We start from the raw sequence: 117,673 nt of genomic DNA, 5'->3' as shown, positions 1-117,673 counted from the left end.
TTCCTCTACAAAAGGAGACCAATCTCAGCGGCACAGCATCTAAAATAAAAAAACGAACGAAAGATTAGTGTAGACACCCCTGAAATCGCCGCGCCATCAGCGCCATCTCTGGGGTAAAGTCTCATAGTCCGGGAGCCGAGGAGGTTTTCCTTATATATCGTTTCTACTATTATTTAAGAATATATTACTAGGGGCCCTCACTCCGTTCAGGAAGTTCCCGATAGGGTACAGCCTGGATGCCAATTCGCCACACAGAAACCCGGAAACCACTAGGGGCCCTCACTCCGTTCAGGAAGTTCCCGATAGGGTCCGGCCTGGTCGCCAATTCGCCATGGAATCTCGGAAACCGTTTGTCCTTACGGCAAAACTGACAACGTATCCATGTAGGATGAAAACGAAGTGTGAAGTAATCATCCCCGCTTCACCCCGCCTTCCCACTTTTGTCAAAATCGGCCAAAAACGACATCTCTTGAAATTATCCAAAAATCACACGGTATAATTGAAATTAAACGCTGATTGCGATTTAGTGATTTGTTTTCTCGTTATACCAGCCGTTTCAAAAATTAACGAAAACAGTGCTGTTAGCGCAACAACTTAATTTAGGGTTTTTAAGGTTTAAATCAAAAACTATAAGACCAATAGAGAAAAATAAACCTGATTTTCGTGATTTTCATTCAATTTTGAATCGAATTCATGTATTTTAAGCAAAATTTGAAATTTGGCCAAAAATGAAAAAGTGGGAAGGGTATAGCCTTCCCACTTTTGTCAAAATCGACCAAAAACGACATCTCTTGAAATTCTCCAAAAATCACACGGAATAATCGAAATTAAACGCTGATTGTCGATTTAGTGATTGGTTTTCTCGTTAAACCAGCCGTTTCAAAAATTAACGAAAACAGTGCTGTTAGCACAACAACTTAATTTAGGGTTTTTAAGGTTTAAATCAAAAACTATAAGACCAATAGAAAAATAAACCTGATTTTCGTGATTTTCATTCAATTCTGATTCGAATTCCTGTATTTTAAGCAAAATTTGAAATTTGGCCAAAAATGAAAAATTGGGAAGGGTATAGCCTTCCCACTTTTATCAAAATCGACCAAAAACGACATCTCTTGAAATTCTCCAAAAATCACACGGAATAATCGAAATTAAACGCTGATTTCGATTTAGTGATTGGTTTTCTCGTTAAACCAGCCGTTTCAAAAATTAACGAAAACAGTGCTGTTAGCGCAACAACTTAATTTAGGGTTTTTAAGGTTTAAATCAAAAACTATAAGACCAATAGGAAAATAAACCTGATTTTCGTGATTTTCATTCAATTTCTGATTCGAATTCATGTATTTTAAGCAAAATTTGAAATTTGGCCAAAAATGAAAAAGTGGGAAGGGTATAGCCTTCCCACTTTTGTCAAAATCTACCAAAAACGACATCTCTTGAAATTCTCCAAAAATCACACGGAATAATCGAAATTGAACGCTGATTTCGATTTAGTTATTGGTTTTCTCGTTAAACCAGCCGTTTCAAAAATTAACGAAACAGTGCTGTTAGCGCAACAACTTAATTTAGGGTTTTTAAGGATTAAATCAAAAACTATAAGACCAATAGGAAAATAAACCTGATTTTCGTGATTTTCATTCAATATTTGATTCGAATTCATGTATTTTAAGCAAAATTTGAAATTTGGCCAAAAATGAAAAAGTGGGAAGGGTATAGCCTTCCCACTTTTGTCAAAATCTACCAAAAACGACATCTCTTGAAATTCTCCAAAAATCACACGGAATAATCGAAATTGAACGCTGATTTCGATTTAGTTATTGGTTTTCTCGTTAAACCAGCCGTTTCAAAAATTAACGAAACAGTGCTGTTAGCGCAACAACTTAATTTAGGGTTTTTAAGGGTTAAATCAAAAACTATAAGACCAATAGGAAAATAAGCCTGATTTTCGTGATTTTCATTCAATTTTGATTCGAATTCATGTATTTTAAGCAAAATTTGAAATTTGGCCAAAAATGAAAAAAGTGGGAAGGGTATAGCCTTCCCACTTTTGTCAAAATCTACCAAAAACGACATCTCTTGAAATTCTCCAAAAATCACACGGAATAATCGAAATTGAACGCTGATTTCGATTTAGTAATTGGTTTTCTCGTTAAACCAGCCGTTTCAAAAATTAACGAAACAGTGCTGTTAGCGCAACAACTTAATTTAGGGTTTTTAAGGATTAAATCAAAAACTATAAGACCAATAGGAAAATAAACCTGATTTTCGTGATTTTCATTCAATTTTGATTCGAATTCATGTATTTTAAGCAAAATTTGAAATTTGGCCAAAAATGAAAAAGTGGGAAGGGTATAGCCTTCCCACTTTTGTCAAAATCTACCAAAAACGACATCTCTTGAAATTCTCCAAAAATCACACGGAATAATCGAAATTGAACGCTGATTTCGATTTAGTTATTGGTTTTCTCGTTAAACCAGCCGTTTCAAAAATTAACGAAACAGTGCTGTTAGCGCAACAACTTAATTTAGGGTTTTTAAGGATTAAATCAAAAACTATAAGACCAATAGAAAAATAAACCTGATTTTCGTGATTTTCATTCAATTTTTATTCGAATTCCTGTATTTTAAGCAAAATTTGAAATTTGGCCAAAAATGAAAAAGTGGGAAGGGTATAGCCTTCCCACTTTTGTCAAAATCTACCAAAAACGACATCTCTTGAAATTCTCCAAAAATCACACGGAATAATCGAAATTGAACGCTGATTTCGATTTAGTTATTGGTTTTCTCGTTAAACCAGCCGTTTCAAAAATTAACGAAACAGTGCTGTTAGCGCAACAACTTAATTTAGGGTTTTTAAGGATTAAATCAAAAACTATAAGACCAATAGGAAAATAAACCTGATTTTCGTGATTTTCATTCAATTTTGATTCGAATTCATGTATTTTAAGCAAAATTTGAAATTTGGCCAAAAATGAAAAAGTGGGAAGGGTATAGCCTTCCCACTTTTGTCAAAATCTACCAAAAACGACATCTCTTGAAATTCTCCAAAAATCACACGGAATAATCGAAATTGAACGCTGATTTCGATTTAGTTATTAGTTTTCTCGTTAAACCAGCCGTTTCAAAAATTAACGAAACAGTGCTGTTAGCGCAACAACTTAATTTAGGGTTTTTAAGGATTAAATCAAAAACTATAAGACCAATAGGAAAATAAGCCTGATTTTCGTGATTTTCATTCAATTTTGATTCGAATTCATGTATTTTAAGCAAAATTTGAAATTTGGCCAAAAATGAAAAAGTGGGAAGGGTATAGCCTTCCCACTTTTGTCAAAATCTACCAAAAACGACATCTCTTGAAATTCTCCAAAAATCACACGGAATAATCGAAATTGAACGCTGATTTCGATTTAGTTATTTGTTTTTCTCGTTAAACCAGCCGTTTCAAAAATTAACGAAACAGTGCTGTTAGCGCAACAACTTAATTTAGGGTTTTTAAGGATTAAATCAAAAACTATAAGACCAATAGGAAAATAAGCCTGATTTTCGTGATTTTCATTCAATTTTGATTCGAATTCATGTATTTTAAGCAAAATTTGAAATTTGGCCAAAAATGAAAAAGTGGGAAGGGTATAGCCTTCCCACTTTTGTCAAAATCTACCAAAAACGACATCTCTTGAAATTCTCCAAAAATCACACGGAATAATCGAAATTGAACGCTGATTTCGATTTAGTAATTGGTTTTTCTCGTTAAACCAGCCGTTTCAAAAATTAACGAAACAGTGCTGTTAGCGCAACAACTTAATTTAGGGTTTTTAAGGATTAAATCAAAAACTATAAGACCAATAGGAAAATAAGCCTGATTTTCGTGATTTTCATTCAATTTTGATTCGAATTCATGTATTTTAAGCAAAATTTGAAATTTGGCCAAAAATGAAAAAGTGGGAAGGGTATAGCCTTCCCACTTTTGTCAAAATCTACCAAAAACGACATCTCTTGAAATTCTCCAAAAATCACACGGAATAATCGAAATTGAACGCTGATTTCGATTTAGTTATTGGTTTTCTCGTTAAACCAGCCGTTTCAAAAATTAACGAAACAGTGCTGTTAGCGCAACAACTTAATTTAGGGTTTTTAAGGATTAAATCAAAAACTATAAGACCAATAGGAAAAATAAACCTGATTTTCGTGATTTTCATTCAATTTTGATTCGAATTCATGTATTTTAAGCAAAATTTGAAATTTGGCCAAAAATGAAAAAGTGGAGAAGGGTATAGCCTTCCCACTTTTGTCAAAATCTACCAAAAACGACATCTCTTGAAATTCTCCAAAAATCACACGGAATAATCGAAATTGAACGCTGATTTCGATTTAGTTATTGGTTTTCTCGTTAAACCAGCCGTTTCAAAAATTAACGAAACAGTGCTGTTAGCGCAACAACTTAATTTAGGGTTTTTAAGGATTAAATCAAAAACTATAAGACCAATAGGAAAATAAACCTGATTTTCGTGATTTTCATTCAATTTTGATTCGAATTCATGTATTTTAAGCAAAATTTGAAATTTGGCCAAAAATGAAAAAGTGGGAAGGGTATAGCCTTCCCACTTTTGTCAAAATCTACCAAAAACGACATCTCTTGAAATTCTCCAAAAATCACACGGAATAATCGAAATTGAACGCTGATTTCGATTTAGTTATTGGTTTTCTCGTTAAACCAGCCGTTTCAAAAATTAACGAAACAGTGCTGTTAGCGCAACAACTTAATTTAGGGTTTTAAGGGATTAAATCAAAAACTATAAGACCAATAGGAAAATAAGCCTGATTTTCGTGATTTTCATTCAATTTTGATTCGAATTCATGTATTTTAAGCAAAATTTGAAATTTGGCCAAAAATGAAAAAGTGGGAAGGGTATAGCCTTCCCACTTTTGTCAAAATCTACCAAAAACGACATCTCTTGAAATTCTCCAAAAATCACACGGAATAATCGAAATTGAACGCTGATTTCGATTTAGTAATTGGTTTTTCTCGTTAAACCAGCCGTTTCAAAATTAATTAACGAAACAGTGCTGTTAGCGCAACAACTTAATTTAGGGTTTTTAAGGATTAAATCAAAAACTATAAGACCAATAGGAAAATAAACCTGATTTTCGTGATTTTCATTCAATTTTGATTCGAATTCATGTATTTTAAGCAAAATTTGAAATTTGGCCAAAAATGAAAAAGGGGGGGGGGGGTAGCCTTCCCCCTTTTATCAAAAATCTACCAAAAACGACATCTCTTGAAATTCTCCAAAAATCACACGGAATAATCGAAATTGAACGCTGATTTCGATTTAGTTATTGGTTTTCTCGTTAAACCAGCCGTTTCAAAAATTAACGAAACAGTGCTGTTAGCGCAACAACTTAATTTAGGGTTTTAAGGATTAAATCAAAAACTATAAGACCAATAGGAAAATAAACCTGATTTTCGTGATTTTCATTCAATTTTGATTCGAATTCATGTATTTTAAGCAAAATTTGAAATTTGGCCAAAAATGAAAAAGTGGGAAGGGTATAGCCTTCCCACTTTTAGTCAAAATCTACCAAAAACGACATCTCTTGAAATTCTCCAAAAATCACACGGAATAATCGAAATTGAACGCTGATTTCGATTTAGTTATTGGTTTTCTCGTTAAACCAGCCGTTTCAAAAATTAACGAAACAGTGCTGTTAGCGCAACAACTTAATTTAGGGTTTTTAAGGATTAAATCAAAAACTATAAGACCAATAGGAAAATAAACCTGATTTTCGTGATTTTCATTCAATTTTGATTCGAATTCATGTATTTTAAGCAAAATTTGAAATTTGGCCAAAAATGAAAAAGTGGGAAGGGTATTAGCCTTCCCACTTTTTGTCAAAATCTACCAAAAACGACATCTCTTGAAATTCTCCAAAAATCACACCGGAATAATCGAAATTGAACGCTGATTTCGATTTAGTAATTGGTTTTCTCGTTAAACCAGCCGTTTCAAAAATTAACGAAACAGTGCTGTTAGCGCAACAACATTTTTTATGGTTTTTAAGGATTAAATCAAAAACTATAAGACCAATAGGAAAATAAACCTGATTTTCGTGATTTTCATTCAATTTTGATTCGAATTCATGTATTTTAAGCAAAATTTGAAATTTGGCCAAAAATGAAAAAGTGGGAAGGGTATAGCCTTCCCACTTTTGGGAAGGGTATAAATTATATAAATTCATGTATTTTAAGCAAAATTTGAAATTTGGCCAAAAATGAAAAAGTGGGAAGGGTATAGCCTTCCCACTTTTGTCAAAATCTACCAAAAACGACATCTCTTGAAATTCTCCAAAAATCACACGGAATAATCGAAATTGAACGCTGATTTCGATTTAGTTATTGGTTTTCTCGTTAAACCAGCCGTTTCAAAAATTAACGAAACAGTGCTGTTAGCGCAACAACTTAATTTAGGGTTTTTAAGGATTAAATCAAAAACTATAAGACCAATAGGAAAATAAGCCTGATTTTCGTGATTTTCATTCAATTTTGATTTGAATTCATGTATTTTAAGCAAAATTTGAAATTTGGCCAAAAATGAAAAAGTTGGAAGGGTATTTAGCCTTCCCACTTTTGTCAAAATCTACCAAAAACGACATCTCTTGAAATTCTCCAAAAATCACACGGAATAATCGAAATTGAACGCTGATTTCGATTTAGTAATTGAGTTTTCTCGTTAAACCAGCCGTTTCAAAAATTAACGAAACAGTGCTGTTAGCGCAACAACTTAATTTAGGGTTTTTAAGGATTAAATCAAAAACTATAAGACCAATAGGAAAATAAACCTGATTTTCGTGATTTTCATTCAATTTTTAGATTCATATTTAAAATTTAAAATTTGGTAATTATAAAATTCATGTATTTTAAGCAAAATTTGAAATTTGGCCAAAAATGAAAAAGTGGGAAGGGTATAGCCTTCCCACTTTTGATCAAAATCTACCAAAAACGACATCTCTTGAAATTCTCCAAAAATCACACGGAATAATCGAAATTGAACGCTGATTTCGATTTAGTTATTGGTTTTCTCGTTAAACCAGCCGTTTCAAAAATTAACGAAACAGTGCTGTTAGCGCAACAACTTAATTTAGGGTTTTTAAGGATTAAATCAAAAACTATAAGACCAATAGGAAAATAAACCTGATTTTCGTGGTTTTCATTCAATTTTGATTCGAATTCATGTATTTTAAGCAAAATTTGAAATTTGGCCAAAAATGAAAAAGTGGGAAGGGTATAGCCTTCCCACTTTTTGTAAAAATCTCCCAAAAACGACATCTCTTGAAATTCTCCAAAAATCACACGGAATAATCGAAATTGAACGCTGATTTCGATTTAGTTATTGGTTTTTCTCGTTAAACCAGCCGTTTCAAAAATTAACGAAACAGTGCTGTTAGCGCAACAACTTAATTTAGGGTTTTAAGGGATTAAATCAAAAACTATAAGACCAATAGAAAAATAAACCTGATTTTCGTGATTTTCATTCAATTTTGATTCGAATTCATGTATTTTAAGCAAAATTTGAAATTTGGCCAAAAATGAAAAAGTTGGAAGGGTATTTAGCCTTCCCACTTTTGTCAAAATCTACCAAAAACGACATCTCTTGAAATTCTCCAAAAATCACACGGAATAATCGAAATTGAACGCTGATTTCGATTTAGTAATTGGTTTTCTCGTTAAACCAGCCGTTTCAAAAATTAACGAAACAGTGCTGTTAGCGCAACAACTTAATTTAGGGTTTTTAAGGATTAAATCAAAAACTATAAGACCAATAGGAAAATAAACCTGATTTTCGTGATTTTCATTCAATTTTGATTCGAATTCATGTATTTTAAGCAAAATTTGAAATTTGGCCAAAAATGAAAAAGTGGGAAGGGTATAGCCTTCCCACTTTTGGGAAGGGTATAAATTATATAAATTCATGTATTTTAAGCAAAATTTGAAATTTGGCCAAAAATGAAAAAGTGGAAGGTATAGCCTTCCCACTTTTATCAAAATCTACCAAAAACGACATCTCTTGAAATTCTCCAAAAATCACACGGAATAATCGAAATTGAACGCTGATTTCGATTTAGTTATTGGTTTTCTCGTTAAACCAGCCGTTTCAAAAATTAACGAAACAGTGCTGTTAGCGCAACAACTTAATTTAGGGTTTTTAAGGATTAAATCAAAAACTATAAGACCAATAGGAAAATAAACCTGATTTTCGTGATTTTCATTCAATTTTGATTCGAAATTCATGTATTTTAAGCAAAATTTGAAATTTGGCCAAAAATGAAAAAGTGGGAAGGGTATAGCCTTCCCACTTTTGTCAAAAATCTACCAAAAACGACATCTCTTGAAATTCTCCAAAAATCACACGGAATAATCGAAATTGAACGCTGATTTCGATTTAGTTATTGGTTTTCTCGTTAAACCAGCCGTTTCAAAAATTAACGAAACAGTGCTGTTAGCGCAACAACTTAATTTAGGGTTTTTAAGGATTAAATCAAAAACTATAAGACCAATAGGAAAATAAACCTGATTTTCGTGATTTTCATTCAATTTTGATTCGAATTCATGTATTTTAAGCAAAATTTGAAATTTGGCCAAAAATGAAAAAGTGGGAAGGGTATAGCCTTCCCACTTTTGTCAAAATCTACCAAAAACGACATCTCTTGAAATTCTCCAAAAATCACACGGATTAATCGAAATTGAACGCTGATTTCGATTTAGTTATTGGTTTTTCTCGTTAAACCAGCCGTTTCAAAAATTAACGAAACAGTGCTGTTAGCGCAACAACTTAATTTAGGGGTTTTAAGGATTAAATCAAAAACTATAAGACCAATAGGAAAATAAACCTGATTTTCGTGATTTTCATTCAATTTTGATTCGAATTCATGTATTTTAAGCAAAATTTGAAATTTGGCCAAAAAGGAAAAAGTGGGGGAAGGGTATAGCCTTCCCACTTTTGTCAAAATCTACCAAAAAACGACATCTCTTGAAATTCTCCAAAAATCACACGGAATAATCGAAATTGAACGCTGATTTCGATTTAGTTATTGGTTTTCTCGTTAAACCAGCCGTTTCAAAAATTAACGAAACAGTGCTGTTAGCGCAACAACTTAATTTAGGGTTTTTAAGGATTAAATCAAAAACTATAAGACCAATAGGAAAATAAACCTGATTTTCGTGATTTTCATTCAATTTTGATTCGAATTCATGTATTTTAAGCAAAATTTGAAATTTGGCCAAAAATGAAAAAGTGGGAAGGGTATAGCCTTCCCTTACTTTTTTTTGTCAAAATCTACCAAAAACGACATCTCTTGAAATTCTCCAAAAATCACACGGAATAATCGAAATTGAACGCTGATTTCGATTTAGTTATTTGTTTTTCTCGTTAAACCAGCCGTTTCAAAAATTAACGAAACAGTGCTGTTAGCGCAACAACTTAATTTAGGGTTTTTAAGGATTAAATCAAAAACTATAAGACCAATAGGAAAATAAACCTGATTTTCGTGATTTTCATTCAATTTTGATTCGAATTCATGTATTTTAAGCAAAATTTGAAATTTGGCCAAAAATGAAAAAGTGGGAAGGGTATAGCCTTCCCACTTTTTTTGTCAAAATCTACCAAAAACGACATCTCTTGAAATTCTCCAAAAATCACACGGAATAATCGAAATTGAACGCTGATTTCGATTTAGTTATTGGTTTTCTCGTTAAACCAGCCGTTTCAAAAATTAACGAAACAGTGCTGTTAGCGCAACAACTTAATTTAGGGTTTTTAAGGATTAAATCCAAAAACTATAAGACCAATAGGAAAATAAACCTGATTTTCGTGATTTTCATTCAATTTTGATTCGAATTCATGTATTTTAAGCAAAATTTGAAATTTGGCCAAAAATGAAAAAGTGGGAAGGGTATAGCCTTCCCCCTTTTGTCAAAATCTACCAAAAACGACATCTCTTGAAATTCTCCAAAAATCACACGGAATAATCGAAATTGAACGCTGATTTCGATTTAGTTAATTAGTTTTCTCGTTAAACCAGCCGTTTCAAAAATTAACGAAACAGTGCTGTTAGCGCAACAACTTAATTTAGGGTTTTTTAGGGATTAAATCAAAAACTATAAGACCAATAGGAAAATAAACCTGATTTTCGTGATTTTCATTCAATTTTGATTCGAATTCATGTATTTTAAGCAAAATTTGAAATTTGGCCAAAAATGAAAAAGTGGGAAGGGTATAGCCTTCCCACTTTTGTCAAAATCTACCAAAAACGACATCTCTTGAAATTCTCCAAAAATCACACGGAATAATCGAAATTGAACGCTGATTTCGATTTAGTTATTGGTTTTCTCGTTAAACCAGCCGTTTCAAAAATTAACGAAACAGTGCTGTTTGCGCAACAACTTAATTTAGGGGTTTTAAGGATTAAATCAAAAACTATAAGACCAATAGGAAAATAAACCTGATTTTCGTGATTTTCATTCAATTTTGATTCGAATTCATGTATTTTAAGCAAAATTTGAAATTTGGCCAAAAATGAAAAAGTGGGAAGGTATAAGCCTTCCCACTTTTATCAAAATCTACCAAAAACGACATCTCTTGAAATTCTCCAAAAATCACACGGAATAATCGAAATTGAACGCTGATTTCGATTTAGTGATTGGTTTTTCTCGTTAAACCAGCCGTTTCAAAAATTAACGAAACAGTGCTGTTAGCGCAACAACTTAATTTAGGGTTTTTAAGGATTAAATCAAAAACTATAAGACCAATAGGAAAATAAACCTGATTTTCGTGATTTTCATTCAATTTTGATTCGAATTCATGTATTTTAAGCAAAATTTGAAATTTGGCCAAAAATGAAAAAGTGGGAAGGGTATAGCCTTCCCACTTTTAGTCAAAATCTACCAAAAACGACATCTCTTGAAATTCTCCAAAAATCACACGGAATAATCGAAATTGAACGCTGATTTCGATTTAGTTATTGGTTTTCTCGTTAAACCAGCCGTTTCAAAAATTAACGAAACAGTGCTGTTAGCGCAACAACTTAATTTAGGGTTTTTAAAGGATTAAATCAAAAACTATAAGACCAATAGGAAAATAAAGCCTGATTTTCGTGATTTTCATTCAATTTTGATTCGAATTCATGTATTTTAAGCAAAATTTGAAATTTGGCCAAAAATGAAAAAGTGGGAAGGGTATAGCCTTCCCACTTTTATCAAAATCTACCAAAAACGACATCTCTTGAAATTCTCCAAAAATCACACGGAATAATCGAAATTGAACGCTGATTTCGATTTAGTTATTGGTTTTCTCGTTAAACCAGCCGTTTCAAAAATTAACGAAACAGTGCTGTTAGCGCAACAACTTAATTTAGGGTTTTAAAGGTTAAATCAAAAACTATAAGACCAATAGGAAAATAAACCTGATTTTCGTGATTTTCATTCAATTTTGATTCGAATTCATGTATTTTAAGCAAAATTTGAAATTTGGCCAAAAAATGAAAAAGTGGGAAGGGTATAGCCTTCCCACTTTTGTCAAATCCTACCAAAAACGACATCTCTTGAAATTCTCCAAAAATCACACGGAATAATCGAAATTGAACGCTGATTTCGATTTAGTTATTGTTTTTCTCGTTAAACCAGCCGTTTCAAAAATTAACGAAACAGTGCTGTTAGCGCAACAACTTAATTTAGGGTTTTTAAGGATTAAATCAAAAACTATAAGACCAATAGGAAAATAAACCTGATTTTCGTGATTTTCATTCAATTTTGATTCGAATTCATGTATTTTAAGCAAAATTTGAAATTTGGCCAAAAATGAAAAAGTGGAGGAAGGTGTATGCCTTCCCACTTTTTAGTCAAAATCTACCAAAAACGACATCTCTTGAAATTCTCCAAAAATCACACGGAATAATCGAAATTGAACGCTGATTTCGATTTAGTTATTGGTTTTCTCGTTAAACCAGCCGTTTCAAAAATTAACGAAACAGTGCTGTTAGCGCAACAACTTAATTTAGGGTTTTTAGGGTTAAAATCAAAAACTATAAGACCAATAGGAAAATAAACCTGATTTTCGTGATTTTCATTCAATTTTGATTCGAATTCATGTATTTTAAGCAAAATTTGAAATTTGGCCAAAAATGAAAAAAAGTGGGAAGGGTATAGCCTTCCCACTTTTGTCAAAATCTACCAAAAACGACATCTCTTGAAATTCTCCAAAAATCACACGGAATAATCGAAATTGAACGCTGATTTCGATTTAGTTATTTGGTTTTCTCGTTAAACCAGCCGTTTCAAAAATTAACGAAACAGTGCTGTTAGCGCAACAACTTAATTTAGGGTTTTTAAGGATTAAATCAAAAACTATAAGACCAATAGGAAAATAAACCTGATTTTCGTGATTTTCATTCAATTTTGATTCGAATTCATGTATTTTAAGCAAAATTTGAAATTTGGCCAAAAAATGAAAAAGTGGGAAGGGTATAGCCTTCCCACTTTTGTCAAAATCTACCAAAAACGACATCTCTTGAAATTCTCCAAAAATCACACGGAATAATCGAAATTGAACGCTGATTTCGATTTAGTTATTAGTTTTTCTCGTTAAACCAGCCGTTTCAAAAATTAACGAAACAGTGCTGTTAGCGCAACAACTTAATTTAGGGTTTTTTAAGGATTAAATCAAAAACTATAAGACCAATAGGAAAATAAACCTGATTTTCGTGATTTTCATTCAATTTTGATTCGAATTCATGTATTTTAAGCAAAATTTGAAATTTGGCCAAAAATGAAAAAGTGGGAAGGGTATAGCCTTCCCCCTTTTTGTCAAAATCTACCAAAAACGACATCTCTTGAAATTCTCCAAAAATCACACGGAATAATCGAAATTGAACGCTGATTTCGATTTAGTTATTGGTTTTCTCGTTAAACCAGCCGTTTCAAAAATTAACGAAACAGTGCTGTTAGCGCAACAACTTAATTTAGGGTTTTTAAGGATTAAATCAAAAACTATAAGACCAATAGGAAAATAAACCTGATTTTCGTGATTTTCATTCAATTTTGATTCGAATTCATGTATTTTAAGCAAAATTTGAAATTTGGCCAAAAATGAAAAAGTGGGAAGGGTATAGCCTTCCCACTTTTGTCAAAATCTACCAAAAACGACATCTCTTGAAATTCTCCAAAAATCACACGGAATAATCGAAATTGAACGCTGATTTCGATTTAGTTATTGGTTTTCTCGTTAAACCAGCCGTTTCAAAAATTAACGAAACAGTGCTGTTAGCGCAACAACTTAATTTAGGGTTTTTAAGGATTAAATCCAAAACTATAAGACCAATAGGAAAATAAACCTGATTTTCGTGATTTTCATTCAATTTTGATTCGAATTCATGTATTTTAAGCAAAATTTGAAATTTGGCCAAAAATGAAAAAGTGGGAAGGGTATAGCCTTCCCACTTTTGTCAAAATCTACCAAAAACGACATCTCTTGAAATTCTCCAAAAATCACACGGAATAATCGAAATTGAACGCTGATTTCGATTTAGTTATTGGTTTTCTCGTTAAACCAGCCGTTTCAAAAATTAACGAAACAGTGCTGTTAGCGCAACAACTTAATTTAGGGTTTTTAAGGATTAAATCAAAAACTATAAGACCAATAGGAAAATAAACCTGATTTTCGTGATTTTCATTCAATTTTGATTCGAATTCATGTATTTTAAGCAAAATTTGAAATTTGGCCAAAAATGAAAAAGTGGGAAGGGTATAGCCTTCCCACTTTTGTCAAAATCTACCAAAAACGACATCTCTTGAAATTCTCCAAAAATCACACGGAATAATCGAAATTGAACGCTGATTTCGATTTAGTTATTGGTTTTCTCGTTAAACCAGCCGTTTCAAAAATTAACGAAACAGTGCTGTTAGCGCAACAACTTAATTTAGGGGTTTTAAGGATTAAATCAAAAACTATAAGACCAATAGGAAAATAAACCTGATTTTCGTGATTTTCATTCAATTTTGATTCGAATTCATGTATTTTAAGCAAAATTTGAAATTTGGCCAAAAATGAAAAAGTGGGAAGGGTATAGCCTTCCCACTTTTGTCAAAATCTACCAAAAACGACATCTCTTGAAATTCTCCAAAAATCACACGGAATAATCGAAATTGAACGCTGATTTCGATTTAGTTATTGGTTTTCTCGTTAAACCAGCCGTTTCAAAAATTAACGAAACAGTGCTGTTAGCGCAACAACTTAATTTAGGGTTTTTAAGGATTAAATCAAAAACTATAAGACCAATAGGAAAATAAACCTGATTTTCGTGATTTTCATTCAATTTTGATTCGAATTCATGTATTTTAAGCAAAATTTGAAATTTGGCCAAAAATGAAAAAGTGGGAAGGGGTATAGCCTTCCCACTTTTGATCAAAATCTACCAAAAACGACATCTCTTGAAATTCTCCAAAAATCACACGGAATAATCGAAATTGAACGCTGATTTCGATTTGAGTTATTGGTTTTCTCGTTAAACCAGGCCGTTTCAAAAATTAACGAAACAGTGCTGTTAGCGCAACAACTTAATTTAGGGTTTTTAAAGGATTAAATCAAAAACTATAAGACCAATAGGAAAATAAACCTGATTTTCGTGATTTTCATTCAATTTTGATTCGAATTCATGTATTTTAAGCAAAATTTGAAATTTGGCCAAAAATGAAAAAGTGGGAAGGGTATAGCCTTCCCACTTTTATCAAAATCTACCAAAAAACGACATCTCTTGAAATTCTCCAAAAATCACACGGAATAATCGAAATTGAACGCTGATTTCGATTTAGTTATTGGTTTTCTCGTTAAACCAGCCGTTTCAAAAATTAACGAAACAGTGCTGTTAGCGCAACAACTTAATTTAGGGTTTTTAAGGATTAAATCAAAAACTATAAGACCAATAGGAAAATAAACCTGATTTTCGTGATTTTCATTCAATTTTGATTCGAATTCATGTATTTTAAGCAAAATTTGAAATTTGGCCAAAAATGAAAAAGTGGGAAGGGTATAGCCTTCCCACTTTTGTCAAAATCTACCAAAAACGACATCTCTTGAAATTCTCCAAAAATCACACGGAATAATCGAAATTGAACGCTGATTTCGATTTAGTTATTGGTTTTCTCGTTAAACCAGCCGTTTCAAAAATTAACGAAACAGTGCTGTTAGCGCAACAACTTAATTTAGGGTTTTTAAGGATTAAATCAAAAACTATAAGACCAATAGGAAAATAAACCTGATTTTCGTGATTTTCATTCAATTTTGATTCGAATTCATGTATTTTAAGCAAAATTTGAAATTTGGCCAAAAATGAAAAAGTGGGAAGGGTATAGCCTTCCCCACTTTTTTTCAAAATCTACCAAAAACGACATCTCTTGAAATTCTCCAAAAATCACACGGAATAATCGAAATTGAACGCTGATTTCGATTTAGTTATTGGTTTTCTCGTTAAACCAGCCGTTTCAAAAATTAACGAAACAGTGCTGTTAGCGCAACAACTTAATTTAGGGTTTTTAGAGGATTAAATCAAAAACTATAAGACCAATAGGAAAATAAACCTGATTTTCGTGATTTTCATTCAATTTTGATTCGAATTCATGTATTTTAAGCAAAATTTGAAATTTGGCCAAAAATGAAAAAGTGGGAAGGGTATAGCCTTCCCACTTTTAGTCAAAATCTACCAAAAACGACATCTCTTGAAATTCTCCAAAAATCACACGGAATAATCGAAATTGAACGCTGATTTCGATTTAGTTATTGGTTTTCTCGTTAAACCAGCCGTTTCAAAAATTAACGAAACAGTGCTGTTAGCGCAACAACTTAATTTAGGGTTTTTAAGGGATTAAATCAAAAACTATAAGACCAATAGGAAAATAAACCTGATTTTCGTGATTTTCATTCAATTTTGATTCGAATTCATGTATTTTAAGCAAAATTTGAAATTTGGCCAAAAATGAAAAAGTGGGAAGGGTATAGCCTTCCCACTTTTATCAAAATCTACCAAAAACGACATCTCTTGAAATTCTCCAAAAATCACACGGAATAATCGAAATTGAACGCTGATTTCGATTTAGTTATTGGTTTTCTCGTTAAACCAGCCGTTTCAAAAATTAACGAAACAGTGCTGTTAGCGCAACAACTTAATTTAGGGTTTTTAAGGATTAAATCAAAAACTATAAGACCAATAGGAAAATAAACCTGATTTTCGTGATTTTCATTCAATTTTGATTCGAATTCATGTATTTTAAGCAAAATTTGAAATTTGGCCAAAAATGAAAAAGTGGGAAGGGTATAGCCTTCCCACTTTTGTCAAAATCATAACTACCAAAAACGACATCTCTTGAAATTCTCCAAAAATCACACGGAATAATCGAAATTGAACGCTGATTTCGATTTAGTTATTGGTTTTCTCGTTAAACCAGCCGTTTCAAAAATTAACGAAACAGTGCTGTTAGCGCAACAACTTAATTTAGGGGTTTTAAGGATTAAATCAAAAACTATAAGACCAATAGGAAAATAAACCTGATTTTCGTGATTTTCATTCAATTTTGATTCAGAATTCATGTATTTTAAGCAAAATTTGAAATTTGGCCAAAAATGAAAAAGTGGGAAGGGTATAGCCTTCCCACTTTTGTCAAAATCTACCAAAAACGACATCTCTTGAAATTCTCCAAAAATCACACGGAATAATCGAAATTGAACGCTGATTTCGATTTAGTTATTGGTTTTCTCGTTAAACCAGCCGTTTCAAAAATTAACGAAACAGTGCTGTTAGCGCAACAACTTAATTTAGGGTTTTTAAGGATTAAATCAAAAACTATAAGACCAATAGGAAAATAAACCTGATTTTCGTGATTTTCATTCAATTTTGATTCGAATTCATGTATTTTAAGCAAAATTTGAAATTTGGCCAAAAATGAAAAAGGTGGGAAGGGTATAGCCTTCCCACTTTTTAGTCAAAATCTACCAAAAACGACATCTCTTGAAATTCTCCAAAAATCACACGGAATAATCGAAAGTGAACGCTGATTTCGATTTAGTTATTGGTTTTCTCGTTAAACCAGCCGTTTCAAAAATTAACGAAACAGTGCTGTTAGCGCAACAACTTAATTTAGGGTTTTTAAGGATTAAATCAAAAACTATAAGACCAATAGGAAAATAAACCTGATTTTCGTGATTTTCATTCAATTTTGATTCGAATTCATGTATTTTAAGCAAAATTTGAAATTTGGCCAAAAATGAAAAAGTGGGAAGGGTATAGCCTTCCCACTTTTGTCAAAATCTACCAAAAACGACATCTCTTGAAATTCTCCAAAAAATCACACGGAATAATCGAAATTGAACGCTGATTTCGATTTAGTTATTAGTTTTTCTCGTTAAACCAGCCGTTTCAAAAATTAACGAAACAGTGCTGTTAGCGCAACAACTTAATTTAGGGTTTTTAAGGATTAAATCAAAAACTATAAGACCAATAGGAAAATAAACCTGATTTTCGTGATTTTCATTCAATTTTGATTCGAATTCATGTATTTTAAGCAAAATTTGAAATTTGGCCAAAAATGAAAAAGTGGGAAGGGTATAGCCTTCCCACTTTTGTCAAAATCTACCAAAAACGACATCTCTTGAAATTCTCCAAAAATCACACGGAATAATCGAAATTGAACGCTGATTTCGATTTGAGTTATTGGTTTTCTCGTTAAACCAGCCGTTTCAAAAATTAACGAAACAGTGCTGTTAGCGCAACAACTTAATTTAGGGTTTTTAAGGATTAAATCAAAAACTATAAGACCAATAGGAAAATAAACCTGATTTTCGTGATTTTCATTCAATTTTGATTCGAATTCATGTATTTTAAGCAAAATTTGAAATTTGGCCAAAAATGAAAAAGTGGGAAGGGTATAGCCTTCCCACTTTTGATCAAAATCTACCAAAAACGACATCTCTTGAAATTCTCCAAAAATCACACGGAATAATCGAAATTGAACGCTGATTTCGATTTAGTTATTGGTTTTCTCGTTAAACCAGCCGTTTCAAAAATTAACGAAACAGTGCTGTTAGCGCAACAACTTAATTTGGGGTTTTAAGGATTAAATCAAAAACTATAAGACCAATAGGAAAATAAACCTGATTTTCGTGATTTTCATTCAATTTTGATTCGAATTCATGTATTTTAAGCAAAATTTGAAATTTGGCCAAAAATGAAAAAGTGGGAAGGGTATAGCCTTCCCACTTTTGTCAAAATCTACCAAAAACGACATCTCTTGAAATTCTCCAAAAATCACACGGAATAATCGAAATTGAACGCTGATTTCGATTTAGTTATTGGTTTTCTCGTTAAACCAGCCGTTTCAAAAATTAACGAAACAGTGCTGTTAGCGCAACAACTTAATTTAGGGTTTTTAAGGATTAAATCAAAAACTATAAGACCAATAGGAAAATAAACCTGATTTTCGTGATTTTCATTCAATTTTGATTCGAATTCATGTATTTTAAGCAAAATTTGAAATTTGGCCAAAAATGAAAAAGTGGGAAGGGTATAGCCTTCCCACTTTTGTCAAAATCTACCAAAAACGACATCTCTTGAAATTCTCCAAAAATCACACGGAATAATCGAAATTGAACGCTGATTTCGATTTAGTTATTGGTTTTCTCGTTAAACCAGCCGTTTCAAAAATTAACGAAACAGTGCTGTTAGCGCAACAACTTAATTTTAGGGTTTTAGAGGATTAAATCAAAAACTATAAGACCAATAGGAAAATAAACCTGATTTTCGTGATTTTCATTCAATTTTGATTCGAATTCATGTATTTTAAGCAAAATTTGAAATTTGGCCAAAAAAGGAAAAAGTGGGAAGGGTATAGCCTTCCCACTTTTGTCAAAATCTACCAAAAACGACATCTCTTGAAATTCTCCAAAAACACACGGAATAATCGAAATTGAACGCTGATTTCGATTTAGTTATTGGTTTTCTCGTTAAACCAGCCGTTTCAAAAATTAACGAAACAGTGCTGTTAGCGCAACAACTTAATTTAGGGTTTTTAAGGATTAAATCAAAAACTATAAGACCAATAGGAAAATAAACCTGATTTTCGTGATTTTCATTCAATTTTGATTCGAATTCATGTATTTTAAGCAAAATTTGAAATTTGGCCAAAAATGAAAAAGTGGGAAGGGATGTATAGCCTTCCCACTTTTGTCAAAATCTACCAAAAACGACATCTCTTGAAATTCTCCAAAAATCACACGGAATAATCGAAATTGAACGCTGATTTCGATTTAGTTATTGGTTTTCTCGTTAAACCAGCCGTTTCAAAAATTAACGAAACAGTGCTGTTAGCGCAACAACTTAATTTAGGGTTTTTAAGGATTAAATCAAAAACTATAAGACCAATAGGAAAATAAACCTGATTTTCGTGATTTTCATTCAATTTTGATTCGAATTCATGTATTTTAAGCAAAATTTGAAATTTGGCCAAAAAATGAAAAAGTGGGAAGGGTATAGCCTTCCCACTTTTAGAAAATATAAATTATATAAATTCATGTATTTTAAGCAAAATTGAAATTTGGCAAAAGAAAAAGGGGAAGGATAGCCTCCCACCTTTTATCAAAATCTACCAAAAACGACATCTCTTGAAATTCTCCAAAAATCACACGGAATAATCGAAATTGAACGCTGATTTCGATTTAGTTATTGGTTTTCTCGTTAAACCAGCCGTTTCAAAAATTAACGAAACAGTGCTGTTAGCGCAACAACTTAATTTAGGGTTTTTAAGGATTAAATCAAAAACTATAAGACCAATAGGAAAATAAACCTGATTTTCGTGATTTTCATTCAATTTTGATTCGAATTCATGTATTTTAAGCAAAATTTGAAATTTGGCCAAAAATGAAAAAGTGGGAAGGGTATAGCCCTTCCCACTTTTGTCAAAATCTACCAAAAACGACATCTCTTGAAATTCTCCAAAAATCACACGGAATAATCGAAATTGAACGCTGATTTCGATTTAGTTATTGGTTTTCTCGTTAAACCAGCCGTTTCAAAAATTAACGAAACAGTGCTGTTAGCGCAACAACTTAATTTAGGGTTTTTAAGGATTAAATCAAAAACTATAAGACCAATAGGAAAATAAACCTGATTTTCGTGATTTTCATTCAATTTTGATTCGAATTCATGTATTTTAAGCAAAATTTGAAATTTGGCCAAAAATGAAAAAGTGGGAAGGGTATAGCCTTCCCACTTTTGTATCAAAATCTACCAAAAACGACATCTCTTGAAATTCTCCAAAAATCACACGGAATAATCGAAATTGAACGCTGATTTCGATTTAGTTATTAGTTTTCTCGTTAAACCAGCCGTTTCAAAAATTAACGAAACAGTGCTGTTAGCGCAACAACTTAATTTAGGGTTTTTAAGGATTAAATCAAAAACTATAAGACCAATAGGAAAATAAACCTGATTTTCGTGATTTTCATTCAATTTTGATTCGAATTCATGTATTTTAAGCAAAATTTGAAATTTGGCCAAAAATGAAAAAGTGGGAAGGGTATAGCCTTCCCACTTTTGTCAAAATCTACCAAAAACGACATCTCTTGAAATTCTCCAAAAATCACACGGAATAATCGAAATTGAACGCTGATTTCGATTTAGTTATTGGTTTTCTCGTTAAACCAGCCGTTTCAAAAATTAACGAAACAGTGCTGTTAGCGCAACAACTTAATTTAGGGTTTTTAAAGGATTAAATCAAAAACTATAAGACCAATAGGAAAATAAACCTGATTTTCGTGATTTTCATTCAATTTTGATTCGAATTCATGTATTTTAAGCAAAATTTGAAATTTGGCCAAAAATGAAAAAGTGGGAAGGGTATAGCCTTCCCACTTTTGTCAAAATCTACCAAAAACGACATCTCTTGAAATTCTCCAAAAATCACACGGAATAATCGAAATTGAACGCTGATTTCGATTTAGGTATTATGGTTTTCTCGTTAAACCAGCCGTTTCAAAAATTAACGAAACAGTGCTGTTAGCGCAACAACTTAATTTAGGGTTTTTTAAGGATTAAATCAAAAACTATAAGACCAATAGGAAAATAAACCTGATTTTCGTGATTTTCATTCAATTTTGATTCGAATTCATGTATTTTAAGCAAAATTTGAAATTTGGCCAAAAATGAAAAAGTGGGAAGGTTTAGCCTTCCCACTTTTGTCAAAATCTACCAAAAACGACATCTCTTGAAATTCTCCAAAAATCACACGGAATAATCGAAATTGAACGCTGATTTCGATTTAGTTATTGGGTTTTTTCGTTTAAACCAGCCGTTTCAAAAATTAACGAAACAGTGCTGTTAGCGCAACAACTTAATTTAGGGTTTTTAAGGATTAAATCAAAAACTATAAGACCAATAGGAAAATAAACCTGATTTTCGTGATTTTCATTCAATTTTGATTCGAATTCATGTATTTTAAGCAAAATTTGAAATTTGGCCAAAAATGAAAAAGTGGGAAGGGTTATAGCCTTCCCACTTTTGTCAAAATCTACCAAAAACGACATCTCTTGAAATTCTCCAAAAATCACACGGAATAATCGAAATTGAACGCTGATTTCGATTTAGTTATTGGTTTTCTCGTTAAACCAGCCGTTTCAAAAATTAACGAAACAGTGCTGTTAGCGCAACAACTTAATTTAGGGTTTTTAAGGATTAAATCAAAAACTATAAGACCAATAGGAAAATAAACCTGATTTTCGTGATTTTCATTCAATTTTGATTCGAATTCATGTATTTTAAGCAAAATTTGAAATTTGGACCAAAAATGAAAAAGTGGGAAGGGTATAGCCTTCCCACTTTTGTCAAAATCTACCAAAAACGACATCTCTTGAAATTCTCCAAAAACACACACGGAATAATCGAAATTGAACGCTGATTTCGATTTAGTTATTGGTTTTTCTCGTTAAACCAGCCGTTTCAAAAATTAACGAAACAGTGCTGTTAGCGCAACAACTTAATTTAGGGTTTTTAAGGATTAAATCAAAAACTATAAGACCAATAGGAAAATAAACCTGATTTTCGTGATTTTCATTCAATTTTGATTCGAATTCATGTATTTTAAGCAAAATTTGAAATTTAGCCAAAAATGAAAAAGTGGGAAGGGTATAGCCTTCCCACTTTTGTCAAAATCTACCAAAAACGACATCTCTTGAAATTCTCCAAAAATCACACGGAATAATCGAAATTGAACGCTGATTTCGATTTAGTTATTGGTTTTCTCGTTAAACCAGCCGTTTCAAAAATTAACGAAACAGTGCTGTTAGCGCAACAACTTAATTTAGGGTTTTTAAGGATTAAATCAAAAACTATAAGACCAATAGGAAAATAAACCTGATTTTCGTGATTTTCATTCAATTTTGATTCGAATTCATGTATTTTAAGCAAAATTTGAAATTTGGCCAAAAATGAAAAAGTGGGAAGGGTATAGCCTTCCCACTTTTATCAAAATCTACCAAAAACGACATCTCTTGAAATTCTCCAAAAATCACACGGAATAATCGAAATTGAACGCTGATTTCGATTTAGTTATTGGTTTTCTCGTTAAACCAGCCGTTTCAAAAATTAACGAAACAGTGCTGTTAGCGCAACAACTTAATTTAGGGTTTTTAAGGATTAAATCAAAAACTATAAGACCAATAGGAAAATAAACCTGATTTTCGTGATTTTCATTCAATTTTGATTCGAATTCATGTATTTTAAGCAAAATTTGAAATTTGGCCAAAAAATGAAAAAGTGGGAAGGGTATAGCCTTCCCACTTTTATCAAAATCTACCAAAAACGACATCTCTTGAAATTCTCCAAAAATCACACGGAATAATCGAAATTGAACGCTGATTTCGATTTAGTTATTGGTTTTCTCGTTAAACCAGCCGTTTCAAAAATTAACGAAACAGTGCTGTTAGCGCAACAACTTAATTTAGGGTTTTAAAGGATTAAATCAAAAACTATAAGACCAATAGGAAAATAAACCTGATTTTCGTGATTTTCATTCAATTTTGATTCGAATTCATGTATTTTAAGCAAAATTTGAAATTTGGCCAAAAATGAAAAAGTGGGAAGGGTATAGCCTTCCCACTTTTGTCAAAATCTACCAAAAACGACATCTCTTGAAATTCTCCAAAAATCACACGGAATAATCGAAATTGAACGCTGATTTCGATTTAGTTATTGGTTTTCTCGTTAAACCAGCCGTTTCAAAAATTAACGAAACAGTGCTGTTAGCGCAACAACTTAATTTAGGGTTTTTAAGGATTAAATCAAAAACTATAAGACCAATAGGAAAATAAACCTGATTTTCGTGATTTTCATTCAATTTTGATTCGAATTCATGTATTTTAAGCAAAATTTGAAATTTTGGCCAAAAAATGAAAAAGTGGGAAGGGGTATAGCCTTCCCACTTTTGTCAAAATCTACCAAAAACGACATCTCTTGAAATTCTCCAAAAATCACACGGAATAATCGAAATTGAACGCTGATTTCGATTTAGTTATTGGTTTTCTCGTTAAACCAGCCGTTTCAAAAATTAACGAAACAGTGCTGTTAGGCGCAGCAACTTAATTTAGGGTTTTTAAGGATTAAATCAAAAACTATAAGACCAATAGGAAAATAAACCTGATTTTCGTGATTTTCATTCAATTTTGATTCGAATTCATGTATTTTAAGCAAAATTTGAAATTTGGCCAAAAATGAAAAAGTGGGAAGGGTATAGCCTTCCCACTTTTAGTCAAAATCTACCAAAAACGACATCTCTTGAAATTCTCCAAAAATCACACGGAATAATCGAAATTGAACGCTGATTTCGATTTAGTTATTGGTTTTCTCGTTAAACCAGCCGTTTCAAAAATTAACGAAACAGTGCTGTTAGCGCAACAACTTAATTTAGGGTTTTTAAGGATTAAATCAAAAACTATAAGACCAATAGGAAAATAAACCTGATTTTCGTGATTTTCATTCAATTTTGATTCGAATTCATGTATTTTAAGCAAAATTTGAAATTTGGCCAAAAATGAAAAAGTGGGAAGGGTATAGCCTTCCCACTTTTGTCAAAATCTACCAAAAACGACATCTCTTGAAATTCTCCAAAAATCACACGGAATAATCGAAATTGAACGCTGATTTCGATTTAGTTATTGGTTTTCTCGTTAAACCAGCCGTTTCAAAAATTAACGAAACAGTGCTGTTAGCGCAACAACTTAATTTAGGGTTTTTTAAGGATTAAATCAAAAACTATAAGACCAATAGGAAAATAAACCTGATTTTCGTGATTTTCATTCAATTTTGATTCGAATTCATGTATTTTAAGCAAAATTTGAAATTTGGCCAAAAATGAAAAAGTGGGAAGGGTATAGCCTTCCCACTTTTATCAAAATCTACCAAAAACGACATCTCTTGAAATTCTCCAAAAATCACACGGAATAATCGAAATTGAACGCTGATTTCGATTTAGTTATTGGTTTTCTCGTTAAACCAGCCGTTTCAAAAATTAACGAAACAGTGCTGTTAGCGCAACAACTTAAAAATAAATTTTTTTTTTTTTAAGTTTAAATCAAAAACTATAAGACCAATAGGAAAATAAACCTGATTTTCGTGATTTTCATTCAATTTTGATTCGAATTCATGTATTTTAAGCAAAATTTGAAATTTGGCCAAAAAGAAAAAGTGGGAAGGGTATAGCCTTCCCACTTTTGTCAAAATCTACCAAAAACGACATCTCTTGAAATTCTCCAAAAATCACACGGAATAATCGAAATTGAACGCTGATTTCGATTTAGTTATTGGTTTTCTCGTTAAACCAGCCGTTTCAAAAATTAACGAAACAGTGCTGTTAGCGCAACAACTTAATTTAGGGTTTTTAAAGGATTAAATCAAAAACTATAAGACCAATAGGAAAATAAACCTGATTTTCGTGATTTTCATTCAATTTTGATTCGAATTCATGTATTTTAAGCAAAATTTGAAATTTGGCCAAAAATGAAAAAGTGGGAAGGGTATAGCCTTCCCACTTTTGTCAAAATCTACCAAAAACGACATCTCTTGAAATTCTCCAAAAATCACACGGAATAATCGAAATTGAACGCTGATTTCGATTTAGTTATTGGTTTTCTCGTTAAACCAGCCGTTTCAAAAATTAACGAAACAGTGCTGTTAGCGCAACAACTTAATTTAGGGTTTTTAAAGGATTAAATCAAAAACTATAAGACCAATAGGAAAATAAACCTGATTTTCGTGATTTTCATTCAATTTTGATTCGAATTCATGTATTTTAAGCAAAATTTGAAATTTGGCCAAAAATGAAAAAGTGGGAAGGGTATAGCCTTCCCACTTTTGTCAAAATCTACCAAAAACGACATCTCTTGAAATTCTCCAAAAATCACACGGAATAATCGAAATTGAACGCTGATTTCGATTTAGTTATTGGTTTTCTCGTTAAACCAGCCGTTTCAAAAATTAACGAAACAGTGCTGTTAGCGCAACAACTTAATTTAGGGTTTTTAAGGATTAAATCAAAAACTATAAGACCAATAGGAAAATAAACCTGATTTTCGTGATTTTCATTCAATTTTGATTCGAATTCATGTATTTTAAGCAAAATTTGAAATTTGGCCAAAAATGAAAAAGTGGGAAGGGTATAGCCTTCCCACTTTTGTCAAAATCTACCAAAAACGACATCTCTTGAAATTCTCCAAAAATCACACGGAATAATCGAAATTGAACGCTGATTTCGATTTAGTTATTGGTTTTCTCGTTAAACCAGCCGTTTCAAAAATTAACGAAACAGTGCTGTTAGCGCAACAACTTAATTTAGGGTTTTTAAGGATTAAATCAAAAACTATAAGACCAATAGGAAAATAAACCTGATTTTCGTGATTTTCATTCAATTTTGATTCGAATTCATGTATTTTAAGCAAAATTTGAAATTTGGCCAAAAATGAAAAAGTGGGAAGGGTATTGCCTTCCCACTTTTGTCAAAATCTACCAAAAACGACATCTCTTGAAATTCTCCAAAAATCACACGGAATAATCGAAATTGAACGCTGATTTCGATTTAGTTATTGAGTTTTCTCGTTAAACCAGCCGTTTCAAAAATTAACGAAACAGTGCTGTTAGCGCAACAACTTAATTTAGGGTTTTTAAGGATTAAATCAAAAACTATAAGACCAATAGGAAAATAAACCTGATTTTCGTGATTTTCATTCAATTTTGATTCGAATTCATGTATTTTAAGCAAAATTTGAAATTTGGCCAAAAATGAAAAAGTGGGAAGGGTATAGCCTTCCCACTTTTGTCAAAATCTACCAAAAACGACATCTCTTGAAATTCTCCAAAAATCACACGGAATAATCGAAATTGAACGCTGATTTCGATTTAGTTATTGAGTTTTCTCGTTAAACCAGCCGTTTCAAAAATTAACGAAACAGTGCTGTTAGCGCAACAACTTAATTTAGGGTTTTTAAAGGATTAAATCAAAAACTATAAGACCAATAGGAAAATAAGCCTGATTTTCGTGATTTTCATTCAATTTTGATTCGAATTCATGTATTTTAAGCAAAATTTGAAATTTGGCCAAAAATGAAAAAGTGGGAAGGGTATAGCCTTCCCACTTTTGTCAAAATCTACCAAAAACGACATCTCTTGAAATTCTCCAAAAATCACACGGAATAATCGAAATTGAACGCTGATTTCGATTTAGTTATTGGTTTTCTCGTTAAACCAGCCGTTTCAAAAATTAACGAAACAGTGCTGTTAGCGCAACAACTTAATTTAGGGTTTTTAAGGATTAAATCAAAAACTATAAGACCAATAGGAAAATAAACCTGATTTTCGTGATTTTCATTCAATTTTGATTCGAATTCATGTATTTTAAGCAAAATTTGAAATTTGGCCAAAAATGAAAAAGTGGGAAGGGTATAGCCTTCCCACTTTTGTCAAAATCTACCAAAAACGACATCCCTTGAAATTCTCCAAAAATCACACGGAATAATCGAAATTGAACGCTGATTTCGATTTAGTTATTGGTTTTCTCGTTAAACCAGCCGTTTCAAAAATTAACGAAACAGTGCTGTTAGCGCAACAACTTAATTTAGGGTTTTTAGGAGGATTAAATCAAAAACTATAAGACCAATAGGAAAATAAACCTGATTTTCGTGATTTTCATTCAATTTTGATTCGAATTCATGTATTTTAAGCAAAATTTGAAATTTGGCCAAAAATGAAAAAGTGGGAAGGGTATTGCCTTCCCACTTTTGTCAAAATCTACCAAAAACGACATCCCTTGAAATTCTCCAAAAATCACACGGAATAATCGAAATTGAACGCTGATTTCGATTTAGTTATTGGTTTTCTCGTTAAACCAGCCGTTTCAAAAATTAACGAAACAGTGCTGTTAGCGCAACAACTTAATTAAGGGGTTTTAAGGATTAAATCAAAAACTATAAGACCAATAGGAAAATAAACCTGATTTTCGTGATTTTCATTCAATTTTGATTCGAATTCATGTATTTTAAGCAAAATTTGAAATTTGGCCAAAAATGAAAAAGTGGGAAGGGTATAGCCTTCCCACTTTTTGTTAAAATCTACCAAAAACGACATCTCTTGAAATTCTCCAAAAATCACACGGAATAATCGAAATTGAACGCTGATTTCGATTTAGTTATTGGTTTTCTCGTTAAACCAGCCGTTTCAAAAATTAACGAAACAGTGCTGTTAGCGCAACAACTTAATTTAGGGTTTTTAAGGAGTTAAATCAAAAACTATAAGACCAATAGGAAAATAAGCCTGATTTTCGTGATTTTCATTCAATTTTGATTCGAATTCATGTATTTTAAGCAAAATTTGAAATTTGGCCAAAAATGAAAAAGTGGGAAGGGTATACCTTCCCCCTTTTGTCAAAATCTACCAAAAACGACATCTCTTGAAATTCTCCAAAAATCACACGGAATAATCGAAATTGAACGCTGATTTCGATTTAGTTATTGGTTTTCTCGTTAAACCAGCCGTTTCAAAAATTAACGAAACAGTGCTGTTAGCGCAACAACTTAATTTAGGGTTTTTAAGGATTAAATCAAAAACTATAAGACCAATAGGAAAATAAACCTGATTTTCGTGATTTTCATTCAATTTTGATTCGAATTCATGTATTTTAAGCAAAATTTGAAATTTGGCCAAAAATGAAAAAGTGGGAAGGGTATAGCCTTCCCACTTTTGTCAAAATCGGCCAAAAACGACATCTCTTGAAATTCTCCAAAAATCACACGGTATAATCGAAATCGGCCTAACAATCGATCGATAAATTCAATATGTTGTAGACTTCTCCTCCCTTGAAGGCGTCGTCTATCGAAATCGCTACATGGCAGAACAAGTTTTTTATTTATTTGCTAAATAAACGGACAACTATCGAAAAAGAGTTGTCTATTAAAAAGTGGATCAAATGGCGTTCCGTAGTTGCCCCTTTTTATGTAGACGACCATGATCGAAACAATGGAGCTCACACGGCCTGTGAAAAAACCTGTCCGTTGCCGGGCGACGCACAAAGCCTCGCCTTGAAAAATAACTTCGCGGCCTGATTTTTCCCTATCTTCACTGACCGACGCGCCATCTCTCTGAAAAAAATCTCCAGAAATGTCGAGTCGCTCTTAGATTGCTCCGCATTCCTTTATTGTTGAGCCGATAATTGACAGGACCCCTTCGTTAATCTCCGCGTTATCTCCTCTACAACACGACGTCAAGTTTTGCGACGCAGCATCTGAAATAAGAAAACGTATAAAGGATACGTACGAGACCCTGAAATCGACTCGTGTTGGCTGACTAAACTGCTCTACACTCCTTCGTCGTTCAGCCGATAAAAACGGGGACTCGACCGGGAGCTGCTGCGTTATTTCCTCTACAAAAGGAGACCAATCTCAGCGGCACAGCATCTAAAATAAAAAAATGAACGAAAGATTAGTGGAGACACCCCTGAAATCGCCGCGCCATCAGCGCCATCTCTGGGGTAAAGTCTCAGAAAAAGTGTCGGTCGATCCACCGGTCGTTGTAGAAGGGTAGGGGTGCCTGTATCAGGGGGTTGGGAAATGCGAGTTTTGATAGAATCCCTATCGGGAAATTTGCACTTCCGGAAAAACTGACGACTGAGGCTGTGAGTAATCAAGTAGAGCAAGTTAGTTATATCGATGGGCAAACAGTTTGTTTAAGAAACGTTCAAACTGGACGAACTAGTGTCAAGTTAAACGTCATCTAGCGGTAGTAAATTACCTTTGGGAAACAAACAAATAAAAAAGAAAGAAGCTCCATTCGGAATTTTAACTAGGGGCCCTCACTCCGTTCAGGAAGTTCCCGATAGGGTCCGGCCTGGTCGCCAATTCGCCATAGAATCTCGGAAACCATTTGTCCTTACGGCAAAACTGACAACGTATCCATGTAGGATGAAGACGAAGTGTGAAGTAATCATCCCCGCTTCACCCCGCCTCCCCATTTTTGTCAAAATCGGCCAAAAACGACATCTCTTGAAATTCTCCTGAAATCAGACGGTATAATCGAAATTGAACGCTGATTTCGATTTAGTCATTGGTTTTCTCTTTAGACTAGCCGTTTAAAAAATTAACGAAACTGTTAGCGCACCAACTTCATTTATGGTTTTTAACATGTAAATGAAAAACTATAAGACCAATAGAAAAATAAACCTGATTTCCGTGATTTTCATTCAATTCTGAATCTAAATCATGTATTTTAAGCCAAATTTGAAATTTGGTCAAAAATGAAAAAGTGGGAAGGGTATAGCCTTTCCACTTTTGTCAAAATCGGCCAAAAACGACATCTCTTGAAATTCTCCTGAAATCAGACGGTATAATCGAAATTGAACGCTGATTTCGATTTAGTCATTGGTTTTCTCTTTAGACTAGCCGTTTAAAAAATTAACGAAACTGTTAGCGCACCAACTTCATTTATGGTTTTTAACATGTAAATGAAAAACTATAAGACCAATAAAAAAATAAACCTGATTTCCGTGATTTTCATTCAATTCTGAATCTAAATCATGTATTTTAAGCCAAATTTGAAATTTGGTCAAAAATGAAAAAGTGGGAAGGGTATAGCCTTTCCACTTTTGTCGAAATCGGCCAAAAATGACATCTCTTGAAACTCTCCAGAAATCAGACGGTATAATCGAAATTGAACGCTGATTTCGATTTAGTCATTGGTTTTCTCTTTAGACTAGCCGTTAAAAAATTTAACGAAACTGTTAGCGCACCAACTTCATTTATGGTTTTTAACATGTAAATGAAAAACTATAAGACCAAGAGAAAAATTAACCTGATTTCCGTGATTTTCATTCAATTCTGAATCTAAATTATGTATTTTAAGCCAAATTTGAAATTTGGTCAAAAATGAAAAAGTGGGAAGGGTATAGCCTTTCCACTTTTGTCAAAATCGGCCAAAAATGACATCTCTTAAAATTCTCCAGAAATCAGACGGTATAATCGAAATTGAACGCTGGTTTCGATTTAGTCATTGGTTTTCTCTTTAGACTAGCCGTTTAAAAAATTAACGAAACTGTTAGCGCACCAACTTCATTTATGGTTTTTAACATGTAAATGAAAAACTATAAGACCAATAGAAAAATAAACCTGATTTCCGTGATTTTCATTCAATTCTGAATCTAAATCATGTATTTTAAGCCAAATTTGAAATTTGGTCAAAAATGAAAAAGTGGGAAGGGTATAGCCTTTCCACTTTTGTCAAAATCGGCCAAAAATGACATCTCTTGAAATTCTCCAGAAATCAGATGGTATAATCGAAATTGAACGCTGATTTCGATTTAGTCATTGGTTTTCTCTTTAGACTAGCCGTTTAAAAAATTAACGAAAACAGTTCTGTTAGCGCACCAACTTCATTTATGGTTTTTAACATGTAAATGAAAAACTATAAGACCAAGAGAAAAATTAACCTGATTTCCGTGATTTTCATTCAATTCTGAATCTAAATCATGTATTTTAAGCCAAATTTGAAATTTGGTCAAAAATGAAAAAGTGGGAAGGGTATAGCCTTTCCACTTTTGTCAAAATCGGCCAAAAATGACATCTCTTGAAATTCTCCAGAAATCAGACGGTATAATCGAAATTGAACGCTTATTTCGATTTAGTCATTGGTTTTCTCTTTAGACTAGCTGTTAAAAAAATTAACGAAACTGTTAGCGCACCAACTTCATTTATGGTTTTTAACATGTAAATGAAAAACTATAAGACTAATAGAAAAATAAACCTGATTTCCGTGATTTTCATTCAATTCTGAATCTAAATCATGTATTTTAAGCCAAATTTGAAATTTGGTCAAAAATGAAAAAGTGGGAAGGGTATAGCCTTTCCACTTTTGTCAAAATCGGCCAAAAATGACATCTCTTGAAATTCTCCAGAAATCAGACGGTATAATCGAAATTGAACGCTGATTTCGGTTTAGTCATTGGTTTTCTCTTTAGACTAGCCGTTCAAAAAATTAACGAAACTGTTAGCGCACCAACTTCATTTATGGTTTTTAACATGTAAATGAAAAACTATAAGACCAATAGAAAAATAAACCTGATATCCGTGATTTTCATTCAATTCTGAATCTAAATCATGTATTTTAAGCCAAATTTGAAATTTGGTCAAAAATGAAAAAGTGGGAAGGGTATAGCCTTTCCACTTTTGTCAAAATCGGCCAAAAATGACATCTCTTGAAATTCTCCAGAAATCAGACGGTATAATCGAAATTGAACGCTGATTTCGGTTTAGTCATTGGTTTTCTCTTTAGACTAGCCGTTCAAAAAATTAACGAAACTGTTAGCGCACCAACTTCATTTATGGTTTTTAACATGTAAATGAAAAGCTATAAGACCAAGAGAAAAATTAACCTGATTTCCGTGATTTTCATTCAATTCTGAATCTAAATCATTTATTTTAAGCCAAATTTGAAATTTGGTCAAAAATGAAAAAGTGGGAAGGGTATAGCCTTTCCACTTTTGTCAAAATCGGCCAAAAATGACATCTCTTGAAATTCTCCAGAAATCAGACGGTATAATCGAAATTGAACGCTGATTTCGATTTAGTCATTGGTTTTCTCTTTAGACTAGCCGTTTAAAAAATTAACGAAACTGTTAGCGCACCAACTTCATTTATGGTTTTTAACATGTAAATGAAAAACTATAAGACTAATAGAAAAATAAACCTGATTTCCGTGATTTTCATTCAATTCTGAATCTAAATCATGTATTTTAAGCCAAATTTGAAATTTGGTCAAAAATGAAAAAGTGGGAAGGGTATAGCCTTTCCACTTTTGTCAAAATCGGCCAAAAATGACATCTCTTGAAATTCTCCAGAAATCAGACGGTATAATCGAAATTGAACGCTGATTTCGATTTAGTCATTGGTTTTCTCTTTAGACTAGCCGTTTAAAAAATTAACGAAACTGTTAGCGCACCAACTTCATTTATGGTTTTTAACATGTAAATGAAAAACTATAAGACCAATAGAAAAATAAACCTGATTTCCGTGATTTTCATTCAATTCTGAATCTAAATCATGTATTTTAAGCCAAATTTGAAATTTGGTCAAAAATGAAAAAGTGGGAAGGGTATAGCCTTTCCACTTTTGTCAAAATCGGCCAAAAAACGACATCTCTTGAAATTCTCCTGAAATCAGACGGTATAATCGAAATTGAACGCTGATTTCGATTTAGTCATTGGTTTTCTCTTTAGACTAGCCGTTTAAAAAATTAACGAAACTGTTAGCGCACCAACTTCATTTATGGTTTTTAACATGTAAATGAAAAACTATAAGACCAATAGAAAAATAAACCTGATTTCCGTGATTTTCATTCAATTCTGAATCTAAATCATGTATTTTAAGCCAAATTTGAAATTTGGTCAAAAATGAAAAAGTGGGAAGGGTATAGCCTTTCCACTTTTGTCAAAATCGGCCAAAAATGACATCTCTTGAAATTCTCCAGAAATCAGACGGTATAATCGAAATTGAACGCTGATTTCGATTTAGTCATTGGTTTTCTCTTTAGACTAGCCGTTTAAAAAATTAACGAAACTGTTAGCGCACCAACTGTATTTATGGTTTTTAACATGTAAATGAAAAACTATTAGACCAATAGAAAAATAAACCTGATTTCCGTGATTTTCATTCAATTTTGAATCTAAATCATGTATTTTAAGCCAAATTTGAAATTTGGTCAAAAATGAAAAAGTGGGAAGGGTATAGCCTTTCCACTTTTGTCAAAATCGGCCAAAAATGACATCTCTTGAAATTCTCCAGAAATCAGACGGTATAATCGAAATTGAACGCTGATTTCGATTTAGTCATTGGTTTTCTCTTTAGACTAGCCGTTTAAAAAATTAACGAAACTGTTAGCGCACCAACTGTATTTATGGTTTTTAACATGTAAATGAAAAACTATTAGACCAATAGAAAAATAAACCTGATTTCCGTGATTTTCATTCAATTTTGAATCTAAATCATGTATTTTAAGCCAAATTTGAAATTTGGTCAAAAATGAAAAAGTGGGAAGGGTATAGCCTTTCCACTTTTGTCAAAATCGGCCAAAAACGACATCTCTTGAAATTCTCCTGAAATCAGACGGTATAATCGAAATTGAACGCTGATTTCGATTTAGTCATTGGTTTTCTCTTTAGACTAGCCGTTTAAAAAATTAACGAAACTGTTAGCGCACCAACTTCATTTATGGTTTTTAACATGTAAATGAAAAACTATAAGACCAATAGAAAAATAAACCTGATTTCCGTGATTTTCATTCAATTCTGAATCTAAATCATGTATTTTAAGCCAAATTTGAAATTTGGTCAAAAATGAAAAAGTGGGAAGGGTATAGCCTTTCCACTTTTGTCAAAATCGGCCAAAAATGACATCTCTTGAAATTCTCCAGAAATCAGACGGTATAATCGAAATTGAACGCTGATTTCGATTTAGTCATTGGTTTTCTCTTTAGACTAGCCGTTTAAAAAATTAACGAAACTGTTAGCGCACCAACTGTATTTATGGTTTTTAACATGTAAATGAAAAACTATTAGACCAATAGAAAAATAAACCTGATTTCCGTGATTTTCATTCAATTTTGAATCTAAATCATGTATTTTAAGCCAAATTTGAAATTTGGTCAAAAATGAAAAAGTGGGAAGGGTATAGCCTTTCCACTTTTGTCAAAATCGGCCAAAAATGACATCTCTTGAAATTCTCCAGAAATCAGACGGTATAATCGAAATTGAACGCTGATTTCGATTTAGTCATTGGTTTTCTCTTTAGACTAGCCGTTTAAAAAATTAACGAAAACAGTTCTGTTAGCGCACCAACTTCATTTATGGTTTTAAACATGTAAATGAAAAACTATAAGACCAATATTTAGAAAATTTCAGGAAATATGGGCTGTATATAAAATCTAATAACTTTAAAACTAATTCCCCCTTCCAAAAATCTTTTACTGGGTTTGTAGAAGAGAATTAGCTCTTTAATATAAGACAAAAACGGAAGAGGAGGGGATTAAAGATAACTAACGGCAGTAATTTTCGCTAAAGCCGTTTCCCCGTAAGCTCTGTGTTAAACACGGAAGCGGTTTTTGGGTAGTAAAAGGGAGACGGAACTCATTTTTCGTGTGGTGTTTCATCATTTTACAAGTTAGGGAAATAAAATTTGGCATGCATGACTCCATTTCCATCCATTCAAAGTCGTGCCACGAGATCTCATGAGACTGTCGAAACAGAAAATCTGTTTTGTACCTGTCGCAGAAAAGGGTGAGAGAAAAAATGCTTGGAGTTCATCGGATGTGATAAAAAGGGTTACAACAAATGGTACCACAAAATGTGCGTTAATGATTGTCCTGTAAATGTGGCTGACGAATGGTTTTGCATGACCTGTAAAAAATAAAAAAATTTAATCCTAAATATTAAATATTAAAAGTAATATTTTTTTTAGTTGCCTAATGTTAATGTTAACGAAAAGAAAACATATTGCTCGTTCTAGAGCAATAAGGAAAGTCGCGACTCAAAGCAGACAGAAAAAATAGGGAAAAAAAATAATAAATCAAAAATTGATATAGTTTGGCAACGCTGTGTGAGGTGCAATAAGTGTGACCTTAATACATATGTAGTGAGACCATGTTGACAACCTCACACGGCCTGTGGAAAAACCAGTCCGTTGCCAGGCGACGCACAAAGCCCCGCCTTGAAAACAACTTCGCGGCCTGATTTTTCCCTATCTTCATGACCGACGCGCCATCTCTCTGAAAAAAAATCTCCCAAAACTTCGAGTCGCTCTTAGATTGCTCCGCGTTCCTTTATCGTTGAGCCGATAATTGACATGACCCCTTTGTTAATCTCCGCGTTATCTCCTCTACAACACGACGTCAAGTTTTGCGACACAGCATATAAAATAAGAAAACGTATAAAAGATAAGTACGAGACCCTGAAATCCACTCGAATGGGCCGACTAAACTGCTCCGCACTCCTTTTTCTATTCAGCCGATAAAAACGGGGACTCGACCGGGAGCTGCTGCGTTATTTCATCTACAAAAGGAGACCAATCTCAGCGGCACAGCATCTAAAATAAGAAAACGAACGAAAGATTAGTGTCAACACCCTGAAATCGCCGCGCCATCAGCGCCATCTCTAGGGTTAAGTCTCAGAAAAAGTGTCGGTCGATCCACCGGTCGTTGTAGAAGGGTAGGGGTGCCTGTATCAGGGGGTTGGGAAATGCGAGTTTTGATAGAATCCCTATCGGGAAATTATAATAAGTATCTTAATTGCTCGAAAGGTCAGCCTGTACTGATAATGACGGGGAAAAAAAAACGGAATAATAGCTCCATCATCTTAACGCATGCAAGAAAAAGTATTTGAAATTGTTAGAATAAAACAGCTCATTTTTTAGTTTTTGCAAATTGTCACGCAAATTTTCCGGAAGTAACCATTAGGGGCTTGTTTCTTATTGCAACCCGAGTCCCGCAATATTTTATTACCCAAATAAAATCCGCTTACCTCAAAGTCGCCAAAATATAACTCGTTAAGCAGGTATTAAGTGTCCGAGGTGTAGCCAGAATTCCTATCCCTACCCCTGTGAGAGCCAATAAGACGAAAAAGGGAGGCGAAGGCTTCGCCATCTGGCGTTCAGAATCGAACTCGTTGTAAAATAAATAATCAATATTGAGGCATGAAATGAAAAAATAAACAAAAAATTAAGGGAAATTAGTTATGAAACGGATATGTTTTTTTTTTTCGCATGCATAACAATCAAATAAATATCATTCGTTCTATTTTCGAACCTGTTAAATGTACAGAAATCTTGTCTTCTGTAAGGCTACAATCTAGGAGAGCGAACATTATTGAATTAACGCGGTGTTTCACGTTTACACGTGTTTCTATTGTCTACAGAATGGTCACAAAAAGTTGCGTAGTGCACAGGTGTGCAAATACCAGTTTTTAAAAAACGTGATTCTTTCCATGAGTTTCCATCGAATAACAGTTTGCGTGATGAATGCATAGGTGAAATTAGAAAGCACGAAGGATTTAAACAGGAAATGAATCCGATTTTTCAACATTTTCAACGCCAAATATCCCCATACGCTTGGGGATATTATGATGATTATACTGTTATGAAAATATTACTATATATTCAACTTTTTGTGCTGATTTTAAATATGAAGTCAAAAACAGACTATCTTTTATGCATATGCCTTGAATCGACGCCAAACCATTTTTCGCGCTCACGCGCACTACGACGTACGCGGTCTCACGCGTATTATACGACTACCGCCTATTTCGATGAAACAAATCACAAAGTGCTTTATGTATTAGGATTAATCAGTATATATTTATTCACTTTTATCATCCATGAGAATATTTTAAAGATTTTTACAAAGTAAATATAATTATATTAAGAAGCGAGCTTTAAAAAAAAAAGAAATGTTTCCTTGAGGAAGGAAATGAAACATGTAAGCCAAAAAATTTGCCTGTATGAAGAGCCGATCATTGTCAGGGGGTGACAGCATGTCTTCTTCGTGCGTGTCTTATTCGCCCCCCTTTCCCTCCCGTCTATAGAGAAACGAGAAAGTGGGACAAGTTCGTTAAATTATTTTCTTTTTTCATCGTCGCTTAGAAGTTGATGATTTGAGGGAAAGAACTGCCTCACAGCAACCCCGATCTACCAACTGCTGCTATTTTTGCCGCTGAATGCGCAAAGCAACAATCAAGCGATTCAAGCGACTGAGTAACAGTCCTTAAGTTGACAAGAAGGAGAAGAACATAAAGGGTCAATCACACGGTAACGCCTTTGGGCGCACGTGATGATCGATGACGAGTATGGCCAAATAATTAAAACAATGGGCAAGCAGAAGGAGAACGATGAATAACGAAAAGCAACTGAAAAAGAAGCCTGGGGTCGGGGGGAGGTTATTTTGCGCTCTGCTGTTACTTGTCTTTTTTTCCGTTCAACATTTCGATCACCCTGTTCCGTGCGATTCTCCAGCATGCGTGCTAATAATTACCCGTTCAGCAACCGGAAGTTATTTCATAGACCGTATAGCTGTACAATACACTGTATGATGCCATTTGTGATTTTCTACTAATCGAAAGAAAAAGTAATCCAAGAAGGGAAAAATTAGTTCGGTTGCGTGACTAACTATTAGCATGCAACACCGTCCTTCCGGACGACATGGAACCAACGAAACTTGTTTCGTAAACTTCCCAACATTGTGATTAGACGTAGCCCATTTCTCTTCTACTTGGTCGTCGACTAATTGTGCCTTGAATGTCTTCTACGTGGTGCGCAATAAAAACAACCAAACGATTGCCATTTCCCTTTCTTTCTGGTTGTACTGGTTGGTTTAAAATCTACCATGGCTTCGTCATCACCCCTTAAGACATGTTCATCATTAATCCCGTCACTGCCCGGCGAGTCCTTCGCAAAAGCAAGCGCCAGTGTACTGGATGTAAGTTCATTTTTTTATTAGATTTTTAAACTTTGACTGAAACAATACTACGTCTACCATTTTTTTCTTCTTGTCTGGGCTTAGTGTGTTATCTTTGTTTAATTTTCTTCCGATTTGTATGAACAGACAGCCGGTATCTTTACATAAAATCTTCTTGAATGCATTGTGGTCTTCTACCTTTTACTTCGCCGCTGGACGGACGACAGCGTAAACATAGGGCAAGAGAATGGTGACGTTAAAACTTGCTTAGTGTCTTGTTTACATTAAAACAAAGCTTTTTCTTTGCTCTGGCAGTTATAAAAAAGTACAGAAGTACAACATTCACATATAAACAGCTTCAGCTTGCAACTGTTGGGTTGGTTTGAAATCTTGATTGGTAAGAAAAAACTAAAATCATGTCACACCGTAAAAGAAATTCTTTGAACACTTTGGTGAGCAAACGGGTAAGTTACATGCTTTGCAGTAAAACCGTCTCTAAAACTTAGCCATGCGAGGCGCTTCCGGAAGTCCTATGGTTCGTGCTCACTGGGGTGGAAACGTTCCTCTTGTTATGAAGTAATACTGTAAGAATAAACTCAGTCAATCAAACAAACATAAAATGGCTTCTAACATCTGTAACTTACTTCTGGTGGGTTGGAATTAGGTTTCAGGGCCTGGTACGTCGACTGGTAGCAGTAGGCTACAATAAACATGTTTTTGCCTGCTGAGAGCTAGCATTATTTTCTGTACCTATACTACTAATACCACTTAACGGGTGCACAATTGGGCGCTCCGCAGAACTACCAAGGATTTTCGAGCCATTGCGTCCTTTTGCGCCAGTGACACCACGGCCACTTGGAGGGCATCTCCCAGGCTTGGCAGAAGCGGAAGGAATTTGGGTAGAATCAGACGAGGTCGATGATAAAGTAGGTATCAGCATTGGAGCGGGTTAATTTCGTGGAACATTGCCGCGAGCAGAAGCGTAACCATCGCTTCCTGAAGCATTTGAAACTGTGGTGGTAGTTGGTCCAACTAGCTCACCACTTGGCCTACTGAAATTCGGTCTCGATGAATCACACCCATAGATAGCTACACAAGTTGCCATCGGTCGCGTAGTAATATTTGAAACAGACTGCTCACTCCCTACAACGTAGAATTGATATATTATGTAAAGAACTTCCTCAAAACCTTAAATTTTTGCATGCCATGCCTAAATAAGGCCTACCTGAATCAAGAATATCAGTTCCAGCGGATTGAAAATTTTTAGGCCAAGTTTCTGGATGCGATCCATTTTCTGGCAAAAGCAAACTGAGATATACCGGGTTTATTTGAATAATAGTAACCAGTATACCTTCATGAACATCAGGCAATACTTGTTGATGACCAGGATCACGACTTTCTAGCAATACATCATGTTCGTTAGGAGAAGGGGTACTAAATCGGGCCACATCTCCATCTAAGTCTACAAAAAGAAATTATTCATTTGATGAAGCGTATCAATCATCGAACATGACCTTCAGAATTACCTCTGATCATTTCGAATCCATTATTTTGATGACTGGCAATTGCAGTTGCGGCCTCCGTCCGTATTGAAGTCGAACGACCTAAAGTTTTGCCATACATTGTTTCCACGCGTTTTTTTTGCGTTAGATCTCGCTTTCCTTGTGGTGGGCAATCCATTCTGGATCTTTCTCTCTCGCCACTATAGCATGAAAAAGAAGCAACTAATAATTAGTCATTTAACAGTTGTAGGTGGTTGTACCACTGAACATAAATGAGTTACATACATTGGTGTTTTCTTACGATGCTAGTCCATGTATCTACTGCAGCATGGCACTCTGGAGTTTGCATGAATTCATTGGCAAGGTTTCCATACCCACCAACATCAGTAGACCACTCCTTTGTGTTTTTGGACGCTGACAGTGTAAAATGATCCATGCCATCTTCTATAGCTATTTTTGTTTTCTACAACAATTATGAAGTATTAGGATAATATTAAAAAAATTAATGAATACATACTATATCATGTATAGAAGTACGCCTCGAGCTGCAGGTCCCTTTGCGCTTCTTGAAATCCAACCAAAGTGCTGGGCGGGTGGGATATCTTGGAACGCCTTGAACAAGGGTTGGATGTTGAGTTCTCCTTCAATTGTTGTTCTTTCTTCCTTGATATTTTTCCTGAAAGATAATAACAACAATGAGAAACAATGAAAATTAGTATCATTTATGAAAACATACCCTGATATCTTGAAAAAGGATACATCATATCCTTTTCCAAATTCAAATTGATTTGCTTGAGCAGCAGGAATATTTTCCAAGCAATACTGCCCATAATCCGAGCCAATTTTAGCATCTTCACTATTTCCACTTGCCATGGTAACTGACTTGAGTTCATATTCTCTTTGACACTGAGTTTTCTAATGAAAAAATCTAAAATCGACAGGTAGCTGCGTTTGTATTTTTGTAAACAAACACCACACACGCACACAAGCACACACTCAGCCCGTCAGTGGCACAAAATTCACGATTTCAAAATATCGCTCTCATGTCGTCGGGGCGAACCCTACCCAGAGTCATAGAAATAGAAGTATAGAACCCATATATATGTCATAAAATAAATAGGGTTCTATGACTCTGCCCTACCCCCTTTCTGTGTCGGCATGAAAGACGGTAGGGTTCGCCCCGACGACCGACATCAAGTTGAAAAAATAAGGGGGAAAAAAATAAATAAATAAAATAAATGGAAAATTGATATAGTTTGGCAACGCTGTTTGAGGTGCAATAGGTGTTACCTTAATACATATGTAGTGAGACCATGTTTACAGCCTCACACGGCCTGTGGAAAAACCAGTCCGTTGCCAGGCGACGCACAAAGCCCCGCCTTGAAAACAACTTCGCGGCCTGATTTTTCCCTATCTTCATGACCGACGCGCCATCTCTCTGGAAAAAAATCTCCCAAAAGTTCGAGTCGCTCTTAGATTGCTCCGTGTTCCTTTATCGTTGAGCCGATAATTGACACGACCCCTTCGTTAATCTCCGCGTTATCTCCTCTACAACATGACGTCAAGTTTTACGCCACAGCATCTAAAATAAGAAAACGTATAAAAGATATGTACGAGACCCTGAAATCGACTCGAATGGGCCGACTAAACTGCTCCGCACTCCTTTGCCATTCAGCCGATAAAAACGGGGACTCGACCGGGAGCTGCTGCGTTATTTCCTCTACAAAAGGAGACCAATCTCAGCGGCACAGCATCTAAAATAAAAAAACGAACGAAAGATTAGTGTCGACACCCCTGAAATCACCGCGCCATCAGCGCCATCTCTGGGGTAAAGTCTCAGAAAAAGTGTCGGTCGATCCACCGGTCGTTGTAGAAGGGTAGGGGTGCCTGTATCAGGGGGTTGGGAAATGCGAGTTTTGATAGAATCCCTATCGGGAAATTACTAAGTTCGATACGCTGAGTACGGAAAACCAAGTCTGGTCCGCCGCAAATGGTGCAATCATGCCGCCAGACGCTCCCGAAGTCGGCGTGAAATATCGTAAAACCCGAAATCGTTTCTACTGCCTAATTCTTTTTTGTATGTTTAGGGATTGATATGACAAGTAACAATATCAAAGACCAGACTATTTTTTTTGGTGCAAAATGCAAACCAGACCAGGGTGTGTAACAGCTTTTTTTACGTGAAATCCGATATCGTTTCTACTGAAAACCGATTTCACGATAAAATAGAGCAAGAAAAGCTCTATTTAACTGCAAATGACCAGACTAAATGAAATGGTGCAAAGTAGCAACCAGACTCAGGTGTGTAACAGAATTTTGACACCTAGTGGTAGTTTTTCGTAACTGGCAACGCTGTTTTACGGCCCGCTTTTTTCAAATTTCAATACAAGCATACATGAATATTTTTAGAAAATATTTGAAAAAAAATTTAAATACAGAATATAAATACTATACATTTCAATTATGTTCCTCGTCTTCAGCTGTATCTAATCACTTGGCAACGCAGTTATCGTCTGCAATTTTGTTTACACAAATTAGTTTCACAAAGTTGTTTTTAAATGTAAGAAACGATTTAAAATATGAGTTTGACCAGTGCTTCCGAGAAAGATCACCACATGGTGTGTGTTTTACACTTAGATGAAAAGGACTCGAAAGAAAAAATCTTTTTGTTTACGGAATCTACATTAGCTATGTGCCAAAATGCTGAGCTGGTTTATCGCTTTCGTAGTCAATCTAAATTTCGTAATATTCAAGTTCCAAGCTCTCCGAATGCTAGCAGTGGCTATCATGTGAAATGCTATAGAAAATTTACATCAGTTTCAAAAGAGGAAATTAAAGTTGCATCAGCAAAGTTGGACGAGCTACAATCAGCTACCACAATCACAAGTCCAATAATGGTCCAACAACATATGCAACCAACACCACTCGATTCAGGTAATGTACAATTAGAACAATTAATTGTATTTCTATCTTAAATTACAGGTTTTTGTGTTTAATATAGACAACATAAATGCTGACTTTCGTAATTTGCGTTCTGGACGTCCACCAACACCAAAGACTGTTTTTGATCAAAACTGTTTATTTTGTAATAAAACTAGAAAGTTAAACAAAGACAAAGTTAGGGAATCCATGGCCAAATGTCAAACGATCGAAATGAAAGGCAATATTGAAGCAAATGCCAAATTGCTGAATGATACAGTTTTTTTAGGAAAAATTTCTTCGATTGGAGACTTCATCGCAAAAGAAGTGAAGTACCACCGCTCCTGCCTAATTGCATATCGCGATAGAGCAAATGCAGAAAAACAAAAGAAAGTAGAGAAAGAGGCTTCCTCCTGGCAGAGAAAAAAAGATATATGCCAGAAAGATCTGGAATCTACAACTGCGTTCATGGAAACAAAACTATTCGTTTTCAGCAATGTTCTTCGCATGCAAGACATTTTTAACCACTACTTATTTACATTACAAGAATTTGGGCTAGATGAAAGTGATATAAAAAAAGAAAATGCCAAAAAAATCAGTATTGGAGAAAAAATTTTGCTTCCCTTTGGTGACCGAGTCACGAAGTTCATTCATCCGACTATTACTGTTGGAAAAATAGTGTTTAAAGCAACAATTTCCATGGATGAAGCATTAAGCACTAAATTTGGAACACACAGGAATAGTCCTACCAAGGTACGCAAGTCATAGCTTTATTAATGTAGATTTTATAAATTCCTTTTTGTTTCCTAGATCAGAGAAGCCGCCTTTGTACTACGGAACGCTATTTTCAAGCAGCCCAAAAAATATTTCCCTTCTAAAGTAACTGTAAAGGATTTTATTGAAGGTGAAATTCAAGTTCCGCCACTACTGAGCGAGTTCTTTGAATGCCTGGTTGCTGGCCACATCAATCCAACAAAAATTCGCGAAGGAAAACAAATCAGAATTAAGTCTCTTTGTGACGATTCTATTTTCGCAGCTACAAATGGAAGGTGTAAGCCTTCCAAGCATGTTTTGCTCTCCTTAGTAATGAAGTCGGTGACGGGAAGCCGAAAGGCTATTGAAGTACTAAACAAATTCGGCCATGGCATAAATTATCATGCTACTGAAGAACTGGAAACGGAGCTTACCTATTCTACAAGTGATGATTCAAGGCTTCTACCCTGGGGTTTAGAGCGACAAAATCAACTACATACCGGTAAATAGAAACGGAAAGAATAAAGCATGCAAAATTAATAAAATTAATACATTGCGTTAAATTTAACTCCAGGAGTCGCCTTTGACAATTATGATCGGTTTGTTGAAACTCTAACTGGAAAGGACACCCTGCACGATACCGTGGGAATCGTGTATCAAGATGTATTTGAGTGTTTTCAAGAAAATCCTGATGCTGATGAAGTAGTTGAAGGTGAAGAAGACAACCAGCTCTTACCACTGAATGAACGGCGGCAGTCATCTCGTCGTCGAAGGGCTTTTAATGAATCGACAGATGCTATCGAACCGTACTACAAAAAGCCAAGAATGACACGAGAATCAATGATTTCTTTAGAAGACCCTAGAAGAGAAGAACTTCCAGCCAGCTTTTATTCAGCACAATTATTGGATTTGGTGTGGATGGCTTCTGTGTTTTTTCAAATTGAAAACACGCCAATGTGGACGGGATGGAATTCCCAATTTGTTAGAGATCTGATGCCCATGCAACAGATTTGCTATCTTCCTCAACTAAACGTCTCCCCTACTTCTAACTCAGCAGTGGTCGAAACGCTGAAAATGAGTAAACGCATCGCCGAGGAATGTAATCAACAATATATGTCAGTTACATATGATCTTGCCATTTCAAAAATGGCTCTTGCAATACAAGCAGAGGAAAAGCCAGAATACGATCGTTTGTTCATTCAACTTGGTTCTTTCCACATAGAACTGTCTTTTTTTAAAGCAATTGGAAAGTTTATCGCTGACTCAGGTGGACCATACATCTTAACAGAAACTGGGGCGTTGGCAGAAGGTTCTTTAAATGCGTTTTTAACTGGAAAGCATTATAACCGGTGCAAAAGAATTCATCCCATTTTCGCAGTGGCTCTTCAATGCCTACATTTTGAAGAATTCCTAAAGAGCGCAGATTACACATTTATTGACGAAGAAATGCGGAACTTACTCAAGAACTTGAAACCAGAAGACTTGGCGAACGTAACGGCAGAAAATACTCCAATTGAAATACGTGATCTCGTTGAAAAGTATGAAGCCTTTCGTCACAAAACCATTCTTGGAGAGCTCGGGCCTACTGCTCAGTTCTGGATGAATTACATAAACCTTTTGGACCTTTACCATAAATTTTCAAGATCAATCAGAACTGGAGATTATAAGTTATACATATCCCTTCTGCCGGAGATCACCAATTATTTTTTTGTTTTCAACCATCAAAATTATGCGAGATGGCTCACAAGATATCACGATAATCTTATGAATATGGAAGATACTCATCCTGGTATAACGGAACTGTTTGAAAATGGAAGCATATCAATTCGTCGAACCAAAAAATCTTTTTCCCGTATTCCAATCGATTTAACCCTGGAGCAAACTATAAATAAAGATGCCGCTAGTTCTTCATCTGGTAAGCTAATCGATGCATGTTTAATGTTAAACTTTCCTTAAAAACTATATTGTAAAGTATTCGTTTGTTTCATTACAGGAGTAGCTGCAATAACTAATTCACCGTCCGCCAGAACCAAATGGAATAAGAGTCACCATATCCGCATGACAATTGTTTCTCATCTCTATAACTACCTTGGCCTTAACCGGAAACAGGATGCGTCTAGAGAGACTCACTCCCACAGGATTAAAAAGGACACTACGCTGTTGCACAAAATCATTGACTTTATCAAGTCCTGCAGGAACCCTTTTACTGGTAACGACCGTCAGTTAGTTAATATTAGTTCTGGAAAGGTTGCGTCGCATGCAACCCAACAGTTCCTGCTAACAACAAGGGAAAAGGGGGAATCCATGCGAAAAAAATTCATTCAACGGTGCATAAGCGATCCTTCTGCATTTCTGCAGCCTATACCCAGACAGAAATTAGTAACATTTTCATCTGAAGGGGTAAAAGTAAAAAAAAAGGGACCTGATAACAAAATTCTGCAAACACGGATGGAACGCGACTTGATGGGTAGACTATTGGCAATCGCCGTTGAAAAAAGAATTGATATGAATACCGTCCTTTCATACCCATTAACCCCAATCCCACTGTGTTTTAGCCATATAGATGGAACAATCAACGCTACACCTAAATCCACGTTGTTGAATAGTTTGGAAAAACGCAACATTTCAAGTGATCCCTCCAAAGTTGATGTTAAAATTATCGATGGTTTTTTTCTTTTGCATTTATTTGTTGACCTACCTACAACGTTTGGTAAAATTGCTAGATATATTCTTAACAAGCTCTGTGGGACGAATTGCAAAAGAGTTGACCTCGTCTTTGACCAAATCGTGACCCCGTCTATAAAAGACATCGAAAGAGACCGTCGGAGTGATGGGGATAGGGATGTACCATTCATAATTACAGGACCCAATCAGCTTCGCCCCAATGATTTTTTGAAAGCTCTAAGGAACGACAATTTCAAAATCGAGTTCATTAAGTTTTTGGTTGATTCATTTGATGATGACAGTTTGTGTAATATTATTGGCGACAAGACTGTGCGCGTTACTGAAGGGTCAAGTTGTTATGTTTTCACTGCTACCGATGGAAGGGTTCTTAAAGAAATTGATGAACGTCTTTGCAGTACGCACGAAGAAGCGGACAGTAAGATGATTGCCCATCTCACAAGCATTCCTAGTCCCGCAAACGTCGTTCTTAGGACGGCTGATACAGACGTATTTATCGTTGCGCTTGGGAATATTCATAAAATTAAGAGCGGTGTTAATGTTTTCATAGAACTTGGGTTGGCTAGCAAAAACACCATTCGGTTTGTTGATCTCACTTCTCTAAGTAAAAGGTTGGGGCCAAAATTGTGCAAGTCTCTGCCTGGATTTCACGCTTTAACTGGATGTGACTATACGCCTTCCTTTGCATATAAAGGGAAAATGCGGCCGCTTTCAATGCTCGAAAAAAATGGTGATGCGCAAACTGCTTTTGGGAAGTTGGGATCTATGGAAATGTTGTCTGAAGCAACAATAAAGTCCATAGAAAAATTTGTGTGCGAAATGTATGGAACAAAAGGAGCGGAATCTGTTAATGAAAGTCGGTTTGCTTTATTTATGAAAGTCTACAGTCCAAAAGGTAAACACCCCATGGCAAGTGTAAAAGGAATAGATGGGAGTCTTTTGCCACCATGTAGGAGTGTGCTCATTGAGCAAATTAAACGAGCGAATGCGATTTGTTCATTTTGGAACAGTGCAACTGTTTTAAAACCCACAGTGTTCCCTCCCGAAAAGAACGGATGGAAGCTTGACGATGAAAGGTATTCGATTAATTGGTTTGAAGGTGATGTTACTCCACCTACTCTTCATTCTATGGCTTCTGAAGCTGAAAAAGATACTCAAGATAGTGAAAATGAGGCTGACAGTGATCTTGAAAGCTATAGTGATGAGGATACCGATTCAGATGACAGCAGTTGTAATGAGAATTGAGGCTGTCTTAATCAGTTTCTATTATAGTCTTATCATTTTAAATTCTAGTTTTCATTTTTGCCAAAAATTTTTACTGCCCAATGCTTAATCAAACTAAGATGTTACTGTTAATTTTGTGTGCAATGATTTTCCAATATAACCAAGTTGAACTCTTCAAACAAATGTTATTACTTTCTTTATCATTAGAATCGGTATTGCTTGTATTGACATTTGAAAAAAGCGGGCCGTAAAACAGCGTTGCCAGTTACGAAAAACTACCACTAGGTGTCAAAATTCTGTTACACACCTGAGTCTGGTTGCTACTTTGCACCATTTCATTTAGTCTGGTCATTTGCAGTTAAATAGAGCTTTTCTTGCTCTATTTTATCGTGAAATCGGTTTTCAGTAGAAACGATATCGGATTTCACGTAAAAAAAGCTGTTACACACCCTGGTCTGGTTTGCATTTTGCACCAAAAAAAATAGTCTGGTCTTTGATATTGTTACTTGTCATATCAATCCCTAAACATACAAAAAAGAATTAGGCAGTAGAAACGATTTCGGGTTTTACGATATTTCACGCCGACTTCGGGAGCGTCTGGCGGCGTGATTGCACCATTTGCGGCGGACCAGACTTGGTTTTCCGTACTCAGCGTATCGAACTTAGTAATAATATATTCTTAAATAATAGTAGAAACGATATATAAGGAAAACCTCCTCGGCTCCCGGACTATCAGAAAAAGTGTCGGTCGATCCACCGGTCGTTGTAGAAGGGTAGGGGTGCCTGTATCAGGGGGTTGGGAAATGCGAGTTTTGATAGAATCCCTATCGGGAAACTTACGGAAGTTAACTGAAATATTTCCCCGAATACAAGCTGAACTTTCACAAACCACTTTTCAAAGGCTTTTAAATATATGTGGTAACCACAATGTGGTTTCCAATCTGTTACAGGTCAGACCCATTCTCTGCTTAGGGTACAGTCAAAACTGTTCTTTCCTAATAATAATATTTGTACTCACTCTTCTCAGCAATAAAACTTCACAATATAAGTTTACTTCATGTTTCATTACATTTTACAAATGGTGTTTTTGGTTAGCAAACCTAGGCACAAGCAAATACTAACTAGCCTGTGCTCCTCCAGTTTGAGAAAGATGTTTTATCACATCTACCCAATCAAAACCTCTGATTTTTTCTCCTTTTCCATCCATTCTATCCCACTGCCGCCTTTTTTGAGCTTTTGTAAGTCCTGAACGGCGATCTTTATTGTCTTTGGAAGTGGGCTCAACCTGTGAATAAAATTGTGGGTGTAATTTATGAAAAGCTCATACAGTACATCAATCTAATAGTTTACCTTATCATCAATCTCCAAGTTAGCAACATGGCTTGTACATGTATCCAAGTTTAATGGCTGATCAACTAATAATTCCTCCAAATTCTCCTTAACCCATTCAATGAGTGTGTAGGTCATAGCTGAACCAATATTACCATCTGCTTCTTTCAGTAGTTTCAATATGATATTTCCTTTGACATTGGGTTGCCTAATGTGTAGAAAATATACCATTGAGCTCTGCAGTTGCTCAATTATTTGACATATTGTAAATTTAAAAGTCTTACATATGTTTGTTGTAAAAAGCATCCAGGCTGATGACTGGTAAACTTTCTGGATAAGATTCAGGCCAGCTAATTTCTAACACAAAAGAATGAGGATCACCTTCAGTACCATACTGCAAAAAAAAACCGTAAAAAAAAAAAAAAAAAAAAAAACAGAAATCATTAATAACAATAACAATACTAAATTTGTATGTTTTCAGGTATGAAATGATGTTTTTCTATCGTGGTTATACACTAGTGTCTATGGCAGTATGTAGAGCAACATTATTTCGCATGTTTTCTTGTTTTTGCACCTGGCTACCTATATTCAAATTTTTCCACATGTTATAAGAAAATGTTACCTTATACTGGAAAGTTTTTATGTTCATTTCCTTAAAATTTGCATCCCCTTCATAAATTGACCGCAGAACTTCTAGTTCCTCTTCTTGGTTTTCAGAATTCATTGTCACAAAGTTAAAAAATCATCAACATCAACGTTTATTTATCTTGCGAAATACCACTAAGTAGTAGACGTACACTGAGTATTGGAAGTAATGTGGTAACGTAACCAACTGGAGAACGGACTAACATACCAAGAACTTTATTTTCCTTTCTCTTGTCTGTTTAAACTTGCAAGGCCTTTTGGCATTTTTGTTAAAACAAACTGGTAGTTAGTGCCATAAGCATATAACAGGTGGCGTCCATAGACAACTTTGAAAAAGAACGATGGAGGAAAAGGAAAAGGGATATGTTGGCCTGAAATTAAGAGCTGGCTGAATTGAAAGCCAAGAACTCGCGTGGATTGATCAGTTGATGACCGCCATCGAAAATCTTGCTTTATTAGTTCAAATAATCGCTAAAAGCTATTCTAAGTGGTTTACAACTATCACTGCTAGTGGTGAGTTTGTTTGTGCTTACCTTCCTTAAATTTACCATTATTGTGTTGTGCACACGCACTTATAGTGCAATTGAAATGTAATCGTTACGTCGGATTACCGAAATAACCGTTAGCCAATATAAAATTGTGTTATGTTCTTTTAATTGGTTTGATAAAAGGCATAAACTAATTTCCCCTGCCTGATGTAAGCTGTTTATTGCAACATAATATTCCAATGTTTGGTAACTTCCAGATAGAAATCAACAAAATGTACAATGGCATTGGTCTAACAACAGCTCGGGGTTCTGGAACAAATGGATATGTCAGTAGGAACCTGGCATTTGTGCATACAACAAAGGATAAAGTCAAGTATAAAACAGAAGAAGAGATTCAAAGGTTGGATTCCATCTCACACAAAAAACCAAATCTGGAGATTTTGGATCATGAGCGGAAACGGAAATTGGAGCTGAAGTGCCTTGAATTAAGAGAAGATTTAGAGGAACAAGGGTGAGTTATTTCATTTATTACCAAAGCTGTAGAAACTGCTATCATATGTAGCTCTAGTTCAAGTGAAATGGGTCTTTTACTTGGTAAATGTATGAAACTGATTGATCTTGTTATACTGCTATTGCACCCGATACTTAAACCAAGATGTGGGATTCCTAGAGGTAAGATATCAATTTTTTTAAAGGTTACGATATACAGTTTAGTCCCATTGAAACGGTATTTGGTTTAATTTGTCTACTTGTATTCTGTTAGAATAATATAATGTGAATGTCGATAACTTTATATTCAGGTAAAGGAAAATTGGGTCATTGTTGTATGGTTCTTATGGTTTGATGACTTATGGACTTTCACTGCATTTTATAATTATCTTTTTTCATAATTTCAGGATAGACGAGGATATCATTGAATCGAAATTAGCCGAGTTCCGCGCTTCACTGGTGCAGAAAGATGCAGAAAACGGCAAAGATACAACAACCTACGAAACAGATGAATATGGCCGGATAGTGTAAGTACTGTTTATTTTAACAAATTGATCTGTGCATATAAAGCGCATGCGCTTTGAGAAAAATCAATCGCGGTTTGATGGCATGCGCAATCGTTAGGGAGTAGAGGAGGGAGAGCAGTCAGTCTTGGCTTGGATGTACTATTAAACTAAGGATGTTTGCGATCTATCGGGACGCTTCGTATTTTCGTTTAGTGATAATGGTCTAACTTCATTTTAACTTTTTTGTGACTTACCAGTCTTCCAATCAAAGTGCTCCTTAGGCTCATTAATCTTAAATGTAAAGTCAAGGGAATAAGTCTTCCATTCTCGTTGCCTTTGGTGTAGAATTGTCTATCTTCATATCCAATCTTATAATGTCATATCCTTCCTCTGAGCTTTTCCATCGGGTTTGGCAAGAGGCAATGCGCGTTGTATTGCTCCAACACCAGGTGACTGATCATTTTCATGAATCGGTTATCCACCAACCGGGAATAACGAGCAAAGGATTGGTTAATAACATTAGTGGTCTAATAAAATGTCCTTGTCTCATGACACATGCACTTCTTTTTCCTGGCGGTTCCGTAAAAAAACGAAAACGAAAACGACGTAAAAAACGTAGACAGTTTAATTGTAACGACAAAGTCTCTATTATTCGTTCAGTTAGGTAATTATTTTCTACGTTAAACTAAATCCATTTGCACGATTTTTCTTATTCTTTCCTATTTAACTATGTATGTCAATCTCTACTTATGTGTTCCATTTTCCTTAAACCAGTGTCCGGGAAACTCATCAGATAGCTGCTGCACAAGAAGAAAAGAACCGTAGTCTTCGCCAAGCGTTTGGTATTAGCGAATACTTCATCGAAGGTAGTAGTTTGGATCCCAATCGCAAAATTCGCGAAACTGCTGCTAAACAAGCAGCTGAACAAAAAACCTATACGATCGTTCGAACGCCGAGTCCGGAGCCTCAGGAAGAATCCCAGGTTCCCGAAGTTGTTTCTGTTGCTCCACCTAAGTCCAAAAAGAGCAAGAAATCGAAGAGCAAAAAAAGTAAGAAGAATAAGAAGAAAGTGGATACAGAATCAGATGATGAAGAAGATCAAGAAGAACCTAAAGAGAAAACCAAATCGCGAAAATCTCTTGATTCTTCTGATACCAGAAAATCCGATTCCAAATACAACGATCGCCCTGTAAGTCGTACGGAATCTTCTAAGCCATCACGCCACCGTCATGATACTCCAAGTCCTCCTCGTCGGCGCGCAGGGGAAGAATCACAAAATCGCAAGCGTCGTGCAAGTTCAGAAAGAGAAGAAGAGAATCCTAGCCGAGGTAGACGGGATGAAGTTGAAAGAAAGAAAACAAGAGAAGATTCCCAGCTTAATGCCGACAAAAAAGATAGTTCCAATAATAGGAGGGAAAGTCGTTATGCCCGTTCTTCCTACAGATCTCCGGAAAGAAGCAACCGAAATGATTCACGAAGTGATCGAGACCGCCGCGATAATTACCATCACTCCACACGTCGCGAAGATAACAATCGACCCGATGTGTCTAAAAGCGGACACAGAGAAGTCGAAAGAAAACAAGACGAGAAAGAGAATCGTGAAGTTCAAGGACACACACAGTCTAAGCAATACGTTACAGAAGATCGCGGTCGTCGTGAATCTGAAAGGCCTTCCGACTTGGTAGCGAACAAGACAGTCGATGAGCCGGTGCAGTTGACTGAGAAAGTTTCAAATTCAAAAGCGGAATCAGAACCACCCATTGTGGAACAAAAAAAGAAAGAGATGACCACCAGTCAACAAACAGAAAAAATGAAAGCTGATTTAGCCAAACTAGGATCATTCATAGACCAAATTGGGCGATCGAAGAAGAAAAAGTCTCGACACGATTCAAGTCGATCTTCATCTTCTTCCAGTTCGTCGTCAAGCTCTGATTCGTCCGATTCGGATGATACTTCTTCTTCTGACTCGGATTCTTCTTCTTCGTCCTCGTCGTCATCATCATCCTCTTATTCGTCCTCATCGTCGTCAACACCGTCAAAAACTTCTGCTCCTCGTTCCAAAGATAAACGTTCACCATCTCCTCCTCGTCGATCAGGGTCGCCTAGCTGGAAGGACCGTAGGCGTATCACCAGGTACAAAGATTCTAAGCGATAAGCTTTTTACACTCCTTTCGTATTGATGGAGCCAAATTGGAATTTGAATAATTTTCAGTTTTTCTTGTGTCAATTGTTTCCTGCTTTAATCGATTGACGTAAATTCGTTGTATTGGATTTTTTTTTTTCAACCTCTTTTCAGCTTCATTCCCCCTTCAATCCATTTGTAGACGCATGATTTTCGTCTATTGATTTTGTTCGTATCAGTTGGTTCAGTCCATTTTTAATACAATTTTGTGTTTACCTCATGGTACATTTTCTTTTGTTTTCTTTTTTTCTTTTTCTTCTTAGTTTCTATGTATGTATTTTATAATTCTTCCTTTACGTTGGGATTGTGTTAAGAAGGGCCAAAGTAGCACTGCTTCCCGTTAAACAAAAACGAAGGTATACTCTTATCAATTTGCTTCCTCGATTTTCTTAGCGACTTTTAATGGGATGTGTCTCCTTAGAATGGCAAGGTAAGAAAAATGTTAAAGATAAAGACAAAAGATTCGCATTCGGTTTATGCTGAAATGTGAATATGAATGCTAGATTTAAGTACAACGACGACTGCAATCTTTTTTTTTCTTTTGTTTTTAATTGTTATTATTATTTTGCTATGGGCGTTAACCCTTATGGACATTCAATGAGGATGTTTATCAGTGAACGGTTGACACTACTTTCGTGTACAACGTCGTACAGAATTAACTGAAACGCTGAAGGTGTCCAGCTTTCACCAGCACATGTGTTGATAGATATTGAACACCTTGCGTCATGGCATATAATTTTCAATTAAATAATAAAAGCTCCAAGATCAAAAACGTTTTATCAATGTACAAACCAATGGAATGTGTTATACTAACGGCTCTAAATCTTTCAGTGCCAGGAAAAAACCAGTTCCATATCAAAGGGTAAACAACAAATGATACAAAAACTATTCAGACATGTATGTTTTAATGCATTTTTTGTTTGTTTTGTTATTGATGGTAGTGCGCACCTGCCTGGAGTACGTCTAGCTCAACAGAAAGCATAGACTCTTCCTGGAGAAGCAATTCTAGTTCATCCAGTGGGCGTTTCCGCCGCTCTTCAAGTCGTAGTCGTTCGTTCTCGCGTTCAATTAGCCGTTCTCGTTCACGCTCTAGCTCCGACTCACCGAGTCAAAGACAAGAGCATTATCGTTACAGATCTCGTTCTTACTCCTCTAGCGAGAGTTCTTCTTTGTTCAGTGTATCTTCTCGTTCGACCGTGTTCGACCGATCTCCCAGCGTCCTCAGCTGTTATTCTGTCAGCAGCACATCTAGTCATCATTCGAGTACAATCTACCGTCAGCGTTCAGTTCAAACATAGTCCACCATTCAAGTCATGTTTCTCTCAACGGAGTCTGAATCTCACACTGCTTACTTAATAGTGTTGCTTTCGGTGGTCAACCATGGAAACCAAAGTCTTTCCCACTTATGTCATGCAGACAGCTACCGGACTGTCTTGATATACCTTTTGTATTATTTCATTAAAACCAATGGATCTTCTTCACATAAATTTTTATAACGAAGTGTCGAGTTGTATTCCAGGGTTGCTTATAAAGCTTCCTGGATGTTCAACGATCACACTATTGGATAATATGTGTCTGTAGCGAGTTTACTCAGTCATTGCAAGTTTGAAAACACTAGTAACATATTGGTTGTATTGCAATGTTTGATGACTCTTTGCAAAAGTAAGTTTGTTGTTGCGTGCTGTATAGTATTTTTGTCTTCGTACATTTTTGTTTCAATGTAATCTGTCTGGTTATTGCGCTTCTGCATGAATCCTTTGATCTTATTGCAATTTTAGTCCCCACAACTGATGATCTCTGATTACTTTTCCAACTTTTACCAACATTCCTGATACTCTATGCTTAGGCTTATTCAATTATTTTGGAAAGCAATGAACATGCAATACTCTAATGATCTTACCACCATTTCTACACATAGGCTGTATTTCTAACTATCTTAACATTTAAAGTGAAAATATGCTAATTTGGTTATCGTTTGTGGCGTTCTGTTTGTGGCTTTATATGGTGTCATTGCATTTTATAGAAGGCGAATACATTAATTTAACAATTTACGTATCGGTACGTATAACAAAGTGATCATTTCAAGTTATTCCTTTATTATTTTAGGACTTAAAAGTGCTTCCTTTTCCTTGCTACTTTGCTAGCACTTCTTCCTCCTTTCTAGAGCTTACATACGTAAATCGCAAAATCCTTGCGTTTAAAGAGAGAAAAGCATGCTCAACATCCATAATGAAGGGAAGGCATGTCAGTTTTCGTAACAAGTTGAAAAGCTTCGGAAGGGACATGGGGAGTTACGTGACATTTAGGGACACAGAAATTATGATGTAACTTCCTCATGCTGAACTACATAGCTTTGATTTGTCTTCTATATAATAGTCTCCGTCACTTGAACAGTCAATTTATTAATGTTAGAGTTAACAAAGACGTATAACACGTCTCGTCCAAACGTCTGCATTTCATTGCAGAACCTTACGGTTGCAGTCGTCATCACGAAGATTAACTGTCTTTCATAGTGCCCAAATGGTCGGTAGAAATAAATGGTTATGACATGAATATTCGTTTTATTCCAAACACTTGTTGCAATTGTTATCGCGAAATGTGTGCCCAATCGGGGATCGGAGCTTAGAGACAAAAGGATGAAAACTTTATTGAGGGATTTTTCCCTAAACATAGCCAAATGCGACCAGTCAAAGCGTGATTGGTCCAAATTTTTCTACACACAACACTGACACGAGACCCCTAGTACAAGGTAGGGCGAGCAGATTTCACTGTTCCACAGCCATCTGAGGGAGTGTTATTTGTTTGTGGAATACCGCGTTAGGGTCTTACATAGTTAATTCTTTATTTTATAGCACAAATTTGTCAGTACAGGACGTATTTATTATCGTCATGTCGGACCCTGGTGGATTCGATCCTTGTGAATGCCTGTGGAATCACGAACTGGCGATGCAACGTTTGATTTCCTTGGTATCTCAATTTTTATAACTTCTTGTTTATTTACAATGGCATTTCTTATTGCGTGTCAGTCTCAGTAAATAAGACTAAGTTATAGCACCAGCATGTGAATGTAATGTGTTAAAATTAGATGTTGTTTTGTTAGCTCAGGTCATCACAGTCATACTGCACAGATAATGAATGTAATTCTGATCTGCCTGGACTACAAGGACAGGCACAGAATGAAACGATGCCCTTTTTGTGTTTTGTTGGATTGTACTTGCATTGGCTTTGTTTTTCCTTCGACCAAGTTCAGCAATGCGTCAGGGTGATGCTAAACCAAGTGATAACCAGGTATTTCATAACAGATAAGAAAGAAAGTTTAATTGATTCAAAAATCTGGTGTTATTTCAAACCAGGGACCTGGCCCGCAGCCTCCTAACCCACCTCCAGCTGTGAATTAACTCTACAACGAAAATACTGTATACATTATATTGGAATCTTATTCTTCATTACAAATGTGAATGGCTGTATTATTTTTCAAAAGTTTCATTCCAGTTTCTTGGGTATAATTTCTTTTTTTAATCATTTACAAAATTATTTTTCTCTGTTTTTCCCTTGATTATACAGTACATTATTTCAGTTGAATGCTTGTTTTGTGGTTCAGGGGTATTTTCCTAAATTTAAACCATGTAGTAAATCACTTGTACCTGAATGATTTTGTTAGGAGAAGCATGTATTCCTCCTATTAATCGTTCCCTTTTAACAAAAAAACAAAACATAATAAAAATACCTTATAAAATTAATAAATACAAAAAAAAGGGAAAAAAACGACAACACAACTTTGCTTCTCGATAACTATCAGCAACTCGGACAGATAAAAAAAGATCTAGTCTTTCATTTTTAACAAACAAATATTGCCTTTGACATCTGAGATATGAAAATTTCCCGATAGGGATGTGTTTTGCCGTTTGCAACAAACCCATTTTAGTTCAATGTATTCTCCAAATAGAACAGTACTGGATACTGAGTGACTGAATTTTGAAATTCTGCCTGGAAAACAGAAAATTTTACATGGGGAAGAGAGGTTGAAAGTAGGAAAATTAAAGAAATAATTTACTTGGTCTTTATTTGCTGAAATCATGCATTTTAAATTAGATTAAGAATATAGCCAAAACTGAAAAAGTGGCAAGGCTAATTTCCTGATAGGGATTCTTGGCAAGTGCATTCATCACCAGTCATATCAATCGACCCCACGTTTTTCTGAGATTTCCCCCGAAATATGGTGCCATTTTCGCAGGGGTCCCTGCACTAATCTTTCATCAGTTTATACACCTTCCAAATTAGGATGCGGCCATTAGTATCGTTTTGTTAAGCAGATAACGCAGCAATGCATTGTCGTGTTCTAGTAATTTTGGCTTTTGGGCTAAACAGTAAAAGCTTTCATGTGGGACTTCTACCATTTGAGTAATTACAATTAAAAAGCTATTTACGCTATAATTAATACGCTTGCGTTTGTATCGAAAACGTCATAATTCACGGGAAAACTAATATTCCAGCCGAAATCAGCGTTTAATTTTGAGTATAAAGTGTGTGTTTTATTGAATTATAAGAGATGTCGATTTTTGCAGATTTTGACGAAAATAGGAAGGGTATAGCCTTTCCACTTTTTCATTTTTGGCTAAATTTTAGATTTAGTTTCAAATACATGATTTCGATTCTTAATTAAACGGCAATTACGACACGCAAGTTCTTTTTAACGTGAAACTTATAGTTCTTAAAATAAACGTAGAAAACGGAGCAGCAGTGCTGGCGCGCCAGCATATTTTGAGAATTATAAATTAAGCCCGTCTTTATTCATTTCCTTTTATAATCCTCCAAAATCTTAAAAAACTATGTAAGATTTGATTCAAAATTAAACGAGCATCACAAAAAAGCACGTTGTTTTTGTTTGGGACTTCTACCATTTGAGTAATTACAATTGAAAAGGTATTTACGCTATAATTACTACGCTTGCGTTTTTATCGAAAACGTCAGAATTCACGGGAAAACTAATATTCCAGCCGAAATCAGCGTTTAATTTTGAGTATAAACTATAAAGTATGTGTTTTATTGAATTATAGAGGATGTTGATTTTTGCAGATTTTGACGAAAATAGGAAGGGTATAGCCTTGCCACTTTTTCATTTTTGGTTAAATTTTAGATTTAGGTTCAAATACATGATTTCGATTCTTAACTAAACAACAATCACGATACGCAAGTTCTTTTTAACGTGAGGCTTATAGTTTTAAAAATAAACGTTGAAAACGGAGCAGCAGTGCTGGCGCGCCTGCATTTTTTGAGAATTAAAAATTAAGCCCGACTTTATTCATTTTCTTTTATAATACTCTAAAATCTCGCATGTTTCCGCAATTTAATAGCAACTAGGGCCGAACACTATCGGCAACTTCGCGAAAGGAATAAGGGTTCCTATATACTAGCCTACTCAGTTTTGTCAAAATCTGGGAAAAACGACATCTCTTGGAATGTGATAAAAATCGTATACATTTGACTAAATTTAACGAACGAACGAAAGATATTCCAGCAGTTTTCTTGCTGTTATAAGACGCGTTAGATGGGCTCTTTTTAATGAAACGTATAATAGTCATCGGTTATTTGAGATTTAAACGTGTTGCTGGAACGTTTTCTGAGCAAGATACTCCATGATATGGTATCACGGAAAACTGAAGGGATAAACAATTGTTGAAATGACCTAAAAATGGCAATATCATGCTTCATCCCATGCTTTAGCATGAGGGAAAAAATCTTTGAAATTAGATGCGTAGGTCTATATATAGTACTGGTGGAGCGCCAGCTGAGACCAGGTTGTTTTCCGGATAGAAGAGGGGGAATTCCTTAATGTTTAAAAAAGAAGCAATGTTATAATGTTAAAAATATGGAATCGCGCAGTTTAAGATTCTTCGTTAGCTTTTCCCAAATCAAAAGGCGAATACGAGAGTTATTGAATGCGTTGAATTCACATTTTTTATTGAATTCCTTTCAAGCAAGATTCAAGAAGATAATTTCGTTTATATCGATTTCCTTTTGGCTAGAGGATACAGCAGAACTCAAATGCTTTTTTTCGCTGTAGTCTTCATGTTTAAATTTACCTGTGATGAATGTGCTTATAGTAAGATTATTTTTTCATTTAGTCTAGTATGTCCGTCATTAAAATTGATTCAGATTACCCATTACATATACGTGCATTTCCAAATCTTCAACATCCTTTTGACGTATTTTTTCTTCCTTCATACCTTGCATTCCAGTTTTCATCCTATTCCATCAAATTATAGTCATTATTCGATTTTTAGATTTCAAGAAATAAATAAAGTTTACCAGGCTTTTGCACAGAAGCGGTCGTTTTCCCGTATTGGTTTATCATCCAAAAATTTTAGATTTATCTATCAAAATAAAATCTTCAATCAAAAAAAAATTTGGTGCCACTAGTTTTTTAATGAAAATATTACACAGTGCGTAGTAATCTCAGCGCGGTAGGATTCGAAATTCCTCACAAGTGGGTTTCCATGTAAATACAGAACAGAGAGTTGACGGATCCTGATGAGTAGTTTCAACATAGTTTGAGAATCTTTTAACATATTTCGAGATAAGTCAAGTGTGCTCAAGGTTTTGCATCTTGCCAGCGAATCAATGCCAGAAGTATCCGATAACTTGTTGCTTCCAACGTATAGCGTTGTTAAATTCGGTAAAACTTCTAAAACATCAAATGCCATATTGTCAGGAATCCCTCAGTAATAAATTTGTTGGGAAAAGGGCACATGCAATTTTAAATTTTGCTGAGCTAACACGGTTCACCCTGGATAGGTGACTAGGCCTAGGCTACTGGTAAGACCTTACTGAATTCCAAAAAGATTCTAGAGAGGCGCATTGCCTGGCAACCCAAGCAACCGTCTGTTTCTCATGCCTTACCTCTAGCTGTATCTTCGACGTTCGGACTATTACGCTATGTAGCTTGGCCGTGTGATAAAACCATAAAAGGAATAATTTCTTTCCCTTGGGTGATCAGATTTTTAGAACATGCAGTACGTTAACTTAGGATCGTAAACACTTACCCAGTGCATTCGTGTCCGTAAGTAAGTTATTTGAAACATCCAGTATGACTAGCTGTTCTAGGCATTCAATGCCTCGTAAATCCGTCAAAAAATTATTCCGGATAAAAAGACACTTCAGATTTTTCATGTTATGTAGTCCAGTAATCTTTGTTATACAGTTGTGGTCTAACCAAAGAGATTTTAACCCAACATAGTCCTCCAGCAATTCTATAAATTTGAATCCTAGATGTGAAATACAAACAGTTATGAATAACAATTTAAAAGAGGTTTTTAACGGTTTTTAAGCCTATAGTGTAGTTAGTGCAAGAATAACTAAAAACTAGCTTGGCTTAAGTTTTTTATGACTGATGCATCAAAATAACTCATTTATTAACCCTCACGCATCACGCATTTTACCGCCTACCGTTCAAAACTGACAAAAAGTTCACGTCCTTTTGGAATTTCCTAACACCGACACTTGTCCAGTTTGGCCAGCACCGTTTACCGTTCAACAATTACCTTCAATTATAAATTATGTTATTACGAAAGTGTTGAAGTGAACTATTGAAGTGTTGGATTTCTACTATTTCTGAAGCTTTACGTATCCTCGTGGATTTCTTGTGATTCTTTGTGCCAAAACGGTCTTTTGCTCAGAAACCCTGGGACTTTAATTGGATGGCGCTGTAGGTTATATTTCGGTGTCTAGTTACAAATTATAGTTTTATTTTCGCTCTTGATATTGTTAAAACGTTGTTAGCTTCTAGCAATAAAAATGTCCAGTTTGTGAAACAAAGAAGGCTAATTTGATGCTAAGTAACATTTTAAATACAAGGTTTTGAATTTTTTTATATTAAAGATTATAAGGTAATTTTATAGATATCGAGAAAATACCTTGATGCTGAAGGTACAATACTTCGTTCAGTTGGGGAGTCTGGTATAAACCGTGTTTCCTACAGTGGTTGCGAAGCCATTTAGCTGTTATCCTGGAATTTTACGGTTTACTTTGGAAGTTATCAAATTGTACACTGCTGAAATGGTATAATTCGCTGATTACCGCGGGAATGTACTTTCGATATCTAAGGAGTGCGAATTGACGCAATCGTTTTGTTCCATGACTGTTTCACTTGATTCTTGGCTATTATTATCGACCAAACTGTTCTTCATAGGTTTCCCGTAAGGTGGCTGGCCCGTCACATTTCATGACGTGTCGCTGTCTTCGTATTTTGAATTGACGACTTGCTTTTTGACGAATTTGCTAGTATTTGGTGTGCGGTATTCTACAGTAATTATTAATAATTCGCATTTGACAGTGATGTGGTCATTTTTCAGTCGAGATCCATCTAAAGAGTTCGGATATGAAATATTGGAACAACTTACAGGAACGGAGGAATATATGCTATGGAAACTTCACAAAGGGAAGAAAAAGGTGAAAATTATGTTTTATTAACAGGGAAATATTTTGATTTCAACAAACACATTTCATCTTCATTCATTAGGGTACTGGTGAGTCTGTATCCGTATTCATCCTGGATGCAAAAACAAATGGAAGTGACACACAAACAGAACTTGCCAAATCAGCTCTGAAAAGGTTAAAAACTCTTCGTCATCCCAACATTCTCACTTACATAGACAGCCTGGAGGTTAACAAAGCTTTTTTAATTATATTTGGATATGTTACTGATTTTTATCTGCGTTTCAGACAGAGAAATGTTTATATTTAGTAACTGAGTATGTAGAGCCCTTGCAGTTCCATTTGAACAGCTACTCCACTGATTTTCCTCAATCAAAACAACAAAAAGAGCTATTCATAGCATGGGGACTTTTTCAAGTGGTGGTAAGGTTTTGTAATAGAACCAAAAGAAGTAATGATTTAACAGTTTTATTATTAGCGTGCTTTGAAGTTTTTGAATAATGATGGGAACCTGCAACACAATTCCATTTGCCTTGGGAATATACTTGTAAATACTGCAGGAGGTAAGACACTCTATTATTTTATTTCTTCTGAAATTGTTATTTTCTACCTGTTAATGTTTGATCTTCCCTCTTTTTGTACAGAATGGAAGCTTGGAGGTTTCGAAAATGCAACTCCATCATCTCTTATGAATTCCTTACCAATCAAAATATTGCCATCATTTGAAAAGTATGACCCACCAGAGAAAGTAGATTCTTCTAAACTCAAATCTGCTACAAAATGGTACACAATTTTTGTTCTTGATATCTCAACTTTTATTATACCTTCCCAAACTTGTAATCTCTATGCTCATGAAGGTCAGCTGATATGTGGGGTTTGGGATGCCTTATATGGGAAGTTTTCAATGGTCCATTGAAGTCGCCCTCTTCTTTAAAAGCACTGGGCAATGTACGTACATCTTTAAATTCATGCATTTATCTTTATTATTTTTTAATGGTAAAAAAAGCTAACATGATTTTTTGATTTTGCAGATTCCAAAGCGGTTGGCATCGGTTTATTGTGAACTTGTTGGAGCGAATCCAAGTTCGCGCCCGAATCCGAGTGATGTCCTTACCATTTGTCGAAAGCCTGGAGGTTATTTCCATAATGATTTAGTTGAATGTCTCCTATTCTTGGAAGAGATTCAAATTAAGGAAAACACTGAAAAGGCACAGTTTTTCAATAAGTTACCTTCACTGTTAGACAGTTTCCCAGAGAACTTATCCAGGTAAACTGTTTTCTGAAAAGGAAAAAAAGAAATAAAACATAAAAATACGTAATTAACACACTTAATTTACAACAGGCATAAAGTTTTACCTCAACTTATCAATGCATTTGAATTTGGTAATGCTGGGGCAGCTATTCTTACTCCTCTGTTTAAGGTGATTCAAGAATTTCTCGTACCTTGCAGTAGATTTTTTAACGATGCATGTCTTTCCAGTTAGGAAGCTTGCTAACTGAGGAGGAATACCAAAAACGAATCGTTCCTTGCGTAGTTAAATTGTTCTCATCTCCAGACAGAGCAACTCGTGTCCGATTATTGCAGCAGTTGGAACATTTTTCAACTCATCTCCTACCTGTCACTGTCAATGATAATATCTTCCCCCACATTTTGAGCGGATTTACAGACTCAAATCCGATAATAAGAGAGCACACTGTTAAGGTAATCTATAGATCACATATGCTAATTCTTTATTCATAACTTAATGCATTTGTTTTTGTTATCCGGACAATGGCCATCCTGTAGTCAATTATATTTTTAGCGCCAAAGTTAAATTATAACAATCTGAATGTGGAAGTTCTTAAGCACTTTGCTCGATTGCAATCCAAAGATGAGCAGGTATTTCCTTTTTCTACTCTTGCAGCTATCGTAATAAGTTAGCCTTTGACTGTTTGATCAAAAATTCCTTTTCACATCATCTGAAGGGGGGAATTCGTACCAATACAACTGTGTGCCTTGGAAAAGTAGCTTCTTTTCTGCATCCACAAATAAGGCAGAAAGTTCTGGTTTCCGCTTTTACTAGGGCGCTGAGAGATCCATTTCCTCCAGCCCGAATAGGAGGTAAAATACAAAAAACTATCATTTAGAATTAGGCACATCGAAATAACAACCAAATTTCATTTGTTTAGGCGTATTAGCATTGGCTGCCACCCAACAATATTATCTACTGAACCAAATATCTCATCAAGTTTTGCCTGCTATGTGCGTACTAACGGGTGATCCTGAAAGAGAAGTGCGTGATCAAGCCTTTAAAGTAATTAAAGGTTTTATTTCCAAATTGGAAAAAGTATCAGAAGATCCATCTCTTCGGGAGTGCATGGGTACAGCTCTAGATATATGCATATATTTTTCTTTCCTTTACCCTAGCATCATTGATCAGTAATAATTCTGCCGTCAAACTGTTTGGTTATGATAGAGGCGGATGTAAATGCAAACGCCAGCCCAAATGTAACAGATATGGCGTCTACATGGGCTGGATGGGCCGTCAGCGCAGTCACTTCAAAATTCTATAAATCCCAAGGCAGCCAGTTACCTGATCAAGGACCTTCATTGCCAGCCGGCAGTCAAACAACATCGGCTACGCAGAATCCATCTGTAGTTGAAACTACTGTTGAAGCAACAAGACGCTCTGATTCTGAATCTAATGAAGAATCTGTGCAATGGGGAAACATCAATGTGCGTGAATGCAATTTTATGAGTTGTTTTATCATTTGCATCGTTTAACTAAATTTCATTGCTATAGGAACTTTCCTTGTCCAGCAATACTGTGGACGATAAGGAAGAGGGTGACGGATGGGATATTCAAGAAGATTGGGCCCCAATAGAAAGTTTCGAACAAGATTCTTTTGCGACAAAGGTCACCAACATACGTGACAAAACTCCGGTACCCTTGGTAAGCAGTTCTATTCTGCTTTCGGTGTAGTATCATCTACGAAAAAAATCCATTTGGATATTCGATTTATTTCTTTATCACTGAATGGGATTATGTGGGTTTTTGTTTTTGTTTTTTGTTTCATTGCATAAAAGAGAGATACGTAATAATTAACTAAAAATGCGGGTTAGCAAATCTGTGGATGAATTCTCCTGTCAAGACGCGTTAATGAACTATTTTCTTATTCAATAGAATACGAATTTCGAAAAAGAGGAAAGTGGTTGGGAAAGTACATGGAACACAAACAACTGGACTAGTCCAGAAGGCAATGGTATGCAATTCAATTACAATATTCTATTCTGTTCTGTTATTTTACGGCGCGCAACTCACTTGTCGTCCTTAATCTGGTTTCTTAGATAAAGATGAGTCTCGAAAGAAACGTGAAGAAAAACGCATTCAGAGGCAAAAGGAAATCGAAGCCAAACGTAGTGCACGCCAAGGAGCTAGCAGCGGAGGAGGAGCATTAAAATTAGGTGGAAAAAAAATGTAAAACGTCTGACCGATTCCAACTTATTATTTTTTTTTTTTTTTTCATCTGGACGTTGTGTGTTTCAAAGTAAATGTATAATTATAAAAGCTGTGGGGAATTGACTAATGCTTTGTCTAAATTCCGGGAATCAAATTTCCGGATTGAGAAGTCGCGTTCGTAAACCGACCAACTCAAATGCTATTGTTATGACAATCGTGATGCTTTCCCTTTTCTGGAAATTAGCTTAATGCACGCGAAGTGTAATGTGTGTGCTGTATATTACATGTGAAATCTTTTCAAAAATCTTTTCAGAACAATAATTTTAATCTTAAAATGCCATCAATCCAGCATGTAGAAGTCTCATAATTTTAACGTTACTACCTGCTGAACTTGCTACTTTTGCTGCATATTTAGCGAGGAACAACATTCTTGTAGATTCTGTCTGGGTGTCCTTTTTTCTGGGAATCTGGAAAGAGCTGTCTTCGGTGTACGCAATACCCAAGACCAGGTTTTTTCCAGGTATATTGAGTTATTTTCCGCTATGAGTTTGAGTATTCTATACTCCAAAGGACCTTTATATCCGTATTCAAGCTTGTTCTTTATACGAGAACAATACAGGCATGGTTTAATAAAAATCATCCGTATTTTAGCAGTACACCTTGGAACATCATATTCAAACATACAATTTGATATTCAAATGAGGATATCAGTATGCTTACATACTGAGCAGATTCGAAATTCTCTGACTTTGTACAGGAGGCTTGGGCCGAAAATGATAAGATTCTTATTGTCTTTAAGTTATTCCTATGTGATACCTGCATACATTTCAATGGATTAACTGCTAAGAAAATCTGACGGCTTTTATATAAAATGTTGTGAAAGCAGATTGATGTTCTTTGCATGATGCCAGCAGACGACTCAAGAGTCAAGTTGTGCATGCAAAAGAACTCATTTCCTCACGAGGAATGAACAACCCAACGGTCTGAGTTTTAGCGAAACGTCGGCAAATGAAAGGCGTGCAACGTGACTTGATTCATATATGTAATCAAAGGAAAAAGTAGACTTTAGAATAAACCCAACATGATTCTCATTCTTTCTCGACCCAGTTCCTTTTGGGCTTCACTGCTATTAAGCTATTCATTGGTCGCCATTTTCAGCCCAGGCTGGTCAACAAGTACGCAACGGTAGAGCGATGGTGAAATTCCCATTATTTTTTTAAAAAGCACATCATGTGACATGTTCACCCCACTCACGTATGCGTGAAATGGATTTACGAAGATATGATTATGATAGAACTGAAACGCCGGAAGCAATATTATCAGCAGCACACCGTCTCAAGTAGATTTATAAAATCAAGGATAACGAATTGACCATCTGCTATAAAAACAATTTTCGAAAAAATAAATGAACCAGATGCAAAACGAAAATTATTGATGACGTTGATTTTCACGCTGGCGTTCGTTTTTCAACTTTTTAGGGGGAATGAGTGCTGGATAAAGGGATTTCATTTTATTCTGTTTTCCTTATGGGGAGAGGGGGAGTGACGCTAAGGGTGCCACATCATTTGACGAAAGGGCAGTGTGATCTTTTAGCCGCGTTGTGTAAGGGATGAAGGAAATGATGAAGGCGAAAGAGCCGAAAGAGAGGGGTCCGGTAGGTTGTGTCCAGTCGATCAATACCCCACACACTCTATACTCTTATCTACTCTAAATCTTCATTTTAGAATTGGTTGTACGTTGTTCTATCGCCTATTTCCAGTTCTTTTCGATTTTGTCGTGTTACCTAACTTATATATTTGGCTATCATTTTGCATTGCACCAGCATTGAATTCTTTTGACCGTGTTCCATTATTTCGCATTATTTGAGATACGGCCATGACGTCATATCCGTATCAACCAAACGGCTATATTTTGAAGTTTTTTTGTTTTTTTTTTCTAAGTTGTACAGAAAACGGAGAATGGACAGCTTTTTATTTATCTCGTTAAAAAAAAAAAGCGAAATTTTCATTTTGTAACGCATACGAGAACACGAATGATATGCGTGATTACCCAACATGTAGAATTTTGTTTTTCGTTTGTTATCAGCTACACGTGGAGAGACTGATAATGTTAAGCACGTAGCGTATTGTAATTCTGATTTGGCGTGCCATGTGAATCGCCGCTTTCGATAGTTCAACGGGTTTTCAGTTCTTAAATTAATTTTCCCCTGACGTACGTGGGTACCTTTTAATGTGAATGTCTACATTTCACCATTTTTTAAAATGTTCGGTTAGTTGTTTCAGTTAGCGGCGGAGCGAAAATGACTCAGCGAAAACAACAACAGATTTGATGTTAACAATTATGGACTACTCGTGAATAGTTTCATCTTCATTGAATTGATGTTTTGACTCCGATTCTGTATGGTGAGTCCCTTTTTCAGAATAACTTCCCAACGCTATGATCTTTCTGTTTTATTCATACCAACAACATGTCCACTCGATAGTTATAAGCCGAGCTACGCAAAATTATATGTGGTAGGTTATACCCTGGGTTTGTTACGCAATCATCAGCAACCAAATGTTTATATTTCAACGTCCATGTTTACGCATTGTCCTCATCACGTGTACCAAATGTAGGCCTATACACTCAGAAATCGCCCAGTTTTAGTTACATAACCTTAACGCACATAAAGGCAAATTAATTTACAACACAAAGTTTATTGGAACAGGCCTTCTTCGTACGTATATTGGAGTTGCTTATAAGTTTTTTTAAACATTCAATTTAAGATTCCCGCGTATATCTTTATAAAAGATGTCACCTATATAATTTAAACCGGCTGACCAAGAGACTGCATTCAGCATATATATTTGGTCAACAACTTATTTCATTCTGTTCAACCTCCCCACTAACCCCATCACGATTGTTGTCCTTTTTTTTCGAAGAACATATATATACGAAAGGGACGAAATGTCATCAAATCAACCACTTTTGCTGACTTGACTCTTCTGGTCTATACTTTGGCCCGGTTGGTGATTGTGCTTGTATTTTTTATTTTTTTTTTTATTTTATCGGACTTCCCCATGCGCGAGGCTTCTTCATTGTTTGCGTTTTAATTCGATCGGGGAATTCGATCTTCCCCCTTCTTTTCCTCCGTGCCCGACTTCCCTTTTATTTTTCTCGTTGTTCTTCCCCTCTCCTGGTTCCAACGACTGTTGACTTATCTGTCGCAACCAGGCGCCTGTATACTTTTCTCTTATTTTTTATTTTTTTTTACTACAGATGGTAAAAGTCAAGACCAAAAAAAAAGTCTTGGTGAGCCAGTCGATATATATTTATAAGTGCATTCTTTTTTTTCCCCCGACGTAATAGACCTAGTTTGGCTTACATAAACCTCATCATTTATCTTTCTTTCTTCCCCTTTTTATTTATTAGTAGACCACGCATTTTTACTTTTTCAAAATGATTTTGTAGCCTATATATATAAATATATAGTCATAACTCGTGTTTCATATTGCGAACGCATACAAGCAAAATGCATTTAACTGGTACATATAATCGATCCCGAGAAAAACGTGTCCAATTTTTTCCGGGGCACAATCGCAGATCTGAGCAATTAAAAACTTATACCCCAAATATAATTAAGACAAAAGGGCAGACCCCTCCTTTAAAAAAAAAAAATTAGGAAACGATCACGCGGTGCACGTCGTGTGCCGAGTGTTGATCAATTGCAAAACCATATAGCAATTGATGGTATTAGGGCAGCTGCGTGAACGACTTAAAGGAGATGAGATAAAAAGAAAGCAAAAACAAGTGTGTCATACACTGTAGGTATTAATTGGTGTAGCCTAGTATATATATATAGGAATGGAGCGTCCTTAATTTCCTGTTTGGGCCACAAAAATCTCTCATCTCTTTCCATTGTTTAGCTAGTCTCTCTTTGCTTGGATGCGGATAATTCCAAATCGGTTTTCCGGTTGCTCGTTAAAGGTCTTTGTCGTTGCTCTTGTTAAACCCCCTCATCGAAAAAACAAAACAAAACAAAGCAAAAAAAAACTTGTTCGGACAATATCTTATAACTCCGTCACGAGTGCTTTCTGTAACTATAATTAATCACTCAATCAACGTTTATATATAAATAAGCTTGTTGCTTTTATATTTGTCGGATTAAGACTTATATACCAATTCAAATATTTTGTATAGTATAGAGGCTGTTAATATGACCTGTGGAAAAAACAAAAAAAGGAAATGCCTTTGATATAATATTGCAGATTTTCATTTGAGTTTTTATATTTACAATTTTAAGAACTCAAATTTCGTATTGTGCCACGCCTTTTTAGGACGAATTAATGCATCGCTATCGGCGTAGGCTAACCAAGTTCGCATTGTTGATGGTCGAACTACGTTAGTTCTATTTGAATTTTTTTTTTTATGATTTAAGTCTTAATAAAATGTCATGCAACGTGGCCAGATCATCTGCTGCATTTCCCTTCGATGAAAATTTGATGCATTGCATTTTTGATAGCAGATGCGCACCGCCTTGTAAATGTATTAATGTTTCTGATTACTGATGTATATTTATTGTGGTGATTTCGATTTATAGCCATCGATCTTGATCTGTACATTTGTACGTCCTAATAATCGATGGCTGCCGAGCGCAAACGAGAAAGACCTCAACGTGACTTGTTTTTGTTTTCCTTATCCCAATTCCGTATGAAATTGTATATAGGTTTTAGTGGTAATTGCTCAGTAAATCATCCAACTATAAATCAAAATGATACACGGCAGGCCAACAGTGTTTGATATTTCCCGTAATAGCGAAGCCAAAATCTATGTATTTTCTATATACTGTATATGTGTGTGTGCTGCAAAGACAAAAGAGCACGTTGAACAAATGTGTTTGTGTGAACCGCAGCAAGCGATAAAAAATGAAAATTCTAGTGGGATTAGAGTATTATCAGAACTCCACCGTGATCGATGTATTTATTTATTTTTTTTTTTGAAATAATAGATCGACACGCCTTATATACCCCGCTGGCCATAACAAAATGTATAGGCATACAATATCAAACGTTGTGCTGGTGCGATAAACGAGGGTGATTTGCAACTAATTTAGCAACATTTCGCTGCATTTCGTATAGGAACACGAACATATAACAAAAGCCTTACGTATTGTGTTTACCTTTTATAGAAAAACAGATCCTGTTCTTAGATAGCGAACATTCGGTTGCCATCGTATATACAAATAATGAATACATAATATCACGAGCTACAGTCAGATTTTCACGTTGCTCTTGATGATAAAACGCATAAAGCCAAAAATCCACGCGATTTACGTCAAAAATATTTCTGCTTTTATATCAGTAAATGCCCATTTTCTTTTGCCTGAATAGGAGACCTTACACGATTATGTTTTTAAGTCAATAAAAACGTGCGTGTGTGCGTCCATCGAGTACGAAGGTGCTGTATTATATACAGAAAGTCGGATTTGTTTATGGATGGAACCCCCCTTTTTTTTTCGATTGTTATTTCTTTACATACACGTACTATATACATGGATAATGTGACATGTTCAGACAAGTCGTGCATAGCGTGTTTGCTTTAGTTGGTCGACCCGCTGCGAAAGATCAGACTTTTGTTCATACGATTTCCATGTAAAACACGTTGCTGAACTCGTTTCAAATACGTTGCACCTTGTGGAATAATCATCGAGCTACTATATTTCTCTATGTAACACTTGCTCTTTTTTCGTTTTTTTCTCTTTCTCTTCCTCATCGATGAGCGGATTTCTAACGTTTTTTCTTCCAAGTATATAAATAACGTCAAAACAAACGAATGTTGGAGAACAGATAAATTCAGACTTAATATTTTTCTGCAATATAACCCAATGCTGCCAACCTATACACATTTTGTTATCTGATGTTTCTCTATTTTAGGTAAAGAGATTTCATTTCTTTTTTTCATTGAATGATCAACTCAAGAGGTCAATGCCTCACCAATGGCTATAGTTATAACATTTCTTATCAAACTTAATTTCAACGACACATTTTTCTTGATTTCTACATAAACTGATTTACATTTATGTGTAGACTACACATTTTTGGATTGGATCATCACTGCACGATTGATATACGTCACTGTATTTTGAAAATAATTTCCCGTTTAACTGTGTCTATTCTATCAATACTTAAATGCTCTGGTCAAAACAAGAGCAGCGAATAACGTCTATACACTCAGGCATTTCTCGAGTTCTAGATTCATTGATCAATTATGGCCGCATTATAAGAGAGGTCAAGAACTTTCTTATTCGGGATAATGTACGTGATGTCTCTTATTACGCACACTGTACGTGAATCATACTTGTTAAAGCTTCCTATACGTTATAGTCTAATACACACAGCACAGATAGCAGTATGGCGTATACAGTTAACTTCTTCCTTTACCTTTTTCGGAGCAATCTTAATTTAATGAGTTTGTCTTGTCGAGGTCGAGATTCACTCGTTTATTCCCATTGGTTACGTGTATATGGAAAGCAACTATACACGACAACCCTCTTACGCGGAATCGGCCGTATAGATGACCAAGTTTCTAGCTCGTGAGGGATTTCTCATTTTATGAGAAGAAAAAAAAATAGATAAAGAATTACTTTTGATCGTCAGAAATACTTAACTATAGGCTATACTAAACTGTGAATGATTTTCATGTCTTTTCCATTAGGTTGGCTCTGTATATCATCGACTTGGTTTAACGGGTCTTTCTCAAAAAGACGGAAGCCGAGATCGAAACGCAGCCGGCCCAATATTTCCCTCTACTTCCTCCCGATTCCAATTTAATTTTTTTTTTTTTTTTCCTTTTCTTTGAAAAAATGCTATGTTGCCCCTCTTTTCAGTTAGAAAGTAGAGCGACATCCCCAAGTGGAAGGATGTCCCACACGTAAAAAGAAAGGCTCTCCATTTGACTCTTTTTTAAGCATCGTTAGTAATAGGCTATATATAAAGCCTTCGAATTGCAGCTTCATTTTTGCTTCACTTCACCTTTTTGATGGCAAACATGCTCGTGCAAGTTTAAATGACGCTTACACGCGTTGCTTCACGAGCACAAGTGATGACTTAAAAACATTTTCAAAGTCGGAGATGATGACAACTCTTTTGTTATCCAAAAAAAAAGAGAGAAGAATGAATTGTCGGGGCACAGACGTTCGAGGCTCAGTGAGCATTAGTTAACACACACACACAAGAACGAGTTGTTGGGAAGTCTTTAAATACAAGTTTAATCTTTTCGAATTATAAAATTATTAGTTTTCCATCAGTCCCAAAGATTAGTGCAATTAATCAATCCCAAAAATGGCGCAATATACTTTTCGATATTAATTATGTAAACAAGATTCCATTGATAAAATCGTTTAATGAAATATTAGAGTCAATTGAATCATTAGTATATACTATAGCATACTAGAACTTATTATTTAGAGCCATATACACTTATCACGTATACTAAGTGGGGTCGAATGATTTTTTTTTTTGGGGGGTGATATAAAGAGCATTATGCCATTAGATATGGCCAAGGTCTATATAATATAACCGTCTCAATAAATTCTTTTCCACATTTTTATTTATGGTAAGTTGATAAGACAGAAAGAGAATAGAAAACATGGCATAGCTTTATAGAAAGGAAACCGAAGGGTATATATAATCAAGGCCAACCCAAAAAAAAATCGAGTTGTCAGTTTGGGACACAATGGCAACGAACAGTTTGATAAGAAAAGAAAAAAAAATTGGGGAAAAAACCTATGAATTTACCCCCTTTTTTTTTACGTCGTTTCCACGAAGAACCCCTTTTTTAAATCGTGTAACCCCCTCTGTCTGATGCGTGAGAGCGTCTTTTTCTTCCTTTTATCCTGTTTTACGGAGAGCAAAGAACATCGTGAGATATTACCCTCTTTAAGAGGAACCTGAAAATAGGGCAAAAACGGCAGCATGTGTTCGCTGCTATATTCATACAATTGAGAGAAAAGATTTTTTTTTTTTTATGAATCACATAACACGTATACCAGACGAAAAAAAAAAATAATAAAAGGGGTTATAATAGATTTTTTTTTTTTATCCTAAAACAAAATTGGGGAAAAACAGGGGAACTTGGTGGAAGTTTCACGATGTTTTGCAGGAAGAAAAATCCCCCACAAAAAAAAAATCTATTTATAACAAGACAATTTCAAAGAACATCTTTATAGACTGTTATAGGGGGTTATATAACAATGCATATCGGACTTGATAGCGGTTACGAAAAACACGTACGATCGAGTTCCTATGGAATCGGCTGTTTGCACCACAGGAACTCGATCAAAACGAACGATTGTGTGTAGTCTGTACATCGCCTTCATTAGTGCTGCTTTATGCAGCGTATATATATCGAGTAAATTAGATTAATTTATATATACATCCATTTAGAACTGACGACAAGCCTAAGCAGCTAATGCATTACGTGCATTCGTCTGCTATATATTACAAGGCGGGGAATTTAAAATCCAGATATACATTTCCACTATATACAGCACCAAGTGAATTTCGACCAAGGTCCTCTAATCAATGAACGATTAACGAATTAAGAAGAAAACTGATCATAAAGCAGTTTGTGATAAACAGTACGTGACCTACCATTAAATAATTGTACAAAATTCGTATATACGATACCTGTGAAAAAAAAACAAGAAAATGAATAGCAATACATTGCTGATGCAACCCTTCCCTCGCTCCTACTTGATTATTCTATTGCCTGTGAAAGAAGAGAGAAAAAAAAACTGGAGTTGATATAAAAATAGGGAAATCTTGGTCGAAATTCTCGTGTATAAAAAGTAGATAGGAAGAGCAAAACTGGGTAAATTTTGGGGGGAAAAGGGGATTCAGAAAAGAGGGAAACACACCCCCACAAAAAAAGTGAGCCATTCACTTTTTTTTTTTTTTGATCCACTCTTTATTCATAGCCGATGAAAAAAAAAAGGAGTCTATAGAATTGCGTTGCTTGTTATGTAATCCTTTTTTCCCTTTTCCGTTTTTGAGGAAAAAAAAAGAAGCGTGTGAATATTCCGTCCTGCTATATATACTACACAGAATCGACTGTTTGGCATTTAGGTGTTCTCACCAGCTATAAATAAATTATACTCTTCTTCTTGCCCTTAAAAAAAAAATAAATAAATAAACGATTTAGCACTTCTTTCTTTTTTTTTTTTTTTTGGCTCGGATTCTTGTTTTCTATTGGGGTTTAATAGACCACTAAAAGATAATGATAAATGTTCAATTGAACAACGCTCATTTTGTCTCTGTTGTTTTGCTTTTTTTGCGCTCGTTAATAATTGGCACACAAACATCTATATCCCAATTGAAATATCGAGAATTGCTTCGCTACTGTTGGCCATATCTTAATGATGGCTAACTAGAATGATTGCTGTTAAATTTTAAAATATAAAAGATAAAAATGGAATTCAATTTCCCATTTATTTTTTTAACCCTATTTTTCCAAAAACTAGAAAAAAAATAGGTTAAGATAGCAACAACAAAAAACAACAAATTTAATATTTATAAACCCGTGCAACTGGCAAAAAAAAAATCTTTCTTTTATCAAACGATTTTTTTTTTTTTTCATTTTCAGGGTAAAAATAAGAGAGGAGGTTTAAAAAAAAACGCATTTTCCCTATGAAAAGCCTACTTTTTCTACTCGTTTTTTTTATTTTATCCCTCTTCACGTTTCTAAATGCTTTTGCATAACAAATGGTGCAGCATGGTTATCAGGAAACTTGGCTTGCACAATACTTTGAATAACAGCCGTTTTCCATAGATTTTTGTCACCCTATATCTCTCTCTCGCAATGTTCCCATCGACCCAACGAGAGAAAAAAAACAAGAAAAAGAAAAAAAAAAAAATTTTTTTGTGTAAAAGGATGAATTTCCCACGCTGGAATTCCGTATTGTGCACTACCGTTTCCTTATTTTCGGATTCTCCTTTTGTGCAATGAATTCGAGCTGGTTTTCTTTTTTTCTCTTTTTCTTTTTGGGGAGATATACCTGCATTTGAACGCATTAGCATTCACCTAAAAAAGGGGGAAATTTTCGATAGCAAAGGATTGAATTGCCCAACAGATCCTTTTATTTTGCGGGAAATATATTTTTTTTTCTCTTCTTTTCTGTGTGTGTGTGCGTAGATTACGTAAAAATCAAAGAAAAACATGTTTGGGATTCGAAATTCAACCGGTAACTGTCAAATGCATTTTGTATATAATACGACGTGTAAAACTTCAAGTGAAATCCTATAGACATTAGAAAACAATGAAATTGTGTAACAAACTCAAGAAACCCATTTAAAAAAAATTAGACTATACAATGGCAGATGGTATAAGAATATCTAAAGAAACATTTTTTTTTTTTTTATTAAAACAAGTTCTGGGAAAAGAAAAAAAAAAAAAAATCGTTTATTATGAAACCTGTCCTCGGTTGCACCAGTTTCCTCTCTATTCGAAATATCAAAATTGGCAATGGTGTGTCGGGAAAAACAAAACGCTAGTCTACCTTAATTAAAGGAAACACGGTACATACGAAATACTTCTATATAAAGAATTAGAGTTTATTACTTTCTCAGCCCATATTTAATACGTGCCTTGTGTAAAACTAAATGTTCGCCATTTTGTTTTTTTGAGTTTTGTTCAAAGACGAACCAACCCGCCATCTGCATATGCTGCAGCGGAAGCCACTGTTGCTTACTCATGCAAAAACGATTGATAGAGGCAAAGGCTCACTCTTGAAAGCTTTCGATTAGAATGCAAATCATGGGCGTGTATCTACTATAGGTCTGTATATAGTCTATAATACATAGATATTCCACGTTCATCATTCAAAAAAAGAGAGAAAAAAGCAGAATATGGGGATAGATTTCTTCTTATTTTTCGCTCCCCTGTTCTATAAAAGTCTCTTCACGGTTCGAATGCGAGGAAATTTCAGCTAAAAATGCGTTTTCAGGGAAAGAAAGGAAATTCAAAGGGCAAGCTACAAATGAGACACACGCAGGGAGGGAGAACTGCTGGGGGGTGATGATCGAAATTTAAGTCCCCCCCCCCTTTATTTTTAGGGATCTATCTGCTGTTATAATATATCCCGTATATTATAGTAGAACTATTTATTATCTACTGGACAGGGCAAACTTGTTTTGTTTTTCCTTTCTTTCTCTTTTACGCATATATTTAAAAGAAATTGTATGTAGGCCTATATTCCGCATTATATGCAAGAAAATTCAAAGATCGATATATATAATAGAAGATAGACATTCATTTAGAGCCGAGTCTCAAATGGGGCATGGAATTATAGAGGGTTGAGGAAGAATTGTTCTCCTTTAATTAGAGGCACGCACCACGGGTCGTTTAAACAATGAAACCAAGTGTCGAAAAGAGGGCCGGCAAAACTCGTGGATGGACGTTCCCCCGGCCCCATCCACCCTTATATTACGGAGATTGAACTGACCTCCTTCCGGAAGAAGGAGGGTGAACGACGAATACTATATATCCAGTAAAAATAAATGGCATATATATAATATAGGGGGCAACCCGAGACGAACTGTGAGGGTGAAAGAAATAGGAGAAAGGCCTTATATAGATAGATATATATAGGATGATTGTCGATAACAACGAATTGCCAACTTCAACGGCTAAACAAATTCATAGTCGGATCAAGGCTCACGTCAATTGTTTTCAATTGATTTTTTTTCTTTTCTTTTCTGTATAGAAAACAGAAATTTTGGTATTCATTCGAAGAAAAAAAATAATTTCGGAAGAAATCAAAACATAATTTTTGTTTAAAGGAAAACGAATTATTGGCTACTGCTATATAGGTAGACACCATCCGAATCGTCCAGGTTGACTCAGCAGGTCTCTCACGAATAAGAGCAGCAGATTATTCAAACATGAGCCGGTCAGAGATGAGAAGAATCATGTGCATATATATACAACTCCGGTTGATTATTTCAACCATATGCAAATGAGGGAGAATACAAAAAAAGGGGGGGAGCTCCTACTATTGTAGATCACGTTCTGTTTCGCAGCGTGACGCAAGTACAATATGGGACTGTCGGGTTTATATGATTATTTTTTATATATATATTCAAATGTAGGTTTTTACTGGCTTGGTATAGGATATAGTATATAGTGTTGGTCAGCTATATATTCACACAAGTTTGGATGTATCTGTTTTTGTTGTATACCTGCCGAACGAAGAGGCGATGTATGCCGTTGTAGCATTTGAAATTCTCTTTTGAATGACGTAGTATATATACGAATATAACGCTCTCGGTCAGCTCTCTTTGTTTGTTCAATGAAACGTGACTTTGATGTTAACGAAATGCGACATTCAGATGCATTTCAAAGGAGCATTAAATTGTTCATTTCTCAACGGATTGATTGCGTCAATGAAATCAAACGCCGTCCCACCCATTTTCTCTATCTTTTGATTTCTATATATAATTGAAAACAAATGTTGATTTTCTTGTTTCGAAATGACAACCAACTCATTTGAATGTGTTCATTCATTCATTCGACTGTTGTTTCTCTTTTTTTCTTATACAATGTAACCGATCAATTAAATTTTCTTGTCAACCTTACAGGTCTATACGCTATATATAGAATGCGATTGTTTTCGTATATATAAACAACAGAAGTGAAACAAACGGTGTTTTATGTAAGGTGTGGGCGGGGGAGAGAAACGACCCTACCTTTTTCCCCCCCACTCTTGTATACCAAAAAGACAATGTGTAACACCCAAAGTTGGTGCTGTGCTGCCCTGTATTTTCATTTTTTTTTCTGTTCGGTGCGTATTTCCGATCGTAAAAAAAAAAAAAATCGTAGATGTTCTATACAGCAAGTAATTCGAGCCGGGCTGAATTGCATCTGTAACCTTCAAAAAGAACTGCGGTCAAATGCTCTATATGTGTTGGCAATAAGAAAAACTCTTATATAGAACAAGAAGGATTTATTAGGCATTCCTAATTTTTTTTTTTCTTTTAAAAAAAATAAACCATAGATAAGAAGGAGGAGAAATGGAGTTTAAAGTAGGCGGCCTCCTCTTTTTTCCTCTCTCTCCTGTATTATAGCCTATACACCAGGCCGCTTATTCTCACCTAGTTCAATTAAACCGTCGAGTTTCCCTCCCGATTTTGTTGGCATCAACGTCGATATCTACTATAACACCGCCTTCAAATGGGTTCCACCTCCATCCCACCTCCTATCCTCCCCCTTTTCGAACCTCCTCCGTGAAAACAATAGGAAAAACACAGATGGAAGGAGTAGTTTTAAAAAAAAAATAATAATAATTCTTTTCTTTTAAGCGCATCAATAAAAGATTGGGCTTCGACAAATTGTTAACGACTTAACCATTTGATTTCATTTTTTTTTCAAAGTTATTCGTCGAAATGTTTTGTTTTCTATCGCAATTTTAGGTTGTAGTTTAATTGCTTGTCGATTCGATTCGAAAAAAAAAAGCTCCCAATCAGTTAAAACATGAAATTGCTTGCAGCACATGAGCACCAATAATGGACAACAATACAACAAAAACTTTGGGAAAAGTTCATTTTTGATAATAACGGTCTTGTTAAAATCACAGTTTTGCTGTAGGCATTCAACTTTTGGACGTCTATATATACGTCTATTTTACTCCTCTACACACAGCACACACACAAAATGGAATGAAATTCAACGACAAAAAGTAGCACAGAACCCCCAAAAAACAAAAAAAAAGTACGGGCCATAATTTAAAGTTTATGAAACAAGTCGAGACGACCGCGCGGGAAAAAGAAAAAAAAATTACGATTGAATTATGTGTAGGTGAAACTATATCTAAGCTGCTATAGACTATTCTACACACAAATGCGTCCAGAGGCTTATACATATACACACACACACATTTATATAGACGCCGGGGTCTAGAATTTTTCGTCATGCAAAATTCGATCTACTCACGCGTCCCAACAGCGGGCGGTCTCCTGTTTTCAAGATTTCACGCTGCCGTGTGTTGGCTATAACGCCTGGCTGAACAAACAATCATATAAGGGGGTGGGGTGGGGATGTATATAGCTGCAACCTAAATATATTTCGATAAAAAAGTGATATTATACGTATATAATTTATATATTTTATATACATAAAAGACTATATTATGTGTAGAGAAAAATGAAAAGGCTGTCTCATTTTCAAAAGAGTGATGATCCCGCGCTCCGTCTCAAACGCATAACACCCCCGTTATTTGATTTATTCCATCGTCTTTTCGTATCATAATAATACGTTGGCAATATAACAATGGCGACGCTTCCCTCAGTGCTGTGTGAGGTGCCGTATGAAGTATAAAGTGTAAGAACAACAACAACAAGGAAGCGTCAAATGATGACACAAGAAAGAAAGAACAACGGAATTTCAAATGATTCAAGTTTTCTTTTGATTTCTTTTCTTTTTCGAAACGATAATTGTGTTGACGAAGATTGTAAATATATTGGCAGCCATAACGTGGGTGTGTGTAGATATATCCTATACTATATATATATTCCTAATCCGATTTCTTCGTTTCGATGTTTTTCGGTGCGGCTATTGTTGAATTATTCAAAGGTGGATGTTTGCTTTATTGATTATGGCCGAGTGGTAGAGAGAGAGAGGGCCATCGAAAAGTCTTTTATTGATGGCAAGTAAAGGCACTATGACTGATTCGAATTCCCATTTTACAGAGTGCTGCTGCTGCTGCTGCTGCTTTCTTTGTACATAGTTTTCTCTTGAAAGCTAACGTCTTTTCTATATAACTATTCCTTGAATACATATTGTCAAATTTGGTCCAGTCCACGTCGCTATATATATACTTATATATACGTTTTAAATGGGACCTTACACACACACGCACACACAGACAAATAATAATAAAGAAAAACTTCAAACACACGGGTATTTGGGGAAAGATGGTGAAATAAAAGAGAGTCTTTGAGAGAGAGGTTCGGTGGCTGCACACCAGAAGCCGAGCCGTTGCGCTTTTTATTGATTTGCTCGGGCACGGTCTTCTTTTCCCTTATATATTTTTACGCCGATATGCCAACGCAAGTTGACATCAACGTGGCGAAATTATAGGTCGTTGTCGAATGGCAAATGAGGCGCAATATAATCAAAACACAAATGAACAAGTGTGACGCCCCAAAAATAGAGATCATCAATTGAGAACGAAGGAAGCCATAATAATACGCAGTTAGCGCGGGAGTATAATATATTATAGTCTAATAGCTATAATTTGGGTATTTATATTATGTATCCATTATAACTGGTGCGCACAGTTTATAACGTGCGCTTTTAAACAATGATGCATCGTTAAGAATTGACGTCATGCTTGATTGCTTATTATTATACACAATCAATAAGACACATTTTTGTTCTTATAACTCGTGTATGGCTATTTTTGGCACATCCTTTTATTCGATTATTAATTTTTGAATAGTTAAACACGATGATTAAATGAATACGCTTAATACTTTCCTTCCTTAACGGATCACTATATATAATTAAGCCTATATGGCTGTTCTTTATGTAGTTTATATACGTATAGATACGTACGTATAACGGCTGCTGAATAAAATGCGTTTTATGTGTTACAAATTCAAATTGCGCGTCAAGTCCGAGAGAAATGTTTGTGAAAAAAATGTCTACAGTTAAACAAATAAAATTAATAAAAGCCGTGCCATATTGACTTGGTTGTTGAGAAACGGCAGAAAATATTATAGTCAAGGGGAATATAATGTATCGTGAGAGACTCGATACGGACGATAGGATATAACCTTTGTTGATTGGTCATTGTTTGCTTCCGACTTTTTCAACTGGAACACACACACACACAAATAATTCCAGTCCTTTCTAGTCTCCTTGCTCGATGAATCGTTTCTCTTTAATTTCGCTTGTGTTTGGCGTTTATTGGCCAACAACACATGGCGATTTTTATTTTTTGTTATACTATAGTATATATGGTTTGAAGACGTTAATTAAAAACAACACAGAAAAGACTACACGAAACTGATATAATTGCCACTTGATTTCCTACAATTTCTTGGGGACGTTTTGCTTACAGTGCACAACTGATTTATTAACTTTGCACTTGAACTATTATTTCTTGATTTTCTTTTCATCAATTATAGAAGCGATCATAATAAGCTGTTTTAAACATGGTCTATAGGCCATAGGACATTGAAGCTCTTTTTATTTGGAACAATGCTATATAGCCTACCACGTGTTTTGTTTTTTCGAAGATGATGTCTCATATGAGCTAGACAGATTATACCGTCTGCTATTGCGCCTATATATACACTTCATACACATATATATCTATATAGTATATATAAACAGCCAATTTTGTTTTCCTATATACAGTTATGAAAATAAAAGCCCTGAGAATAATATGAAACGCAAGGGGATTGTGCACCGCTTACACCAACATGCCGACGCGTGTCTTGCTTAGAAATAGCAATTTTGATGTAACACACCAACTTATTTATTTTTCTTTTTTTTTCTTTTTCTCTCTGGCTTTATGTGTGTATATAGCAAAGAAAAAGGGAGGGTAACTACAGAGATGTGGTGGCGTTTGGTTGATGACATCATTGGAATGCACGGCAGCAAACAATGCAAAAGTGGGCTCGTTCTAATTGCCCGATCAAGATATACAGAAGCCGGAAAAGATGTATGACTATATATAAATATAATATATATGTATAGGGTGGAAAAGGGAGGGTATAACTAACAAATCCAAAGGCCAGTAGCGATGTATATATATAAAAAAATGGACGGAGGGCGGAGGGACAAAAGAAAGGCAATCAAGAAACATGATTGCGATCATTTTGGTCTGAAACGTTAAGTCTATACAAGGAATATAACAGCCCTCCACGTTGTGTGCGGCTCGTGTGGTGAATGTTTAATTTTGAGACGCGCACACAAAAAATTTTTGCTTTTAAGCATCCGGGAAAAAAACACAAAACAAAAAAATACTACAGTGAAAATATAAAAGAATGTCATTTATATACAAGATCATTAGACATTTGAGCCCACAATCGATCAAACGCGTTGGCCATCCCAGATTGAAAGCAATTAAAATTGACGACGTCTTTGTCGATGTGAAAACATTCATCGAATATACATAGAATGAAACCAAATGATGAATGGCAATATACAACTGAAGACGACACAAAAACCTATATAGATATAATACGAAAATGGAATTATACGGATGTTGTTATATCTACATCACGAATTACAAATGGCGACCGATTTATGATTTTCTGGGAGAATACATTTGTTGGTCCATATAGTCGTATACATCTAGAACCGGTAATTCTTCTACGCTCCATACGTTCTTCATCTGAGGAAGCCAGAAAGTTCTCGGCAGGTGGGCGAACAATGCATCCAAGGTGGCGGGAAAAAAGAATTAAAAAAAAAAAAAAAAAAAGGTAGAAAAGAAAAATGTTGGATGGATATATAGTGTCTATGCTGGAGTCAGGTATATATATAAAGCTAAAAGTATAACGCGTCGGGGCCTATACTGTATACACGTATATATATATAGTCACACTTGAGTTAGGCTTAATGACTTGTTATGCACATCCTTTTTGCTGCTGCCATATTACGAAAGATGCAGGTGGTCCTCTCTCTTTTTTATTCCAAACGAGTCATTACCGGTATATAAAAAAGAAAAGATATATAAGAATCTCTTCACGGATCCGTTAGCCTTTCTTTCCTGTGCGCATTCACGGACGTGGATCACGTTACACTAGCTCCATCTTTAAAATGAAAGCCCCATCATCACACACACGAGAAAATTATAAATTGCCTCTCTATATGAACATAAATATCAATTTCAAATGATAAAAAAAAAAAAAAAAGGTAAATTCAGAAGCTGATGGTTGGGAAAACAAAACAAATTCATCAATCGATTATAGAAAATATCAGTTGAATATCATTTTTTTCGGATCGAATCAATAAATATTAGGAGGGAGGACATAATCGTAAATCTAAATCAACTCGAAACAAAACCATTGCAGATGACAACTGTTGTATAGAAAAGAAAAAAAAGAAAAAAGTCAAAATCGATTTGATATTTCATTAAGTCAAGAGGCTGTTGGGGCCATACGCCATCTAAAGCGTTCGTTTCATGATCGGTTAACACTATAAAAAGAAAAAAGGGCCATCCAGTTATGGCTCGCGGTCGGCTTGCTTTAATGTTCATACATGTCTGGCTGCTTGGCATGCCACTTATATCCAATGACTACAAGAGTTCCAGTCGGCTGCATATGATGACGATTGTCTTTTTATCCTATATATGTATAGACTACATATATATACACTATGTGTGTATGCTGGAATTCTTTTGCGGTCCAACCTGCCAATAAAACTATAATACATTTATATATTTTTTGTTTTTAGGTACTATATAAACTATTTATAAATATTTTTACATGAAGAAATTGCGAAAATGGCGTTACTTCCATTTCTGTCTAACGTCGATGATGCGTATCATCTAGACAATTGTTTTTGCTCTTTATTGTGATTGGTGAATTGAATTTTTCTTTTTTTAATGTTGTTCATTTCTTTTGAAGAGGAACGAGATCATTTTCTTGTGACATGAAAGAATGTGTGGAATTTAAATAAACATTTTTTTTGAAGGGTGTTCCATTAGTCTCTACATGGTTAGTCGATTACAAAAGAAAATAGACTGACCGAAATAATTATTTTTATTTTTTTACTTGAAATACGTCAGAAATGAGTTGAAGCATTCGAGTCCAGTGATTGTGCTGTACATTTCCCTGGGCTTGTGCGTTCGTTGAAGACTGTCATTAGCCATCAGCTTTGGGAAGCCGTGTGCAAGGTTGCTTGACCTTCAACGGGAGTCCATACACACACACGGTGTGAATGCAAAAAAATGCAACCAAGCGGAACTGTTGAATCGTTGGACCACGTCAGCTCACAGGTAACGAGCATTTCTCGACCCCCTACAGACAGCCCCATAGGCTTTTATTTTATTTTATTTTTTCAAACTTTTTTTGTGTTATTGCTTGAAAATCATCATGGCTGCTCGTTATATACCTTATTCTAAAATCTAATCATGAAATTCGATTAAAATTGCTCAAAGGAAATTGACAGTCTTTAAAAAGTAGATGAGATCTATCCCAGCAAATAACCAATTCTCTTTAGCTTTCGAAACGTATCCGATTTCCATTAAACCCTGAAAAGTTACTGCTAAAAAAATCAAACCATGTCTGATGGAACATTTTGGAACAATAGGCAAAAGGAAACACAAGAAAAAAAAAAAAATCAAAAACTGATCAGGTAAAGTAGAAACGGGAAGTTGGAAATAAACCTTCCCCTGCCAAAAAAAGAGAGAGAAGGAACAGATAAACTTTGAGTGGGATGAACAAGTCAAAGAACAGACCGCCCTCGCTTCGCACCTTTGAATGTTTTTTTCACCTTGTCCTCCCCTCCTTTCTAAAATAAAAGGAGGAGGATATGCGGTTCAACACCTGCTATAGTGTAAACGTATATATGTACGGTTAAGTTATTAGAAAAATAGAGCAACTTGTAACAGAGACCATTGACCATTAATCAAGCTGACCCAGCTGGCGTTTTGTTTTTTTTTTATGCATCGAAGAGAAATAAAAGATGGTCGAAACCGCGACCGCAACAAATCACTCGGCAAGTTCTAATACTTTTTTTTAAAAAAATTGATTGAACTCGCAGATGAAGGCCCTTCTTTTTTTTTCTTTTTAAAGAAAAAAGGTTCTAACTTATTATATACAAATGATTTTTACGAAATAATAGAATATCTACGTCCGTCACGGTTTAGAATATACAGGGCCCCCCATTTGTTTTTCCTAATTTTTAGCAAACTCTTTTCAACTGTATTTCATTGTTATATAAACCTGATTTAATTTGGTTTTTGGAAAAAAACAAAAATGAAGGGTCTTGCCATCTTGCAAAACGATATATTCTAAAAAGCCAAATCTTGTTTAAAAGTTATATCCGGAACATGTCCTTCCGGTTGAGGGATTTCAAGAAGAGCTTTATAATTTACGGTATATATTATATAACATATATACTGTAGTGCTCTTATATATAATTTATAGTGAAGAGAACTTTTCAGCTTGGGATTTAATCAGGCAATCGTTAGCCTACACATTTTTCTTGAACAAAAAAAAAAATCCAAAAATGTTCGGCAAAACCCAAACAAAACAACATGGATATAGGTAAATGTAATCACAATGAAAAGGTGTGCATGACAGCGGACAGTAACCATAATTTTCCATCAAGCGAATGGCTTGTAAGCTGTTGCCACAAGCTTTTTGTGTGGTCAACTATTTGGGCAAGTGTATCGATATATACACGAATTGTTCATTACAGCAAAACCCGGTTGGCCGTAAGGCAGAAAGAAAAAAAGAAAAGGGGGGACTCGTTGTGGTTTTTCACATACATCCCACCGTGAAAATGTCCCATGAATTCAAGCGCTTCCTGCCTCTTGTAGATTCGTTAAGACTTGTGTGTGTATATATTTCGGTCACTTGCCATTGACGATTGAAAATCTTGCGGCCGCGAGCGCCGGCCATTTGTTTCGTCTTGAAACAAAGATAACGTTGATGTTTAGGCAATCAGCTGTTTTTTTTGTTTGTTTTTTATTACTTTTCATTTTTATTTTAGAACAAACTGAAGTAGATATACTATAGAACGTATCGGAATTTTGTTTAATATTAAATGGATTCATTTCTTTTTGTTTTGTTGTAAGTCGACAGGCAACCGGAAATGCTGTCCCCAAAAATCCGATTAACTCGACACTTGCATTCATTCTTTTTTTAAATGTATAATCTCAAAAAGAAGAAGAAGCTCCTTCATGAAAAATGTACATATACAGCATAGTGTATATAGGTGCCACGGTGAAAGGAAGTGGAACAAACAAATGAACGAGAAAAAGGCGGACATTCGTGTCAGCCCCTATTCAGTTTTCGTTGCTGTTCCATCCATTTTGTTCTATTAAACTAATACGGGGGTTGTGTCTCGTGTTTGTTAAGTCTTTTCTTATAATGACTTCTTCTTTGGCTACCTGTTTCTCGTCTTTAAAATAATACAAGACGTTTTATATGTATACAAAAACAAACGCGGCCATTATTATAAAAGAACAGCACCATTTTCTTTTTTCCCTTTTTTTTTTTTAATGATTTTCTCCTCTTCGTTCTTTACAATTGCCTATTTGACTTTCATTTCGTGTGTCAGTCTTCAGGGATTTGAGCCAATCAGGTCGTCATTAACCCTCCTTTTTTTTCAAGTAGCCGCCATGAAAAATAAGAAAACTTTTATTTAAAAAATATTGTTTGAATGTAAAAAAAAAAAAAATGGGCCTACCTTTATCTTAACTTCCGCTTTGTAATGATGTAGGCCTTTCGGGCAAACAACATGGGATGCTGCAAACGATGCAATCATTTTGTCGCAATGATGTCCTTTCCCTCCCCAAAAAAATCAACACACGTCACAAACAATTACAAAACTGTGCGGTTACAACTCGAAAATCAGTGCCTTTCATGCTTTTAAAGATAATTATAAAGAAAAATGAGTGTGTATGACGTCTATAATTTATGTACAGCAGCACCTGCTTTGAATGATACGATGGTCCTATATATGACGACATAACGCATACAAATTTATTTATTTTATGTATTAATTATATATACGTGGCAGGAGGACGTTAATGGTATATGTGCATCATCATTATTAAGCGCATCTTCTTGCGATCGTTTGACTCTGATTAAAAAGATGGCCCTCTATACAGCACCCGCTGACAACTAATGAGCCAAACGGAAGAAGAAAGAGGGGTAAGCTAATGATATCTCCCTTTTATGTTTTGTTTTTTTTCTTCTATGTTCTATATATTTATGTACATGAACCACCTCCCAAATTGTGCTGGTCAAAAGGCTTTTTTTGGGGGGTTGTTGTTGTTGTTATTGTGCCGTGTCGAACGTGATACGCTCGGGGTCGAGGCCGTTTATTACTCATAAACAGATCGGTCGTACATGCACGCAACCAGCCAATGGATCAAACCTAATTACAGCTCACATGCACCGGTGTATAATATTGCATAAGCTTGTAGGCTATATACTGTAACATGGAAGCCATTGAATGTCATTCTATTCATTTGTGTTGTTTGGTTATTAATAGAAATGTATCGTGAAATTGCGTGATTTCATATCTGCCGGGCTTCTTTTCAAACCCATACCGTGGGATTGTTTTTCAAAACATCAAAGAAATCCCATAATGAGGGAGGAATTGATTATATAGAAAAGAATTACTGCTCTGCACCTGATTTGCCTGGCCTTTTCTTAATTTCGAGATAGTATTAATAACGAGTCTATTATGTAGTTCTTTATGATCTCCATTCCGCGCTAATCCGGTATATTTAAGAATCATCACTAGCGTCATCCGTCGGGCCAGTTTCTATATAATATACATTAAAAACTTGTATACAGATTTTACATTTACAATTCCAGGCAGGGAAATGATGTGACCTGCCTATTTGATCCACAAAAAATGAATTTTTTAAAAACAAAAGTTTATTTTTATTTTAACTATACACAATCCGAGTTCATTGGCCCTTAATGTCAGCCTCATTTCATCCGGTCGCAAATGATGATAGCCTCATTATGCATCATCTGTGTGCTTCATTATAAATGTATATAAATGTCCACATAATAGGAGAGAAGAGACACATCCAATCGAGTCTATCCTGGGTCGAACCAGATTTCATTCTATCCGTTTGTCGTAATAATCACGCCACTATAGTGATGATCCTTTTCTTCGGACGTCATCACGTGGTCAATCCAACATATTAATTGAATGAACCTCATGAATTTTTTAATGCGATGCAAATAGAAAGGGAGAAGAAGCAAATAACGACCGTTGCCCGCTTTATATAACGAGGCACGTATAACGAAGGAAAGAAGACGATGATATTCCAACTGAAAATCATAGAGAGAATAGCATTTAATTATAGGAATGAATATATGCTTGTATATATACAGGCTACTGGTTTAGCCGCGATAATCTGAAAGGAACCGGATCTTATCAGCAAGCCTAATGGGATTATTGACTAGTCTATATATAACAAATGTCAACAAGAACAAAAGTAGAAATGGTGAACAAATAAGGCACGTTTGATGGAAATCAATATTTAAAACGTTATATACAATCAACACCCCAAAGATTTGTTGTTTTATTTGATTTTTTTGTTCGATGTCACGCACTATTTAGATCTACGTAGAAAGGACGCGTGCGCCAAACAGTTCAATAAATCTGCAGCCTTGAATTCAGACGTGGGAGGGGGCGTCGTTGGCGTCGGTCTTTTTTTATTCTTATTTTTACATATCGATTTTCAGAGCAAGTCGGCGGCCAATAGAATATTCCAACTCCCTCCTCTCAATCTCGCCATGTTTTTTTTTTTCATTCGACATTCTGAATTTCAAAGAGTCTGCATCCGACGACGACACGGGGTTGGTCGGCGTGCATAAAAAGGGTGGCGTATGTAAAAGAGATCGGGATCGTATAGAAAGTACGACCCCGCCCTTTCCTCTATTTCATTTTTTTTTGCATTTATGATGTTCAACCCCTTTCGCTCTCCTTTTTTTTTTCAATCGACTCCTTTATATTCTGCTGGATCCAATCCAAATTCAGCATTTTGGATGGCTGTTTATGAAAACAGGGGCGATTCATTTCAATGAATTAGATTTTTTTTATTGAAATTTTTTTGGAATTCCTTGATTTCGAAATTGATCGCGAATTCTGCGCCGAGTTCGCTGGAAATGATTCGATTTATTATTATATATTTTTCTCAAGCGTATCGTACTTTTTAACAATCAAGCATAGACAGATTACTGATTACGAAAATCCCGTTTCTTTTTTGTAGTTCTTCACGTTTTCTATTTTATTTTTTCTTCTTTTCTTCGGTGGTGTGGGTACAGTGTGCAGAACAGGAAACCGCCTCTTTTGTTTGTATATTTTTATAGCTTGTGGCTTCCACCTAAATAATAACAACACGTGCACCCCATGCTGTGTTGCTTCGTCTAGAAATGCACCTATTTTTTTCTTCTTCTTACTTCTTCTTCTTAGCTCTCTCTCTGTGTGTGTGTGTGTGTGTGTGTACGGTTCCATTTGGTTCTTCGCGTGGCAGCAACGGTAGCCAACAACGACCGACCGGACGGAAATATATATCCAACGGGGTTGTTTGGCGTTCCACGTTAACGAAGAAGAAAAGATTTCCAAGATGTTGTTATTTCTCGTTGAAGAATAGAAAATAACGTCTGACAATTGGTAGTCACGCATCATTTTCAATTACAATGCGTAATCACATATGTAAATTTGTTGTTTGATTCGCCCTTTTTTCTTTTTCTTCTTCTTCTTTCCCAATTGCGGGGAAATGGTAATTCGCCCGGAAGCATTGCGTAACGAGAAGAGGGGGGGATGCATCCAGCAGCGGTCAGTACTTGATGATGAAGTAAAAAAAGGGGGGCGAGTATATTTATTTATAACTAAGAAAAGAGTAGTGAACGCCCTGGCAAGATTGAATCAATCACGGTCATTGGTCAGTCGCCTGAGGCACTTTACTAATGGCCGCTGCTACCGTGTAGAACCAAGAGCCTAAAATAGTCGATAGTCCAGTGTTTTTTTTTTTTTTTGTTCTACAGGTTAAATAAATCTATAATGCGAAAGACAGCGAACGTAAATATATACATATTGAATGTAAAGATAGAAGATTCTGAGCAAAGCGTCGAAGCCAAACAGAGACGCCATCAAAATCTCCACCAGGTCTCGCGGCAAGACCACTGGTCGATCAATGGCTGCCCTGGTTCGCCACTGATCTTTGGCAGCCCTGGACTTTTCTCGACGTGTATATACACGTTCGTGTTGGAGAGGCTCGTGCTATGGGCGTTTATTTCAATCAATTTTAAAAGGGTGGGTGTCTGTGTAAAGCCAACAGAACATTTTTTCTGAACAGAAAGAAGAACAGCTTTCTATTGAAAGAAAAAAAACGGTTTTTCTAATGATGTATTGAAAATGAAAAAAACGGCTGTGTGTTGAGAAGAATGGAAGAGTCCACTGTTGATGTGCCCGATCTCATTCGCTATATGGTTCTCCTCCCCCACCCTTTTCTTCTTTTTTTCCAGGGACGCCTGGCATTCTCCTGCGCAGCCGTCTCAATCGATAAAGAAGCTGTAGCTCTGCCGGATACTGGACCATAGTTCCCTGTGTGTGTGTGTGTGTGTGTGTCTGTAGGCTAAAGGAGGGGATGGGAAGATTTGGACTTCTTGTAAAGATCAATCAATTCTCTTTCCTGGACGTTTACATTTTCATTCCAGCTAGAGACGAATCCATCCAATTAACAAACCCTTTTATATCATTACTGAAATGATATGCAAAACAATACAAAAGGTGTTGATACGCAACAACAACCTTCCAAATAAAAAGTTTATGCTGGAGGCATTATTCAAATGAGGAAGACGATTGAAAAAAAAACTGGTCGTACGCGATTGGCCGTTTCTAGTCCAGGGATAGCAAAAGGGGGAAGTTTTAGGTGGGATTTTGAATTGGACGGTTTGAATTCAAGTCTCTCCTCCCATTTGACAGTTTGTCTCCAACCTCCCCCCACCACCACCTTCTATTTTCGCCCCCTGTGCCACAAGCTCGTTTGCATGCAGCTGGCCTTCCAACATTGGGCGACGTCCAGGCGCTTGCGCACGATCGTTACAAGACGCCTGCTGCAATTTCTTATTCTTACCCATCCTCCTGATATGGTTACAAGGACCCTCCATGAACACACATCTCTCCTTTCTTTACCACCCCCCGTCGTTTCTTTTCTATTCCACTCCCCTTCTCTTTTTCATTCGGCTGCTTCTGCCCTTTTTTTTCTTCTTTGATTTGCTTCTTGAGTCGTCGGTGGTTTGTGCGTGTTTTTCGATATTCCAACCCCACACACGCGGACAGTTGGGGGAGGGAGGACGCCACAGTGACTCCGTTAGAAACCGACAAGTTCTAAACATACAATCAACGAAAAAAAAAAAAAAAGGAAATCGTTTGAAAACTTGACAGTGTCGCCATCGGCAATTTTTTTCTTTCCCTCTCCCCTTGTTTGGTCGTCTGCAAAAGTTATTGAGTTTCAAGTGAGCAGCCGACTGGAAGAAGATTCAGTTACATAGTACATCTTTATATGCCGTGTGCGATAGGATTTTGTTCTTTTTAAACGCACAGTTTTCTTTTTCTTTTTCCTTTTTTTTGCCTAGAAAACAGGTTGTGTGTCCAGGTAAGAATTTTTAAAATTCTTTTCTTGATTTCTATGTGCAAAATGGGGGGATGGATGGAAGAATGTTTTCCTTTTGTGCATGTGCGCCCCCTTTTGAGCATTTCTCTTTGGACATTCATTTGTCAGATGACCATCTCGATTTGATGGTTTCCAAATTTCAATACTGGACGATGAGTTGTCGGATGTTGACCCTCTTTGTTGTTGTTGTTGTTGTCTTTCGATTGTGCGAATTTCTTTGACGCACATAGCGTCTCGACATCACAAGATGGCCTCCGTTCCTTTCTACATGTCTCGGCACGTACAAGAAATGAAAAAAAAAACATTCCGCGCGTCTTTGCGTCTGCTCAGTGGCTCCTGGACCATTTTCGAAGACGAGTCGGAAAAACAACAAAAATGTAGGACGAAAAGAGTAGAGGAGGGGCAAATACTATGACCGTTTAAAAATAATAACAGGCCAAGTAGAAATGAGCATTTTGGACAAATCCTTGTAGAACACAGTGTTGCCACTTTGGTTTTTTTTTTAGCAGTTAGTTAATGGCCATTGTGCGGAATGGCCCTGTACTTTTTACCGCCAACCATTTCCATTTTTTCATTCTACGGGGCTGGGGAAATTGGTTTATTTTCGAATAATAAAATGAGTGAAGCACTTGCTTTCGCCCTTCTGTCCACCCTGGAACTGTCAACTAAGAAAATCCATTTTGTAACGAGGGGGTGTCTGTGTGAGGGGGAAAGGAAAAGAGGAACTCGGAAGTAGATGACCGATAGCAACAGAGAGGACCCAACTGTAGGCCAAATACGTTGATCGAAGTATTTTCAATTGATGTAACCTATTCTTGTTGATGATTATTTCTGATTTTGGAGTGTGTGTGTGTGTGTGCTGTTCTCTGACCCCCTCCTCCAACTCAATCCCCCCCTTTCCCTGTTCGATCGAAAATGGCTCCAGGGCTGCCATATTGTATGTACACATAGTGGTTGACGGTATATATATATATATAGCATACCGTGTACTTTCTTGTTCGGAGAGATGACTACAGCTCGAAAAATTTGTCATATAAAAATATACATCCATGGCGAAACCCCCTCCACCCCCGCCATCCCTCACATCCTGTGTGTGTGTGTGTGTGTTGGAAGACCCCCTCTCTCTTCGTTTCTTCTTCAGGGGGGATTTTCTTCGGAAAAGCGGGGTAAAAATGCCAGAAATACGGATAAATGTGACGACTAAAGAGGAAAATCGTGATAATGGTCAGGGCCATCACAAGCGAAAAAAAAGGGCGAAATAAGGGAAAAAAAAAGGGACCATTGTGAATATTGAAGAGAGGGAGAAAGTCCAGGGACGGGTGGGGGGGAGAGCATCAATATATGCAAGTGTCCACCACCGACTACCAATTTCCACAGATGAAGGAAACGGACGATGGAGCCTCTTTTTCCTTTTCCCCTCGTCTTTTTTTTTTTTCCCTTTTTATTCCGCAGCAGCCACCCCTCAGAATCCAACGTCTAAGGGACCTTGCACAATATCATCCGGCATACATATCCATATAAGATTAATGATGGCCTCCTTTTTTTCTCTCCTCCCGAGAGTGGTGAATTCAGACCCGGTTTCAATCTAGACACACACACACACACACACAGACCAAGAAATCCATGAATTATGAATGTATGGCTAGCTGGATATCTGCGAGAATGGATCACTTTTCTCTGAACCATCGTTTTCAAACACACAAAAAAGGAATGTTATCGAAAATGCAGACGTTTTATTTTTAAAATTTTATTATTTTCAATTTGATGTGGGAATTTAAAGATTTTGGCAGCAACAAAAAAATGAGTAAAGTTGGCAACGGCGCATCTCGCATCAGCCATGATTCCAATTGAATTGTTCGAATTTCTCCTCTTTTATTGAAAGCGACTTTTTGAAAATTCAGAGCACAATAACACACACACACACGCATTTAACAGTTTTGGGTTTATAGACACACACACACACACACACACACACAGAAAAAGGGAAGTAGGAGGCGGCTGAAAAACGAGTCGCGTGAGTTGGGCGGAGTCGAGGCGTTTGCATTCGACCAATAGCGTGCCTGAACCAGTTTGGAAACGAACCTGGGCTGGACCCTGTTACCAACACACACGCACACATATGTAACCTTCCCTTTTAGATTTTTTACCTCCTCCTTTTTTTTTCTTTTTTCTTTTTTACCACTACCCTACCACCATAGTATATTCGGTTGTAATAGTACGTATACGTAGAACTTGGTTGTCTCGCTTTTATAAAGAAAGAACAGTTTGTGCTGCCCCACGGGCTATATTCCCAGGAAAAGAAAAAGGAAAAAAAAGCCTGCCAAGGTCTTCCCTTTGGGTTGTGTGTAGTCTTGGGCACTGCTTTCATTGCGAGTTGAGCGCCGGCTGCAACCAGGTGTGTTTCATTCGAGGCCTTTGCCCGACTTGATCTTATTTTTTTGGTTGCGCCGTGTGTTTTTTTAAGATTAATCGCGCCAACATTAAACGTGTTGTCATTTCTCTGGGTTGTCGGTGAAATTCTGGCACGTTGTGTGTGTGTGTTGGTGTGTTGGTGTGTATGTGTTTGAATTTGGGAATTAAACAAGGCCAGGAACCAACTTGGCCGCCATGGATTCTTTATTGGGTGGCTATTCGAAGAAGAAGAATAAACAATAATCGAAGACGTCTATGCGTGTGCTGATGTGCGTCTGTGTGTGTGTGTGTGCTACGCCCACCGCCGCCGAATAAGAAAACTGTTGGGCGCACAAACAATAATCCCTGGCTTGTTATTAGATATATATACATACATATATAGTTCTCTAGTCTTGTAATCAAATCACTAGCCGCAAAAGAAGAAAAAAGATTCGTTTGATTGTCTGTCATCATCATTGATGCCTGTGCAATTCCGTTCTATCCAGTCAGTGTCGGTGAAGGACAGAATGAAGAAACTGGACCAGTTTGATCAGCACGCCATTCATCGAGGTCAACTGGCGTCGTTTTGCCCGTTTCCGCGGGAGGAGCAGGAGGCCGGACTAGTGGTTCAAGTAACAACGCAGGAGGTCAATCATCGACGTCATCGTCGGCGTCTGCAGCTTTCCGGATGCCCTCGTTGACGATGCCGCTTAATATGCCCATCTCATTGGCCATGGCATCGGTGCCGGCGTTAAACAATCTCAACACTTTGACCGGTTTTAAGTGGTTTGGTTCACCATTCGTCTGCTGTCCATCCGACGTCGTCTCAACAGTGTCTCGGGTCATCGACGCCGGCATCGGTCGGCAGCGCTGGAAGTCTGGGAGCCAATTCGTTTACCGATTCAGATTCGGACGACGCTGAAATCGCCAACGAAACGCAACACGATCATCAACGTCGTCCGTTGACTGCCAAAAATCGAACTCATCTCGCGCACGCCAAGTGTGACGGTAAGTCGAATCACGCATTTTGTTTTGTTTATCGCCATTTTTGTTTTTCGTTTTTTTATTGGAAAAATGAATTTGGAAGGAGGACTCGATTTGGTTGACAGAGTGTCCCGCTCTGTCGGTTGCCCTTCTTTTTCTTTTTTCTTTTTAAAACTCGTAATCATCGGTTGATTTAGTTGCAAACAGCTGATTGCAAATCTTGTATAAGGTCTAAATGATTTGAATCAAGCAATTCAGGGCGTATCCGTTGATATTTTTGATTTCAAAATGTGTTTGATATGATTAGTCATTCTGGCCTACCTGCAATCCTGACATTGATTGACCTTCATTCCAATCTACCTTCTCTCTTCACTAAAAGAGGGTAGAAATAAAAAAAAAAAAAAAAAAGACAATGAAGCTCTTTTGTTATTCAAATAAAGTTTGAAAAAAAAAAATACAGCCATGAAATCTGTGGCGTCATTGCCACTGGTTTTCTTTTTTTCTTTTTTTTATTATTATTTATCAAAAGAAAAAAAAAAAGGTGGGGAAGGGATAATCGTTTTCTATACGACTACCGAACGATGATTAGTACAAAACTTTCCAACTTTTTTTGTTTTCCCTCCCCATTTTATTTAGATAATTGGTTGGCTGAATTGTGTGGTATTCAAAACAATTGGGAAATTTTTGTTTGAAAAAAATAAAATAAAATAAAATTCCTCAAAATTTTCATTTTGGAAATGCAGAAATTAAGATCATTTGCAATCAATGAAACCAAAGTGAAGCGACAATAAAAACACACACACACACACACACAAAACGGAGTCGTTGAGTTTAGCCGTGAAAGTTCAGTTTGTTGCCAATATGTCCTACTTTTTTTCTTTTTTCTTTTAATCCGTAATAATATTTCTCGGTCGCGAGCCATTAAACGATTGTATTGTGTACTCGCCTCTTATTTTGTATATGCTCTGTATCTCTTCCAACAACCGCAAAACGCCACATCCACAACCCCCCTCTATTTTGAATGATGGGTTTTTTTTCTTAACATTCGTTCGATTCGGTTGATTGCTAACACTGTAGCCTACTAAGTTATGACCAACGATTTCTCCCCCGCAAGAGTTTTTGATGCGCCAAGTAAACGTCGATTCGCAAGATTTTGAGTTAAGACTATTATTTCGAAAAAAAAAAGGACGTCTAAATTTCTCCTATTGATTTTGTTGATTGGACCAAAAAAAAGGAGGAGGGGATAGAAAAAGAAAAGAAGGGCGACGTGTGTCACGTGGCGCCTCGTCAGTTAGCTGCTCAAGTTACCATCATCGCAATAGCCTTTAGTTTTTAGCAGAGAACAAAAAAAAGAAAGGGCCGGGCGTCCGACGCTGGGTCCCCCGGAAAAGCAGCTTAGCGACCGGTTACCATAGCGACGCCCATCATTCAGGACTTCTTCTTTCTTTTTTTTTGTCCTTCTCTTTCTTTTTGCTTTCATTAACGCCTTCTTCCAACTTCTTTTATTCTTATTACCCAACTCCCCCCTTTTTTGCCTCTAACCTCCGAAAGAAAAATTGTATTCCGCGCCATTTTCTTGTATCGACTTTTTCTTCTTCTTCTCTCTCTCTCTGGATGGCGTCGTCGGCGTCGACCTATTTTCTTCTATAAAAAGAAGAGGCAAAGCTCATCGCCTTTCTCCTGATATATATATATAATATAAAACATATATGTATTTATTTATTTTTTTCTTTTGCTCCCGACCGGAGGCGTCAGGCTGAACCGACTCTGCCACCCCAATCCCCCCCTCTTCCCCTTACTTCTTCCTGCAGCTCACAGAGTGTGTACTTATATAAGCGCAAAGAGAGAGGCTGACTTCTCTCCTCCCGGCGCCTGCCTGCCAGCGGACAAATTCCACCAATTGATCGAGGACCCCGACGCTCGTGACGCTACACGCACACACACACACACACACACATGAGAGAGAAGAGACTGCCACTTTTTGTTTATGGAAGCGAACTATTTTTCTTTTCTTTCTTCTTCTTTGTTTGAGAAGAAAAATGTTCGAGTTTGAAATGGGTGACTTGAACGCCAGTATGCAAATGATCTGAAACAGGACAGGCAAAAAAAAAAAAAAAAAAGCGAGTCCGATGAACCAAACATATTTTTTTTCCCGAAATCGTAGAAAAGAAATAATAAAAAGAAAAAAAGGAAAACCACATTGGAAACAAACAATGTCGTCTGTACCCCACCCCCGAATGGCCGATTCTAAAACAACAATGGCCGCGGCTATCGATGAGCCTTAGGGCCAATGATTAGACACTGGACGAAATAATCAACAAAAGTTAGAAAGTACATCGTTCTTCTTTTTTTTTTTTTTTTAAATTTTATTTCCTACTAGGAAAATTGGTGGAGCGCACGCCATTAAAAACAAAACAACATACGTAATAGTGGGAAATAAAACAAAATAAAATGAGTAAGTAGAGGAACCATTTGCCTCCCACTAACAGGACAGAGGAACACTTTGAGTCGTTACACATACAACAACCGACCAATAATTTAAATGTAGCCTGGTCACGCACACACCTCGTTTTCGCCACTAATGTTCCAGTGTGCAGGCATCGGTTTTGCGTTCACATTACAAGAAATGGTAGGGAGGAGGGAGAAAACGAAGCGGATAATTTGTCTGTAACTACCGAACTTTTCTCGTCCCGTTTGACGTATAAAAAAACAAAACAAAAAAACAAACCACCGTAAATTTGTTTGGTATGATCGTGCAACGTCACATTAGCGCCCCTCAGGCATTGTCGATTGAGCGATTCGTCCGCCATTTTGATTTCCTCAATTCCTCGGTTCTTTATTCAACATAGGGAAAGGTTTTATTTTTATGGTGTCTTGTTAAAGTTCTTCCTCCCCCCTGCAATAATGTCTGCACACACACACACACACAGAGAGAAAATAGACGTTTTTTTTTTTTTTCGGATATTTTTATTCGAAAAAATGTGTTTTCCATCATGGTCGATAGAACTTGACCGTTTTCTTCCCATTTTTGTTTTTTTTTTTATTATGGATGCATTTTATTAGTCAAATTTTTGAATTAAAGTCTTTGGCTACGTTTTATGTCCACCCACCGTTGTCTCGTTCATTTTTTTTTTTTTCTCCAGGGTTTGGCACTTTGAAAGGTGTTTAATGCCACTTTTGGGAAAGTTTCTAGAACAATCGTTTTGCGGTTGGCTGTGTAATTTTGGTTGTTTTCTTTCGTGTTCTTTTGTGTGTGTGTGTGTGTGTGTGCCCGGACCACATAGTTTTGTTGTGTTGTCGCCCGTCTTGTTGCATTTACCTTTTCTCATGTGAACTTTTTCTTTTTTTTTTTCTTTTTGGGTTTGAAAGAAAGAAAGAAAAAATCTTGTTCCATTAATCACTCTGCTGGTGACTGGCGGTAATGAAGGCGACTGCATCAAATGGGGGGGGCCGTGGATTAGCAGACGACTTTACCTCGTTGGTTTGCCTACGGCATTTTATAGAGACAAAACCAGAACATTATTCTTAGTTTTTTTTTCTTTTTTCGGGGTGTTCCGGTTGACCTGCATTTATTATTTTGGTTGAACGGTTTCAAACTAATTTTTGTTTCATGATGGAAATAGTCATTTTAATTCTTTTTTGGCCTGACTTATGTAATCATTAGTGGATGAATCTATTTCCGCCCCCCTTCGAAAAAGAAAACGATCGAAAATGGCGGCGTTGGGGTTGGGGATTGAAAATTGGTATTTTGCATGTGTTGGAATATTCATAGAGACAACAAGTTTATCGAAAACCTTTTTTGTTATTCGAAAATGTATCGAAGGGATGTAAAATAACCTCCCCAACCCCCTCTTGTTGAAGGTCACCCATCTCGAATGTCCGTCACATCTGACGTGTACAAGTTTTGTCCCCCTACCTCCTTACTGCTCCAGGGATTTGCATACCCCCCCTTTTTTGGGGGGGTAGTTTTAATAGGAAAAAGAGAAAAATAAAAACGGGCGTAGAAATTTAAAAAAAAAAAAAAAAAAGAAGAAGATGGGAGGAAAAAAAAAAAAAAAAGATTTTGTTTTTGCAGCCCCTTCCTCCATTTTTATTTTCCCCTATCGGCCATTTTGGCAGTTTTGAGGTATGTGCTTAAACAGGCCTCAGTCTATGCAGAGCCAGCAAACAGTGTTGTGTCCAGGAATAATTCGAGCGCCAGTTTATTTTTTTTCTTTTCCATGTGCCTTACCAGTGTTTGCTTGCCAGTGAATAAATCAACACGCACTTGACGGGTAAAACTTCAACAAATTTGCATATATAATAAGGTGCATTGTATTTAAATGAGTCTCTGAAAATCCGAAATTCCAACACACTTGATCTGGATATAGTTTTAATTCTCTCGCTGTTGTGTCGGATCAATTGACCTTATAATGTATCCAAAGGCTTACAGATACATCCGCCCCAATTTCATGCATACACACACTCACACAAAAAGGGGTGGTGGTGGCATTGATTTGTCTATTAAGCACTTTTTTCTTTCCAACTCTATACAATATTTTTTTTTCTCTCTCTCTCTCGTTTGTATTGTTATGACCCTATACTCTGTCTCTCATAACCAAAAGGGCTTGTTTGATTATTGAATTTTCCATTCATCAGCACGTGTCATTGGAGTCAAGGGATTTGGCGTTTAGAATATCTTTTGTTCAATTTTTTTTCTTTCGCCATCGTAACAACCCCTTCTTCCTAAATGCAACAGGCGCCTAAAAAAAAAAAAACGAAGGGGTTGTGTGTATATTCAATGCTCTATTGAGCTTGTCAGAGGTTATTCCCCCATCTAAATACACCGGTGTGTGTGTGTGTCTTATAGACACGTTTTTTCTCTCTCTATCATAAATAACGGTTGTTATAACCCCTAAACGACTCTCACCCCTTTTATTGTGCACGCGTGTTATTTTTTTTCCATATAATTCAGTCGATCCCAATAGATACAGTGTTGCCTAATAAAAAGAGGGTGCAAAGTGGTGGTGGGGGGCGCGCACAGGTCACAGCGTATACACACATTCGTGTGACCGGTGGGTTATGGCGGTTGTTGTTATAATCCACCACCCCATATATATATATAGACTGTTGCTCTTTAATCTTAACACTTAATCACCCCTCGTTGTGTGTGTTTTTTTTGTGTGTGTTGATCGAAATAGATATTAGATGTGTGTGACAGGGAGTGAAAAAAAGAGAGCAACCCTCTCTCTGCAGTGGGTGTGTTTCAATTTGTAACATGGCTTGATTGTTTATATATCTACATTTTTTTATGTGGAGGGGGTGGCTTATTGCTCCACCTACTGACATCAGAGTAGAATAAAAAAAACAAAACAAGGAGCAATAGTGACCGTTTGAAATTGATTGAAACAAAAACAAAAAGTGGGAAGTCATTTGTTTAAAATGCGGAACAAATGATTGAGTCTTTATCATTTTTGTTTTTTACTATTTGGAGGGTTAAAAAGGTGCGTTCGGGAGACTATTTATGTTGGAACGGAGGGGAGAGAAAGAGCTTCGCGCAGCATTTGTTTATATCCGACTTTTGAAAAGTTCTCTTTTGTTTCTGGCCTGTCCAATCGATACGAATGGCTCTAGTCTAACATGCGAAAACTTCTGTGTGTGTGTGTGTGTGTAGAGAAGAAAAAAAAATGTGACTTTGCCAGTCGATTTAGCCCGGCCTACAAACGGCCGGTTGATAACAAAGGAAGAACAAAAAAGAAGGTGGGAGGGCCCCCACGTTTTCCCGTCGGACCTTCTCTCTCGGCCGGAGAGAAAAAAAAGGGAATAATAAGAAAGACATTTGTTTTCTCTTGCGGATCACTGCGTCCTGCCGATTGTGTTCTATTGTTCGCCTTACATTTTTATTTATTTATTTATAAAAAAAAGAGGAAGAAAGAAAGGGAGTCTGGCAGAGCTGGAACGAGATTAGACGATAGCTACTCTTCTTTTGCTACCGGGCACACACACACACACACACCAATCATTCTTCCCTCGCTCTCTCTCTCTCTCTGTCCCCTTGCTCTGTGTTTATGTTACCAGTCCAACTTCATTACAACAACAAAATAAATTTTTTTTTTTCAGAGGTTCTTAACGAAGGCGAGGGGAAATGCTTTAACAAAGTGGTTTGGTAGAAATTGCTACAAGGAATTTGTGTGTTTTTTTTCTCTCTTTTCATGTCTATAGGCGATAGGTGTGTAATTGCCTCGAGGTAGAAACAGGCCGGAAGGGGGTAGGTAGACACACACACAAAAAATAAGGGAGCCCAGTTAATCACTATTTGTTGTTGTGTGTTGTTCAGTCGTGCCCACCTGTCAAATTGTGAAATTGTACGGACAGCTACTGGCGGCAAATGGAGACAAGGTCCTACATTTTATTTATTTTTTTCCTTAAAAAAATGAAAAAGATTCACCGCTCGCCATTTTTCCCTAACGCTTGCGGCTATTCGTATTGCATCCTTATTAGACGTATTTGTTTGTTAAACTTGTCGAGAGAAACGAGAAAAAAAAGTCGTGTGTGGCGGCAGATGGCGTCTATCGTGTGTACTACAGAGACAGAAGAGAGAAAGGCAGCGAACTGTTTTCTTAATTGTTGCGGTTTCTCGTCTTTGGGGCACTCACGACACACGAAAAAGCAGACTCGTTTCTTTATGGGTGCCTTTCATTAGAGACGCTTAATTGACGCCGTTGAGCCCCCTCGCGCGCCTTGTTTGACTTTCATTTGCCCGATTCATTGAGTAATCAGCCATCTCACGCGAATGATTTAAAACGGATGTACGTTTCGTTTCCATTTGGAAATTGACGTCCTCTTTTTCTCCCTTTCTTTCTGTGCGTCGTTTATGGTTGAAAACAAAACAAAATGGACGTGATGTCGTTGAAATCGATCACTTTCAATGTCCGTTTTGTTTCCCCCTTTATGACGGTCGACGTTTTACGATCATTTGAAGAAGAAAAGAGGGTCAACCATTTTCTTCTTTGCAATGAGAACGCTAACGTCTTGTTTCTTTTTCTTTTGTGTTCGTGGCAAGTGTGCATTTCCCGTCTTCGTTATCCCCCCTCCCTCGTGCATCCAATTGCTCAAGTGATGGGGCCACGTGATGACATCCTTCTTAAGGCGGCCAGACAGTCGCCACCAACAAGACACACAACATCTTTTCTTGTTCCTTTTTAATTTTAAACTTTCAATTGACTTTTGTTTTCTACCGATCGTGAGTCATTAGACGTATTTACCTATTTCCGTCGATTATGTTTTCTTGATCACCAGATGGCCTCTAGTCGATAACTGACCACCCCCTCCGATTTCCAAACGAATAGCGACGCCATTCACTTGAATCAATGGTTTACTTGAACCAAAAACAAAACGATGACGTAAATCACCTGTTATAGCTGCAATCCTTTCCTGTCGGGGGAGGGGAGAATTAATTGAAATGTAGAACGAGACGCGTAACGATGGACAAAGCGCTGCGCACGAAAGGGAAAGAAGTCAGATGAGCCATGTTTGTTTTGCTATTTGATTTCAAATATGAATGGAAATCGTGGTGCGCGTGTCCCGGTTGACGTGTGTCAGAGGTCTCGTTCTGGAACGGTTTTCGGGCCGTTTCCTTCGACGCTGGGCCACGCGAGAACGTCAAGCCACTTGACAGTATGACGCATGGCATCGGCTATTTCAACAAAACAAAACAAAAAAGGGAAAGGAACGAAGAGGGGAGGTAAAAAGAATAGGTGATTAGGTCATCACCTCGTTAATAAAGGACAAACCGGTCAGACGATCGTTGGGGCGGGGGCGATGGGAAAAAATCCAGCCGTTTTGACGATAGCATTTCACCTGCTGGCCGCTTGGCCAGCTGGACCCCTGAAAAGAAATAAAAAATGCATCACCTCCGTGATATGTATACACACATTGCCTTCTTTTTTACTTTCATGTTCTTTCCCCTCTCGCTTTTCTTTTTTCGTTGTACACATATCCAGACTGTCCGCCATCTTTGTTCAGCGTCAATCTTTTATCGACGTCCGCCACGCATCCGCACCGCGTTGAATAAAGAGAAATGCAACCAAAATGAAATTGTGTGGGATCGGTGTTGAGGAAGAAGCGAACAAGAAAAGACGATGCGCAGGTATTTGAAGGATGCGGTTGTTGATGTTAAAAGCTATTGGCACGTGCTGCATCTTGTGTTGATTGCCGAGTCTTGTTTACACGTAAAGGGTTTCCCCTTTTCTTTGGGGCTCTTTTGCAGGGGCAAGGATATAGCCCTTTTTTTTTAATGTAATTCTTTACAAGATGTTGCTGGATCCTCTCTTGTTTCCAGCCTAAACATAGTAAACAAGCAATCAACAACTGGCCACATGTTCCATGTGGGCCGTTTTTTTCTTCTTCTTCTTCTGCTACCTCGCTCACTGTGTGGCTTCGTCTGCTTCGTGCAACGCTCCAAACAAATCCACCGTGCTGCACCACTGGGCCCGATAGTTTACATTGGAAGACGCGCACGAGGAATTCAGGGTCTTCGTTACTAGCCAAATAGTTGAATCTTTCTATTTATTTATCTCTTGTGCGTGTTTTTTCTTGAGTCAATTGCGTGCAGCGGGAATTTTGTTTGATTTTTAAATGATAAAATGGGGATATAAACAGTCTGCCTAATTCGATGTGCTCTGTGTGTGAGTGTGAGTGTGTGTGTGTGCTGGATTTGATGGCGATTCCGATAGTTGTGACGGATGGTCCATTTTTTTTTTTTCACTCTCCTCCGGCCAGACGGAAGGATACCAATCGTGGAAATCCTGTTAGCCTAAATACATTTTTCAATTTTTATTTTTTATTTCCCATTTAACTGAAGAAACTGGTGGACGAAGCGGACACACGAAAAACGGCCATTCTGGTCTGTTAATGGCTTTTTGGAGTGTCCTTAAATAAAGGAAAGAAAATGGCGCCCATAAAAAAACGTGGGGGCCAATGGGAAACCGTCAATCAATAAAACTCGTCAATAGAATCTTAACTTTTGTGTTGTTGGTCCAGCTCGAAAAAAAAAAAAGAAAGAAACGGGCCAATTGAGTTCCAATTTAGATTCATGACTACTCTTCATTAATGAGCCGCTCTGTTTTCTCTGAAAATTAACTTTTGCTATTTGTTATTCTATTTTTGCTTCTTATCGGACAGGAGGAGTTTTAGTGTTGAAAGGGCGTGACAACATCATGACGACGGGCGGCAATCCGCGTTCATCGCCCATCACGTCCCACCAGTCGCTGTCGTCCACGTTGAAAGAACATCGCGATTTGGTGGCCGACTATCACCAGCAATTGCAGCAACTACAACAGCAGCATCAGCAACAACAGCAACAACAACAGCAGCAGCAGCAGCAACAGCAGCAACAACAACAAGATCAGTCGCGACATTTGCGACGCGTCGAAACAAAAGGACGTCGCAGTCCGCACAGCTCTGACGGATCTGCCAGTCCGCCCGATTCGCCCCTGCACGATGCCGACCACACATCCGATTTGGACGAGTTCATGGAATCGGACAACGAAGACGCTGGAGTCGCTCTTGATTTGGTATATCTTTTTTTTTTTTTTTTGTTGATTTTCTTATTGATTTGTTTCCGCCCTCCCTATTTCTTTTCTTTTGTATTTACATCGGGAGATGGAGGGTGGCCATAAGCTTTGACTGGTATATATATATGTGTGTGTCTTGTGTGTGTGGAGGAAATCGGCACGAGCTATGTTGGGAAAAAGAGAGAAAAAAAACAAAAACAAAAAAGAATAAGCCCCCGAGTACGTTTTGTGTTTGTTGTTGGTTTCGAAGACCCCGTGTTTACTCTCTGGTGGATTGTAGCCGAGCACACCGACATTTTTCGAGGATTTGGTAACGCTAGTGGTCAACGTCAGTAACGGGCACTGGATATATACGTGTGCGTTTAAAAAAAAAAACTCAATTGGGAGTGTGTGTATGTGTGTTGAACCTCCCCATTCTCCTCCTACGCATACTTAACAGAGGGGGTGGGGGGTGGCTCTCTCAAATTCGTCTTCTCTTGGAACTCCCCCGCTGGGCAATCTTGTTGAAGCGCGTATTGGCTCGCGTCGGCCATCTAGCGGTGGCTACTGAAACTTCAATGATTTTTTTCCCCCTTTTACGTGTCACTCATACAAATGGAAAGATGTGCAACACCTGGGGCTTGAAAAGAAAAAAAATTAATCTCTAATTGTGTTGAATTAGGCAAGGAATTCTAGGCGAGATCATTACGGCGATATCAGTCAGCATGACAGCGATAGTTTTTCCGGCGAAGGCCAGCCGATCAACGGTCAGTTTTCGGCCACTTTGGGAGGCTCTCCTGCCGCAGCTGCAGCTGCAAATTTACAAGCTTCGATAGCTGCGTTGCAAGCTGGACAACTGTCACTGGGACAGGTAAGTTTCACCACTTGGATTCCATGTGTATTTTGGTGTGTAATATTTATTTATTTATTTCCAATTCTCCCCTCGTTCTCTTTGGTTACAAATCTTGTTTAGATGTTGGCAATGAGCGCTACGCAAAACCCTTCGGTTTTGCTGCAAAATTCCCGCCACAGCCGCCGGTCTACCTGGCCTGTCTGGCCTGTCCTTTTCGGCCCAGGAAGTTCAAGCTATGCAACAGAATTTTCAACAGCAGGCTATTCAGCAGTTGGCGTTGCTTCAACAAGGGGCAGCCGCCTCCCAATTCAGTCCACAGGCCCAGTTTTATCTACAGAGCCACGTGAGTTTGACGCTAGACCTTTAAATGCTGCATCCGCAATGAACCCAAAATTTTCTTAATGTTTCGCCCGACAAAAATAAAGGTACAACAAGCCCTAGTTCAAGCAGCTCAGCAGTACCAACAGCTGCAGAAACAACAACAGTCAGTCATTTCGTCTCAGCGAACCAATTTCACCGACGCTCAACATCAACTTCACATCCAACAGCAACACATTCAACAGCAACACGTTCAGGAGCAGCAGCAGCAGCAGCAGCACAAACAATTGCAGCAGCAACAACAACAACAACAAGAGAAACAACAGCAAGTCGAACAACAACCGTCTCGAGAACATTCTCCTCGGCATCATCACCATTCGTCGAATCCAGCGCCGGCCGAAGTGGCGGCCCCCGTCATGACGAAAGCGGCGGCGACGCACAGCTCGCGGACGTCGTCCAACTCTTCGTCGGCCTCTGGTCAGCTGACGATCGAGGTCGGCACAGCCGGCAACGCTGGCACTGGAACGAACCCTGCCGCCACGCCGCTGTACGACTTGCCACCGGAAGAGACTACGGATCTAGAAGAGCTGGAACAGTTTGCCAAAACGTTTAAACAGCGAAGAATTAAACTCGGTAAAACCTATTTCTTATTAACGATTTTTTTAAATGAATTAAAAATTATTTATTTATTTATTTTTTTGATTGATTCCTCATCTCCCAGGTTTCACCCAGGGTGATGTTGGTTTGGCCATGGGCAAACTGTACGGCAATGATTTTAGCCAGACGACCATATCACGTTTCGAAGCGCTCAACCTGTCGTTCAAGAACATGTGCAAATTGAAGCCGCTTCTGCAGAAATGGCTGGAAGACGCCGACAGCGCTCTGGGTGGCGGTGGCAATGGCCCTGGAGGCAACGGCTGCCTGGGCGGAACGACCGGACTGGCCAGCATTGCATCCGGCGGCGTTGGCGGCGTTCCCTTGTCTTCGCCGCTAGGTGGCGGTGGCGGCAGCAGCGTCAGCGACGGATTGGGTCGTCGCCGGAAGAAGAGGACGTCGATTGAGACGAGCGTGCGAGTCGCGCTGGAAAAGGCGTTTTTGGCCAATCCGAAACCCACGTCGGAAGAGATCGCCATGCTGGCCGACGGCCTATCTATGGAGAAGGAAGTTGTCCGCGTCTGGTTTTGCAACAGGTAATAACTGTTTATCTTTTCCTTTTCTGTTTTTTTTTCTAAACGCCAACTCCATTTCCCCTCGTTGTCACAGACGCCAAAAGGAAAAGAGAATTAATCCGCCGAGCAGCGGGATGACAAGTCCGAGCCCATCTGGGCCTGGTGGGATTGGCGGATCGGGTGGACGCGATGGCAACAATAGCAGCGGAGGCGGCGGTGGCGGCAGCGTGACTCCCACCATTCCGGTGACTCCGCCTAACACGGCGGCCATGCTGGCTTCGATTGCGTCCATCACGCCGCCATCGTCGCTGACGGGACTCGGCTCTTCGCCGCTCTCCCGATCCACCGACTCCACCCAACGTACCTCTGTCTCTCGTTACGACTGCCCATTCGTATCCGCGCGGCGGATCGCCGCCGACGTCCATGTCGTCTCACCAGCTGGCCATGAACATGGCGATGGGCATGCGCTCTTCGCCCACGTCCTCCTCTTCACCTCTGCCCCTCTCTTTGACGTACAATCCCTAGGCTCGGTTTGGGTTCGACGGGTCCGGCTACAATTCCCACCGAATGAACTTTGCAGGTGAGCGCCGGAGGGGGTAGTGAGAAGTGGGTGACGGATTAACGATTGGCATTCGTTTTGAGCCCTCCCCCCTCCCCCGCTCCTGTTCAAGTCCTACGTAAAATAGTTCCTTCTTTGTGTGTGTGTGTGTGTGTGTGTGTGTGTGCGTGTGTTTCTTTATTTATGAAATTCTTTTTTGCTGTTTTTTTTTCATTTTGTTTTTGTTTTTTTGTTTTTTTTTAAATCCCATTTCTTCTCCCTTCCAGAGACGTAAATGTCAGCTGTTCTCTTTTTGATGGTCGTGTGATAACGACGATGATGACGTGACAACTATCATAGACAAATGTGATCTTTTCGATGGGGGAGGAGGATGAAAAGATGAAGGAGACAGAGAGAGATAAAAAAGAAAAAGATAAAAAAACAAAAACAAAAACAAAGGTGTGTAGATAGTCAAGTCAAAGGTATTTTAATTGTTTCCTCTGATGTTGTTGGAGGAGCAGCAAAACTATAGTTCCTCACAAACAATGCACCGTTCCTTTGCTGTGACGATGTCTGTTGCCAAAAAAAACAAAAAACAAAACACATTTGGTTGGCGGCTAATTTCAGTGAACAAACGTTGCGGTCAGGTCATCACTTGTTTGTTTTGAAATGAGAGAATGAGGTCGTTCGTTTCTCGGCAGTGAGGTTTCCTCAAATGTTTGGCAGGTTGCTTTAGCAGATGTTAGGTTCAGTGTGTGTGTGTGTGTGGTCCATTTCGTTCGAAAGGGTTTCTTCATGTGTGTTCCGTACCTTTTTCAAACAAGAACCATCGCCACACGCTCTATGAGAGACGTCAATGATGTCATTCTTCTTCTTTTCTTTCCCCCTCCCTCACTTGTGGCACTCGGAACGACCTGATCAATTGAAATGTATGGAACACACCTTCGTTTATCTTCGACAGAGTCGGACCCGCGATGAATGAAAGATTGAATCTGATGCTTTTAAAGCGCCAACGTAACCAGCACCTTCATAACAAGATTTCGATGCAAATGTATTCTTCTGTTTGTTGGTTTTTTTGACAACTTAATCCCCGTGATTGATTCTGTCCCTCGATTTTTCAACATGTTTTTTTGTATCTCACGCGTTCTGGTCTAAATGTCGATTGTTACACGCCCTGAAAATGGAAAAAAGAGACAAACCTAAACGAGTTGTATGACGAGCCAGTCGACATTTTTTTGTTTTCATTCGTGTTGTGTTTCATTTCTGCCCATGTTTTTATTCAAATAATTATGGGTTGAAAAAAAAAAAATGGTGGGTTGGCTGGCCTTAAGAAGCTCGTAATGTTCCTATTATCATGTTCCTCGGGTACGGTGTTTTTCTGCGTACATTGCGAAATCCCTCCCCCCTTTTTTCTTCTGTAATTTGTTTATTTTCAGTCAATCCCTGCCGACAGAATGAAAGATTGTTTTTGAAGATAGAAATCTATGAGAAAAACACGTGGCATTCTTACACCAGTTTTGCCGATTCGATCCCGTCGCACGGCTTGTAAAATCCCATTGTATCCTTGTGGAAATTTAATAGTTGTGTCATTTTTTTTTTTTTTTCTCCATCCTGTCTAGTGTCTGTTGACTGTTCATTTTTATTGTAGTTGTGTGTGTGTGTGTGTGAAAAGTACTATGAAAGCAAATGTCGTGTCTTCTTTGGCAAGAAGGAAAAGAGAAAAAAAAGGAGGAAACTGTTTTTAACAAGAATAGTTGATTTAGTTCCGGTTTGGAACGTTATCTGTGTAAAAACAAAACAAACAACAAAAAAAAACAGTCTTGTTTCCAAGTGTTTGATCTTCTTCAATTTCTCTATACATAAAAATTTGTACATTTGTATCCTGTTTTGATGACGTTTCGTTCACAGTGGCTGGTCTATGGGGACTGGTTCCCGTACATCAGGTTTTTATGATTGGATTTGTTTTGATGGTTAGAATCGTCCAAGAATCGGTTGCCATTTTTTTTTATTTTTTATATATATAATTCTCGTTTGAAAAATGGGTTCGTTGGTGGTAGTTGGATTATACGAACTCGAACGTTTGAGTGCTCTAGCAGATGTTTTGCAGAGCCGTTGAGTTCTCAGCTGGCGTGTAAGAAGGCAAGAAAAGCTCTAGAGTCCAAGAAAGCACGTACTCGCAGCCGGCAAGCATTACGTAGTATTGTAAAACCTATCAAATCCCCTTCTATTATCCTCCTTTCTTTTTTATTATTATTTTTTTTTTAAATGTTGTATATGACAAAGAACGCCCTCTCCTCCCCCGTTCAAACCCACCCCCACCGTCACCCTTCGTGCTTTTCCCCTGTAATCTGTCCCATTGTGTTTTTCTTTTTTTTTTGTACAGACCTAAAAATTGCGTTGGATGGAAATTTGAAATGTTTTTTTTTCTGTTGTCAGTCGTGGAAACAAGCAAAAATACATCATTCTGTATTAACTGTTTTTCTTTGATTTTCTCTCTGGTTTTGAAGCGAACCAGAGAGTTCAAACATGTTCTGTTATTTTATCCACTTAACTAGTTTTTCTTTTTATGTGTTTAATTTGGTGCTTACTAAGACGACGATAGCCGAAACTATGCAGAATCGTAACGGCTTCGCACGAGCGTAAGAAATGCTAAATTTGAGCTTTGCCTACCACCACCGGTGCAAACATTGCCAATTGAGACAATGTCGTTTTTGTGGCAGCAAGAATCGCAGTCTTTCGCCTACTTTGAAATCTGGACCTACGACTCAATTATTAGCGAGCCAACCAGAAAAACGTGGGTCGGGAGCAAATTTTATTACAATGTATTGATCCAAATATTAAATATGGATTGGCGGTTTGCCTCCCATCAAACACACGTTTAGGGCGCGTTTTTCTTATTCTTATCTTTGATACTATATTTTTCATATGTCTTTGTAGGGTCATACGGCTCCCACCTATGATATACAAAGTATGTAGTATGTTAGAAAACTCATTTAGGTATGCTGTTAAACCTTAAAAATAAGCAAATGCAATGAGAACAAACAATTCTATACCTGGATGCTGGGAAGATGTGCTTATTTCTTTCATACCAATTTCTCAGCAGTACTTTGCCAGCGTGGGATTCATCTTTCTCAACGCTTGCATCGCTTACTATTCGGATGTCGTCATGAACATCGAAACTGAATAAAGGACCACTTTTTCCTCTTGCCTGAAAAGCATTGAAATTAAATGAAGTAATAAAACATAATAAATAAATAGATACGTTTCTCGTGACACCGAGAATTATATCTCAATTTCGAGGGGATACCTTTGTGACTATAAAATCATAAAACGAATAATGGTGAGGTATTATGAGATCCTCTTTCACATACATCAATTGATCTGCAGAAATTGTTTTCAATTCATGGAAATCTTTCCTTAGTGAATCCAGACAGCGCTGCAAAAATTGATAAATCGTGTTTCCTAATGAAAAACTAACATTATAGAGACAATATCATTTAAATAATTCAACAATCACCTTTTTTCATGCGAGTCGTTTTCCTGTGACCCGACCCGTCCCAATAGCTAATTTTAAAAAATAAACGTGTTAATTACAAATTTGTGTGATTCGAATATTGTATAAAACATAATAAAAATTACATGCCTGTAGGTAATTTCTATGGGTTCTTGTTTTAAAGCTTCTTGTTTAGTTACCCACTCCTGGAATAGTTGTAATTTTAACCAAGGATGTTATTATGTTCACACTCGTATACTATCTTGAGCTACGTACTTGACGAAGCTCCTCGCGAAGTTTATTTTCTTCTTCTTCTCTGTCCCTGTCAGGCAAGAAACTCGTGTCTACATCAGGGTTTTTATTACCTTTAATTTTCTTTGCCGCAGGTTCCTCTTCACTTTTATCTAATGATTCACTTTCATCAGCTAATATCTTTGGGGAGGGGGCACTTTGCTACAAACATGAACACATTTTTTATGAATGATGGCATATACAGTTACAATTACCAGTGCTTGAACTTACAATTTCCTCTTGGTCACCCTCTTCTTCTTCTTCATCGTTATCTAATTTAAAAGATAGCGATTTAATTTGCTCTTTTGTTTCTTTTTTCCGCTCGTTTGGCCTCCAATTCTCTCTCAATTTCTCGTTCTTTTTCCTTGAGTTTTTAGCCAGCTGTTTCTCCCTCTCTTGAACTATCACCTCTTGCTTTGCTTTCATTTCATCTAGGGTCACTAAACCAATTGTGGAGGTCTAGAATAAATGAAAGAAACAATTGTTGAGTCTGGAATAAATTAAGAAAACAGCTGAATGATTGTTGTGCCTGTCTTATTTAAAACAAACCTTTAATTGCTGTTCGACTGCATCATAATGTGAAGCAAACTTGTCTTTCATTCCAGACAGTTTTAGTTCCTCTTCAATTTTCTTTTTTCGAAACTCAACTTCCTCCTGCGCTTGTTCCCGTTTCTTCATCATCTGCATCGCCCTGCTGCCTTCGCTTGCAGCACCCTTGTATTGTGCCATTTTGGATGAAGTTGCTTTGCCTGTTTGATATCTGGAACAGTAAGCATCAAACAAGAACCAACTTAGAATTCCCTGTTTCACCAAAAACTATTTCTGATGATAACTAAAAACCATATAATAACAGAAAATCAAACAAACAAGAAGTCTTACCTTAAACAACTAAAAAAAAATTTCTTTAAGATTTCACTAGTATTGTTTTTGAAACCCTTGTCTTGACGCCGTCAAAAATTCTTCGCCGTATACAAAAAGATCCTTTTTGTTGTTATTTGCCGTCACACTTGCACTCCAAGAATTCTTGTCTGCACTTTTTTCGTTTTTACTGCGGTCTCGGATTCGTGTTGGTTGCCAGGTTACCAGTAAAATAGCGCTATCCCCGCTCTGCCATCTAGTGATAAAAACAAAACTTCAAATTTGATTTTAAATGCTTCAAAATTTTTAAGCCAACCGGTCGCCACCGTCGCGCCAGTATGGTACCATGTTTTGAATGATCTGGCGCTCTAGTAACTTACGTACCAAATTTTTGGCTCTTTCCCATGCAAAAGCACTTGGGCCCACAGCGCCATCTCCCGGTCTTGGCAAATTAAACTCAGTCTTTCCAGTAGAAAGGGGTAGGCTATGACGTTTTTTGTTGCACTTTGCTCGAGGGCAGATAGGCACTCTAGTAGAGTAGTAGCTAGTAGGCAGTGCATGGTTTCATGCATAGCGTTTCCGAACTCTTATATCTCTCCCCTACCAAAGTATTTGGTTCGTACTGCGATGTGCGATGGTATCCACTCTACTGTGTCTTTGGAGAATAAGTCTTCTTGCAACATGGCGGTCGTGCAATAAATGTAAGGGTGCAGGGTAGAAGACTCAAGTGTTCAATGATTAACAAGTGAGTTTTGAAAGCAGTTATCGCAAGTTTTTTCGGTGGGGCAATTGTTTTTCGGGTGACAGAAAAGTTAACACTGGCTCTTTTTACACAAGGAAAGTTTTTTGCCTTAACTAATTGTGTCGATATTGAGTTTCGGGAGAAGTGACGGGTGTATTTTTAGGGACGTCATCTGCAAAAACTTGTATAGAAGATATCGAATTTGACATGTCGTTTTCTATGTATCGCCTGTAATTCATGGATTTAGCTGAACGGTTACAGAACAAACTGAGCATGGCATCAAGACACAGTCCGCATCAACAGCAGGCTGTACCCAATGTCCAGCAAAATCAACAGCAAAATAAGAACATAACTTCCCTCTTGTCAAAGCTTCATGGTGCATTTGCACCCCTAAGTTAATGATAGACCGTCGAGCACTTGAAAAAACATGGAAACTTATGGACAAAGTAGTCAAACTTTGTCAGCATTCTAAAATGAACCTGAAGAATTCTCCTCCATTCATCCTTGACATACTTCCAGACACTTATCAACATCTCCGTCTAATCTACACAAAGTATGAGGACAATATGGTTGCGCTGAACAATGAAGAATATTTCAAAGTGTTCATTGAGAATCTCATGCGAAAGTGCAAGCAAGCAATCAAACTTTTTAAAGAAGGAAAGGAAAAGATGTTTGATGAAAATTCTCATTATCGCCGCAATTTAACAAAGCTCAGTTTGGTTTTCAGTCACATGTTAAGTGAATTGAAAGCCCTTTTCCCTGGTGGAATGTTTGCCGGTGGGCAATTTAGAATTACAAAAAGTGATGCTGCAGACTTCTGGAGAAATTCATTTGAAGACAGGTAAACTTAATTGTGTACTTGCTAAGCAACTACTTGAACTTTCATTTTCTATTACATTTTCTCTGTGTAATAAGTTTCCTCATTTGCCATAGCAAGTCTATCGAGTTGCTCTTTTATTTCAATATGGCTAATTTCAATATTTAAAGCCATTTCATGTGGAAAATAAGAGAATTTTATATTTAATGGCTCAAGCAGTCTCAGAACATAAAAGGAAATTATGTTTTTAAAAGCATTTGATGTATTGCATTTGGTTTATTGGACGAAGTTGTGGTTTAGGAAAGTTCTAATCTAACATACAAAACGCGATAAATTCTAAATAATTTACCTCAGGAAATCCTGGCAGATAGGCTATAGTATTTCCGTTTCAGGGATGGCTTTCGTCACCTTATTAAATCGTTCATAGTATTAAAAATGCATTATCTTACAGGACTATAGTGGCATGGAAGATTTTTCGCCAAACTTTGCACGAAGCTCACCCGATCAGTTCCGGACTAGAAGCCATGGCATTAAAATCAACTATTGATTTGACATGCAATGACTACATCTCCAACTTCGAATTTGATGTGTTTACTCGGTAAGACTGATTCACTCACTAATTTCATTTGTGAATCTGTGATTGATTAATAATTTTGTCTACGGTCATTGTGATAGAAGCGATGGGCCATGTTTCGGTCTCCGCACATATTGTACAATTCTAGCTTTCCATCAGTTGCCATTATTGTTGTGTAGTTGAAATGAAATTGTGTCTCAAGTGAGATCATTTTTGGTCTTCATCATCTTTGCTGTGCCATTGGTCTTTCCACTGACATCAGTTTCTGACTTAGTTGCTGACGTATCCCGTTATTTAGTTTTTAAAACTTCATTCAATTTAGACCTTTTTGACTTGGTTTATTCTGGCAGTAGTAGTTTAGAGCGGAATTCAAACGGTTGGGCAATAGCTGATTCTACAAAGTGTGGATGTTCAATTCGATATTTTGTGGTAACACATTTGTATTTTGTAGGTTGTTTCAACCGTGGTCCACCTTGTTACGAAACTGGCAAATACTGGCCGTCACTCATCCAGGCTACGTAGCGTTTCTGACCTATGACGAAGTTAAAGCAAGATTGCAGAAATACATAAACAAACCTGGAAGGTATTCATAAGTTTAAAGCTACCTTTTCCTTAATATTTACCATGTCAGTTATTTAAATAATAAAATAAATTTTTGTGTTCAATCTTTATCCGCTTTGTATAGCTACGTTTTCCGTCTAAGTTGCACCCGCCTGGGACAATGGGCTATTGGATATGTGACGGCGGATGGAACAATACTGCAGACAATTCCTCAGAACAAGTCTCTTTGTCAAGCGCTGCTTGATGGATACAGGGAAGGATTGTAAGTTAAACTTATTGCCGATTTTTCTCAGTACAATATTTTAAGATACGATTTGCAGATTCTTCGACGCATTCAAGTTTTCGTACTTCTTCATCTCGATTCCCTCGTAATTCCTCATTTCTAATCCATGCTACCCTCTTCTTTAAAAGACAACTAAATGAAACGAATGGTAGGGCACACACCTGTTACACAATGTCAAAAAGTAGGTGGCAAAACAGGAAAACGTAAAGAATGCGTCGGGGAAACTACAGTGCACAACAACAAACATGTAAAATAACTTCTCTTCTTAATTGCATTGAAGCTATTTATTTCCTGATGGACGATCCGTGAATCCTGATCTGAGTTGGGCTGTGGCTGCTACGCCTGAAGATCACATCCAAGTGACACAGGAACAGTATGAGCTCTACTGTGAAATGGGATCTACGTTCCAGTTGTGTAAAATCTGCGCAGAAAATGATAAAGATGTGCGCATTGAACCTTGCGGTCATTTGTTGTGCACACCTTGCCTTTCATCATGGCAGGTAAGGACTTCTTTGATTTGATTGTTTTGTCTGTTTTGTGTTACTTTTATGAGTAGTTTTCATCTGTGATTTGAAATGGCATGTAACAGGAATCTGAAGGACAAGGCTGTCCTTTTTGTCGTGCGGAAATCAAGGGAACAGAACTGGTGGTTGTTGATCCATTTGAACCTAGCAAGAACAACATTCGATCTGTATTGAATTCAGCCAATAATAACAGTGCTCTCAATATTGCCATTGGAAATGAGTCCGTGGGACACGAAGAGGTACTAGGCATCGCACATCGATGAATGAAGCGTAACTCTCCTTGTTCATCTATCTTTCGCTGTCTGTCTGCTTTCGTGATGTTTTGTTCGCCCCGCTATTCGTATATCTCGTATGGGTGTCTAAAATGGATTGAGCTTTTGCCTTCTATTCCTGATTTTCCGCTATTGAATGTCACGGCAAGGTCAATTCGATTTAATTCCTTTTAGTTAAAGCTTATGAAACTTGCTTGTGGTTAGGTTGGACTGCATCATATTTCCAAATGGTTTTTTTTTGTATACCCTAGAACGGAGAGGAGCTGTGATTTTTTTTAAATTATTATTATTATTTTTATTTTAAAGTACCATGTAACATTTAGTAACGAGATATAGAGGTGCCAGGGAAAGGGATCAAGTGCGTTTTCACTGAATGTGCCTTATTTCTTCGATTATTCTTTTTTTTTTTTATTATTCTTTTTAAAATATAAATCACTGTCATTAAATACAATCAAGCCAGGGTTCTGGATCGGTCGACCTACCGTTCGTTTATGGATTCATAGTATCCACTTTCTATTTGCGTTACTGTATATTTCGTACTTTTCCATTTTTCCATTGTTTTGTAACGTCGAATTTCATGGTTTCTTACTGCCCTTGGTTCTCCTTGGATGTTTTTGGATATTTTGAATTGCTTTTGCCTAGTATTAAGTATTAACTATCGTTCGGCCCTCGACAAACACTCCATGGTAAGTCACGCAAAAGCATCGCTTCCGTGACCCATTGTTAAAGTTTCAACTCTTCGTTCAGCCAATTACTCTTCTTAGCACTTGATGTGTTTAATACAAACAAGTGTCGATTTCGATTTTTGTGCATTAGGTCATTTTCTTTTTATTCATTTATTATTATGTGTTTTTTTTTTTTGTGCATTACCGAGTTGGTGTGTTTTTACAGGAATGGTCGTGGTTTATTAATGAGAAAACTGCATGTTCAGTAGTAATTTTTTTTTCGAATTTTTGTAGAATATCCCAACTATTTCCCACAATAATTGTAACATCCAAACCAAACTCCTAAACAACTCAGGTTGTCCGCTTCCAGCATGAAACGCAAGATTGCTTTAAATCCCTTTGTCTGGCAAAAGAAAATCTGGGGCCATTCGTAATCCTCTGCTTTAATTGTTGGAATTCTAATTGGCAATTGTTCTAAATGTATAGAGACTATGTCACTCGATTACTGCATTCAGTGATGTCCGTAATATTCGAACGATTACTTGTGCTTTTGAATGTTAAAACATTTTTTTACTAATGTTTTATGGAAGAAGAAGAACCTTGGAATGGTCAACAATTTAGACGCTACCAATAAGTCGATTAGTGGGTTTTTTAATGCGCTTCCGAGTTGCAGGGGTATTGGTTTCTGCACATAAGGGAAGGCAGGCAAAAGATACGAGATTCAGTTGTGAGTAGGAATAAGCTTTTGAGTTTATCGTTTCTTTTTCTCAGACAGAAAAAGTGTACAGGTTAATTACTTCATGATGATTAAGCACGAAGTCCATAGACAATTAGATGGCTCTTTTCTATATCATATTAAAGTGGCTGCCCATATTTCTCGAATGTGGGAGTAGTCGAAGAACCCCGCGAAGAAGTAAATCGCGTTATTCCTAAAATAGCCTAATTAAATTATTTTTAAATCTTACGAAATGTAGTTTGGCATGTGACGGTCGCACTAAAACTTTTTTAACATATCGTAAGCGGACAATTGAAGTCACGCCACGATAGACAGCCTAAAAGTGGTAAACGCATGGGCTCGTGTATAGTATTACCTATAGTCATAGTTTTTACAAACCTCTTTCTTCTTGGGCCTAATTTTTCAAACGATATTTACTCGGGACTATTTCTGATTGATCTCTGTGAGGTACCCTTCCTGATGTCGAAAAAAGAAATAGTGTATCTCTGCCGCCTTCTGTATCTACAATTTGTTCTGCACTGGCACTGGCCCCGCCGTTACCGCCGCGCCGATCTTCGCCAATTACATCATCGGGACGATCGCAAATCAGGTACGTTTCAGCATGTGCCACATTACTGAACGTGCCTTTATCAGCCTGTCAAAACCCACAAAAAACAAATTCGTAAAAATGTATTTGTGGGTGTAAATGTTTTCTACTGTAAGTTTTTGTTTCCATTGTTCTGTTAACGTTATTTAGTCTGCTATTACACCAGACCGGCTTAGCCCGCCCAAAAAGAAGGGTGACATAATAATAATAAAAAAAAAACTGTTGAAAAGAAACCGTAAAAGATGCGTGTACCCACAAGCGACGAGTATGGAGCAGTATCCTTATTAATAAAGTCAACTTAGCATCTAATTTCGATTTCAAATTTTACTTAAATTTGCAATTTTTTTTCTTTGATAGATCTCCTACTGATATGTTGACCGATTGTATTCACCCAGCTGATCATCAGGTGAACAAACAAGGTTTGTTCCTAAATATTTCCTAGGTTTGAGAGAAAATACAAAAAGATCATTACCATTC

At 36.6% G+C, this 117,673-nt stretch overlaps 8 protein-coding genes and 3 long non-coding RNA genes across 20 annotated transcripts; 6 read left to right on the top strand and 5 right to left on the bottom strand.

The window, feature by feature from the left end:
- Positions 1 to 34,727: 34,727 nt before the first annotated feature.
- On the bottom strand, positions 34,728 to 35,621 carry LOC123477581. Of its 2 annotated transcripts, none has more exons than XR_006652685.1 (3): positions 35,557 to 35,621; positions 34,949 to 35,007; positions 34,728 to 34,872 (listed from the first exon to the last, which is right to left on the bottom strand). It is a non-coding gene; the product is annotated as an uncharacterized LOC123477581 (long non-coding RNA). The 2 variants fall into 2 exon arrangements; XR_006652686.1 differs by lacking the exon at positions 35,557 to 35,621 and adding an exon at positions 35,228 to 35,387.
- A 2,379-nt stretch (positions 35,622 to 38,000) lies between these two features.
- Positions 38,001 to 38,316, top strand: LOC123477585. Its single transcript, XR_006652692.1, has 2 exons — positions 38,001 to 38,075; positions 38,202 to 38,316. It is a non-coding gene; the product is annotated as an uncharacterized LOC123477585 (long non-coding RNA).
- On the bottom strand, positions 38,075 to 41,001 carry LOC116936244. 4 transcript variants are annotated; one of them, XR_006652691.1, is made up of 10 exons: positions 40,847 to 41,001; positions 40,293 to 40,484; positions 40,074 to 40,232; positions 39,842 to 40,019; positions 39,581 to 39,756; positions 39,406 to 39,516; positions 39,280 to 39,348; positions 38,820 to 39,197; positions 38,699 to 38,754; positions 38,075 to 38,636 (listed from the first exon to the last, which is right to left on the bottom strand). XR_006652691.1 is itself a non-coding variant. In XM_045180971.1 (9 exons), exons 3-7 carry the CDS (start codon positions 39,990 to 39,992, stop codon positions 39,004 to 39,006), a joined length of 723 nt encoding a protein of 240 aa, XP_045036906.1. In that variant the 5' UTR covers positions 39,993 to 40,019; positions 40,074 to 40,232; positions 40,847 to 40,995; the 3' UTR covers positions 38,075 to 38,636; positions 38,699 to 38,754; positions 38,820 to 39,003. The 4 variants fall into 4 exon arrangements, 3 of the variants coding, with proteins under 3 accessions (XP_045036906.1, XP_045036907.1, XP_045036905.1); XM_045180971.1 differs by lacking the exon at positions 40,293 to 40,484 and having other exon boundaries at positions 39,581 to 39,778; positions 40,847 to 40,995; XM_045180972.1 differs by lacking the exon at positions 40,847 to 41,001 and having other exon boundaries at positions 39,581 to 39,778; positions 39,842 to 40,006; positions 40,293 to 40,735.
- Positions 41,002 to 48,164: 7,163 nt separating this feature from the next.
- Positions 48,165 to 49,329, bottom strand: LOC123477601 (RWD domain-containing protein 4-like). The gene is made up of 4 exons (XM_045181006.1): positions 49,086 to 49,329; positions 48,748 to 48,857; positions 48,485 to 48,671; positions 48,165 to 48,419 (listed from the first exon to the last, which is right to left on the bottom strand). The coding sequence occupies exons 1-4, from the start codon at positions 49,185 to 49,187 to the stop codon at positions 48,252 to 48,254; spliced, it is 567 nt and encodes a 188-aa protein (XP_045036941.1). The 5' UTR covers positions 49,188 to 49,329; the 3' UTR covers positions 48,165 to 48,251.
- Positions 49,330 to 49,449: 120 nt separating this feature from the next.
- On the top strand, positions 49,450 to 56,355 carry LOC123466263 (serine/arginine repetitive matrix protein 2-like). Of its 4 annotated transcripts, none has more exons than XM_045181000.1 (8): positions 49,450 to 49,621; positions 49,858 to 50,107; positions 50,493 to 50,612; positions 51,366 to 52,724; positions 53,605 to 53,635; positions 53,715 to 55,740; positions 55,874 to 56,061; positions 56,127 to 56,355. In XM_045181000.1, exons 1-6 carry the CDS (start codon positions 49,537 to 49,539, stop codon positions 54,069 to 54,071), a joined length of 2,202 nt encoding a protein of 733 aa, XP_045036935.1. In that variant the 5' UTR covers positions 49,450 to 49,536; the 3' UTR covers positions 54,072 to 55,740; positions 55,874 to 56,061; positions 56,127 to 56,355. The 4 variants fall into 4 exon arrangements, with proteins under 4 accessions (XP_045036935.1, XP_045036938.1, XP_045036937.1 ...); XM_045181001.1 differs by having other exon boundaries at positions 49,465 to 49,621; positions 49,854 to 50,107; XM_045181002.1 differs by lacking the exons at positions 55,874 to 56,061; positions 56,127 to 56,355 and adding an exon at positions 53,167 to 53,203 and having other exon boundaries at positions 49,456 to 49,621; positions 53,715 to 53,784.
- Positions 56,356 to 58,708: 2,353 nt separating this feature from the next.
- LOC123477600 (dynein axonemal assembly factor 1-like) lies at positions 58,709 to 60,959 on the bottom strand. 2 transcript variants are annotated; one of them, XM_045181004.1, is made up of 7 exons: positions 60,850 to 60,959; positions 60,687 to 60,778; positions 59,817 to 60,038; positions 59,214 to 59,458; positions 59,083 to 59,147; positions 58,935 to 59,020; positions 58,709 to 58,856 (listed from the first exon to the last, which is right to left on the bottom strand). In XM_045181004.1, exons 1-7 carry the CDS (start codon positions 60,957 to 60,959, stop codon positions 58,747 to 58,749), a joined length of 930 nt encoding a protein of 309 aa, XP_045036939.1. In that variant the 3' UTR covers positions 58,709 to 58,746. The 2 variants fall into 2 exon arrangements, with proteins under 2 accessions (XP_045036939.1, XP_045036940.1); XM_045181005.1 differs by having other exon boundaries at positions 59,214 to 59,455.
- A 126-nt stretch (positions 60,960 to 61,085) lies between these two features.
- On the top strand, positions 61,086 to 64,950 carry LOC116930132 (N-terminal kinase-like protein). Its single transcript, XM_032937506.2, has 16 exons — positions 61,086 to 61,221; positions 61,292 to 61,435; positions 61,495 to 61,629; positions 61,685 to 61,769; positions 61,851 to 61,989; positions 62,064 to 62,154; positions 62,238 to 62,473; positions 62,549 to 62,627; positions 62,687 to 62,908; positions 62,993 to 63,085; positions 63,172 to 63,307; positions 63,376 to 63,567; positions 63,663 to 63,922; positions 63,990 to 64,139; positions 64,371 to 64,449; positions 64,535 to 64,950. Exons 1-16 carry the CDS (start codon positions 61,108 to 61,110, stop codon positions 64,666 to 64,668), a joined length of 2,289 nt encoding a protein of 762 aa, XP_032793397.2. The 5' UTR covers positions 61,086 to 61,107; the 3' UTR covers positions 64,669 to 64,950.
- A 1,878-nt stretch (positions 64,951 to 66,828) lies between these two features.
- Positions 66,829 to 93,970, top strand: LOC123477605. 2 transcript variants are annotated; one of them, XR_006652695.1, is made up of 3 exons: positions 66,829 to 67,048; positions 86,382 to 86,515; positions 93,906 to 93,970. It is a non-coding gene; the product is annotated as an uncharacterized LOC123477605 (long non-coding RNA). The 2 variants fall into 2 exon arrangements; XR_006652696.1 differs by lacking the exon at positions 66,829 to 67,048 and adding an exon at positions 83,405 to 83,628.
- Positions 93,971 to 104,945: 10,975 nt separating this feature from the next.
- Positions 104,946 to 106,827, top strand: LOC123477604 (POU domain protein 2-like). The gene is given in 6 exon segments (XM_045181012.1): positions 104,946 to 105,112; positions 105,195 to 105,720; positions 105,809 to 106,277; positions 106,351 to 106,587; positions 106,589 to 106,775; positions 106,777 to 106,827. Coding segments are annotated over 6 exon segments (1,578 nt in total). The 5' UTR covers positions 104,946 to 105,004.
- A 2,773-nt stretch (positions 106,828 to 109,600) lies between these two features.
- LOC116930130 (protein FAM50 homolog) lies at positions 109,601 to 111,662 on the bottom strand. The gene is given in 11 exon segments (XM_032937504.2): positions 109,601 to 109,748; positions 109,848 to 110,002; positions 110,102 to 110,256; positions 110,312 to 110,358; positions 110,438 to 110,493; positions 110,564 to 110,740; positions 110,810 to 110,885; positions 110,887 to 110,953; positions 110,956 to 111,037; positions 111,128 to 111,338; positions 111,458 to 111,662. Coding segments are annotated over 10 exon segments (1,071 nt in total). The 5' UTR covers positions 111,308 to 111,338; positions 111,458 to 111,662; the 3' UTR covers positions 109,601 to 109,672.
- A 278-nt stretch (positions 111,663 to 111,940) lies between these two features.
- On the top strand, positions 111,941 to 116,011 carry LOC123466572 (E3 ubiquitin-protein ligase CBL-like). The gene is given in 7 exon segments (XM_045181011.1): positions 111,941 to 112,563; positions 112,566 to 113,019; positions 113,447 to 113,593; positions 114,021 to 114,152; positions 114,255 to 114,392; positions 114,694 to 114,913; positions 115,003 to 116,011. Coding segments are annotated over 7 exon segments (1,437 nt in total). The 5' UTR covers positions 111,941 to 112,415; the 3' UTR covers positions 115,201 to 116,011.
- The last annotated feature ends 1,662 nt before the right edge of the window (positions 116,012 to 117,673 follow it).

Source organism: Daphnia magna, unplaced genomic scaffold (assembly GCF_020631705.1).
Source record: "Daphnia magna isolate NIES unplaced genomic scaffold, ASM2063170v1.1 Dm_contigs096, whole genome shotgun sequence".
Lineage (NCBI taxonomy): Eukaryota > Metazoa > Arthropoda > Branchiopoda > Diplostraca > Daphniidae > Daphnia > Daphnia magna.
This window is presented reverse-complemented; position numbering and strand designations above follow the sequence as displayed.

What these genes read in the sequence shown, in the direction of transcription:
- LOC116936244 (XM_045180971.1), bottom strand. Translation starts at nt 39,992, where the DNA reads ATGGATCATTTTACACTGTCAGCGTCCAAAAACACAAAGGAGTGGTCT. An exon ending in CATCGTAAGAAAACACCAAT is followed by an intron (nt 39,779 to 39,841) that starts GTATGTAACTCA and finishes ACTAATTATTAG; the next exon opens with TTGCTTCTTTTTCATGCTAT. An exon ending in AACTGATATTCTTGATTCAG is followed by an intron (nt 39,198 to 39,279) that starts GTAGGCCTTATT and finishes TCTACGTTGTAG; the next exon opens with GGAGTGAGCAGTCTGTTTCA.
- LOC123466263 (XM_045181000.1), top strand. Translation starts at nt 49,537, where the DNA reads ATGACCGCCATCGAAAATCTTGCTTTATTAGTTCAAATAATCGCTAAA. An exon ending in GAAGATTTAGAGGAACAAGG is followed by an intron (nt 50,108 to 50,492) that starts GTGAGTTATTTC and finishes TCATAATTTCAG; the next exon opens with GATAGACGAGGATATCATTG. An exon ending in AACCAGTTCCATATCAAAGG is followed by an intron (nt 53,636 to 53,714) that starts GTAAACAACAAA and finishes TATTGATGGTAG; the next exon opens with TGCGCACCTGCCTGGAGTAC.
- LOC116930132 (XM_032937506.2), top strand. Translation starts at nt 61,108, where the DNA reads ATGTGGTCATTTTTCAGTCGAGATCCATCTAAAGAGTTCGGATATGAA. An exon ending in TAAGAGAGCACACTGTTAAG is followed by an intron (nt 62,909 to 62,992) that starts GTAATCTATAGA and finishes GCCATCCTGTAG; the next exon opens with TCAATTATATTTTTAGCGCC. An exon ending in TCCTCCAGCCCGAATAGGAG is followed by an intron (nt 63,308 to 63,375) that starts GTAAAATACAAA and finishes TCATTTGTTTAG; the next exon opens with GCGTATTAGCATTGGCTGCC.
- LOC123477601 (XM_045181006.1), bottom strand. Translation starts at nt 49,187, where the DNA reads ATGAATTCTGAAAACCAAGAAGAGGAACTAGAAGTTCTGCGGTCAATT. An exon ending in GCTTTTTACAACAAACATAT is followed by an intron (nt 48,672 to 48,747) that starts GTAAGACTTTTA and finishes TCTACACATTAG; the next exon opens with GCAACCCAATGTCAAAGGAA. An exon ending in ACTTGGAGATTGATGATAAG is followed by an intron (nt 48,420 to 48,484) that starts GTAAACTATTAG and finishes TTTTATTCACAG; the next exon opens with GTTGAGCCCACTTCCAAAGA.
- LOC123477600 (XM_045181004.1), bottom strand. Translation starts at nt 60,959, where the DNA reads ATGAAGAACAGTTTGGTCGATAATAATAGCCAAGAATCAAGTGAAACA. An exon ending in TACGGACACGAATGCACTGG is followed by an intron (nt 59,459 to 59,816) that starts GTAAGTGTTTAC and finishes TTGATGTTTTAG; the next exon opens with AAGTTTTACCGAATTTAACA. An exon ending in CGCTTCTGTGCAAAAGCCTG is followed by an intron (nt 59,021 to 59,082) that starts GTAAACTTTATT and finishes TTGATGGAATAG; the next exon opens with GATGAAAACTGGAATGCAAG.